At 42.4% G+C, this 141069-nt stretch overlaps 1 protein-coding gene and 1 pseudogene across 1 annotated transcript; one reads left to right on the top strand and one right to left on the bottom strand.

Annotated features, from left to right (window-relative positions):
• Positions 1–3942: 3942 nt before the first annotated feature.
• On the bottom strand, positions 3943–107905 carry LOC124721458 (thioredoxin reductase 1, cytoplasmic-like). The gene is made up of 12 exons (XM_047246444.1): positions 107676–107905; positions 98755–98818; positions 75974–76188; positions 64795–64987; positions 34686–34828; positions 26584–26817; positions 26226–26372; positions 25186–25316; positions 24862–24991; positions 15428–15658; positions 11450–11584; positions 3943–4578 (listed from the first exon to the last, which is right to left on the bottom strand). The coding sequence occupies exons 1-12, from the start codon at positions 107811–107813 to the stop codon at positions 4516–4518; spliced, it is 1824 nt and encodes a 607-aa protein (XP_047102400.1). The 5' UTR covers positions 107814–107905; the 3' UTR covers positions 3943–4515.
• Positions 107906–131938: 24033 nt separating this feature from the next.
• LOC124724043 lies at positions 131939–132056 on the top strand (annotated as a pseudogene).
• The last annotated feature ends 9013 nt before the right edge of the window (positions 132057–141069 follow it).

Raw genomic sequence — 141069 nt, forward strand, 5'->3', positions numbered from 1 at the left:
TAAACGACAGGGCAAAGAAGAGGTAGAGGCCTTATAATGACTGCCTATTTACCATATATTGGTAATATTTCAGCACAAACATGCAGAATACTAGGAAAATATAAAGTGAAAGCAATCTTTCGCCCTCCTGCAAAAATTTCATCGGTGTTGGGATCTGTCAAAGATGACCTAGAGCTGTGCAAGGCAGGTATTTACAGGATTCCATACGAATGCAGCAAATCTTATATAGGGCAAACGAAGCGTACTGTGCAGGATCGCATTGTAGAACATCAGCAAAATACTGACCTCCTTCAGTCTGCCCTCACCAAACACTGTATTTCTACTGGTCATAATGGATTTTACAGTGAGACAAAAATTGTGGCCCATACATCAAACTTTTGGAGTTCTATTATTAATGAATCCTTGGAAATACGACTGTCTGACAGTGAATCTCTTATTAATCAAGACGGCAGTTTTCTATTGAATTCAGCATGGAATCCAGTCATTGAAAAACTTCGTGTCCTTCGTAGCCAGCATAGTTCTGTGATAGAATGGTGGGAAGACAATCGAATTGATATTGATGCGGTGAGCTTTCACTACAGAGGGCACGCGGTGCAGCAGAATCGAATGCGCTCAAGCAGCGCACGCACAATGCCAAGTGAATCCACCATGTATGTGCCGGTGGGGCCCTAAATACCATAGCTCAATGTGTTTTCGCCAGTATCACCTGAAGATGGCCAGTAGACTCTGTGCCAAAGTATTGTGGGAGGAAGTTACAAACGTGCTTCAGTTCTCCCTAAGTTTTGTAGAACAGTATGTATGCTGGGAAAGTTTCAAAAAAAAAAATATATATATATATATATATTCTCTCACACAAACCCCTCTATTGCTAGTAGAGCTTGTGCAGCAGTTTTTCCTTTGGCAAAAAGGTTTGCAGACTGCAAGCTGTGATTATTACAACTTCTATCACTGACATACTGCAAGCTGTGATTATTACAATTTCTATCATTGACATATACCTATCAGGAACAGGAGAGGTTCTATGACAGATTCTTGGGGTAAACCATGCTCTAATTTTCGTTCCTGGGAGAGTGATCCATTAACTGACACTACCTGCCTGTGGTTTTCAAGATAAGATTGAAAAGTTGCCAGAAACCACCTTCAATACCATGACATTTTAGTATACTAGACACTATTTTGCACAAGATGCAGTCAAATGCTTTGCTGATGTCACAGAATGTCTTTGCCACACTTTCTTTTTCTTCAGACCACTGCCTTATCTTTGCAATTAATTCCAGTCCTGCTGTAACTGTTGCCTTTCCTTTGCGAAACAAATGCTGTGTATCCTGGATGAGATTATTGTCTTCAAAGTAACTTAATATCTACTGTTCCATTACAGACTCCATAACTTAAGCTTAACCTAAAATGGTGTTTATTGAAATTTGTCTAAAACTGGATACTTCACACGGGTCACCTTTTTTATAGACCAATACTGTCCATGGCAGTTTCAGGGATTCTGGGAAGACACTGAAGGATAAACATTTGTTGATTACTGTGGCAGAATAATTTTCTTTAGGATTGTGGAGGACATGCCATAGACATGTGTATTCTGATCACTTATATGAATTCACTATTTTCACAATGTCCTTAGTGTGTACTTACTTCCCATTTTTAATGGTGCAACAGCTTACATTTTTTATATGAGCAGTAAGATCTAAGCCTGAGTCTGGAATTTCACTTACAGTATTTTTCACTATCCTAACAAAGTACTGATTGAAGGCATCAAGATACACCCAGAATTTGATAGTAGGTTCAAGTCTGCAATTTCTTCCTGTTTGTTTGTTTAGTGTCTACAGTGCTATGGTGCCCAGAGGCACCAGCTGCAACACACGGACAGCTATAATAGCGAGTCGCATTGGAACTGCAGAAGCCAGAGTTAATTTGTAATTATAAACTGTGATGAACAGTTTTTTTTTTTTTTTTTGTTTCGGAAGGACAATTAAGAAGCTATTGTACTCCTACTGGGAATCACTCTCAGTTAGGAAAAATAGACAGATTTTGCCCGCAGAAGGGGCAGTAATCAATCTCGGCACGGTCTTCATTTCTTTCTTGCTGCCATTTGTGCATTTCTATGTTCTAATGCATCTCGTTAGGTTTTGTTCTCTTCAATCTGCTTTGCATGCTGCAAGACGAACAATTAAGAGATGAATAAAAGGTAGCACTACCTGCATTGGTAATTGTTAAATTGCAAAAACTGTGTGCAGTTTTGGGAATGGAAACCTCTTTACACTTAGCATTCTTTCTTAGGTTTCTAAGAGAGGATCCCAATCCTCAAAACTACTTAATCAGATACTTCAAAAAAGTGGCTAATGTTTTCATTTATCTTTAGATTGACTTTGTCTTCTTTCACTAATTGGTGAATAAAATTTCACAAAAATATAGGAGCCTCGCCCTGATATTAACACAAGTTAATGAAGTCTACATATGAATTATTTTTGTGCCTTTTATTAGGAGTGTGAAAATTGCAGTTAACATGAAGTTAATAATTAAAGGGAAAATGCACTGCAAATCCAATCTAAGAATTTTAAGCCCTCCAAAAAGCTTCTCGGGTATATGTGGTGTCCATATCAGAGTTTACTGGTTGCAGCTACATTTGCCTAGATCATCATTCTGTTGTGCAGTGGTGAATGAAATTATCCAAAATAAACAGTTATTGTGCTATTTTTAATACCTGTATGTCATTAACCACTGGAACTGTGTAATTTAACTTTTTAATCTCTAACAAAGCTGTGAATTTTTGAGTTCTCACAGGAAATTTTTTTGGTGTGTAATTGTTGTTTATGTAACAAGACTCCAACAGATTACCATCTTTGTCTCTCACTGATGAACTGCTCCTGACAACTAGCTTTGAAATTTCTTTCTTTAGGGTTGGGGGGGGGGGGGGGGGGGGGGGGAGAACACTCCACCACCAACACGCTGTCACTGACAGTGCAGAACACTTGCTGAATGTTTTTACCCTTGCAGGTTCAGTCCAAACATAGAGAAGAGCTATCAAATATCATACAGAGTGTTTATGAGACGAAGTCAAAGAATCCATGCATACTATAAAAAGTGACACACACACTATTGCTAGTTTGAGATTTTGCTTTACTGGTAGAAATAAGGCAATGTACATGCTTTTCATGGGCATTTTACACAACAGTAATTTTACTTCTGATGTTTTTGGTCACCTGTTCTGACAAGAAGTAACTAAACATATAATTCTATCAGTCAGTGAGGGAACAGGGTGTAACCAACTGCGGACTGTGGTGCATGTTGGGACACACCATGGCTGTCATCTGGGCTCCAAAGTTATACTTGGTTCTGTCTAGTGACTGGCAGAGAAGGTTCAGAACACCAGCCTTGCTCACAGAGTTTCAACGAAGCTCACAATGTGCACCGTTGTCCCCGGAACAGGTTGTGGCCCCTTGGCTCTGAATCAAGGGGAAGGCTTGAACCAAAGACTTCTGAGATTCAGTGACAAACTAGGCTGCGAGTTTCTGGACTTGTCCCATAGTGTTGAGATGTGTAAGGCCCTTCAAATGGGTAAGGTGTGCACTACACATCAGAGGCTGCTATTCCGGTTGCAGACTGTGTGGTGTGTGTACAAGGGTATTATAGATCATGCGACTCTCCATCCAGCCCAGATAAAGATTTATTCTAGAAACTAGGTGTCTTTCTTTCGTTTTTGTGTGTCCCTGTTGACGACTCAACACTTCTTTTTGCTGAGTGGTCCCCTTTACTGCTGAAGTATGTACAATCACAAGTATTGTTTGATACTCCATACAACTGTACTTTTGTGACTAAGCACAGTTGTGGTACTGACTCAAAGAAGAATTTTGTCTGTAGTTTATCTTTCTGCATGTAACATTTCCATACCCATTGGAAGTCACCATATATATATAAAAATGATCGTGTCATCAATTATAGTCTCAGAACTTTTTATTTCATCTGAACATATGAAAGTTTAACAATGTTGAAGTAAAGTATTCAATCTAACACATCAAAATTAAAGTAGTCACAGCAAAATGAGAAATTACATTAGGTAACAATCTTTAAAGTGCCAATTCTAATCTATACCTATGATTTAAATGGAAGTTCCACAAATTTTTGCATCAGTTTGTGTTAATCCTATTATTTTCACAGCCATGAGGTCTCTGCATTTCATACTTCCTATTTGTACTGTCTTTTTACAGAAAGTGCAAAAAATGTCAAGGCACAATTTAATAAACTTTTTTAACAAGTAATTTCAAGAAATTATACAAGCTTTCATTATGACCACTGAACCATATTTAATACTTTATTATATTGTCTTCTAGAAGAACATCCTGTGGGTTCCCTTAATGATATTCATCAAGCAATGTCCACCAGTGAGGTTTATGACAATGCCATCATTCTCATCATTTAGCCCATGGGAAATTCTTCAGAGAAAATGCTGCCACAAGGTTAAGTGACTGTATTTAACAGCCACATTACTATGTGGCAGCATCTTTAACTTCAGCATGATGTCTTTTCGACACTCTTCCCAGATGATTTGGTGATTGACAGCGTTGTAGCAACCTGGGAGAAAGAAAGTAAAATAAAAATTAAAAAGTGACAATACTGCAAAAATTATTAAAAAGAGTGACATATAATAATTTAGTGGTAAAGGTTTCACAATCATAACAATTCAAAAATTCTGCCAATATTGTCATATTCCAGTCACAAACCTATATTATCATTTATACCTGAACATATCATTTTAATTTTTTTAAGGAAACTAGTGGAGAGGAAAAATGATAGTCAACTTATGTTTTTATCAGGCTTTAAAAATGAAAACTAAGTAAATTTACAATAACATTCAACTAATTATTAAAAATCCAACTATTATTTCTTTTTCATTCTTTTAGTAATAAGAATGCACAAATGCACTTTTCAATTGCGTAATGCAGTAAACACCACCTCCAGATGGTCTTGCAACAAACTATTAAAAAAACTGTCACAACTATCACCTAAATTTAAATGAAAAACAACAATTTTATCAAAATCTTCTTGTCAACCCATCCTCTCCTCCCAGCTGATTTTACAGGCTCAGTATAAACCAATTTTTTGCTTTATAAATATCGTCCTGCTACTGCATTTGCTCATTTTCTTATGCAAATTTTAATACTGTCTTAAAGAACCACTTAGTTTTAGAACCATTTTAAATCATTCTTTATCAATATATTTCATGCATTGAGACTGGCACTGATTTAGGTTTAAAGAGACCTTTGGAGATAAGAGAACGACTTGTATGAATATCAAGAGCTCAGATGGAAACCCAGTTCTAAGCAAAGAAGGGAAAGCAGAAAGGTGGAAGGAGTATATAGAGGGTCTATACAAGGGCGATGTACTTGAGGACAATATTATGGAAATGGAAGAGGATGTAGATGAAGATGAAATGGGAGATATGATACTGCGTGAAGAGTTTGACAGGGCACTGAAAGACCTGAGTCGAAACAAGGCCCCCGGAGTAGACAATATTCCATTGGAACTACTGACGGCCGTGGGAGAGCCAGTCCTGACCAAACTCTACCATCTGGTGAGCAAGATGTATGAAACAGGCGAAATACCCTCAGACTTCAAGAAGAATATAATAATTCCAATCCCAAAGAAAGCAGGTGTTGACAGATGTGAAAATTACCGAACTATCAGCTTAATAAGTCACAGCTGCAAAATACTAACACGAATTCTTTACAGACGAATGGAAAAACTAGTAGAAGCCAACCTCGGGGAAGATCAGTTTGGATTCCGTAGAAACACTGGAACACGTGAGGCAATACTGACCTTACGACTTATCTTAGAAGAAAGATTAAGGAAAGGCAAACCTACGTTTCTAGCATTTGTAGACTTAGAGAAAGCTTTTGACAATGTTGACTGGAATACGCTCTTTCAAATTCTAAAGGTGGCAGGGGTAAAATACAGGGAGCGAAAAGCTATTTACAATTTGTACAGAAACCAGATGGCAGTTATAAGAGTCGAGGGGCATGAAAGGGAAGCAGTGGTTGGGAAAGGAGTAAGACAGGGTTGTAGCCTCTCCCCGATGTTGTTCAATCTGTATATTGAGCAAGCAGTAAAGGAAACAAAAGAAAAATTCGGAGTAGGTATTAAAATTCATGGAGAAGAAATAAAAACTTTGAGGTTCGCCGATGACATTGTAATTCTGTCAGAGACAGCAAAGGACTTGGAAGAGCAGTTGAATGGAATGGACAGTGTCTTGAAAGGAGGATATAAGATGAACATCAACAAAAGCAAAACAAGGATAATGGAATGTAGTCTAATTAAGTCGGGTGATGCTGAGGGAATTAGATTAGGACATGAGGCACTTAAAGTAGTAAAGGAGTTTTGCTATTTGGGGAGCAAAATTACTGATGATGGTCGAAGTAGAGAGGATATAAAATGTAGGCTGGCAATGGCAAGGAAAGCGTTTCTCAAGAAGAGAAATTTGTTAACATCCAGTATTGATTTAAGTGTCAGGAAGTCATTTCTGAAAGTATTCGTATGGAGTGTAGCCATGTATGGAAGTGAAACATGGACGACAAATAGTTTGGACAAGAAGAGAATAGAAGCTTTCGAAATGTGGTGCTACAGAAGAATGTGGAAGATTAGATGGGTAGATCACATAACTAATGAGGAGGTATTGAATAGGATTGGGGAGAAGAGAAGTTTGTGGCACAACTTGACCAGAAGAAGGGATCGGTTGGTAGGACATGTTCTGAGGCATCAAGGGATCACCAATTTAGTATTGGAGGGCAGCGTGGAGGGTAAAAATCGTAGAGGGAGACCAATAGATGAATACACTAAGCAGATTCAGAAGGATGTAGGTTGCAGTAGGTACTGGGAGATGAAAAAGCTTGCACAGGATAGAGTAGCATGGAGAGCTGCATCAAACCAGTCTCAGGACTGAAGACCACAACAACAACAACAACAACAACAACCAAGGTTTTATGGAAACACATTTTATTGTATTTCTGGGTAATGAAATGGACAGTCCATGTACCTGAAAGCTAGGAACTCATTATCGAAACTACAATAAAAAAAAAAAAGCTTCAGACGTCTAGTGTATGCAGGTCACTATAAAGTCAGAAATATTTTCTAGTGATCCACTATTTCTTGGCCCAGAAAACATAGTCAATGTAAGCCTACTGCTAATTGTACACATATCATCATTTGTTTTATACTCTGTGGATAGTTTCCAAGAGTTCTTCACACAATTGTCCTTTCATATTTACCTATCACTGGCTTAGGTAATGTTTGCTCACAGTTGGCATCGAATGACTGGTAAACAATTGGACACTGCACTGTCTCTCCTGTCATGGCATTTATCTCCACTTGATTTCATCAACATCACACATTTTTAATATTACTTTTCCACCTCATGTTTCAATTGGGGGGGGGGGGTGTCCATTTCTCATATTTATGCTTATACTAATGCCATCATACTGAGCAGGGACTAGAGATTGTAGAGACTAACTTTGGTTTTTAATTAAACTAGGTAGACATAATAAAATAAAAGATTATGCAAGATAGCTTAGTTTTCAATCAGTTCAAAATATTTACTAAAAACAGGACAGCAAGGCATAAAAGTAAGAACTACACACGTTGTTGAAAAAAGTAGTCTGTAATACACATTCAAATTAAATGACCCGTAGAATTGAAACAGAATCAAATAGAACAAAAAAGTATCTTAAGCGTTGGAGGATGAAGAAACTTAAGATTTTAATACGAGAAATGATATTTATTCTTTTAGTGGAAATCACTGAAGGGATTGCAGGAATCTAGAGGATGAAATACAGTAAATTTTCACACAAAACAGAATAAAGAAGATAATGATGCTGATTGAATTTGCTGAACAATCAAAACCATGTAAACACTCAAAGTATGAAAAGGGAATAGGTGGATAGGGGGGTGTATTTATTGGTTGCAGCTACCAAGTGGTTCCATCTCCATTCTACCTGCAGTATTACGAAATGTATAAAATCATGAAAGAATCACTCACCAGGACCGACTTTCATGAGATGTAGTATCAGCACTGCTGACAGGCACATACAAAAATAAGAGACACTATCCTAGCTTTCAGAACTAATAGTGCGTTCTTCAGAGAGGAGAATGGGGAAGGTTAAAAAGGAAGGGCAGGTCACTCAATGTGACCTGCGTAGACAACCTTTTCATATAATGAGATTTTCACTCTGCAGCAGAGTGTGTGCTTATCTGAAACTTCCTGGCAGATTAAAACTGTGTGCCGGACCGGGACTCGAACTCTCGACCTTTGCCCTTCGCAGGCAAGTGCTCTACTATCTGAGCTACCCAATCACTACTCATGCCCAGTCCTCACAGCTCCATTTCTGCCAGTACCTCGTCTCCTCCCTTCCAAACTTTACAGAAGCTCTCCTGCGAACCTGCAGAACTTTTCATATCTTAGTAATTTTAACAATTTTTCAGTCAAATTGTCCATTTTATACGGAAAAGAATTTGTACTACATAGGAGTTGCATCTTGTCAATCAGAACACCATTATGAGCAACAGGAAGATCACATTCATGGCCTTCAAATCCTTCTTAGCACAGTTTGTATAACAAAATATAAAGGACCGTACTATACTGCAAGAATAAATACATTCATCAAATATTGCCAAAAGTAGTAGGTAAAGCATCCAACACTTGCATAAGCACCATCTGAAAATGACAGAAAACATTTCTTTTTAATAGGGAGAGATGTGCTCGTTGCGTAGCTTCCGCAATTATCTACAAAACGACCTCATTAGGGAACCAGCTGGATTTAAAATTGGGTATTGCAACAAGAACCACATGTAAGCTGCAGAATAAGCTACAAAATGATGAAATCAGTTCAAAGTTACTAGCTAGATTTACGTACATTGTGACAGTTACTGACTCCTTTTCATGAATTTGTCATGAAGTACACTGTAGAAACAAAAAATTATAACTCCATTTACGCATTCTTGAGGAATATCTAAGACTACAGCTTGAATTACAGCTGTGTCCAAAGTTAAGCATGATTAGGAATGAGGATTTAGTTCCTGACCAAGATGGTGTAAAAGTTACAGAACAAAGTAAAGCTTAATCGGAAGACTAGAGGTTGAAAATACTACTTCAGTTGTAAACTTGTTTTATTATCACGACTGGTTTCGGACTCTCATAAGCCCATCCTCAGGTGTTGCAACTGTGCTGTGGACCCGAGCGCCGCAGTGGATGTGTACTAGGCGCGGTTTGCTACCTATGAGCGCATACACTAGTGTCCAAAACATATACTCAGGGAAGTTTTGTGAACAAAGTCACAAATTTTAAACAATTAACAAAACTGGATAATTCTTCTGAAAAAAAAATGGGGTATATGGTTACTGTTAGCTGCCACACATGCTTGGCAATGATGTTGCACATACTATTTTATATTGTTGTTGAACTGATGACAATCAACTACACTCATATGAAAGAATTATGTGAAGGTCAGAAAGATTTTGTGCTGGCATCTGACTTACTGCAATTTGTTTCTTCCTCAGTGGACAGGAATTATTGGTCACAAAATGTTAAATATGGACTACTAGCACTTCTAGGAAGTCACATGCAAGTTGTAGAACCTCATCCATATAGCTGTGGCTGTTACAGAATGCTTGCAACCAAGAATGAAGATGTGATGCTCCATACACCTATAAAACTTAATGCTGCCCCATTTCAGGACCACTCTATTACAAGACTGGTCTCTTTGCATTAATTTCTTAAAACTGCATTGAATACCACCTTCTCTTCCAGATGAATGTTTGAAGAAAGTATTGTGCAGACTGAAGCAACATTATCCAGTTAAGAGCACAGCACTCAATTTATTCAAGGCCAAATTTCTAAGCTGCTTATCCCATAAAAATAGACCCGCCATCTCTTAACTTCTGTTAACAGGGACACATTGTTGACTGTCTTGCATACACATAAACGGCACTGGACTTTTGATACGCAGTTTATGAGGAAACTATAAGAACTAATGCAGTTGTAAGCTCTGCAGACAAATATCTTGCAGACACCACTGAACATCATGCAGATAAGGCATGATGTTAGTTCTGCTGTGAAGTGGTTATTTTTGAATGAACTTTTTAGTGGCTAATGATAGTAGGATTTAGTTGCTTGACAATATGTTCTTGGCAAGAAATGGTATTTTAACCTCCATTTGTACCTGCCTGCATCTATTGACAGTTCACAAAGTTATGACATTCCACACTGTGAAACGTGCTATGGTGCTGAGAATGTGTTTCAAGGTATTGGAGGATTCTACAATGTGATACAGGATAAAAATGCTGTTGGTGGCATTATATTTCAAGGAAATAAAAGTGCAAACATGACAAGCATAACACTTCTAATCCACTGATTTATCATCATCTTTAAATAATGTGCCCAACTGAAGAAGAAATATTTCTTTCTTATAAATAAAACATAATTTCTATTTGCAAGCAAACTGTTGGTGTCACAGTATTTTTCGATCCTTTCTGCTTTCGCCACTATTCTAACTTTTGTATAGAAGTTTAGATTATGCCAAGGGCATAGATATTTTAGTATTGGGGTGGGGGTGGGGGGATGAGGAGGAGTGCAACTAGTTGACTCCATCACACTGAGGCAATTTCCTGTGGCCTTAGAAGCAGTTCTTAAATCACTTAATTGAAACATATAAAGACATGTACAGATCTTATATGAACAATCTTCAGTTTGTGGGTGGTAATGATTTGTCTGTTTAAGAGCAGAAAAAATTCATGAAAAAAATCCAAGCAATAGAGCAAATGTGTTAGTAGCGCAGAAAATTACACAATTTTGGTACTGCTGAAATCAGTTTACTGAAAGGACAGCAAAAGCCTGGCAAAAATGGTTTTTAGCCTGTTGCTGAATTTGTGAACTTTGAGCAATTGACAACTATGAGTAGAACAGGAGGTCGAAGGCACTGACAGCAGTATGATTTCTTTACATTTTCATTCAACTGGGTATTTAATTTCAGATGTTGCTTTACTAGTATTCCCTCTCACACTTTGCACTGTGTAGTACATTAGTCACCCCTCTACTACAGCTTTCACTTATTTTCTCTCTTCATACATCTCCCACAATTTAACAGATCATAGTCATTGCTTACTTTAACTGTAGAACCTCAGTCATGTGATGCACCTTTATTAGTGGTAGTCTACAGGTAAACGTTTGTCAGCTTTTCTTCAGTCTACTATTTCATTTTAACATTCATTATTTACATTTGGCTTTCTTTTTGTGTACCATCAAGCAATCACAATATCGAGCAATGCTGTCTTAGTACACATCTGTGTGAACTACTGCATACCATTTAAGAGCCATGAAACTCTTTCAGCTGCTATCCAACACTACACAACTATATCTGTATTGCAAAGTTAATGTAAAGTAAAAATAAAAATTTACTTCAGCGCAGGTTGGATGAATCCCCACAAGATTATGTAAATCTTTCAGCTTTGCACCAAGTTTTAAACCAAGTCCGAAGCCCTGAGTAATTTCACCAGCATTTGGTCCCAATATGTGGAAGCCAATAATTCGATTCTGCAAATACAAACAAAAATACATTAAAAAATATTCCATTACAAGCAGGTATAACCAAGAATAATCATTTTGAAATACATCGGTCATTCAATATAAACATTTTCTCTGTTGTATTGTTGGCTGGTAATATCAAAAGAGTATGTTATTTTCCTAATTAGTTTTCTCAAAATAAAAAGTAAACACAGATATGCACAATTGTTTATTGATGTGGCCTACTATTCTTTAGTTGTTTCCCATCCAGAACAGCCTTTAGTGTGCCGATCACATTAAGGTCATTGATGGATAAGTAAGAACAGTGAGAAGGTGTTAGAAAAGGTCATCAAGTTTGCTACATGTTAAGGGTACTGTAAATGACTAAGGCGCTGATACAGCGAAGCACACTCTGATCCAATCCTCCCCACCCCCCCACCCCAACACCTAAAAGCTCCCCAACGATTCCTTGCTGACTTACTTCATCTTTCATATCACAAATTTCCTCCATCCAACATACAACTCCTTAACACACATCCTGTAACAAACTCTGACCCTACGGAAGTCTCAGTACTTTCTAAAGGACTCATCTTTAGCCAAAAACTTGAATTTACCCATGCTGGACATGTAAAAGAACTTCTTTCCTTTATCCCTTCTCTGCAGGGGAAACATTTCTTCGTCCCACATCCCACTGACAACAGCCAATCAAAACTGTTCAAAAAAGTTCCAGCCTCCCTGCAACCATGATCCTCCTCCTTTTCACCCAGTCATTCCCTCATCTTTCAAGAATTCCTCACGTCTAACCGTGTCTCATCTTTCTTTTCTACATCCCTTCTCAGTGATTTCAACATCACTCATGTGGAAGACACAGCTACCCATAAGCTGAAAACCAACCCAGACCTTATCATACTTCCTACAGAGAAAGTCACTACAATTAGTGACCACAGTGCTGGAGCCTATGTGGCGGAGGGTCTCCGTCAGCTTTCTGAAACCTTTGCATACACACCTTACAACCATGATCCCATCCCAGAAGTCCAAAAAGATCTCCAGCAGCTTTTCAAAGCTGTAAGTCCATCCCAAAACCTGGCACCTGAATCCATCTCCCTCCTCACACCAACAACCCCCCCCTCCCCCCCCCCCCCCACACTCATACCTTATACCTACTCCCCAAACTCCTCAAATCCAACAACACAGGTCTTCCCACTGGTTGTCCCATTGCAGCTGGGCGCAATGCTCCCACTGAATGAACCTCTGCCTTTGTTGACCAACACCTACAAGCCACTCGCTTTAACTTCCCATTCAACATTCAAGATACTCTTCACTTCTTTCACCACATTTCCATAGTTTCTGCCCCGTTATCATCAGACTCCTTGTTGGTCACTTTGGATGCGATGTTCTTATACAACAACATTCCTGAATGCCCACTGTCTTGCTGCCCTGGAACACTATCTTTCCCCAAGTCCTCCTGTTGCCAAACCCACAACATCTTTCCTAATACTCCTAGCCAACTAAATCCTGGCCCACAATTATTTCACTTTCAAAGTCAAATCTGTAAACAAATCTGTGGTGCTGCCATGGGCACTCAGACGACTCCATCCTATGCCAACTTATTTATGGGCCACCTGGAGGAAACCTTCCTTTCCAGTCAACACCTAAAACCTATTGTCTAGTTCAGATTCAATGATTAAATTTTTGTGATATGGACTTGTGGCAGGGACAACCTTTGCTCCTTCCTCCATAACCTTAACACTGACTTCCAAATCCGCTTCACCTCGTCCTTCTCAAATCAACGAGCCACCTTCCTATGTGTTTATCTCCACCTCTCAGATGGTTCTATAAATACGTCTATTCATATCAAGTGCACCAACCATCAACAGTACCCTGATAGCTGTCACCTGTTCCCAGCAGAAAATCTCTTCCAAACAGCCTAACCACAGATGGACGCTGCATCTGCAGTGGAAAGCAGAAGTTGTCAAAATATGCTGATAACGTTACCAGAGCCTGTATTGGCAGACAATATCCTATCCTGCTCATCCATAAACAGATCTCCTATGCCATCTTCTCATATGGCACCAGTAATCCTGTTAAGCAGCCACCAACTCGCACCCCTCTAATCACCCATTATCACCCTGGCCTTGGAGAGCTCAACCACATCCTTCATCAGGGCTTTGATGACTCATCGTGACCCAAGATGAGGGGTATCTTACCCACCTAACGCGAAGTGCTGTTCTGTCACCCACCCAACCTACAGAGTGTCTTTGTTCTTCCCTACTAAAATCCTGCTCCTAATTCTGCACCCCCAAGAGTCACTTCCTCATGATCATACCAAATGCAAGACCTCTCCCACACATCCATCCACCACCTCCTACCACAGTCCAGTCACAGACATCTCGTACTCAATAAAAGGCAAGGCCATGTGTGAAAGCAGCCATGTTATATACCAGTTATGCTGCAATTAATGTACAGCATTCTAAGTGGGTGCAACAACTTTTCACTCCTATGAAATGAATGGGCACCATCAAACTGTGTCAAACTGCAAACTTGACCATCCAGTTGTCAAACATGCTGCACAGCACAAAACCAAGGTATAACTACAACAGCCACTTCACTAGATAGGCCATTTGGGTACTCCAATCCACCAAAAGTTTCTCTGAACTATGCAGGTGGGACTTGTCTCTCCAGCATTTCCTGCACTATCTCAGTTCCCTTGGCCTAAATCTCCACAACTTTTTCCCCATTGCCTCAACTTATCTTATCCTTCTCTCTTTTGTCCACATCACTCCTTCCCCATCCAGATCACATATTGCCTCTGTCTTCCCTCCCCTCCCCAACACACCCAACCCTCCCTGACTCTCTCATCACCATCACCATTCCCCTCCTTTCCTACATCCCCCCATCCCCCTTTCCCTTTCACTTATTTGCTCTACCCTCTGAACTCTTTTTGTCTTGTTGTGCACCCACTGAGTCATCTGGCTATAAACCTGCCTCATGCTACCCTGCTAATCCCTACTTGCCTCGTGCATCCTTCCCTACTCCCTCCCCACACCATCAACCAAGGCACCTGCTTTTAATAAGCAACAGTAATAATCAGTCTTGCTGCTACTGTGAGCATGTAAGTGTTTGGGGCTGTATATGTGTGTACTCTTACTAGAAAAAGAGCAAAAGCTTGATAGCTAGTGTTAACTGTTTCCTATTACATGTTTCTGTGCACTATGCACCAGGTAAGTGGTTGCCTTTTTTTTATTTTATGTAAATCTTAGTACAAGTATTAAATACATTAGATATAGACTGTAAACAATGAACGCATCTGCTTAGGTACTTCGTACTACGGAAAACTGTCCAGTATGTATTTGAATGACTCCTTTAACTTTTAAAGATTTTTTTTTGAACATTTTATTCCAGATAGGTATCCTTGCATCAAATCACAGGCTATTGTGACTAAATAAACATGGTGAGATATTCACATTAATTACTATGAATGTGCTAGTAACTTTAAAATTTACAAAGAGAGAGAATGGCTGACCATTACTTTGCTCCAGTAGGCATAAATTCAGTTCAGTACTTTTGATAGACATATTTAACAAATAAAAAAATATTCCTTTCTTCCAGAAGTATCAAATCTTTCCTTTAGAAGGAATGACAAGGAAGTAGGAACAGGTCACTACGGTTACTTTTATCCTGAGGTGAAAGTAACCTGGCTATTCTTTCTAACCCAATACAATCTATCCTCCTTTTCTCCATGAGGATGAAGTTAATAGTGTCAAAGGCTAGGAACAGTTTTTCCACTTTTAAATGTGTGTGTCTGTTTCTCAAATGAATTTCCTTGCAGTGGAACTAAAAACTTTAAATACAGAAACTAAACTGTAAAATTACCTCATCACTCTTCAAGCATATTATTTTAATGTATGGTTTGCCTTCATCCCTATTTGATAGGGCATTTTCTACTGCATTGAAGTGAGTGTGATACACTTCAATATTTTCTTTGTCATATTCATCAATAGCATGTTCTTCTGAGAAACCCACACAACCATATTCCAGTGGAGTAAATACTGTTGTTGGGACAAATGTGTAGTCCATCTTTGTCATTTCTCCACCGAACAATCTCTGAAAATAACAAAACCATGTTTGTTTATTAGATTCTCAGTTTTCTCTGAAGAAATTATAAATAACAAGGCAGTATGGTACTCAAGAAGGACCTGCTTTTTTTTTTGCACAATTACCACTAGTACAGTATGTCAAGAAACTCACCAATGATAAGAAAAAAAGGTAGTGATGATACTGGTTCTTATTACTATATTCATACCAGCTTTTCTGGTTACCTGTCTCATGGCAGGCCCTTCCACAAACCCAACCATGCATAAAAATAGAAATGTGTGTGTGTGTGTGTGTGTGTGTGTGTGTGTGTGTCTCATCTTAGTTGGGATGCTGAAATTAACCTCAATATTGTCAATATCGGGAAGAAACAGGCCATTTATGTGCAAGATTTATTCATGTGTTTGAGTGATGAGATTTCTGGGAATAGAGAGAAACCTGATTCAGAGCTCTGAGGGATATTTTTTAACCTCACTGACAGTGATCTCCTCAAAAAACCTAGACACTGTCACAATACGGCAGCTTGCATGCCTCCTAGATATAAATAGCTGTAGAGTAGCTGCAACATCCATTGCACGAATATCTACAAGTGGCAGACTAACATAGTTTCTAAATACAGCAGCAGCCTTCTTAGTAGCTGCAGTGGCTATAGCCTCATTGATTGAATAATCTGGGCTTTTCACAGAAGCTGATTTGGACTTGCTATGTTCGTACTGTGAACACCTGAAAGCAAGGGAAAACTAGAGCAATTATATACCCTGAAGGTATGCAGAGCTCTACTGTACGGCTTAATGGTGATGGCATTTCCATGGGTAAAACATTCCATATTTAGAACAGTCCCTTCATTTGGTTATCCTGGCATGGACTACTCGAAGTTGTTGTCATCAGGAAAAACAAGTTTGGTGTTCTACATTAATAAAATACAAAAGTTACAGAATTAAAAAAGAGAAAAGTATTTTAACGTGGGAATTAGTGAAGTAAGGTGGCATGAAGAAAAGGGTTTCTGGACAGGTTAATACTGGGTTACCGAAACAAAATCAAGAGGTGGGTAGTGCAGGAGTATGTCTTATAATAAATAAGAAAGTAATAAGTAAGCTCTTATGAACACTATAATGAACACATTATTATAGCCCTTATAGAAATGAATCAATCATCACAGCAGTGCAGGTTTATATGCTTGCTATGATGAGATTGAAATAATGTACTACGAGATAAAAGAAATTATTCAGATAGTTAAGGGAAGTGAAAATTTAGTTCTGATGGGTGATTGGAAGTCAATAGTAGTGAAAGGAAAAGAAAGAAAATTGCAACATAGGCTTGAGGGGGGGGGGGGGGGGTGCATGAAAGGGTAAGCCGCCTGGCAGAATTTTGCACAGAGCATAATTTACCTCTCTGCAACACTGGATTCAGAATCATGAAAGGTCATATATGTGCAGGAAACTGAGTACTGGAAGGTTTCAGATGAATTATGTAATGATAGGACAGATTTATAAACCACATTTTAAACCACAAAACATTTCTAGGGGCAGATGTGGACTCTAGCCATAATTAAGTAGTAATTAACTGTGGATAAAAATTACAAAAATTCCATGAAGGTGGAAAACTGAGAACAAAGGATAAACATAAATTAAATGAACCACAGGTTATTTAGAGGGTCAAAGAGAGCTTTATGTAATTAATAACTGAAATGGGGGGATAGGAGTACAACAGAAGACAAATGGATGGCCCTGAGAGATGAAATTGTGGAGGCAACAGATGATCAAACAGACAAAAAGGAAATGCGTATTAGAAATCACTGGATAACAAAAGGAGAAAATATATTAAAAGAGCAAATTGAGTAAAGCAGGTAAAAGGGAACACAGATGTGTAAATAATTAGATTGACAGAAACTGTAAAATGACGAAGCAGGAATGGTTGGAGGAGAAATGCAAATAATGTACAAACTATGGGAAGGTGCCAAGCAAATATTAAGCAAAGAAAGGAAGCCTGATTGATAGAAGGAATAGTTAGAAGGGTTACACAAATGAAATGAACTTTAAGCCAATATTATGGAAAGGGAAGAGGGCGGACATGGGAGATATAATACTGCAAGAAGAATTTGACAGACCACTGGAAGACTGAAGTTGAAACAAGGCACCTGGAGTAGACTACATTCCCTCAAATTTATTTAGATCCTTGAGGGAACATACCGCGACAAAACTTTTTTTAAATGATTTCATATACACAACTGTTTATTACATTACCCAGTATTGCAATTTCAACCTTAGATTATTTTCAAGCAATTACAGATGCCAAAAAAGCAGCAATAGTCAGCATAACAAGTGCGTGTTCAAGGTTGATACGAGCCATGTTCTCACATTTTTATTAATAATAATTACAGCTGTGTTTTCAGCACCTGTAACCACTTTAAAATGGCTTAAGGTCAAAATGGCAATTATGGATATTGTAATAAACAATACAGTCAATGGCAAATATAATAATTCAACAAATAAAGTTGTATGACAAAACTGTTCCACCTGGTATGGTGGAATATGAGACAGGAAAAATACCATCACGAGTTCAACAAGAATATTGTACTGATGAAAAGCTCTCTGGTTTAAAGCCGGTTGTCATTGTTGAAGTACTCATCATCTTGCGAAGTGTCATGATAGTGCAGATGCCTGCCCCCCCCCCCCCCCAACCTCTTTCCACCTGGCTAGGGGCTGCTGGATACAGTCAGGCTGAGGCTGCTGTGGTGGGTGAGTGTTTGCATCTCTGTCTGGGCATTGAAGCTGTTTCTTGTGAGGTGGACAGAGATCAAAGAGAAACCTGTCTACATCCTTTGTTGCAACAGTAACAAAAAATGTGTGACACCTGGGAAAGACTGTGCAACTTACCCAATGCTGCTAGAAGATGAAACAGCTATAACAGACTATGGATCCATCTAAAATATGTGGATTTTGTAAAAGCATATGGATGTGTTTTCTTTGACACTCTAAACACATAAAAGGATGAAGATACTACAGATAAATGGTGTGTGAAGTAAAATGGCTACAACTGAAATAAAAAAGCTAACTGACGAGTTAAGTGTTGATATAATCTGTCTGCAAGAACCATACTGCAGAAACAATACACTCCTACATTTATCTGTGGATATGTTAAGAGTTACTGGCCATGATGAGGCAACGTCTGCCATTATGATTACCAGTAGGAAATGTCTGCCATTGTGATTACAAGTAGGAAATTAACTGTGACTAAGGGGGGACAAATGTGTGACATGCACATGGTCACAGCAGAAGTGAAGGACACGCAGATGAAGTGGATTGTAGTAAGTCTATCTACACAAGGTACAATGGGATGAGAATACTGCATGTATAAACACAAGGTGCTAGCTCTATATGGACAAGGTGCTTCTCTCCTTGTGAAAATAGATGCGAATGCAAAATCCTCTCAGTGGCACATAGGCAACAGACAAACAAGGTAAGATAACACAGGACGCAGTACAGGAACTGGACCTCACCGTTTTAAATTCAGAAAACCAGCTGAGCACATTCGAGCGACGAGCAGGTGTAATGCAATTGTCATCTAATGGGAAACTGTCAATAACAGAGGGACCCAAGCAGAGGAAAGCACGACTGGGTTAAATATCAGGAAAACGGATTGAGATGGCTTAGTTGCCTGTGTTGCAGCATTCCCCTCAGCCACTTCTGGTACGTATCAACTTGAGTGAGCAGCTACTAACTGAACTCTTGCAAAGAGCACAGGACATTTATATCCCTAAGAAAATCATAAAAAGTCAGGCTACAATCCCTCAGAGCCCAAAACTTTCCATGCTGAGAAGGGTAAGATTAAGATGAAAAGCTTATAGACATGCTTTAGGGCAATTTGAGCACACTGTGGGGCTCCATTAATACACGGAAATTAAGATGCACTACAAAACATTGCTTCAGGAAATTAAAAGGACATGCTGGGAGAAGTTTCTATGAAGGCAACTGCAATTTGACATATGGGGAAGACCATATAAGCTACTGACTGAAAAGGTTAAGGAACCTACTCTCATGTACACAATTCGTAGAGAGGATGGCTTAATGACAGCTGGATCGAAGGAGTTAGCAGAAAATCTGCGAACAGCCCTACTATATGATGAAACACTAACACAGATGCTGAAATACATGCACAACAAGTGGACTAGATAATAAATATGACAATCAGATGTTGGGTGACACCTTTTGCTCAAGAAGAAAGTGCTATCACAATTTCCAAGTTCGAAACTGCAAAAGTACCTGGCCCGGATAGCATTTACCCCAAGGTCATGCGGATAGTAGGTCCACTGACAGTGCCATATTAGACAGCATTACTAAATGAAGTGTCACGAATAGGTAGGAGTCTGGTGATATGGAAGGCAGCTAGCACATCAGGATTAAAAAGGGAAAGGATAAAGACCTGGCATCACCAAAAAGCTATAGACCTATTTCTTGTTACATGTCTTGGCCAAAGTTTGGGAGCATCTGCTCTGTGACCAGTTGCAACTGCACAGGGAGCTCTTTGGTCTACATGAGTGTCAATATGGATCCAGACAAGGGAACTGTATATATGATGCAGGTAACAGAGCTCTTCATAGTTTAGAAAATTCAACAGCCAAGTACGCAATCACGCTCATGATTCACATTGCAGGCACATTCAATAATCTTTGGTGGCCTGGGATATTTACAGACATCCAAGATCTCGATGTCCCCAAATGTCTGTATGAGAGCTTTGTAAATCAGTGTAGCAGATGTAGTATCTAGCAGATTGCACAGCAGAGCAAGATACTCAAAAAGGTTACCAAGGGCTTTCCTCAAGGCTCCATAAGCAGTCCATTGTTCTGGGATCTTACGACTGAACGCCTAATACAACTGTTAAACAGGGCACATGCTACTGGAAGGTGGTGTTGCATATGCAGACGACATCCTAGTAGTTGTGACTGCGGACTCCAGGGCAAGACTTGGGGAAAAGATGAATGATGTGCTTGCTCAGATGTAGCATTGGTGCAAGGGTGACAAACTGACTGTAGCTGTTCATAAAACATCACACATACTTTTGAAGGAAAAACTATCTCTTGCCAGCAATCCCTCCCTGAGGCTTGACAGAGAAGCACTGTTTGTAGGTATTTAAGCACATGTGACGCAGTATGTGAAGGTTGCTGTGTGCGGACGGGTTACTCCTGTCACTGAAATTACAGATCTGAAGACGGTTTAGAGGTCTCTAAACCGGTCATGTGAATAAACATTTTATGCAATCAAGATGGATTATAAGTAACATTGTAAAACCACTGATTGCAGTTATACCATCAGACACTATGTCTGTTTTTGCAAAATATAATTTGTGATTGTAGCATTTTGGAAAGTTTACCTCATACCCAGATATGAATTTCAATTTTTTGACAAGTTGTACTTGCTGTTATATATCTGATTTTTTAATAACTGATGAAATATATTTCCACAAATTATTGTATAAATGTTGTATTGTACATTTAATTTCCTTCACTCAGACAGACTTTATACAAAGTATTGGAGAGGATTGTGATTTTTTAATCATATATGCTAATTACATGTGTTTTTGCTCGTATTCTGTGGGATTTTAACATTTTCCTCGATTCTGCATTTTTGTCAATTTTGTGTTTTTTAAGTCTGGACTGCACAAAAACGTAACATAGGGGATACACTGCAATCTTTTTCAGTCTTGTTTGTCTACCTGTCTACAATTCTTCATCTCCAGTATTCGGTGAGTGGTTACTTTTGTCACTAAATAATTTAAATTCTACCAGTTTTCCAGTGCCATAAAGATCCATAACTGCAATTCATAACTGAAGAATTTGATGTTTAGCTTCTGCAGGTCTCAAACCTCCATACAGAAAGTAATATGTCATAATGCGCGGAATGCTTCCTTTATAAATGTTTTGACAGAAGCTGGAAACAGTTAAAAAAATAATCTCTTTGTAATGTCTTTGAGTAGAATGGACTGTCTGAAGTGAATGCTTCTCCAATATGGTGATTAGAAATTAAAAACTTGCTCTGTTGGATGGGGGTTGGTAATGGCTGACACCTAGATAATCAAATCAGCTGACATGTGTTGGCTTTGGACAAGCACGGAAAACTTAATTCAGGATGGCCCAACAGGGATATGAACCCTGTTCCTTTCTGTACACTTTGTGTAGATGTAGTTACAGCAGTAAGAGAATTTTAATGATAGTACCTTTTTTTCCTTTTTAACGGTTAATGTCTGCAAAGTGCACATGGAGACAGTTGAACCAAAAAGTGGAAAATGTTTGATCTCCAGTACACAAAAGCTATGAAACAAATGTCTTAAAAGCTGTGCTGACTAAGCAAATGCTCACAGAATCATATACAGTTCAAATCAAAATATTTCTAGTCTACCAAATAGTGACACATCAGCGTAAATGACAAAATATTTTGGACCTTTATACTGCACCACTTGTCATACTAAGCCTAACACCCAGTTAATTAGTTCCTGTATGTCAAATACTGATTGTAAAATGGCCAGACAATGCTCATTCTCAAATTTTCATTTGAACATTAGCACCTGCATAACTGCATGTAACTTACCTACCACTGTTTTCTAAAGATCTCAAACTTATATGCCCTAACACTTGACAGAAATAGGTTTACTTCACAGGAGTTGACCAATGTAATTTAACACATCATCTTCATCAGATAAGACATTTTCTTACTACATTACAACAAATGTCAATGCATAGCAATGTGATTGCAACATTAGGGCAGTAATATGGTACTTCAATAATCACAAGGAGAGGAGATATACTTGGAAAAGGCTGGGTTATATGGGAAGATTTCAGTTAGATTACATCATGGTCAGGCAGAGATTCCAAAATCAGATACTGGATTGCAAGGCGTACCCAGGAGCAGATTGAGACTCAGATCACAATGTAGCAGTGAAGAAGAGTAGGTAGTAGTGATGAAGAGTAGGCTTAAGTTTAAGAGATTAGTCAGGAAGAATCAATATACAACGTAGTTGGATATGGAAGTGCTAAGGAATGACAAGATACGCTTTAAGTTCTCTAAGGCTATAAACAATGAGAAATAGCTCAGTAGGCAGTACAGTTGAAGGGGACTGGACATCTCTAAAAAGGGCAATCACAGAAGCTGGAAAGGAAAACATAGATACAAAGAAGGTAACTACAAAGAAACCACAGCAACAGAAGAAATACTTCAGATCAGGGAGGAAAGAAGGAAGTACAAAAATGTTCAGCTAAATTCAGGAACACAGAATTAAGTCACTGAGGAATTAAATAAATAGGAAGTGCAGGGAAGCTAAGATGAAACGACTTCATGAAAAATGTGAAGAAATCGAAAAAGAAATGATTGTCGGAAGGACTGACTCAACATATAGGAAAGTCTAAACAACCTTCAGTGAAATTAAAAGCAAGAGTGGTAACAAGAGAGTGCAATGGGAATTCCACTGTTAAATGCAGAGGAGAGAGCAGTTATATGGAAAGAATACAGTGAATACATCCATGAGGGGGAAGGTTTGTTTAATGTGACAGAAGAAGAAACAGGAGTTGAGTTAGAAGAGATGGGGGATCCAGTATTAGAATCAGAATTTAAGAGAGCTCTGGAGAACTTAATATCAAATAAGCCAGAAGGGAAAACTAGCATTCCATCAGAATTCTTAAAATCATTAGGGAAAGTGGCAACAAAATGACTATTCCAGTTGGTGTGTAGAATGTATGACTGACAACACACCATCTGACTTCTGGAAAAATATCATCCACACAGTTACGAAGACTGCAAGAGTTGACAAGTGTGAAAATTATCGCACAATCAGCTTAACAACGCAAGCATCCAAGTTGCTTAAATGAATAATATACAGAAGAATGGAAAAGAAAATTGAGCGTGTCTAAGATGATTAGCATGGCTTTAGGAAAGGTACAGACGGAAGAGAAGCAATTCTGATGATGTGGTTGATAATGGAAGCATGACAAAAGGAAAATCAAGACACGTTCATAGGATTTGTCAACATGGAAAAAGCGTTCAATAACGTAAAATTGTGCAAGAAGTTCAAAATTCTGAGAAAAATAGGGGTAAGCTATGGGAAGAGACGGGTAATATACAGTATGCACAAGAGCCAAAAGGGAATAATAAGAGTGGATGACCAAGAATGAAGTGCTCGGTTTGAAAAGGGTGAGAGACAGGGAGTAGTCTTTTGCCCCTACTGTTCAATCTGTAGGCTGAAGAAGCAATGATGGCAATAAAAGGGACATTCAGGAGTGGAATCAAAATTCAAGGTGAAAGGATATCAATGATATGATTCGCTGTTGACCTCCTGAGTGAAGGTGAAGAAGAATTACAGGACCTGCTGAATGGAATGAACAGTCTAGTGAGAACAGAATAAGGTTTGAGTGCAAATCAAAGAAAGATGAAAGTAATGAGAAGTAACAGAAATGATAACAGCTTGAAGCTTAACATCAGGATTAGTGGTCATGAAGTAGACGAAGTTAAGGAATTCTGCCAACCAGGCAGCAAAATAATCAATGACAGATAGAGCAAGGAGGACATCAAAAGCAGACTAACATGGGCAAAAAGGACATTCCTGGCCAAGAGAAGTCTACTAACATCAAACATAGGCCTTCATTTAAGGAAGAAATTTCTGAGAATGTATATTTGGAGAACAGCATTGTATGGATATGAAACATGGACTGTGGGAAAACCAGAACAAAAGAGAATCAAAGTGTTTGAGGGGTGGTGCTACAGATGAATGCTGAAAATCAGGTGGACTGATAAGGTAAGGAATGAGGAGTGTCTCTGCAGAGTTGGGGAGGAAAGGAATAGGTGGGAAACACTGACAAGGAGAAGGGATAGGATGATAGGACATATGTTAAGACATCAGGGAATAACTTCCATGGTACTAGAAGGAGCTGGAGAGAGAGAGAGAGAGAGAGAGAGAGAGAGAGAGAGAGAGAGAGAGAGAGAGAGAGAGAGAGAGAGAGAGAGAGAGGGGGGGGGGGACTGTAAAGGGGAACTGTAAAGGAAGACAGAGATTGGAATGTATCCAGCAAGTGCTACTCTGAGATGAAGAGGTTGGTACAGGAGAGAAATTTGTGGCAGGTCGCATCAAACCAAGCAGAAGACTGACGACTTAAAAAAGTACTCTACACCATAATGACCTATAATTACACTGTTTGTTCGCTCCTGAGCTGTCAAGTACAACAAACATACCTTACTCAATAACTTCCCAGCTTGAATGGCTACTGGTGTTAACTCTGGTTTTCCATCAATTACATCTCCAATTGCAAATATATTGTTGACTGATGTGCGTTCATACTCATCAACTACAATTTTTCCATTCCTGCAAAATACACACAAAACACGTTATGCCAGAATACAAAATAATGTAAATAGTTATACAATAATTAATTATATTTCAAAAATCTTGTCAAAAATCAAAGCTCAGACAACAAGAGGGAACTGGGCACATCATCTCTAGCTATTACTGCTGAAAGTTTGGTATTATCTGTTATGGAAATTGCTATAAATACTCACGACTTATTCAGTGCTATTCCAATCTTATCCAAGCCCATGTTGCTAGTGCATGCATTCCGTCCAGTTGCAAACAGAACAGTATTACACACTATCTCAACTGATTCTTGTTTTTCACCTTTTACTGCATGAACCTGTAAAGAATAATGATTTGTACATGGAGAAGCACAAATGTGTGGTGAAATAAATATCATCTTCCATATACCAGACAATAAGTTACAGTGCAGCTAGTGAACAGAGAGAAATTAATTCTTTGGAAGTAGTACATTCCAATTAGGCATTGCTGATCCAAAGATGGAAATAATTTTGGAATGTGATGACATTAATGAAAAGCAGACAAAAATGGAACCTGTGCACTTTCACATCATATCAATTATGTGATTCTTTTATCTGTTTCCACTCCCTTGTACAAATACCTATCTTCCTATTTGTTCTGTTCTGGAAATCTCCAACTTCTGTTATTCTTACAAGTCTCTCAGCCTCCATCACCACTAGTCATAGTTCTTTAACTACCTGTAAATCGGTCTCCTTACTTCCAACTGCCCCCATGACAATAATTACTCTACCAGTTTTCAGCAAATAAGACTGTTTCCACTCAAATGCTTTTCTATATAATACACAAAGCACTAATGCTGGGCAAAACAGATGGGAAAGGAGGGAGGAGGGGGGGAGGGCATGGAGAGGAGAAAAAGGGACACAAGATATATTTTTAATGGCAGTTGTACTTGTTGAGCTGTTGCTGAACTTAATCTGGGAGGGCTTCACAGCTTCAACTGAAAATGTTGAATGAGGCACAATGCAATGTGCAGTGAGAATAAGAAATTATATAAAATAACTAAATATATACATGCACCACTACCGAAAATGAGATCAGAAAAAGGGACAATTATAATGGCATCGCAAGTGGTACAAGAATAAGTAGGATGATCCCACCCTGCTCTTTTACACACACTAAGGAAGAACCACTTACAAAGTCAATAAAATGCTATTTCCTGATGACACTACCTTATAAAAGATCAAGCAAGTGTGGAATACTGTGATACCTTTAAAACTGGTGGAGCACCGTCTTCAATCTTTTCAATGTCAGTAGGGACACACCCCCTGATAAATTTTACTCCTTGGGATTCCATGTGGCTCCCAATCATTTCAGCCATTTGTTGATCAAAGCCTCTCAGCAGTATGGATCGTACCTGTGTGTGAAAATGAGCTGTTTTGGATATTTCTGAAACAATGCTGAAGTTAACCCTTAATTTACTTTTTCATCACTCAAATACCTGCATATAAAAGAAGCTAACACAACAGAAAATATACTTTGAAATTTTAAGTTTTTACATAGTTAAAAGTAACTTACTAGTTGTTACTAAATGGGTTTCTAGTAGAAAAGGAATTATGTATTCTCACCAGTACGGTTACATCCAGACCAAATCCGGCTAAGAAGCCAGCACACTCAAGTGCGATGTACGAGGCACCAACTATTACTGTCTTTCCAGGATTGTAATTCAAAGAGAAAACATCATCAGATGTTATAGCATACTCCTTCGCACCAGGAATATCAGGGTAATGTGGACGGCCACCAACAGCTATTACAAAATTTTGAGCCGTGAGAGTTGAGACTTCGTTTTTAATATTTCGCATCTGAAATCAAATTTACCACCACCTTGTTTTAAAGATCCTGAGAAAGCCTAGGTGTAATACAAAACAGTGGAATGAATACAGGCAACTATTACTGCATAGTAGATGTTTAGCAGTAAAGAGGCAAATAAACAATAAATGGAACATGATAACACTGCTTATAAACTTTCACTTTTCTTCTTCCTTTTACTCTGCATGCACACATCCCATGTTGTCTTTGTACCTCGTGTGTTGAATAATATATCCACTTCATGATGAGCAGATATATTTATTCATTCCACTGTTAATAAAATAAAGCTGTTTTGATTATAACAATTTTTACACAAATAGGTGTCCATTAATATCACTTTTTAGAACCAGCAATATTAATTCCAATGCTTCTTTACACCACAAATGATAAATATCAAATTAAATCATTACTTCATTTTCTAGTAACATCTTAGTATAGTAGAAAACTAGACACAATTAATTAATAACAATACTTTCAATTACTTCCTGGCAGATTAAAATTGTGGACGGATCAGGACTCAAACCCAAAACCTTGTATTTTCATGGGCTACATACTTACCAGCTGTGTACATAGTCACAACTCAAGACCTGTCTTTACAGCTTCACCTCTAACACTCTTCCTCATTGCTTCTCAAGAGTGCGGAAAGCAGGAGACAGGTACTAGCAGAACTAGCAAAAGTAAAGTTCTGAGGATAAGTCATGAGCCATGCCTCGATAGCTCAGTAAGAGAATTGTCCTCGAAAGGTGAGATACTGGGTTTGAGTCCCAGTCTGACAAACAGTTTTAATCTAGTACGATGTTTTAAAACAGAGTAAAAGATTCATCAAGAAGTACTTTCATTATTGCAATCCCAATTACATAACTAAAACCACTGATACATGAAAGATTAAGAACTTATATGGTACAAATTTTGAATGTACACTTTTCAGTGAGAAATTATTAGTCTTTTATACCATCAGCAAGAAATAATTTATACATTTCTTTCTCAATCTCGTTGCTGACACAGGATGGCTACAATTATGAAAAGTACGAAATCAAGAAGCAATTGACAAACTTCGGCACTAACTATTTCACTGTAAACATCCCTTCAGTATCAAAATTATGTGACAAGACATTTACTGATAACTGTTACAAATGTGACTGATAGTTTATCAGCAAAGTTTTGCAGTCCAACACTGGTGATTGGTTGTCAATGCACATGCAGAACATCAGTAAAAGTGAATTAAAACTGTACAGACATGTGTTCGACACATTGGACAGATTGAGACTGTGTGAAGTAAATGTATACACTATCATTAATTTTTATGGTGGTACTGACCATAAAGTTCAAAATCAATCATTCATGTTTCCCAACATGAATATTTTAAAAAAGCAGCAGATAAAAGGTACACATTTTAATATCCCTGGCAGTGAACATTATCAATGATGGAGTGGAGGCACTGCAGTTAGACCCAGTCAGTTGCCATCAGAGGCGCGACCATCAGGTCACATGGTCTTGGCCAATAGCAGCTCTGTTCTATGTGAGTGGCCACAGCCCAGTGTAGTGTAGTGTAGTGTAGGACACAGCATGAGCTGGGTTAAATCTCACCCAGCTGCTATTCGGATTTTGACCTTGCTTTGGATGTGGATTCCTGGTTTACATTCTTCTTGTTTATACAGTGCTATGCTCACAACAACCTTGGCTTTGTTCACGGGATCACAAGTTTGTATTACACGTGGACACTTTAATGGCAACAAATTCTTAGCCTATTGTGTCTACGGCAATGTGTTCACTTCCAGCTCTTATGTTATGGATCTCGAGTTTATAAAACTTTTGCAGCAACAGCTGTCACTCCAACAGCAACAGTTGTGTGTCAAGGGCAACAGCACAAAGAACAGCAGGTCGTTCTCCTGCAGCTGGTTTGTCAGCTACAACTCCCACATTAATCGACAGGCCGTAACTAGATCACCACCATTCTTCGCAGCGTTATACAAGTCTGCAGAGAGCTGGGACGTCTACCTCCACCATTCTGAACTGTATTAATTTGCTTATAGCATTTCTAGTAGCTAGCACAGTGCTTTGCTTTCGTCTTCCTGTATTTGTTTATACGTAATTATTTAGAAACTGCAACCACTCTCAGAGCCTAGTGAACTGTCTTCCAGTGACCTCTCTGCTCTGTTATCCAAATCAGATGTGCCTTGCTGCTAGGTTCCAGTTTAATCAGTGTGACAAAACACAAAGTCTCATGCAGCTTGGGCTGCTGAGTTGCAGGGCCTCCCATCCAAGTGCAATTTCAGATGCCAGAATGTAAAGTTTTGTACATGGAATCATTGATTTGAGATGTCAGTGTGTGTCTTATCCCTGACAGGAAGGTCACAGCTAAAGCTTTGGCCAAGTCCAATCCTAGTATTGGTAAAGTGCTTAAAATTGCTACATCTTTTGGGGTCGCTGCAGCAGCTCAGCAGACTTACGAATGAAATTCAGGTTTCCCAAATTGTTAGTCGCATTGCAAACAGTGTCATTTGATGATTCTGTCTCATCTTCTTCTAATTCTGCCTCCAAGTCTCACCTAAGTTTGAGGGCACCCAGATTAACGGCACCTCGAGAGACTTAAGTACATCGATTCTTCTGCTCCCTCCTCAATGTCGGTTGACCTTTTTTGTAATCTTAACTGGGCAGATTTGCCCGCCCTCCTTGACACTGATATGTATATTGCACAAGTCAAAGAAGTTTCAGTCCGGTCCTGACTGCAGTAACAGGCATACAGGAAGTTGATGCCTGGATCGTGTGATGAACTGCTGGGGCTGCAGCAGAAGTGGTCACCTGGCTGTCCTGTGTCAATGAGTGGCACACTGGCTGCATGCTCAGCTGTGGTATGAGGACAATGGCTGCGGAGCCATCAGTTTCAATGCTGCCATGGAAGATCACATTGGACATAACACTAATTTGTCAGTCCGTCGAATTCCAGCTGGACACCAGCACTGCCGTGTTTTTAATCGAGGACACACACAGCCGGCTCAGTTTGCCTCCACACTGCAATGGGCTCAGTGCCGCATACTCTCTTACTGCCACAGGACCACTGAATAACTGTCACTGGTGGCTAACTACAAAAACATTGAACATATACTAACTCACTTAGTGGTGCACTACTAACATTTTCGGCTTATATGCCTTTACCAGTTTTGGGTCGACAGTAAAGGAACAACGTTAACCTAGTGTCAACCACGGTCCCTTTTTCTGATCTTGACGCACTGTGTATGATGTACAGGGAGATTTTTTAATTATCACTTGGATGTGCACGTACTTCAATGGCTCACGTCTCTCTGAAGCCTTCTGCAAAGCCTAAATATCGCCAAGGTCATCCATTTCTTTTTGCAGTTCATAAGGCTGTTCAGGCAGAAATCGCACGGCTCCAGGACCAAGGCACATTACTCTGGTTTTCACCAGTGAGAGAGCAATGTCTATGGTGGCCATTAAAAACCGAACTGGTCATAATGTATTTGTGGTGATTTTAAGTCTATTATTAAGTCCATCCCTGCCTCACACAGAAGAGTTACTGCTTAAATTGGCAAGCAGTCAGTATTATTTGAAGACAGATTTAAAGGATAAGTATCTTCAACTGCCTCTTGCTTATGCTTCCCGTCAGTTGCTCGTTTTAAATATGGCAGTTATGCCATTAGCTCCACTTGACTGTGTCCAAGTACGGTACTGCAGTGGTGGTCGCCCAGCTGCATTTACCTCTAAATGTTAAATGCTATCAGCTCACCTACTACCAAACTGAGGAGGCGGCTTTAGAGATCATTTATGGAGACAAGAAGTTTTATGTATATTTGTACGGCAGGAAATATGACCTGTTGACTGACCACCCTTGGGCATTGGTCTAAGCTCCTGGATAAGATGGCACAATCTGCAGTGCTGGGCATTGTTTTCAAGGAGGTATCATTAGGAAACCCATTGCTGCTCTACTGTCCAACATGCCAATGCAGATGCCATGTACTGCCTTCCTCTTGGCCACAAAACGGAATTCAACTGCCAGAAAACAGTTTGTTTTGCATTGTACCAACTGCTGCAACAACCTTGGATGAATTCTCATTGATGATGCAAAAGTTAAGCATAGTGTCATCTTATGACCCAGTCCTGCACAAGGGTTTGTCAGTGGTCCAGAAGTGGTCAAAGCATGTTTCTTGCCAAGTGGACCCTGGTTTTCACAATTATTTCACTCTGTACTATCAGCTCAACATCATGCAGGTTGTCTTAACACTGGCCACGTAAGACTGAATGCTGAGTCATCATTCCACCACCAGAGTGCCCCAGCTCCTTCATGCATCACACTGGGGGATGACGTGCATGACGGTGGAGGGAAGGGGGGGGGGGGGGGGAGGTTGTTGAGGTGGGGCACATCCAACATTTACTAGCCCAGCATTGATGCTGATATTAAATGTGCATTCACTCCCACCATGCCTGCTCCCTCAATCAAGCATCCCCACCTGAACATTTTTCACTGTGGTTCTACCCTTACCACCTTTGGGAGAGAGTCTATGTCTATTTAGTGAGGCCATTTCAGGGCACTATGTGGCTGATAGTGGTGGACACACTCTGTAACTTCTCATTTGTGGTGTGCATGCCTTTCACCAACACCACTGTACAATCATGCCCTTGAGAGGATTTTTGCTATTGAGTGGGCATCTAGTGCCTGGTGCCTGACAATGGGTCCTAATCTACATCGATTCAGTTCAAGGCCTTTTGTCAACGCAACAGTGTCAACCATTTGATCACCGCCTCTATCACTCCACCTCAAAGGCATAGGCTGAGTGGACAGTCTGTACCCTCATAACACAGATACAATACGCCTTGCAAATGTCGTCGACATAGGATGACTTGAACAGCTTCCTCGTGACATGTAGGTCCACCACTGTTAACAGGGCCAATCCAGCTAAATCCTGCATGGACACAGACATCACATGCCGTTACACTTCCTGTGCCCCTTGCAGTGTGCCCCACATAGGGATGAGGCTCTTGTGTCTGGTTTTATACACTACTGGCCATTAAAATTGCTATACCATGAAGATGACAATGCTACAGACGCGAAATTTAACTGACAGGAAGAAGATGCTGTTATATGCAAATGATTAGCTTTTCAGAGCATTCACACAAGATTGGCGCCGGTGGCGACACCTACAACGTGCTGGCATGAGGAAAGTTTCCAACCGATTTCTCATACACAAACAGCAGTTGACCAGCATTGCCTGGTGAAACGTTGTTGTGATGCCTCGTGTAAGCAGGAGAAATGCATACCATCACGTTTCCGACTTTGATAAAGGTCGGATTGTAGCCTACCGCGATTGTGGTTTATTGTATTGCGATATTGCTGCTCGCTTTGGTCAAGATCCAATAACTGTTAGAGGACTATGGAATCTGTGGGTTCAGGAGGGTAATGCGGAACGCCGTGCCGGATCCCAACAGCCTTGTATCACTAGCAGTTGAGATGACAGGCATCTTATCCGCATGGCTGTAACGGATCGTGCAGCCACGTCTCGATCCCTGAGTCAACAGATGGGCACGTTTGCAAGACTACAGCCATCTGCACGAACAGTTGGACGACGTTTGCAGCAGCATGAACCATCAGCTCGGAGACCATGGCTGCCTTTACCTTGATGCTGCATCACAGACAGGAGTGCCTGCGATGGTGTACTCAACGATGAACCTGGGTGCACGAATGGCAAAACATAATTTTTTCGGATGAATCCAGGTTCTGTTTACAGCAGCATGATGGTCACATCCGTGTTTCGCGACATTGCGGTGAACGCACATTGGAAGCGTGTATTCGTCATCACCATACTGGCGTATCACCCGGCGTGATGGTATGGGGTGCCATTGGTTACATGTCTCGGTCACCCCTTGTTCGCATTGACAGCACCTTGAACAGTGGACGTTAGATTTCAGATGTGTTACGGCCCGTGGATCTACCCTTCATTTGATCCCTGCGAAATCCTATACTTCAGCAGGATAATGCACGACCGCATGTTGCAGGTCCTGTACGGGCCTTTCTGGATACAGAAAATGTTCGACCGCTGCCCTGGCCAGCACATTCTCCAGATCTCTCACCAATTGAAAATGTCTGGTCAATGGTGGCCGAGCAACAGGCTCGTCACAATAGGCCAGTCATTACTCTTGATGAACTGTGGTATCGTGTTGAAGCTGCATGGGCAGCTGTACCTGTACACGCCATCCAGGCTCTGTTTAACTCAATGCCCAGGCGTATCAAGGCCGTTACGGCCAGAGGTGGTTGTTCTGGGTACTGATTTGTCAGGATCTATGCACCCAAATTGCGTGAAAATGGAATCACATGTTAGTTCTAGTATAATATATTTATCCAATAAATACTCGTTTATCGTCTGCATTTCTTCTTGGTGTAGCAACTTTAATGACCAGTAGTACACATTCAGCCAGTGTCCAGGGTGGACTGAAGAGGTAATCGTATGCCACAGAGACTGCAAGCTGTTTGACGTCGAGGGCCATGCACATTTGTCTGACCCAACACTGCAATCAGCTTTGACTACAGCCAGTTGCAATCGGCACCTGTGCCCTTGCCTCTGGCTCAGACCCCCAGACCAAACAACGAAGTTGCCTCCAAAAAGAACTGCACCTCCTGCACTGAGGAATTACCTGCACGTCTGCATCCTTACTCACACACAAGTGGGTGAGGGTTTATAGTTCAGAAATCAAGGTGATGGAAATGCTCCCTGTTGGCAAAGGAACACTCTCATGCAGTGGACATGTTGACACCTCCACTGCCCCCACAGCCCTTTAACGGGCCTTTTGCCAGGATAAGCCTTTAGTCAATAGTCTCAAATCCACTTATAGACAGTGCTATCTCTTGACTTTCCTGACTCACCGACCCTATGTTCCTATTTCAGAGGGAGGGGTTTAATATCCCCACTAGTGGTCAAGAATGATAGTGGAGGCATTACAGTTAGAGACAGTCAGGTGCCACCAGACATGTGACTACCGGGTCTCTGCTAGCAAAGCTTGGTTCTAGGTGAACGGTCACACCCAGTACAGTATATTATGTCACAAGAGCTCAGTTAAATCTCACCTAGCTGCTTTGGGCACTAACTTTCTGGCTTATGTTCTTGATGTTTATACAGTGCTCCACTCGCGACACCACTGGCTTTGTTCACAGATAACACAGTCATGTCAGGCATCGGCACTTAATATACCTTCAAAAACCATTAATAAAGTGCACATCCATGAGGTTTAAGTCTGTATGAGTGAAGATGGCCCTTTTTTCATTTAAGTCTTTCAGGAAGAGAGTGATTCTTGTTGGTATTTTGAAGTTGGCCTGTAGAAGTTCTTCAAATATGTTAAGGAGAAACTTCCAAAAATCAGGTATGCACGACATTCTTCTCCACCATGACAGCACACTAGTGCACCACATGCTGTAAATGAAGTTCCTGTTTGAGGAGCCTCAGGTCAAAACACTTTTTCTAACATTCCAAACACATTATTTGGGTGCATGCAATTCCTTCCTGCCTCAACAGTGAAAGACGTTACTTGTTTATGATGTCTACTAAAAGGGTCTCCCAAAAGCAGCCAACCACAAAGCCTACATCAATTGGTTTTAATGGCTGGAATAGCATTTAGAACACCAGGGTGAGGTTTTTTTCACATACGGTTTCTAAAGATGAACAGTCACATAACAGTTTCTCAACTTTCAGAGTGAACCTTATATAAAACATATGAAGATACTAAGCTATATGGATCAGTGATTTATATAAAATTCTGGATACGTTTCTTTCTACATACAAAGTTTCACAACAATATTAAGGTAGATTCATGAAATACAGGAGATAAGATGCAAAGTGAAAATAAGCAATTTTACCTTGATACGATGAGCATCCTCAAATTCAGCAAATGCATTATGGTACGTGATATTATTAGTTCTTAATTCTTTTCGATAGTTAAAATTCAGAGACTTGATGTAGTTCTGGACTTCTTCCACGAGTTTTCCCCAATCGTGGGTTACTGCAAAAACAACACATACCACTGAAGTCATAAAATTTTAAAAGTAATTAGAGCCTCTGTAATGATATATTTCTTCTACTAGTTCATGAAAATAGTTCTTACTCAAAGGAAATGTGATTGATTAACAGCTGTTTTGATGAGATAAAACATGTTTCCATATCCTGGGCCACACTTAATAACCAATAAACCTCACATTTGTAAAATTTCAGAGTTCAACAACATTGTAAATGAATGCACTTATTCCTGGCCATAGAAAAGTTTTAAATGATTTCCATTAGAGACTAATGTGTTTTAACATTGGGTGTTAAGAACCTTAATACACTATAGCCACAATGCAAACTGATACAATGCAGGCTTTTATAGCTGTAATTATTTTCATGCTATTCGTACTTTCAGACTAGACCCTGGTCTACGGCATCATTTTCTGATTAATGAATGCTTCCTCTCTTTTAGTGGGATGTATCATCACAGGCTAGTGCAGGCTGTTCCAGCTCGTCGGCTCCGTTGTGAGCCGCGGAGCGCTCCCTGCTCCAGGGAGCCGTGTCGCTCGCTGTGACCATTCAAGTGGGCCGGCACATGGCACGACTGGCTGAAGCAGGCGGCAAGGCGAGCGTTTTGATGTGCCAGCTGCATCTTACAAGATCGACAACCTCATACTCTTAGCTGTTAAGACGTGGTGACATGCTACACCAGGAAATATGATGTTCAGGAAATAAATAAGAAACAACTGTTTTACAAGAAATTGCATACTAAATTTATTGGGCTTCTGTAGCTTGACATTTTCTTTTCATTACAAGATCGGAAATATCAGGCGTCAAAGTGTTTGCAGTGTTAATGCTGAGGATGGCCTTCATTGTTGCATCCTGAAGAAACGATCGTTCCTTACTTTTTACTCTCTTCATTGTTGAGAAAAGCTGCTCACAACAATACGTAGATCCAAACATGCACACTATCTGAGCGGCATTGTTGTGAAGCTTGGGAAATGTTTTTTGCTGTAATTAACGATACCATCGTGACAAATCCAACGTGTTGTAGTACCTGTCTTTCAACAAAGTTGAACTTTGCAAATCAATAATCTCCAATTGAAGTGACGATGACAAGTCATCGGGGGAAACTGAAAAAGGAATGCTGAACACCTTAAGTTCCGTTTCCAAACTAGTGAGGTCTCGGAATCATCTTTCAAATGACGTGATGAGCAGCTTTAAATTTGCTCGGTAATCACCAAAAGTAGTACCTTCAGGTAGATTTAAAGAAGCAAGATGATTGAAGAACGTTAAATGTCCATTACTTATCTGCCTCTCAAATAAACGTAACTTTTCCATGAACGCTTTTATCTGGTAGTGCATGTCAACGATTAGCTGCCCTTTGCCCTGCAATTACAGATTTAAATTATTCAGATGCATAGTTATGTCAGCTAGGAACGCCAGGTCTGATATCCATTTTATACCTTGAGACAACACATTTCTTCCCCTTTCATTTCGAGAAAAAGGGATATTTCCTCACAAATGGCAAAGAAAACATCAAGAACTTTTCCCCGACTCAGCCAACGAACTGTACTGTGGTAAGGTATATCCCCATACTCCACTTCCATATCTTTCAGGAATCCTTTGAATTGGCGACGATTCATACCACGATGCCGCACAAATTCACACACTTCATGACATCTTTCATTACGCCACCTAGCTCTACTGTTTCAGCACACAGTGCCTCTTGGTGAATAAACAATGAAGAGTCAAAATGTCTTTCCCGAACTCGTCCCTGAGTTTATTTTTCAAACGAGAAGCAAAACCTTGGTGACGCCCAATCATTTGTGGTGCACCATGTCACTATAGAATGGAGCTTATCCCACGGCAAATTCATATTGTCCACTGATTCACAAACAGCTTCAAAAATGTCACGTCCTGTTGTGGTGTAATCGAGTGGTACCAAATCCAAGGGTTCTTCAGTTACTTGCAGCTCCATGTCGACACCACGCACAAAGACTGCAAACTGAGCAGTCTGATATGTCGGTGGTTTCGTCAAGCGCTAGCGAAAATGCAACAAAGCTCTCCGCCTTTTTCCTGAGCTGTGTCTCTAAATCCGCTGCCATGTCCAGGATTTGACGAGCCATTGTTTGCTTCGAAACACAAACCCCTTCAATTGCCTGCACCTCCCTTGGAAACAAACATTCTGCAACTGCTACCATGCACGATTTTAGGAGTGGTCCCACTGAAAATAGCTTGCTACTCGTCGCAATGATGTGAGCTACCCTGTAGCTTGCTCAAACTGCAGATTCAGTAGTGTTTTCTCTGCTCTCATTCACCTGAAAATTATAAACGCATTACAGAACACCAACTATGATGCACGTTTTGATACCCTCCGTATTACGAAACGGGTTTTAAACTAACGTCTCTTGGTATGTCGTTCCTAAGCCTAGCTACCAGTTCTCTGCGTGCAACGCCTTCTACCCGAACATAGTGCGCTGCGTGAAGACTTGTATAATGTCGATCTATATTGTACCTCTTCGCAGAATTAAGTCACAGCGGACGACCATCCCTCTCAATGAATAGAAAGGTATCCTCCAATAGAGGTACAAGGCTCCCGCGGCTAGTCATAGCTGTCATTGAACATGGATAATTGCGTCAGTTGCGGCTGCATGCGGCCAGGGGGCAGCGAGTTCACTTTCCCCCCTCCACGTGGACTCCGAGCTGCCGCAGTGAGTGCTCCGGCTCCCTGGAGCTCAGTTGGAACAGCCTGGGCTAGTGGGTTGGATGTATCATCACAGGCTAGTGGGTTGAATATTCAATCTGATGTTTACTGCTTTAAAAAAAATTTGCAGTTAAAAATGAAACAAATAGCTGAAATGTACATTTGTTTAGGCACAACAGTTCAAATATTCTCCATGGTCCAAATTTCCATTTTTCAGGCCCATCTACATCAGAGTAAATACCTGCCTTCATAAATTCTGACAATGTATCCTGTTGTAGATGGTTAACACTATACTGAAGAACAGCACAACTGGCAGCTGGAGGGGCAAGTATAGAAGTAACCCCCTCTACCTTTTTTTCAGACTTCCCCCACTAGTGTTCTCATTTCACACTTCAGTTGTCACATGCTGGAAGCCCTTGAACCGTGCTCATCGAGTTGACCCTGGCAAACTATTGCCCAGCCATGCTGTCAGCAGCTTGAACCCAGCACAGTGTTGCCACATTAACACTGTTAACAATAGGGGTTCATTTGGTAGTCTTTACTTTCTACAATGATTCTTGGATGGCATCTGTTGTGGAAATGGGACTGACAACAGCGTGCACCTATCACAAACCAAGCCACACTACAACAAAGGCTTCACTTTGGCACTTGGAACAAAGGGAAGATGAGTGGTAGGAGAACTAATCTGATTCTCCTAGCCACAAGTTATTGCTGCTCCGGAGTATAGTCACAAAATTATGACAAAGACCACAGTCTAAGTTTCAAAATCGAGATATAATTAAGAACATAAACCTAAGTCAAGTTTCTTAATGTCTCCATTTCCTTAGAAACCTTATACTTAATACATTTTATTGCAAAACATTTTTACAAGGGGGAAAAACCACAGATGTTTAAAACCATTTTAAAACAGAAACCTCACAGGCCTACAGGCTTGTGGCGCAACTGGTATAAAATTTTCAGACAGCTGGAATTGTGTTTTTTTTTTTTTTTTACATTCGTGACCATCAACAGCACAATATTCTGGTATAGCCTCCAGCCTGTTCAATTTTATGGATTAAGACAGGGACACGAGTGGGGGAGGTGGAGGGAATAGATTACTGAACAGCATAATTGTTAAAGCATAGCCAGATAACTTTCAGTCACCACCACCACTATTAGGTTACTTACATTGCAGTCACAAGACACTCAGTGCAATTGTGAGGGACTTCAAAAAGTAATTTACACATTATTATGACAGGCCAAGTAACTTTTACTGAATGCTGCACTTCACTTCAAAGTGACACAGATACACGACACTATTTTTCAACCTATTCACCAAATCTCCGTAAAAAATGCTTAGAACATTCTACCAATCATTCATTTCCTCCATAATAGAAGCCCACTTCTTTGTCACTAAGCCACTCGAGAGCTGTTGTCTCATTGTTCTCATCATTGGAAAATTTCTTTCCATCAAATGTTCTTTCAGTTTGCCAGAAAGATGGAAATCACCAGAAATATGGAAATCACATGGTGCAAGTTTAGACCTTCTGATCAACATTACCCACATCTCTGCTGTCATGAACAAATTGTTGACACCCTTTCACCACTGTTGTACTTGACATTGCATATGGTTCATACACTGCCAGAATTTTTCAGTGAATCAGCATGCAATTTAGATGTTTTGCCCACAAGAATTTTACTGTTCCACATACTTTGGAGCACATTTCCATTTGCAATGCTATTTCACTCACACACTGAGATGCATCAGTTTATCTGTACCACAGCAGAACTGTCTGCAGGAAACCTGGAACATGTACTCTCTTCTGGCAATGTGCCACTCTTGTGCAATGGCCTTGGTGCGAGACGACATGTGCAACTTACTTTCTGAAGTCCCTACACATAAAGACCATTCTAGGACACATACTACTGGACAAAAGAAATAGCAACATAACTACACAACTTTGATTTCAGCTTAAAACAACAACAAACATCCCAACATATTTTGCGAAGCTAATGTTAATTTAGGCACAACAGTCTTTAAATCAGGAAATCCAGTAAAGAGATGCTTGTACGATTTATGAGGCATTGCTGACCACAATAAGTTTATGACAACACCAATCCTATACCATAACTATTTACTTCGTGCCACCAGGCAAACAGATGAGTGTAGGAAAGGTGACTTCTTATCTGGATACAAAAGGAGGCCTAAATCATCATTGGGTTTAGCACTGACCTTTTGAACTACAGTGCCCATAAGATGATAAAATACTGTATTATTGGTATGCTACTTGATCCAGTCAACTTTGTTAAATATTGATATGAAACATCGAAAGAACAAGAAACAGAAGAACCATATAAATTTTGTTGTCGGGGATCTGTTTTTTCCATCGCTTCTATGCAGTCGCTGTGGTTATCCAATATGTAATCTTCTTGTTTAGTGTGTTTTCCCTTGCCTATGCTATTTTTCTTACATTTGTCTGTTCCAAAAGCCATATTTATATCATTGCTGAATACTTCTGTTATCCTTAATAATTGGTTGAGTTGATTTGTTGCTGCCAGTAGTTTTAGATCATCCATGTATACCAAATGTGTGATTTTGTGTTGGTATGTTCCAGTAATATTGTATCCATAATTTGTATTATTTAGCAAGTTGGATAGTGGGTTCAGAGCAAGGCAGAACCAGAAAGGACTTAATGAGTCTCCTTGGTATATTCCACGCTTAATCTGTATTGGCTGTGATGTGATATTATTTGAATTTGTTTGGATATTAAGTGTGGTTTTCCAATTTTTCATTACTATGTTTAGGAACTGTATCAATTTAGGATCTACTTTGTATATTTCCAATATTTGTAGTAACCATGTGTGGGGTACACTATCAAAAGCTTTTCGTAATCAATGTATGCGTAGTGTAGCGACCTTTGTTTAGTTTTAGCTTGATATGTCACCTCTGCATCTATTATCAGTTGCTCTGTACATCCTCGTGCTACTTTGCAACAGCCTTTTTGTTCTTCATTTATAATTTTGTATATTGTTGGTAGGCATGTTATGGGGCGATATTTTGCTGGGTTTGCTGTGTCTGCTTGATCTTTAGGCTTCAGATAAGTTATTCCATGTGTAAGCGTATGAGGGAATGTGTATGGGTCTGCAATGTAACTGTTAAATAATTTAGTTAGATGTGAATGTGTTGAGGTGAACTTCTTTAGCCAGAAATTTGCTATTTTATCTTTTCCAGGGGCTTTCCAATTGCGCGTAGAATTAATTGCTCAGGTGACTTCATGTTGCAAAATTATCACTTCAGGCATTTGTGGTATCATCTTGTATGTGTCTGTTTCTGTTTGTATCCACCGTGCATGCCTGGTATGTTGTACCGGGTTTGACCATATGTTGCTCCAGAAGTGTTCCATGTCTGTTATGTTTGGTGGGTTGTCTATTTTAATGTGTGGGTTACCTATTGTCTGATACAATTTCTTTTGGTTTGTGTTGAATGTTTGGTTTTGTTTCCTTCTATTTTCACTTTTTTTGTATCTTCTAAGTCGTTTGGCCAATGCTTGTAATGTCTGCTTCTTTTCATCTAATTGCTCTATCGCTTCTTGTTGCGAGATTTTACCTAACCTTTTTCGTTTTTTGTCTAATATTTCATTTCTTATAAATTATGTTAGCTGTCCGATGCCTTTTCTCAGGTTTTCTATTCTGATCTGTAGCCTGTGTTGCCATGCTGGTTTTGTGGGTTTCTTCTGTGTGTTGGTTTGTTCTGATCTCTGCCTAGTGTGTATATTTAGTGTAGTGAGTGCTCCTATATAGACCAGTAGTTTTAACTCTTCCATAGTTGTATTTTCATTTATTTTCTTGTGTATAATTGTGTTGATAGTAGTAGTAGTAGTAGTAGTAGTAGTAGTAGTAGTTGTTGTTGTTTCGACTTGTGGGTTATTTGGTGGTCTATGCAAGAATGGTCTAATGTCTGTATTTGTGTCTTTGTATTCTATATATGTTAGCTGAAATTTTTCTTCCTAACATGTGTGTCACTTCATGTTCTATTTGTGCTTGTTCTGGCGGCTGTCTTAAGATTTTGTTTTCCTCTGATTGTTTAACTGATGCGTGGTGTTCTTTGTTTGTTTGCTCTGGGATGTTTGAGTCCATTACTGTATTTTCTTCTTCTTCTTCTTCTTCTTCTTCTTCTTCTTCTTCTTCTGATTGCACATTATTTTGTTCCAGCATTTGTTGTACTTGTTGTTTGATGTTTTCTAATTCTGACTGGGGTATCCTGTTATTTTTTATTATTACACGGATCTGATCAGCTAGTCGTTCTGTTAAAAATTTTAATTCTGGGTATCTGGTAATAAATTTTGTGTATACTTGTGATCTGTATCCAGTTGTGTTGGTTCCTAAGTTTGTTGCTTGGTAATAACAGAACATGAGGTGTCGGTTAACTTCATCTGACCATCTCATCCTCTGTCTTTGGTTTCCTTCTAGAGTGGTTGCAGGAAGCATATCCTGCAAAACACCTCTATTTGGATTTAAATCATTTTCCGTGTGGCTAGCAGTGTCGTTACCATTGTGGACGGGCATAGGGTTCAAGCGTTGTCCCTGACCATGACAGCAGTTGTCCGAGGCTTCATTAGTTCTGTCCTGAACCAACTAATCACACTAAAAAGGGGGGTGGGGGGGGTTTAGCCCTATTAGTGGTTTGTTCTTTTCGTCGCCTTTTATGACTGGCAGAACATACTGAAGGCCTATTCTTTTCCCGGGCCTCAACGGGTTTTTTATTATTATTATTATTATTATTATTATTATTATTATTATTATTATTATTATTATTTCGAGACTGTGTGGCAAAGTCAATGCTAATAATGATGCAGAGGACAGTAACTTTGGGCCAGAGCTGCATGGAGAATAGCCCCACTACTACTCCCTTCCTGCTGGAGTCAAAGATGTTGCAGTCATTCCACAGCATTCCCATCCCCTGTTGGGAAGCCAACAGTGAGGAAGAAAAGATGCTATGAGTAATGATAGGCAATCCTTTACGAAAGGGAAAGATTAATGTGCAATAACAAAATTCTGACATTGGTGTATGTGGATAGTCCCTAGCAAAAAAAATTTAATTGACCAACCTACTTATGCTAGTAAAATGAAAATTGTCCAGTCTTTTGGGGAGGTGTAAACTGTACTACACTTAAAATATCCACCTCATTGTTACCAAAATAGGTGAGTAGTTGGATACATAATTAGTGAACATAACAACTGGATTACTAAAGCCCATCTCTCCTCTGTTTCATAAAAATAAAACAGTCTTGACATAAAATTACACTTAATGAAACAAGCATTAGCTGCATGAATGTAATACAAGGTGGTTGTTTTTTTTTTTTTTTTTTTTGCGCAGCTAGATGTGCTGGACAGTGAGTAATAAAATAAATAAATAATAGCAAAAAGTCAGATAATTCTAAAGCACATTAAAAATCTCAGTCTTAATCTTAACACTATATGGAAGCCTAAGCCTGATGCTTCCCAAAATTTTAAAACAGGTGCTACACTTGTCCGTTTATCATCTAAAATACAGGGCAAACCCAGAAACAGAGGGTTTCCTCTCGTAATCAGACAAAACACATAGTTGAAGTATGTTGCACAGAACACGATACTTCACAACTTTCACACAAGATATGATCATTTCAGTGGAGAAAACTGTGTGTCCGTGGGCACTGTCCTATCCTTGACCTAGGATCCACTTCCTTCCAGTAGTGTAGTTGGCAAGAGCTTCAACACGGTCAGGTTGTCAATTTAACTTCCAGCAGCTTCTCTTATCTTTTTTAAATGATACATAATCCTCCTACTCACCAGCCAGGTTACAGCATGCTTGGGAATGTTACAGTGTGTGGTCTTACTTCTTCACAGAAGTATCCTTGGCCTAGTCATTGACTGTGTTGCTCCCCTGTATCCTGGTACCCAGTAGAGTAATACCACTTTGCCTTGGTTTTTTTATCTGTTGAATAGTGTCTTTGATGTTCTGAGTAACTTTTTTCTGTTGGATACCTTTATTGTACCGTTGTTATGGCACAGAGTGGGTGGCACTTATGGCACATTTCTGTCCAGTTTTGTTGTACATTATACGAAGGCTATAAGTTAGTGAGCATGCAAGAATAGTCTACCACGTCATCATCAATAATAGATGATCTGGTAGCATGAAATCCAAGCCAGGTCATGTCTGAGCAGCAGTTCACATACTAGGCTTGGTTCTAAGGCACATAACTCTGATTATCTGCACTGAATGATTAATAAATGTTTTAGAAGGTTTTTTTTACAATACTGAGAATCTTATCCTCATTCACAGCTTTCTAATAATTTCAGTCACTCTAAATTCATATGGAAAGCTTAATTGGAGATTCTATTTAATGTTATAAATGACTGGTGAAATAGATCTACAAACCACAGGAGTACCCTGAGCAGGGAGGTGCAAAATAGTTGGCACAGCTCATGAGACAGTCTACAGCTAGTCTTGACACGAGCAGCATGTTCACGTTACGAGTGATTACTTCAGATTGTAAAAGGTGAACTGAAGTACAAACTTGCCTTCGGAAACATTTGTAAAAAGACAGTTCACGAACAGCTTCCATGCAAACATCATGTACGGACAACAAATGGATATTTTCTACTATACAAATCAACTGAAACTTTAATTCAGCCTTTGAAAATTGTTGGACCTAGTCTTTGTCTAGTATCCTGACAGGCAACACTTGTGTTCTGTGTATAGCCCTTAAGTTCATGTAAAATTGAATTAATGTTTTAACTTGCCGCAGAAAATATTTATGTACTGCGTAAGTCCTTTTCTATAGCCAACTAGTCAGTGCAGATGACTGTCATTCAAAGGACCAGGATTCAATTCCCGGTAATGTCAGAAGTTTTTCCTCGGTGGGAAGACACCATCGGGGTCCACCCAGTCTCATGGTGCCAAATGAGGAGCTACTTAAATGAGAAGGAGCAGCTCAAGGGTCTGTAACACCAACAACAACCATGAGAGTGGTGTGTGGACCACCCTGCCCCTGTACCACATCCAAATGACACCATTGGCCAAGGCAGTTGGTCTTTTTGAATGGCCCATCTGTGGGCAGAGCGGCGGAGCTAATTAATAGCTAACACGATCACCACGTAATGGTCTTCCTAAGCAGAGCTATTTACATCCATCTTTCTGATTCTCTGGTATGCACGTTGCGCTCCATTTAAGAATTATACCCGTCCAATGCAAGAAATTTCTCTTTATTGTTTTTGAGTCTTGTCTGCCCAGTGCATGATTTCCTCTACCTACAAGGATTTCTTGTATCTGAGAAGGGGGTATGGATTGAGATGGACACTGGACACACTGTTGTTATTTGATGTGATTCTGCACCAGATGATTTTTCTTCACATGATGATAGCCAGTCGATGTGGCCGAGTGGTTCTAGGCGCTTCAGTCTGGAACTGCACGACCTCTATGGTCGCAGGTTCGAATCCTGCCTCAAGCATGGATGTGTGCGATGTCCTTAGGTTAGTTAGGTTTAAGTAGTTCTAAGTTCTAGGGGAGTGATGACCTCTGATGTTAAGTCCCATAGCGCTCAGAGCCATTTGAACCATTTCACATGATGTTACTATTTGCTTCATTAGGGAAGGTCTCCTAAATACCTCACTGGCAACTGTGGGCATTGCTTTGAAGGTAGATGTGTAGGCACAAGTAACATTTGTGGAAATTTTACCTTTGTAACAGTCAACTTCAAGATAAAAACAATATGGTAAACACTGGGGACTACACTGCTTTACATGAGCAAATTTCCCTTGCCCGAGTCCCATGAAGTCAAACGCTTTATGGGTGTGCAAATCAAGATACTGTTAGTGCAATGACTGCTTGCTATGAGTGCTGCTACTGGCTTAATTGTGTACTGAAAGTGAATGGTGACTGCACAGCTGTCGAGTCGCAAATGCGGTTTCCTGCATGCTCAAAACAGCAGCAGTTCTGTGCAGTTGATACATGGCTTTAAATGGCAGCAATTTTAGTAGCTCTATCAGAATATCTGCTCAAACTTAATATGGGAACAGTTTATTCACAGAAAATAATGATATAGAAGAAAATCCTACTTGGACGACATTGAGAGGCAAGCACATCCACAATGGATGGTAATGAGAGTAACTGTGGCAAAATGGGAGGGGATGTGTATGACGTCTTCAGCTCATCCAAATTTTTCATGGGTTGCTTTGCCTTCAAATTCTATTGTGTGTCAATTTTTTTTTTTTTTTTTTTTACAATTTTAACAATGAATGGGGCTCAGGATGTAGAGTCTATCTTAAGACATATAAATCACCCTTTAATGTATAACATAGACTTGTGAAAAGTAAGACCACCACCTGCTGTTTTTCAATTCTCAATTTTTTTCCATTTTCATGACGATGTTTACATCTGATACTCATTTTCATTCTCGCTCCCCCTCCAATTCTGATGTTGGGACATACACAAAATATTTTTCATGTTACAACACTTATGCTAAAATTGAAATATTCCCCTTGTATGTTATTTTTAAGGCAGGTGATAGCCCACTGAGACATCGTTATTCTATTTCATTGCCTTCAGATAACAAATTCCCAGTAGGCCCCTCAAAACTTCTCTAGGTCTAAAATTGGGACATTTTTCCAAATGATGCATTATCTATCTTTAAGAGCATTCCAGACCATTAGTATCCTGTTATGGTTCTCAAGACCTTTCAAAAAGTTTGCTCTTGATAACAATCCTGTCTTGCTGTAGTAAATGAGTCTGTGGTCCACATAGATAATATTGTGGGGAAGGCGAGCCAAAGGTTGCGTTTCATTGGCAGGACACTTAGAAGATGCAACAAGTCCACTAAAGAGACAGCTTACACTACACTCTTTCTTCCTCTGTTAGAATATCCTTACCAGGTGGGATTGACGGAGGACATCGAAAGAGTGCAAAAAAAAGGGCAGCTCGTTTTGTATTATCACATAATAGGGGAGAGAGTGTGGCAGATATGATACACGAGTTAGGATGGAAGTCATTAAAGCAAAGAAGTTTTTCGTCGCGGCGAGATCTATTTACGAAATTTCAGTCACCAACTTTCTCTTCCGAATGCGAAAATATTTTGTTGAGCCCAACCTACATACGTAGGAATGATCAACAAAATAAAATAAGAGAAATCAGAGCTCGAAAAGAAAGGTTTAGGTGTTCGTTTTTCCCGCACGCTGTTCGGGAGTGGAATGGTAGAGAGATAGTACGATTGTGGTTCGATGAACCCTCTGCCAAGCACTTAAATGTGAATTGCAGAGTAATCATGTAGATGTAGATGTATTTAATTTTGATTTTACATATCACGGTCTCTGAGTAGAAAAAGTCAAATACATGCACACTCAGGCAGAGTTCTGTATACCTTGTCAAGTCTACAACAACAGGTACAACTGGTGCAACAGATGTCCCACAGGGCCCCCCCTTCCCCTTTTAGAATCACACACCTCAAGCTCACCTTGATTGATGGATGGATGGATGGATGGATGGTTTGGGGTGTAAAGGGACAAGACTTCAGTGTCATCACTCCCTTTTTCCTGACCCAAATAAGGCTGAAGGTAAAACAACACCAAATTACATGTGGGAAAGCAAAAGAGGAAGAAGAAATGGGGAACCACACCTAAAAAGAAAACGACTGGAATGAACAAAAAAAGGGGGGAAAACATACACCACAAGGAAAAGTAGAAAAAGGTATATTAAAACCATAGAGCAGATGGTCTGGGCTGGCTGATCACAAGAATAAAAGACGATGAGTCAGCCACTCTCCAACACACTAAAATGTCCACCCCAAAGAGACAAGGCGAGATGAATACATGTAAGGAAAAGATGAACACCAGGACAAACAAATGCAAAGAAAGGGTTACAGAGTTAAAATGGAAGGAGGGTGGAGGCCTTGGAGACGCAGCCAAACGCCCACCATTAGATGATATAAAAAAAACCTCTCATGAATAAAACGTTGCTGTTGAGGCAGCGTCTCCTAACACTGAAGGTAGGGTGCGGAGAAGGCTGAAAGTCTGCCACAAAGTGGCTAAAATTGGCCAGTCAACCAAGATGTGGATGACAGTCATGTGGGAGCCACAGCGACACCGAGGTGGGTCCTCGTGACGGAGGAGGTAGCCATGTATGGCCAATGCGGAACTGGCAAAGGACAACAGATTCCCTGTGAGTGGCTCGCATGGATGACCGCCACACATTCGTTGTCTCCTTGATAGCACGAAGTTTATCTGGTGTACTCAGGGTGCGCCATTCAGTATCCCGCATTGCGAAAACTTTGCGGCAGAAGACCGATCGCAAGTCAGACTCCGGCATGCTAATCTCCACAGATGGTTTACTGGTGGCCTGTTTGGCCAGGCAGTCAGCAAGTTCATAGCCCAGTAACCTGACATGTCCTGGGGTCCAAATGAAGGTCACTGAGCATCCACTGTTGCAGAGGGCATAGACTCTTTGATTAACAGTACTAAAGGATGTCGAGGGAAGCACTGGTCAAGAGATTGTAGGCTGCTTAAGGAGTCACTACAAATGATGAAGGACTCAATGGAGCAGGAGCGGATACGATCAAAAGCGCGATAGATGGCAACCAACTCTGCAGTGGAAACGCTGCAGCCATCCGGCAAGGAGCGCTGTTCAGTATGGCCAACGTGAATGTAAGCAAAGCCAACAAGACTGTGTACCACTGATCCATCTGTGTAGATTATTTCTGAGCCCTCAAACTTGCCAAGAAGAGAGAGAAATTGCCGGCGGATGGCCTCAGGTGGAACTGAGCCTTTGGGGCCTTGCAATAGGTCTAACCGAAGCTGTGGCCAAGGTATAGACCATGGAGGTGTATGGAAGTGGGACTGCAGGAAAGGTGGTAAGGGGAAAATGTCGAATTCATTAAGAAGTGATCAGACACAGACGGCGAAGGGATTCCCAATTCTGGGCCCCCATTGTGGGAGATGGATTGCCATGTTCAGGAAAAGGAGACTGCAATTTGGATAGCGAGGTGAACTATGTATGTGGGCGGTATAATTTGTGAGCAACAGTTGCCGCTGGACCCATAATGGAGGAACACCAGCTTGCACAAGGAGGCTGTTCATGGGGCTCGATCGGAAGGCTCCCGTCATGAGGCGAACTCCACAGTGGTGGATAGGGTCCAGCAGACCCAGTGCGGAGGGCGACGCTGAACCATACACCATGCTTCCATAATCAATACCGGACTGTACGAGGACTTGGTACAACTTCAATAGCGTAGGACGATCAGCACCCCAGTCAGTGTGGCTCAGGCATCAAATAAGATTAAGGTGCCACCAACACTTATCCTTACGCTGACGAAGACGGGGAAACCAAGTTAAGTGGGCGTCTAAGACCAGTCCCAAAAAGCAGTAAGTCTCCACTATATCTAGTAGTTGGTCATTGAGATAAAGTTGTGGATGGGGGTGGATTGCACTTTCCTATGGCCGGCGTTCAGACGCAACAGTAGAAGAGCAGCAGAACAAAACACAAAAATTGTCAGTGTATAAGAGGGGAGAGACTGACTATCCTACTGCTAATGCAAGACCATTGACGGCAATTAAAAAAAGTGGGACACTCAGGACAGAGCCCTGCGGGACCCCACACTCTTGTATATTGGGTGCACTGTGGGAAGCATCGAGGCGAAATCTGAAAGTGCGGTGCAACAAAAAGTTCTGTATAAAAATCGGGAGTGGACCCTGGAGAGTCCACTCATGCAGAGTAGCGAGGATGTGGTGTCCCCAAGTGGTGTCATAGGCCTTTGTAAGGTCGAAAAAGATGGCAATAAGGTGTTGCCGGCAGGAAAAGGCTGATTGAATGGCAGACTCCACATACACCAAGTTGTCAATCGTAAAGCGTCCTTGTCAAAAACCGCAGTGGGACAGATCCAGAATGTCCCGAGACTCAAGGTGCCAACACAACCACCGACTCACCATACGTTCAAGCAGCTGGCACAGAACATTGGTGAGGCTGATGGGACAATAGCTGTCAACATCTAGTGGGTTCTTCCTGGGCTTTAGCACTGGAACGATGATACTTTCTCACCATTGTGATGGGAATTCGCCCTAACTTCAAATACGGTTGAAGATAGCAAGGAGGTGGCATTGGGAATCCGCTGACTGATGTTGCAGCATTTGCAAAAAGATTCGATCTGGGTCGGGATATGTCAGGACAGTTGTCACAGGCACTGAGAAATTCCCACTTACTGAAGGGAGCATTATAAGGCTCAGGGTGGTGTGGAGTAAAAGCGAGGTGTTTGTCACTCCACCCTCTGTTTGAGGAGACGAAAGGTGGGGTGGTAATTCGCAGAGATGCGAGCATAATGTTCAGCAAGATGTTCTGGAATTACGTCTGGATCGGCAGATACAGCTCCATTTTTGGAAATTCCTGGTACACCTGCTGAGTTCTGACAGCTGTAAAGTCAGTGGAGCTTGGTCCAAACCTGGGAGAAGTAGTTCATGTTCGAATGGTGGAGACGTAGTGTTCCCAACACTCCTACTTCCTTCATTTGATTAGGAGGCGAACCTGGGCACAGAGCTGTTTGAAGGCAATAAGGTTCTCCAGGGAGGGGTGGTGCTTATGATGTAGGAGGGCCCATCTACGGTCTCTAATTGCTGCAGTGATTGCCGGCGACCACCAAGGCACTGACTTCTGCCAGAGCAAACTGGAGGAACAAGGGATTACTGATTCAGCTGTGGCAACAATGGTATTAGTGATGATATGGATCACTTCATCGATGGTGGCATTCAGCGGATACTCAATGTTGGTAGTGGATCTGACGGTGCCCCAGTCAGCCTTGGGAAGAACCCACCTGGGCAAGTGTCGAGATGAGGGACACTGGGGTAGGGACAGGAAGAGTGGAAAGTGGTCACTACCACACAAGTCATCATATGCTCTCCAGTGGATAGATGGGAGAAGGCCAGGACTGCAAACTGAGAGATCAATGGCCGAATATGCGTCAAGTGCCACACTGAAATGTGTGGGGCCACCTGTATTTACAAGGCAAAGGTCGGGGTGAGTTAGCAGGTCCTCAATATCTTTGCCACAGCCAGGAACCTTGGCTCCACCCCACAAAAGATTATGGGCATTAAAATCACCCAAAAGGAGAAAAGGTGGGGGGAGTTGCAAAATGAGTGCAAGCAAAACATGGGGCTGTGCGTCACCATCTGGAGGGAGGTAGATGTTGCAGACGGTAATTTCCTGCATTGTCCTCACCCTGACTGCCACAACTTCTAAAGGTGTTTGACGGGGCACAGGTTCACTACAGACAGAGGTAAGGACGAAGATGCATACTCAACCTGACGGCCTGTCACAGTCAGGGTGGTTTTTGTAGTACCCCCGATAGCGATGAAGGGCGGGGTTCCACATTGCAGGAAACCAGGTCTCCTGAAGGACAATACAGGAAGCAAGTGTACTGCTTAAAAGTTGACATAACTCAGCCAGATGGAAAAAAAAATATGCCGCAGTCCACTGGGGAGGCATGGAGTGACCAAGGAGGCAAATTAGGCCACTTGTTAAGTGTTGGCATCTAGTAACATTGCATCCGAGGTGTCAGTGACATCTAGGTCCACAGGGGACACCAGAATCTCCACCTCCTTCTTGGATGCAGAGCCATGGGGGAGTGCTGCTGCGGAGGACACTGGATGCTTTATTTTCTTATAGGACTACTTCTTTGAAGTTTTCCCCTCTTGCCGCTCCTTAGGGGCTTGCTGGGAGGGGTGACAGAGGAAGACCTTGAAGCCCTTCAGCCAGCAGCCGGTGACTTTCAGCCACTTGCTGGTGTCCGATGGTCCAGTGGGGGAGAGGAGACCATGGAAAGTAGAGTCCGAAGGGACCCCTTCTGGAGCCAGTGGAGGGGGGAGGAAGATGGACAGCCCTGGGGGCCCACTGGAGTAACCTTAGATGACGAGCGTAATGGCTTCATCGATGGCGACGCTATTGTGGCAGCAGCATAAGAAGATAGAATGGGAACAGTGTTTAGTCTTTCATATTTGAGTTCAGCCTCACGGTAAGCAGCCTTTCCAAGGTCTTTTACTCCATAATTTTCCGCTCCTTTTGGAGTATGGGGCAGTCCAGCAAGCAGGGGAGTGATGCTTTCCACAGTTCACACAGGTGGGAGGAGGCGCACATGGAGTATTCGGATGCAGTGAACGTCTGCAGTCTCTACATGTGGTGCTGGAATTGCACCGGGACGACATGTGCCCGAATTTCCAGCACTTAAAAAGCACTGCATTGGGGGAGGGACATAGGGTTTGACGTCACATCGGTACACCATCACCTTGACCTTTTCAGGTAATGAATCACCCTCAAAGGCCAAGATGAAGACACTGGTAGCAACCCTATTGTCTTTGGGTCCCCTGTAAACGTGCTGGATGAAACCATTCTAAATTGGCACGAAGCTCATCGTCTGACTGCAGCAGGAGGTCGCGATGAAAACTAATTCCCTGGACCACATTGAGGCTTTTATGGGGAGTGAACGAAACAGGAATATCACCCAGCTTGTCACAGGCGTGCAACACCCGGGATTGGTTTGGGGATGCCGCCTGAATCAAAACCATCCCATTGCGCATTTTGGACAGCGCTGTCACATCTCCAAACTTATCCTTGAGGCGCTCAACTAAAAACAGAGGCTTTGTTTCCAGAGAGGAGTACCCATCAGTTCTGCTGCCCACTAAGTAATGTGGTGAATATGGATCCTGTCATTGTGAAGCCCTACATTTACCCCAAGATGTTCCTAGGGAGGGCAACGATTTAGGGTCATATCTGTCCGAATTTCTTAGAGACTGATGGAGCCATTCAGTCCCCAGCAACCAGCCCACCTAGAGGTTGAGATTTTTTTTAAAGAGTTTTATATCTTCCTTGTGGACTGGACAATTAAGCCAAGATGCCCACTCCCCTGTGACACACAGTGTTCCACCACCATTGCTAATAATGGTTGCTGAAGAGTACCCAGATTCTGTGGTTCCAGTGCACTGGTAATGTTTATCTGTTCTCTGCTCAGAGTTCCCAGATTCACCACATCTGTACCCAGTCATTTCTGGCTGGGGCAATATACACAACATCAAGAGATTAAAATCTGCAACATGGAAAGGGAAACGGTACAGCTAAAGACAAGAGTCTAGCGTTCAACAATCACATGCTCACAGCAGAGTTGTGAGCTCATGGGAGCAGGGGTTCTGTTGGTTGGTTGGTTGGGGAAGGAGACCAGACAGCGTGGTCATCGGTCTCATCGGTTTAGGGAAGGAAGTCGGCCGTGCCCTTTCAGAGGAACCATCCCGGCATTTGCCTGGAGTGATTTAGGAAAATCATGGAAAACCTAAATCAAGATGGCCGGATGCGGGATTGAACCGTCGTCCTCCCGAATGCGAGTCCAGTGTCTAACCACTGTGCCACCTCGCTCGGTTCCTGTTGGTGTCTACAACTTTACTGAAGTAATGATCAACCTGGAAATATCAAGTGCCTAACAGTTGAACATGTAAATGATAATTTGTGGGCAACACATCACTAACGAGGTACTATGGGTTTGCTCAGCACAATGCTACAAAATTCATACTGGAGACAAAACTCAATCGTTCCTGCTTGGGATGCACGTGATATTTCAAAAGTCACTGGCACATGGGTCAGTTACTTATTTTAACTAGAAACATTACTTATTTTAGTTTGCAATGATCGTCAGATACAGATTAAGTGGTTCCCTACATGTTGGGATTTCATACTGGTTCAAATGACTAAATATAGCTATTATAGTGACCTGACCTGGCTTTGTATGGGTAGCCCTAAGTATGTATGGCCAGACGAGTTGTGTGGTATAGAATATTTTGTCTGCATGCCATTGTGCAGAGTTACGAATAAATTTCAGTGAATACCATCATCACTTTCATATAACTTACACGATGTAAGCGGCGCATGGCAGGAAAGTTGTTAGGAGGTATAAATGTTAAGAGTTCCATATTGAATTTGCATTTGGAATGACATCTCATGACAATGATGGGAGCATATCATAATGTAAGTAATAAGCTTACAACCAATGTATATACTGAATGTGAATCGTGGGCGTATGTGGGTGTGAGTGATTCAATATGTATTAGGAGGCTGGCCAAGATGGCACCAATAAAAGAAAAAATAAGAACAACCATGCAAGATGTACATGTTTAGCTCATGTTACAGCACTCCTCTTGTGATGCTTAGTACGCACTTTGATGCATTGTTGAGACTCATTGTCTTAATTCTTTATTATGACGTCTTAATGGCGGACTTCTTCACCCTCCCACGCAAAGAATTATGTCCACCTCCAGGTTCAGTTCAAGGGAGGCAGAAAGCTGAGTCATCTTCTGCACTACTAAAGAATGTACTGTGTGTAAATGAAGCAAAGTTGCTGAAGTAGTTTATTGGAAAACATTTTACATGAAGTATAAAAAAAATAGAACACTACATTTTTGTCTAATGATGCAAAGGAAACTATTGTTTAAACATATTTGATTATTTCAAATTGTAAGTCTCACATCACAGATACTTCAAAGTTCCGTAACACAGTGCCTGTTGTTCGAAGAATTTGCAGTAAATTAAGTGTGTGAATTGCGACTGCTGATCTGAGGGACTGGAAATTGGTAGCTTGAAATTGTCATTGTATTTTATCCCCACATCACAGAGATGAATGCTAAGTTAAACGGCAAAGTGAAAAAAAGTGATATACGTGGGATTTGATCCCATAACTTTTTGGTTCCCAGCCACCTGCTCTACCACTAAACCAACAATTCACTAGGTGAAAATAGCATCTTTTTCAGAGTATGTATTAGTCAAAACTGGATCAAAATCCCTAGAACAGTTCCTGAGATTAGCCTACATGTATGGACTGATGAGAGCGAGTAACTTTAAAAGAGTGTGTGTGTGTGTGTGTGTGTGTGTGTGTGTGTGAGAGAGAGAGAGAGAGAGAGAGAGAGAGAGAGAGAGAGAGAGAGAGAGAGAGCGAGCATTCCCAATAGTAATTCCTGCACCTGAGAAATTACGATAGATGCCAGCATACTTCTGTGCATACCTGCACACTATTAGATCAAAATTAACTGGACACCCCTACGTAACATGGAATTGACCATTACATGTCACAAGAGGTGGACCCACCACTATAAAAAGAGGCAAGGAGTATTTGGTAATCGGTAGAGAAGCCGCAACAGCAGAATGGGTGAGGTCAGGACAGCTTAAAGAGTACGAACATTAACTAATCACTGGATGTCACCTGAGTAACAAGTCCATCAAGGACATTTGAAACATTCTAAAGCTGCCCATGTTGACTGTTCATGATGTGACTGAAGTGAAAATGTGATGAAACAACCAAATCTAAACCAAGACCAGCAGACTTCATTTACTGACAGACTTGGACCGTTTATCATTGTGGAAAGTGGTTTTAAAAAATTGCATGAAATCAGCAAAAGGAATCACTCATTAATTCCAAAGAGCTACCAGCAGGCCAGATGGCACAATGACTGAGTAATGAGTTAAAAAGAATGGGGTACAATGGTTGATCAGCTCCTCAAAGGCCACACATTTCTATAGTCAATGCTAAGCAATACCATTGGATAGTGTACAACTGGAAATGAGTGATTTGGGGTGATGGATTATGCTATATTCTGTGGAAATCTGATGGAAGGGTTTTGGTTTGGTGAGTGCCTAGAGAATACCTGCTATCATGTGTGTTACCAACAGTGAAGTATGAAGGAGGAAGTGTTATGGTATGGGATGTTTTCCCAGGTTAGGGTATGGTCCCCTTACTGTGCTTGAGCAAATGCTAAATGTGGAAAGCTATGAATATATTTTACAACATTGAGTACCATGCACAGCAGAGGAACAGCTCAGGGCAAGGGCTGCATCAGCATGACAATGCACCCTGCCTTAGCGAAGCAATGGTTTGGGGACAATAACTTTTCTGAAATGAACTGGCATACCCAGAGCTATGATATGAACCCAATGAATCAACATCACTACTTTTTCTTGTTTCTCTGGAGGAAAAGTCAGCTGCCATTCTTACTGAAAGTGTCTCTAGCAGAGTTGATGCCATCATAAAGGTAAAGGGTGGACACACTCCATAGTGGTGTCCACTAACAGGTGCCCAAATACTCTTGATCACATATTGAATGTTGGCTTTCATTTTTATCACATGTTGTCTGGAATATTGAAGACTTCCCCGAAGCATATAATTTATTGCCTTTTCCCTGGTCTGATTGTTGACCATTAGAAATGCATGGAGTACAGATATTCAGTAGGTGGAATGTCATTGCCCTCTAAAATTAAATACCACTGAACTGCCGATATATTTAAACAGTGGAAGCAAGTACTGAAGAAATATTAACTGTTTCTCTATTTGACACTTCACTATAAAAGTATTTTATCAGAGCTTTGAGTAGCAGAACAAAATGCACTTTCCTTCAGCAATGTTTGAGTAATGTGAACCCCAACTCTCTATTTGTACCGCTGCTTGTCATTAAGTACAAATTTTTCACTTATCTAATGATGCATCCTTTATGCTACTGTACTCCTCCTCATTACAGTTTGACTCCTATTCAAATAATAAAAGAAAACTTCAAAAGATATGTCAGATTTCAGAACCATGCATTCCTTCATCTGATATACAGGTGAAAAGTTTGGAAGAACGGGCATAGCAGTGATTAGGTATAGCCGCTCAGTACTGTGTGTATTTTTTTGCAAAGCTCACATTTCAAACTGAGGAAACAGCAAACTAATTGAATAATTATTCAATTCTTTGGCATGAACGAAACTAGTACTGAAAAACTCTCTCTCAAATTACCCACTCACATGTAAGGACCAAGCTGAACATCAGTTCTTTTGTCCTTTGAGCACGGAACACTAAAATTTGCGACTATTAAGTTGAAAAACAATTTTGTCCAAATTAAACTGCTGAAGGGCAAGTTTTGTCTGTATGCATACAACTATTCACAGAAGTAGTAGGCAGAACAGAAAAAATTAAATTCTAATTTGGGAAAGTGACTATTTATGTTCCAATTTGATACTGTTTTTAATTTACTCAAATTATACTACCATTACTGAAAGCAATTCTGAATACAGAGGAAGGGTACATATTATGGGAGAGTTCACTAATGTGAGATAGCTAGATTCTGATTGAAGTAGGTGTTCAGATTTGCTGGGAAATATCAGAACAATTCTCACAGCACCTGAGGCGTAGAACAGTGATGGTAATACCATTACTGAGCTGCACACTGTCAAGAGACCTTTATTTTAAAACTGTTGAATTTCATGTTTTTTTGAACAAATGTGCTTATAGGGATTTAATATCTGAAGCTGAGTAGCTGTTGCAACACTGTCCTTGTGATTATATTCTTCACAAAGTACTCTTTCAGTTGCTATAATGACTTTTCCTCAAGCAGCGTAACTACGGGGCTATGTTTGTAAAGCAAGATGGCTTATTTGTAATAAGCGATACCATGGGTGTCCTAATAAATGACGGTATTGCATATTATGACACACTATTACATATCAGGGTATTCAGCTTGAAACTCTGATAAGTGGATTATTCAGAGTCATGGTTTTACTAACAAGTAAATCAACCCAAGGGATACACTACAATTTTGATCAACTTTGACATGTTCGAGTCCTCCCTTTTGTGTGTGTGTGTGTGTGTGTGTGTGTGTGTGTGTGTGTGTGTGTGTTTTGTCCATAGCGTAAGTTAGTTTAATTACATTAAGTAATGTTTAGGCTTCAGCACCAATGATCTCTGCAGTTTGGTCCCATAAGACCTTACCACATATTTCCAAAAAGTATTTTTTTTTTCAAAATCTCACCCTCCACCCACTACTTTGTTTTCATTTCAACGTTTCTCAAATAGCAAGACGTATAGCATCATTAATCCCAAGTTCAATCATAAATAATGAAGTGGTATTCCAAAGATGCACTTCACACAAATAAATGACATAATTAAATCTGAAAAGGCTGCAACATGAAAATATATATTACACTGCATGCAAAAGAAAACACCACAAGATATTTTATATTTCATAAAATTAGAAGAAAATATGTATATAGAACAATATATGCAGAATATGCATTTAGAATCTATTCACATGGGAGAGACTTATTAAACAACATTAAATGACAACTAGCACTGAAGCACACTCATCACATATGCATGTAGTGATACAGAGATTTTTAGCTTATTTCTGACAAATTCATCTTTGAAATACTTCATCATATATGACTGATTTTGGTATTAATCATGCTATATGTTTTGCTACTAGTCAAATGTCAAAACAAGAAACGAAATAGGGAAAGGGAGAGGATTTCGGGGGCAAAAAGAGGGAAGACTTTTATGGCAACTTTGGGTGCACCACGGTAACAAACATTAAAAACAACACAACTTTTACTTGAATTTTTTAAAAATATCTGTTACTGGTTCAACAATATCCATTCAGGAATATTAAACTAAACTTTTTTAAGGTGGTGTTTCACCCCACAAACGTCTGAATGGGTGTATATAAAGTAACAAGTCTTAGTTTGCTCTACACTATACAAGAATCCTCCCAACTCCAGAAATGTCTCCGTTTAGCTGGTGTGTCCTTAGGTGGTGGTGGTGGTGGTGGTGGTGGTGGTGGTGGGGTGGTGGTGGTGGTGGTGGTGGTGTGGGGGGTAGGGGGAGGGGGGGTTGGGTTGTTTGTGGGAGGAGACCAGACAGCGAGGTCATCGGTCTCATTGGATTAGGGAAGGACGGGGAACAAAGTCTGCCGTACCCTTTCAAAGGAACCATCCCGGCATTTGCCTGGAGCGATTTAGGGAAATCGCGGAAAACCTAAATCAGGATGGCCAGACGCGGGATTGAACCATCGTCCTCCCGAATGAGAGTCCAGTGTGCTAACCACTGCACCACCTCGCTCGGTCCTTAGGTGGTGGTATAAGTGGCATACAGTATAACTGGCCATGCTTTCCCACCCGAGTTTTGCGATAATTAAGGCAGTCCATCCTTGAATTGACTTAGTGAGCCGCTGCATACGAATTCTTCCCAACAGTTATGTGGAGATATTCTCTTAGTTTTATGTTCCCTTGCAGAGACATTGTAGCACTGTCGTATTCTGAAAGTGCAACATGTTTTATGTAATGAACTGGAATGAAGGTTTTTTTTTTTGGGGGGGGGGGGGGGGCAGGGGAGCAAATAATTTGTACATGGGATGCCATTATGATGCATGTATTTAAGAAACATGGTAAAATTAACTTTTTCACACTGATTATAAGCTAACTATTAACAGTACGACAGTATGGTCTACTGCATGACTAGATTGAAAGGCATCCTACTGCGCACAGTCTGTAACTTAAGGGTACAGTCAGTATAGTTGGTATAAGATCGTACATCTTTGGCTATGCCAAAGTTCTTCATTTACTTATTAATATCAATGTTTCCTGGCTTCGTAAAATTACTGAAATACGGTATTTATGACCCTTAGACCCCTCCTAATGTCTAAGTAGTAAAAGACAAGTTTTGTTAACAAATATTCATTAATAACTACTTGATTTGTGCCAGAATAAATGTACTTTCCCTATAAATCGCTTTTCTGATATCATGAGCAGGTTCTGCATCAGCACCTCATCCACTGGCTCTGAAAGTGCCAGATTGCCAATTGCCTCTGCTAGCCAGTGTGGGATCCCACCACTCGCTCCTTACTCTGTGCACACTGATACATTCACTTGACTTATGTGGAATAACAAAACTGGAAATAAAGTAAAATGCACTCTTACCTGCAAATAAGAGGTACCTTACAACTAAAACATATTCAAAAGTGATCAAATTCACAGTGTATCTCTTGGGTAGGTTTACTTGTAAGTAGTTTAAAATTTCTGTGGAGTTTGTGAAGCCACCTGGTGATGATACTGTTGTGCTAATAGCTGATGGGCATAATATCAACCTGCATCTTAGACGTAACAAGAGAAAACTGTGTCCATATCATGTGTTTATCACACCACTTCACGCATAAAATGCAGCCTCTTGCGTGGAACACATGGGACTGTTTAAAATGCACTATCCCCAAGAAATAGGAAACTGGTCGGCAAATAACCCAGGTCAAATAGTAGCCTCTTCATTGATTACAGCCTACTTGAGAGCAACAACAATGGAAAATGCTATGAACAGCCTCTGGAAAAAGGGACTCTTACCATGTAACAGGCATACACTTAGAGAGAATGCCTTTGTAATACACCAAGAGTTTGACATACAAGACTGAAACAACAGAGTAAATGTGAGTCCAAATGGTATCCAGCCATACAATCCACATCATGAGCCACCTGATATAGTAAAATCAGCATGTTCTGAATCACTTAAGTCGCTAACATCGTCTCCATGCAGGGAACATTTGAAACAATTCAAAGAAATGGAACAAGACAAACACAGAAAACAATCTTTCAGTCATTCACAGTCTGATACATGTTCAGTTGAGGCCAATGCTTCAAATGTGCAGTCTGAAGGAGGATATACTGAATGCATATTCTGAAGATTAACAGAGAGAAATGGGAACAGTGATTGGAATGCTATCCTTGGACTACTGAAGAATGTTAACTTGAAAGAGCTTTTGTATGCCATGCTGGCACTTTTACATAACAAATGCAGAAAATGTTGCAGATGCAGAAAGGAAGAGAATATTATTATTTTAGGGTTTACCTGTTTCTATATTAGTTGATATTAAGTGTTTTCTCTGACTTTCTTATATTAGGACATAATTTCTATTTTGATTCCAAATGACTTGTTTGCACTTTGTGTAAAATTTACAGTCATTAAGTGTTAAGCAGCAGAAAATCAATGAATAAAATATAAAAGGCAATGACTTAATGTGGATTTCCAGTTAACAAATGTACAATTATATCAAATGTGTAATACGAAGTGGAGTAATGTGAGACAAGGGAAGTTTCACATCGGGGATGAGGTCCACCCACCATTGGCATCAATTATCTACCTCATCCAATGAGGCACAGAGGTGGCCAGCCTCTGGAAATACGTCATATCATCCACAAGACTCTCCCATGTATCCACCACTAGGTCCCACAGTTGGTCAGGTGTGCATGTGGCCACTCTTGAGTTCTCGTGGTGCTTCATTTGCGCCAACAAATTTTCAATTGCAGTTAAGTCCAGTGCTCTAAACCGCCAGCCAATCAGGTCGCTGGCAGCCTGACATGAAAATCATTGCCGAATGATTCGACTTGTGTGAACCAGTGAGTAGTAGTACTGGAACTGGATTACTCCACTGGGATGGAGGATCCTCACACTTGGCACCATAATATTTTCAGGATCTGCACATACTGATCTGTACTGAGATGACCACAAATTAAGTATCTCTGTCCCATCTGATATTCACTTCACTTTAGCAAAGGCAAGCCTATACAGTCTGATCATAAGAGAAGGCCTCTGTAACAGCATCCACAGAAATTGGTCATTCTTGAGGTGGACAGTGTTCAAAAATCGATGTTTCACACAGGTGTCACGTAATACAGGCTGTTTTGCTGAGGTGTTGACACCTTTCCTGAGCACAACCCTTAAAGCCAGCCATTTACCCACGTAGTATGCCACCGCTTGTGCCACTTCTGGGTACAGTGAGCTGAACATTGCACCTGGCTGCCCCTTCATGTGCACTGAAAGCAACATGCTCTCATTAACAGCATATGCTGAAACATCTTGGCAGTAAATGACTGTCATAAATCTGTCAGTGGCGAAATGTTTTATGTTCAGCATACCTTTGCTATTTCATGTTATGCTTGCAACACAACAACAAACAATAAAACATAAAAAATGGTGTTGTAGGGACACAAACCCTACTTATTTCAGAGAAATTTAAGAGCCTCAAATGCTGCTATGGGGCTACCACATAACTACAAAGATTTGTTCTTATTTGTTTATTCAAGTGAGAAGCACCCTGGCATTTGAAACGGTTACAAGTAAGTGTTGTAATGAATAGAGGGTGGTCACAAACAGTAAAAGCTTGTAAGGGTGTTACAGGGTAGGTTGTGCTGAGAAATAATTGTTAAGAAAAAAATTCTATACTTTGCATCATTTCAGAGTTAATTAGCACTGAAGTTAAGCTATCACACCGTTACATACAAAAATTCAAGTGGCCCACCAGAAATGATGTTGCCAAATTTGTTCTTTCTTTGGTTTCCTAAAAAACAAACAAGAGAGTGATTCAAAAATTGGACATCAGATGATAGTAAGGATCAAATCTGAGCTGAAGGCTGAGCTTTCTCGTGCACTGACGTCTACACTGTGAGACCAACTGACACTAGCTGTACCTGGCAAGCCACTTTAATGTGCATATGCAACAGCCTGATTCACTACCTTCAATGCTAATTGAGTTCAAAAACAGCGCAACATATGAAGTTTTTACCTCAACAATTATTTCTCAGCACAACCTACCCTGCAACACACCTACAACCATTTTCAGACTGTTTCCAATCACATGTAAATAAAACAATATGCAATAATTTCACAGAGTCACATAAAATAAAAAAGATCTATAAGTAAAACTGTTACAATAAGAAGAGAACAAATACACTGTTAAAAGTGTGTTATGTGTGGGGTGCTGCAGAGAGAGAGAGAGAGAGAGAGAGAGAGAGAGAGAGAGAGAGAGAGAGAGAGAGAGAGAGAGAGTGAGTGAGTGTCACTGGTGCGAGCCATACACAACCAAAGGTACCAGAGCTTATCAAAAGAAATGCAAAGAGTTTTGTAAACAGGGGCAGATTTTTTTTTTTTTTTTTTTTTTTTTTTTGCAAGAGATATTCCACAAGAGATCTTTGCAACACACTACATTCTCCATCAACAGAATTTATATGAAGCGAGTGTCAGTGTGGGAGAAGCAATGAGTACAGTAGCTCCTGAAACATGATTTATTTGTAGATATGGACTGAAATGTTTCCAGAAAAAGCCTTTCAGAAATGCCTGCAAAGCTGTTATGAAGATTTAGCATATTACTGTTAAATACACTGTCCTAGCCAAGGAATGATCTGAAAGGTATCTCTGAATTTTAAAGAGAAAGATTTATCAACGGACATTAATGGTAACAAAACTGAAAAATCAATGGCTTTCATATGTGGCCTGTATCACTGATACTATGGAACACTTGATATTTTGAATCTGGTGTCACAGTTAAAAATATTTCAATTTCGAACAACAGTGATCTCCTTTTGTGGAGTAGACCAGTTTTAAATAAAAACATTTTCTTAACATTTGTGAGACAATCAGATTTGGAAGTCTTAAATTTTTGTGGATGCTCTTCAGCACATTATCTTAACTTGCTACAAAGATGTTATTCTCAGTGTATATTCTAAACAGCAAAATGTGCTTATGTCCAGAGCATTATTTGCTCCCAGTCATCATCTTTAACAATATGAGCAGATCTATGTTATGAAAGGTACAGAAACATTAAAACAATCTAGTCATATTTCAAGATGCCATTTCCACGTCTTTCACAAAATACATGTGATGTTAAATACATATTCACTTCCCTTTGCCGTTGGCATGGAAACAACTGCAGTTAGAACTAAGGCCTATACAGAAACAAACAGTTGCACAATAAGTGTAACAACATTATTACAGGTTCCAATAATGATTTTCCTTGGTCCAAATTTCATTGACTTCACAAAGCTGCATCCACAATTATGTTTATGTTAGGGTCAGTTTAACTGTTGGAGGAACTTTTTTCCCAGAATGAAGGACATTAATTCCACACTGATAAGCTTACACAGTTCAATCCAAAGGCAAGTCTTTGAATCATTAGTACTCAGTACTGACAGTGTAACTTCTTTTAAATGGAAAAAGTACTATCATGAATGAACTAGTTTCTTGTGTATAATATGTAAATAATTTAAACATGAAATACAAATTAAATATAGTGGGAACTTCATTTGAAAGCATTATTTGCTTACTCTAATCTTCTATAGAAAATTATATGCAAGGTACATATAATTGGATGCTTACTTTCTTTGCAGTTTTTCAATCAATAAAGGATTCTTTGTAAATTAAAAAAAAAAAAAAAAAAAAATGGTGAGAGCCAACAAGATGGATAAACATCCACATTATTACAGTGGGTTATAAAATTTGACTTGGTGAGAGCCGATTACCATCAGTAGCTTTAGTCCTTTACTTTCTCTCTAAAAGGGATTACTAACACACAACTAGCTAGCCACACGCTCACACTGTGGTATGAGGATGAGCCAGCTCTTACTGGCACTTCTCTGATTACAGAGTCTGCGGAACAAGTTTCCATATGAGCTGACAATGCACCAAGATGAAATCGTGTTTCTTTGACATGTGACAAATAAGGCAGAGGTAATTAAACAGGAGCTTCTGAGACAATGCAGTTTACTGATAAGCAGATTGTGTATGTAGTGGCAGAACAATTTTTACGGTAAGTTTTCTATGGGAGGCAGCGCAGAACTTGGTTGATACACTACGGGCCAAAATACATTTCTGTGACAAAACTTTTTACACCTTCTGCAATTAACCAGAAGTTCTGGAGGTGTCTTAGAAAGCACAGGAAATATGCTTATGAAACATGATGCTTGGATAATTTCAGTGGCAAAGCTGACTGTGTGCTGAAGTGACTAAGCACTCAGGCATGTTTATCACAAATGACAAGTTTGCTGGAGAGGAAGATTTTTTCAGAATAAGTATGGCTACTAACAGGGAGTACTATTGTTCCTTCATAGAATTAACATATACTTAAGCATGAATCTGACCACTGGTGAGCTGAAGGAACACATTGAGAAAGATTGTATGTGGTTTTGGGGTAAAATGTGTAATCTGTGAAAATGTATCAATTGATTTTGTGAACTAAATGCTTCAGTTTCAACAGGTGTTGCACTGTGAAATTATCAGCACACTGAAATGTGAAGCAATGCTTGACTCAATACTTTATGCACCTTATCAAACATTTTCTTTACGATCTAATACACATTTTTTGTGATGCTGACACCTCCCCTTTCCCCATTGGCACAAAAAATGTCTGCTTCACACCTCTACCATTGCCTCCTCTCGCTATCACCATTAAACTTCCCTTTATTACAGAGAGAATCAACAGCATGACACTAGTTATGTAGCAATTAATAGACAACAGTTCAGATCTCAATTTCCTTACTACAATTAAATAAAAATAATAAAAAAAAAACAACCACCACCACCACCACCACCCACTTGATATCCATTACAGGATAACAGCCACCTCCAGAATGCTCCATGCAACATGTATTTCAAATGAAGAAAAATCGTATAAAATAACCAACTCACTGTCTGTAGACACTCTCCAACCAAATGCTGGGCCTTCTTTTATGTCATGTCCAAGAAGGGCTGCTCTATGCATAAGTTTTTTGGGGATACAACCCACATTAACACATGTACCTCCAAGACCCCATGTTGTTCCCATGGGTGAAGGTTTGACAAAATCGCATACTGCTACTTTCCGTCCAAGCGCTGCAGCCTCCTGTTGACAAAACATTCTAAAATTGTGGTACATAATATGGAGCAATGAAATCACTTATTACAGATATAAAATTTCAATCAGTGGGAATGTATCAAGCCAAAGAATAGGTAATTCACAATCAAGAGTCAGAGGAGCTCTTACTATGAAAAATATTTTAAGCAAATATCAACTTTCATACAAACATTTCACTGAGTCATCTCCTCATTACTCTCTCAGCCATGTCTTCCTAAACATTCTGTCTGTCTTCACTATGTAACCTTTAAAAAAGCAAGGTTCACATTCTCTTTCAAGATACTGCAGGGGTGTAGAGGTGTTTTTTGTGGTATAGATAGGACAGATAGTATTTGCGTGAAGAAAACTGTCATTTTATTTTGCGACTAAACACGTGGAATTACAGGTTGTCTAGTAGTAAAATTTTTGTGACAAAAACAGTTTGTATATGAAATTACTCTGAATTTGAGTGTATTATCACTTTTATTAGTAAAGGATATGCAGTTAATATACTTAACTCACAAATGGTTAAACTAGACATGTTTCAATTTTCTTTGAAAAATGGAGAATTAGGGTTGAACAATCTTGGGGTCATTAGAGACTGAACACAAAGACAGATTAAGGAAGGATAGGGAAGAAAACTGATTGTGTCCTTTTGTAAAAGGGACCATCCCTGCATTTGCCTAAAGTGATTTAGGAAACCCACTGTGTCTTACCACTGCACCACAATGCTCTAAAGTTTCGTGCGATTTAGAAATGCACAAGAGTTGCCTATTTTCACTGACCTAGGATGTACTGTATTTTATTATTTCAACAACCATTCTTCTGGTAGCCACTGGATAGTCATCTGCACAGTTTGATTACATTAACATCAAATCACAACCAGTAACGAGACAACTTTTCAGTCTTTCTGATTTTATTTGTTTCTAAACGTAAGTGGATTAAGTTATTTCATTCCATACAACTACTTTTACCTAAGAGATGAAGATTGTAAAACACACTACCAATAATATGTTTACAATTTATAATATTCTGTACCCACCTCCTACCAGATAAATTGCACATAATGGATTTCCATTCAAGAACCTTCAACATTGCAGCACATCAGCAATCATTGGTTAATATATTAAAAAACTAAAAACCCGCCTCAGTTGCGAAAAAAGCACCTAGTGTTACGTGTTAACCCAGCTTTCCATTCATGATGTACCACCACCACCACCACCACCACCACCACCACCACCACCACCACACCCTCTCTGTGAAGTTTAATACTAACAAGCAGACCACACAACAATTGAATTTTTGTAATTTTGTATGCAGTAAGACTGCAATAATTCAGCGTTTGATAATGCAGCATACCTGATAGTCTGGCACACATCTTAAATTTTCCTGTAATTTTAGCTTAGTGTTGTTGGTAGTACAGTCAGACACTTTCAACAAACATTGGAACTATTCGGAGCGGTGCCTGGTCTGTAAAAAGTTTCTGTCTCGCTGAGCAATTACATTCATACCAAGATAAGAAGTTGCATTGTTAGGTCAGGTGAAAACTTTGGCATAATTGGTCCAAACAGCCGAGATGGAAAACGATGTAAATAACAAATTGACAAGCAATCACTCCGAAATTGTACGAGGGCTGAATTCAGCATCCACTAATGAAGCGAGTGCAGTTTCAGCAGAAGTTGGTAAGTGAATCAAAATTGAAAGATTTCACTATCAAAGAAGAGCTGACTGATGATGAGGTATTACAAAGTGTTTTCAACCCACAAATGGCACCAGAAACTGGAGTGACGAAGTACTAACACCCACAGTTCCCGAGGCTTCAGAAGCATAAAGCACTTTTGTGTAATTTGCTGAGAGTGACCAACAATACAATGCTTCTGTAGTTATGAATCTGCACATCACAAAAAATAATTTTAGTCAGAAAATAGCTCAATCTAAAAAACAAGTTAGCATTCTGCAATGTTACAGAGGGCTCAGAACGAAATTTCTGTTAAATCATCAGTCTTAGCTACCAACCTGATATATTTCATGCCCTTGACAATGTCAGATATGTGTGCTACTCCTAGAGACACTGATTCCAATTACACTGCACCAAATTCTTGGTAATAGTTTTTATTAATAAGCGCATTGATCTTCTCAAATCAATGATTCTTATTTTATTTTGTAGCTGGGCTACATAAACCATTTACTTACACTGAACTTTTCTAAAACTATGAGCACTAAACTGATTTAATAGTGCAGTCCAGTATTCGACTTAATTAAATTTTGCTCTTACAGAGAAGTAATAATTTCTGCATTGTAATCTCTCCTGTTGTGTTCCATAAATAACAGTTACTTGTTTTTGTATGTTAAAACTATTTTACTTAAAGCAGGTTTTTAAAAATGGCCTTTATGATGCAGAAAATTTCATAATCCAGCATTGACAGATCCCCAAGCCTCCTTGATTATCAAGGTCCTACTGTATTTATGGAAAGTGAAGTTCAGAACCCAAACACCAATCCCCCAAAGCAATTTAAAAAAAAAAAAAAAAAAAAAAGAAAATTGACTTAAGTATTTCGAGTGCCTTTAATTCATTAAAGGCAGATTGATTTCTTGATGGGCCACATGGCACTGTGGTAGAATAGTCGCCTGACACATGAGCTACCTGGATTCCATTCCTAGCCAATGCAAATTATTAAGCGAAGGTGCATGTTCTATGACCATTTCTGTGAAATGTAAAAAAAAAACCTGAGCACATGAGACCGGTAATCGCTGGATCACCAGTTTGAGACTCGTTTCGGTCCCCCCCCCCGCCCCCTCCCCCCTTCAGTTAAGTTCGAGTACCTACATGATTTAAGTAAAAGATTCTTCAAATATATGCAAATTGTCATACACCTAATTGTCATGTTTTATAAGAAATGCATGTACTCTTCTTTCTAATCACATACCGTTCACAATATTCCCATTTTCATTGCAAATATAAAACCTTAATTAATGATCATTTATAAAAGAATACGAATAAAGATTTTGTAAATAAAAAATTAATAATTAATTTTTGTCATCTTCACATATTTTACACTTCATGGAAATGCTCATAGAACATGTACTTTTGTTTGAAACTTTCCATTGGTTGAGAATTGAAGCAGGGCCACTCACATGCCAGGATAACACTACCAGAGCCATGTGGCCCATCAAAAAATCTGTTCTGTATTTAGTAAGTTAAATGCACTCAGAAAACATCAAGATAATTTTCTGAATAATTTCTGCGAGTCATATAAAACTTTTCTGGAAGACTGATATTTGAGTTATGAACTCCATAAGTAATAACATTACAAAAATCTGATTCACATGTGGTCTCCTTGAAAGATTAAATAGTTCTGAAGCTTCTCCAGTACCTTCTGTGTAAGAAACAGACAGATTTTTCCTGTGTGAGATACTTTCATTTGATACCCAGCCTTTTCGTAAGGACTTCATATTTTGAGGAAACCTTTGATTTTGAACGATAGATAATTTTTTTAATACATATGTTATTAACTGAACACTTGTGACTGCTCACATCTATATAAAAAAAATAACCTATCAATCAACAAAACAAACCCCTAATTCACATAAGCTTAACCCAACTGAGAACAAAAATATAAAGACAGTGAGATATTAAATTTCTGCTTTTGATTTACAGAATAGCAATAGTTTGCACTGCTAAGGGATTCCTACAAAATCTACACATACAATTCATGCAAAGAATGACAGCAAATATTGCTTGAAAGAATCAGTCTTATCTGATTCGACTGTATTTCAAGCAGTCACAAAAGATAAGTGTTATCAGTACTGCCCCTCTGTGCAGTATCATTGATTATAAATTTTGTTTCAATACCCAGAACCATTTAAAATGACTTAGGGTATCCAATGTGTTTCATCTTTATATTAGTGTGGCTAAAATGGTAATATCACACTTTCTTTTAGTACAACTTACACTACTATTACTGACTATGTCTCCTTATTCAGGACAAAGTACAGAGTTGTGTAGCTAATACGTCTTTAGCCCAAATCACATGACATTAATTACTTCCATATCTCCTAAAGGTAAAGAGCAAGCTGTGTCTTGCACAACATGTGGCATAAAACAATTGGGGCCAGTTTCAATAAATGAGTTATTGTACAAGCTATATAGCTTAATTGCTGTCTTTAGCAACTATAATGAAAGTCTTATAATGACCAGACACATTTTGTTTTATTTTAAACCATCTTCAGTGGTCACTGTAACAATACTTTTTTTTAAATACAATTTTGATTATTGTAAATTAAAAAGATATCATATGCGTCCACACAACCATTTTTAAATTCTACGATAAATTAATGGAAATTATATAGGCTTGGAGAATTCAGCACGGGCACTCTTGACACTTATTAAATATTTGAAATACCTGTGCTCCTTTCAAATTAAATCACAGATCTTACTGCGCCAGACTTTATGGTAAATTGTGTTATTAAAAATGGTTTACTGTCTAGCAAGACTACATACAATTTAAAATGTGAATTACTGGTTTTGGCATCTGTGGATCTGTTTGTGCACGCAGCATCCTCAACAGTGTTACTGAACTAAACTACTGGGTAACAGATGACATGTCAAGAGAAATTTTGCAACTATATATTTTTTTAAATTAGGGACTCCCAAGAATTCTGCACTTGTGCTGTGCTTTTGCACGGTTGTGGAGCTCTGTTACCTGGCTGCACACTAGCTCCACTACCATTCAACACACTGACCAGTGGAGGGGGAGGGGGAAGTGGAGGAGGGGAAACTGCGAACATGCTACATTTAGATGAAAGTGCACTTATGTAAGGAACACTTAATGGCTTGCAAGCAGCTTTGTTTCATGTTTCCTATTTCACATTTCTCAGCAACATAGGTCACAAGAAAAACAAATTTTCTGTATTAATTAATTATTTTTGGCATGCTGAAGACTTAATAAAATTTTTTATCTGGTACTAACTGTTGGCAGATGCAGACAATTTCACAGACTCATCACTCAGGTTGCCTCATAATCGTGAGTTATTTAGTTTCATAATCGGAAAAAGCTTTTCACACACATATGTTGACCAAAACATTGACATCATATTTGTAACCTCATTATCAGGACAAGGAAACTCTTCCAGAGTAAGGAAAAAACCAAATAGAACTCGTGGACAGTTTTAACGCACAGGGACACTTTCAGCTGAAATGGCAAATGGTCTCATAATCAGCTCAAAAACAGATGCAAGATTGGCAGTGTCCTCAAAAAGTAAAAAAGAAATCTTTAATTCCTATCTTTTTTAGGGGACGATTGCATTGTTTGTGAGAAATGTGCAAAGTGAGCCGGAGCTCCATCATGTTAGAACCTTACATCTATGTGCATCACACCAGTTGCAAGGCACTAGCAGAATTTCCTGTTCTCACCCATCATTATGTACATCTATATGTTGGTAGGATTTGCCAATACTATGATAAATAGACATACTCCTTGTTCCTTATATCCAAAGAATGTACGAATTACCTGTGGCAGTGATATGTTTTTGTGTACTTGCACATAGGAAAAACAGGAGGTATACATGTGAACTCTCTCAATATGTTTTGTGTTGTTATCTTTGCTGCATTATAGAAGTTCTCAGGCTTGAGGGTTTAAGTTATCTAATATCACTGTGTGTTCTACTTTCATTTATAAAACTAACTTCTGTATATACCAGAACTACATACAATTATTCATGTGGAAATTACAAGTTGACATACTTGGTGATCCCACTTAAAAACATTCATATCTTTCGGCATAGGTGGCAAGCAGTTCAAGACACGTGCGGAAAATGGGCAAAACAGTAAGCGGTTTCATGAGGTCACTGATGAAATTTACAAACTTCAGAATGACAAAGGCTTTGGAGCTTGCAATATCTCTTGTTAACACCCACACATCACAGTACACTGGATACTTTTGTCCAGACTTAACGAATCTGTAAGCTCAGATAAATCTTCCAATGTGGCAGCCAAGTGTAACAAAGGATTCTCTAGTGGATATAACATCACCACTACGTGAACTGCAACAGCGAAAAGACACTCTAGAGGTATACTGACATCATAAGGGTTTCGGCCGATATTCTGCAAAGTGCAAGCACTGTGCAGTTACTCAGATGATCAGAGTATCTGGAATAAAAATGCAGTATCTATATATGAGGTTCATTCAAATGAAACCTGGTCAGTGTGTCTACCTTTGCCTTACACATAAGGTGGCACCACGTACCCGCGGGTATGGTGGCACCATCTATTGGTAGAGAGATGGACACGTGCGCACCATTTGATGTTGCATAGCGCCAGTGTGGTTTCACACTGAAGGAAAGGTGGTCACACAAGTATTTGTCCACTACCGAACATGCAGGAGAGTAAGCAGGAACAGTGAGGAGTGATACGATTTTTGGTGTCAGAGGGAGTTGGAGGCCGTGAAATGTATTGACAGATGAAGGCTGTGTATGGTGAGTACAGACTGAGTCGTTTAAGTGTTGTGGCATTATCTTCTTGCATGATAATTCCCACCCACACATGGCCAATGTGGTGAAAACGACATTGCAGCAGTTTCAGTGGGAAACTGCTGGAACATCCACCGTACAGTCCTGAACTTTCACTGTGTGACTTTCATGTGTTTGGACCTCTAAAACAAGCTATTCGTGGACATCGATTCACAATGGACGACGAAGTGTGTGACTGGGTCCAGGCCTGGATCAGACAGTAGCCTACTAGCTTCTTCAAGGATGAAATCGACTGGCTAGTGTCGCAATGGGATAAATGTGCCTACAGTTTTGGAGACTTTTTTGAGTATGTCTACAGTGTATAACTACATTTTTAAGTTAACAAAATCATTACCATTACTTTACACTATGACCAAGGATTCATTCGAATGCCTCTTACACTATCATCAAGAGCTACTGTCATACACACATATTACTATGTCAAGAAGACTGCTTTCGTCAGGTGGCAGCCTGCATGGCAGTGATACATCTTTGTGTACTTGGGCACAAAAGTAGCATGTGAACACAGAGACATATTTTGTGTTGTCATCTTTGTCATGTTACAGACATTCTCATTCATTAATGTTTAAGTTTGCTTTTATCTAATGTCACTGAATCTCCTACTTTTGGAAATAAAAGCAATTTATTTACACAAATAAATTATGTGTGGTTATTTAGGAGGAAATTATGAGATAGCATACCATAAAAACAAAACTAGATGCTAAGTATTTACAAGAGTGATAGGGTCACAAACTGCTTAGTACTTATAGGCTGCTCTAACTTTCGTATGAGATCAAAGTCATTGGTCAAAAGGTTAGACTAGTATGCCTGGTGCTCCAATTCTTCTCCTCCCCAGCATCGCAGTTGCCACCATACACACTCTGCCTATGTGGTTTTTTGTTGTCGTGCAACAGGAGTGCACTGCCCACTATCCGGATGTTCCTCCTGAATGCCAAGTCATACTGTCACATCAGATAGTCCCTGAAGCAGTCTGCACTTACTGTTCTGCCATATAGAATGAATTGGCATACAATAACACCCCTGACATCAGACACAATAATCACCATCAATTTCACAGGGTAGTATTATGACAGAATTTCTGCTGCCTTAGTCATCCAGCATCTGGCCTTTCCACGGAATGGCATTTGAGTCCTGGTTCGTACACCTTGATCCAAAATTTACATATGGAAACTTTTTATGACAGGAAGTGGCTGCTATCCTATTACCGGCATAGTAGGTGGTCAGAGCATATTATATCCACCACTGAATGTCCATCAGTTCATGCAGTGCCCACCGAGATGCGATTTTGTGCAGTTGCAGCTTTGCCTGCAATACCCTGTGGATGATTTGTTTCTACATCTACATTGATACTCCGCAAGCCACCCAACGGTGTGTGGCGGAGGGCACTTTACGTGCCACTGTCATTACCTCCCTTTCCTGTTCCAGTCGCGTATGGTTCGCGGGAAGAACGACTGTCTGAAAGCCTCCGTGCGCGCTCTAATCTCTCTAATTTTACATTCGTGATCTCCTAGGGAGGTATAAGTAGGGGGAAGCAATATATTCGATACCTCATCCAGAAACGCACCCTCTCGAAACCTGGCGAGCAAGCTACACCGCGATGCAGAGCGCCTCTCTTGCAGAGTCTGCCACTTGAGTTTATTAAACATCTCCGTAACGCTATCACGGTTACCAAATAACCCTGTGTCGAAACGCGCCGCTCTTCTTTGGATCTTCTCTATCTCCTCCGTCAGACCGATCTGGTACGGATCCCACACTGATGAGCAATACTCAAGCATAGGTCGAACGAGTGTTTTGTAAGCCACCTCCTTTGTTGATGGACTACATTTTCTAAGCACTCTCCCAATGAATCTCAACCTGGTACCCGCCTTACCAACAATTAATTTTATATGATCATTCCACTTCAAATCGTTCCGCACGCATACTCCCAGATATTTTACAGAAGTAACTGCTACCAGTGTTTGTTCCGCTATCATATAATCATACAATAAAGGATCCTTCTTTCTATGTATTCGCAATACATTACATTTGTCTATGTTAAGGGTCAGTTGCCACTCCCTGCACCAAGTGCCTATCCGCTGCAGATCTTCCTGCATTTCGCTACAATTTTCTAATGCTGCAACTTCTCTGTATACTACAGCATCATCCGCGAAAAGCCGCATGGACCTTCCGACACTATCTACTAGGTCATTTATATATATTGTGAAAAGCAATGGTCCCATAACACTCCCCTGTGGCACGCCAGAGGTTACTTTAACGTCTGTAGACGTCTCTCCATTGATAACAACATGCTGTGTTCTGTTTGCTAAAAACTCTTCAATCCAGCCACACAGCTGGTCTGATATTCCGTAGGTTCTTACTTTGTTTATCAGGCGACAGTGCGGAACTGTATCGAACACCTTCCGGAAGTCAAGAAAAATAGCATCTACCTGGGAGCCTGTATCTAATATTTTCTGGGTCTCATGAACAAATAAAGCAAGTTGGGTCTCACACGATCGCTGTTTCCGGAATCCATGTTGATTCCTACATAGTAGATTCTGGGTTTCCAGAAATGACATGATACGCGAGCAAAAAACATGTTCTAAAATTCTACCAGAGATCGACGTCAGAGATATAGGTCTATAGTTTTGCGCATCTGCTCGACGACCCTTCTTGAAGACTGGGACTACCTGTGCTCTTTTCCAATCATTTGGAACCCTCCGTTCCTCTAGAGACTTGCAGTACACGGCTGTTAGAAGTGGGGCAAGTTCTTTTGCGTACTCTGTGTAGAATCGAATTGGTATCCCATCAGGTCCAGTGGACTTTCCTCTATTGAGTGATTCCAGTTGCTTTTCTATTCCTTGGTCACTTATTTCGATGTCAGCCATTTTTTCGTTTGTGCGAGGATTTAGAGAAGGAACTGCAGTGCGGTCTTCCTCTGTGAAACAGCTTTGGAAAAAGGTGTTTAGTATTTCAGCTTTACGCGTGTCATCCTCTGTTTCAATGCCATCATCATCCCGTAGTGTCTGGATATGCTGTTTCGAGCCACTTACTGATTTAACGTAAGACCAGAACTTCCTAGGATTTTCTGTCAAGTCGGTACATAGAATTTTACTTTCGAATTCAATGAACGCTTCACGCATAGCCCTCCTTACGCTAACTTTGACATCGTTTAGCTTCTGTTTGTCTGAGAGATTTTGGCTGCGTTTAAACTTGGAGTGGAGCTCTCTTTGCTTTCGCAGTAGTTTCCTAACTTTGTTGTTGTACCACGGTGGGTTTTTCCCGTCCCTCACAGTTTTACTCGGCACGTACCTGTCTAAAACGCATTTTACGATTGCCTTGAACTTTTTCCATAAACACTCAACATTGTCAGTGTCGGAACAGAAATTTTCGTTTTGATCTGTTAGGTAGTCTGAAATCTGCCTTCTATTACTCTTGCTAAACAGATAAACCTTCCTCCCTTTTTTTATATTCTTATTAACTTCCATATTCAGGGATGCTGCAACGGCCTTATGATCACTGATTCCCTGTTCTGTACATACAGAGTCGAAAAGTTCGGGTCTGTTTGTTATCAGTAGGTCCAAGATGTTATCTCCACGAGTCGGTTCTCTGTTTAATTGCTCGAGGTAATTTTCGGATAGTGCACTCAGTATAATGTCACTCGATGCTCTGTCCCTACCACCCGTCCTAAACATCTGAGTGTCCCAGTCTATATCTGGTAAATTGAAATCTCCACCTAAGACTATAACATGCTGAGAAAATTTATGTGAAATGTATTCCAAATTTTCTCTCAGTTGTTCTGCCACTAATGCTGCTGAGTCGGGAGGTCGGTAAAAGGAGCCAATTATTAACCTAGTTCGGTTGTTTAGTGTAACCTCCACCCATAATAATTCACAGGAACTATCCACTTCTACTTCACTACAGGATAAACTACTACTAACAGCGACGAACACTCCACCACCGGTTGCATGCAATGCATCTTGCCCCTCTAACTCCAGTAGCATTCGTCATATGCCTTTTTCCAGGAGCTGTTCAATGACTGCACATGCCATGTCAGTCCGCACCCTCACAGGTCAACCCGAGCACTGCTGATCACCATTGCCACATATACTTGCTGAAACATTCCTACCCACGATGCTACTGTACAGCATTGGAGGGCATTATTCCCAAGGGCTTCTACCAATTCACTGTGAAAAATCCACTCATATTTCCCCCTTGGAGAATGGCTATTTTGATGTATGCATGCTGTTCAGCAATGACTTTTACCCCAACCCTTGAGGACGCGTGGTACGTGCTCATGCACACGCACACTGACACCGAGAGTGTGCAAGGTATTAGAGCTGGCGAAAAAAATTTATTACACATTCATAAGATTTTCTTGCTATAACACAAAGATCTCAACACAAACTTTTTCAATTGTTTAATGTTGTATAAAAAGTTTGAAATAAATGTACTGATAAAATGCATTAAGATAAATGAGTTTTGACAAACCTTGGCTGCAGCGATGCCACCTGATCCACCTCCAATTACCACCAAGTCATACTCGAACTTTTCATAGGTGCCATCAAGCATATCTCTCAAAGCCCCAGTTCTGTGTGCAGTTAGAACATCGCTGCACCCTCCAACATGGATTCCTCTTATAAATACATTTGGGACTGTTCTCTGCTGAGTTTTCTCAGCCAAAATATTCTGAAGGGCTGGTCCATCTGCAGAAAAATACATGTAGATAAAGTGAGACTTTTTTGTGAAAAATGTGTTCAATGATTTTAAGATTTCTAACTTAAGAACACATACAAGAAATTCACAGCCATTTGTTGTTGATCAAGCACTGTCAGCTACCTACTAGGAATATGAGGTCACCAGATGTAGCAACTTAAAATTATGCCTCTACAAGAGGTATCTCTGTCTTTTGGAAGCAATAAGAGGTAAGACAGAGCCAAATGTGCAATATAAAAAAATTAGCAGAATTGTTTTCTTAAATTCCACATGTAGTATTTACGTTTCAGTATGTTGCCAGTAGGAACATTGTTATTGTGGAACAAAGTTTCATACTGGCTCACTTTTCTAGTGGATTCATTTATGCTGCTGCCCTTCTTTTTAAGTGACTGGTTCACTTACTGCAAAGAAATTTCATACCGTTTGTGCCCACAATCCTTGCTCTCATACATAATTAAATGTTCGAACTATGGTTCAGCAGAGAAGTCACTTAATCCACATCCAATTTCTACCAGTCATTCTCGCAATTTTCACGTGCTGCCAGAACATCACTGCACACTCCAAAATGCATTCCTCTGGCAACCTAATTTGGAACCATTCTCTGTTGTGTTTTCTCAGCCAAAATATTCTGGACGGATGCCTCTACAGATGAGTAAGCGAAGTCAAAAATTAAAAGTAACTGAGGCATCACAACTGGTGATTTTCAACATCAGAAGCCATTTTCAAGTGAAATACACACACTTGAAAACACACACCTCAAAGCTTTTCTGTACACAAACAGCCTTTAAATCCGCCAAATGTATAAATCGACAAATAAGTTTATAAACCAAGAAGCTGTCAAATGAATCAGTTACAATTAACCATATTAAACAGAACAAAGCATGAATCAAAACATACTGATGTACAGAAAGAAATGACTTGGTGTGCTTCAATACAGGTTGAAGTTACATTCTTTGTTCTATTTAGTGTAAGTATGGTAGCTGATGTATTTGGTACCTTCTTGGCATATCAAGTTATTCATCAGTGTATATGTATGGCAATTTTAAAAACTCTTTGTGCAGAATGGGTTTTGATGTACATGCATCACTTAAAAATGGTCTCAAGGTCAAAACTACATTAAGAGAGGAAAAAATTTAATTTTTTGACATAATGTTCTCAGTCCTGTCGAAACCATAATTATCTTAACCAGTTCATAACAGCTGTGGAATGGTTCTTGACTGACTTCTGGCAAAAACCAAGTGAAGTGGTTTAGCAGTTGACACTGCACTAGTACTCGAGGAGCAAAGTTCTAAGCTCTGACCAATAACCAAGACTGAGCTTTCCCATTGTTTCCCTAAATCCCTTTAGGCGCATGTTTATGTGGTTTTTCCAATAGGAAACATTTGTGCACAGAAAAAACTATCTCCATGACAATGCCATTGACGGGATTTTTTTTACTTTGAGTCATCTTTTCCTTTTGTTGTCGTTGTTAAAAATGTCATCATTGTCAGGCAAAATAAATTGCAAGACTGCTACCTTGTACCTAGATTAAAGTGTTTAGTTAGTGTGAAACAGCCCAACAATCCCTTCAGCAAGCAAGCAAGCAAGCTCTAACTCTTACAGGAATCAGCGCATCGCTGCGAATAATGAGAATAATGGACAGGGGCACCGTGTCAGTTGTGTGCGGATAAGTTGGAAATTTGATTTGGTCAGGGACAATGTCTGAATGACCGAGGCAATCAAGGGCAACCATTTGCAAGAAACAGAAAAATGCGGATTCGAGTCCCGGTCTGGCACAAGTTTTCAACTTTCCTCATTGATGTATTTCAATGCACACTAACACCTAATGTCTTTATTTCCTTTGGATCATAATCATATAAGGCTGCAGGATCAAAGATGCTGTCTGTTCTTCCGGACACGAACGAAAGAACACACACCACATACTCATGGAATTGATGCATCTTCAAGAGTAACACATACTAAAAAAAGGAGCATGCTTCACAATTTATTTTTCATATTTACTTTAGTTCTTTGACAGATTACAGATTTTAAAATAATGATGAGGGGAAGTACAATATTCCTCCCAAGGAAAAAGTCTGAGGCGAGTTATTTAGCAATTTCTCTCTCTTGAGCTTACAAAATTTCTTGTTCACACAGCAAAAACATGATGTATTTGTAGCAGAATTACAGCAAACTGTGAAATATAATGAAAACGCACACAAAATTACTTCAATGTGATCATATTGGCTTAGTCATTTGTGACAGTAGCTGTTAAGAGATGCTTATGTTTCTTTTGAAATAATTCTACAAATTAAGAATCGAAGAACCAGTCAAGGGACAGCTAGCAAGATGTCCATACATTGTTCTCATATGAAACTAGTCCTGTTTTCGAGTGATAGGTGGCTTGTGTGTAAAGAAAATTGTGGCCCTACTTATACTTTGACAGTTTTTTTACCACAAAGTTGTGGCCCAAGCTATGCTCGGGCTTGGTCTCTGAAGTGTTAAAATGCAAGTTTTTACTATAAGCAGTAAAAACACGAAACTGATGAACAAGTATTCAAATAGAGCTATATTTATAAAAAGATGGAATTTAATTAATAAACCCATCTTTAAGTGAGAACAATGCCATCATAGTTTTGAAACCAATTCTGACATTCAGGGTAGACTTGCAATTAAGCAATGGGAAATGGGCATAGCAGCTCAAGAACCCCTCAGCAATACTGAAGGTGCCTAAGGTCAGCAAGGGCACATTACCAGCTGCAAATGATCAACAGATTATACAACACAACACACTACTTTACCTTCCCTTGTGTAACAAATTAAAAACTTATCATTTGAAGCAGAATCTCATCAAGTCTCTGAGAATTCCATGTAGTTTTCCTGACTTTTGTTTGGAAAATCAATATCTGTGAGATTAACCCTGAACTTTTAACAAAAGGGAAAGTTGTGACGGAGCACTCAATGTGAGACAGACAAGTGCTTCACAGCCTACAATTCATCACATATTACAACAAAGCTCTGGGACAACTTGCTTTTTGCCTGTGTCATTGTATATCCAAGAGCATCGATCATTTCAGTGTCAGATAGTGACTAATCCTAACGGAGGGATCAGAAGCAGATTCAGAATTGTCCATGCATATAAAAATCGACACAAAGTTAATGTAACAAAAGCCACACAACTCTAATATACAAAATAGAAAAAAATTCACATATCCATGTCCACAAAGCCACCAGTTCTTCCTCAGTTCTTTCTGCTCTGAAACATTCTAAGAACCTTCTGACATTATACACACAATTTTTAAATATAACAGAGGATAAAATATATTACTAACTCTGAGAAAAATAAAAATCATGAAAGAAATTTAAACTATTCACATAACATTTACTTCTGTAGCACAGCTTACTCACTCCAAATCTGAAGCACAACTGATGTGCCACAGTGGTTTGCTACTACCGCTCCAGTTGAGCTCAGCACATGCGACTGCAACTTCGTATGCTGCTGTATACTACAAACCTTATTATGTAAAGCTCCAAAGTTTGCACCCACTACATGTACTGTAGTTTTCTCATCTCCAGAAAAGCATCATCAATAACCTTCTCTACAATACAGATTGTCTCCCCTCGTCCTCACAACAGGTGGTTCCATTTCCACCTAGGGTCTGAGTGGCCTGCCCCTGTGCCCTCCCATCCCTAAACAGTCGTCTTTTCCTCACTCAACAAGTAACATACACATTCCAAAACCTAGGATTAGTACTTTCTAATCAAGTATGTCTATTGGTAGCGTTAAATCAAACACTAGAAACTCTAAGTAGGAATATCAACAATGGAGGAAAAGACATATTGCTACATACCGTAAAGAAGACACGTCAAGTTGCAGAGAGGCACAACTAAAAGACACTTACCTAACGCTTTCAACCACAGCTGTCATCAGTAAAAAAGAGACACACACACTATTCACACACACTAGGAAGTACACATGATTGACAGCTCCAGCAACTCTGCCTGGAATGCAACTATCCATGGTATTCAAGCAGAAATCTGGACGGAGTGGTGGAGGGTTGGTTGGTTGATTGATTGGGGTTGAAGGGACCAAACGGGTGGGGAAGGGGAAGGGGAAGGGGGTTGGGGATGGGGAGAGGATGAAACCCATCTGGTGGAGTGTGCAGGGACTAGACTGCCAACAGGTGCAGTGTCGGGAGGTTGTGGGGCAGGGTGATGGGGAAAAAAGGAGCAAAAACAGAGAGGAGCGGGGAGAAACAGGCAGATGCTCTTGCAGAGAGCTGCAACTAAACAGTGTGGAAGAGGAGAATGGGGAGGAGACAATAGGACAGAGAAGTTGGAAACTTGGTTGGATGGTGCGTGTACAGTATGTTACCATAGGTTGAGGCCGGGATAACTACGGGAGCGAAGAATATGTTGTAAGGATAACTCCCTTCTGCGCAGATCAAAAAAGCTGGTGGTGGAGGGAAGGATCCAGATGGCTCAGGTAGTGACACAGCCATTGAAATCAAGTGTGTTACATTCAGCTGCATGTTGTGCCACAGGGTGGTTTACTTTGCTCTTGGCCACAGTTTGGCGGTGGCCATTCCTCCTGATGGACAGTTGGTTGGTAGTCATACCAATATAAAAAGCTGTGCAATGATTGCAGCAGAGCTTGTAAATGACATGGCTGCTTTCACAAGTGCTCTGGCCCCTGATGGGGTAGGATAAACTTGTGACAGGACTGGAACAGGAAGTGCTGGGTGCATGGATTGGGCAGTTTTTGCACCTGGATCTTCCACAGGGATATGATCCTTGTGGCAAGGGGTTGGGATCTGGAGTGGCCTAGGATGTTGTGGAGGTCGGGTGGGCAATGGAACACCACTTTAGTAGGGGTGGGAAGTATCTCAGGTAGGATGCCCCTCATGAGGTGCGGATGGAGCCATCAGAAAGGAGGTGGTCAACATCTAGAAGGGTGACACACTGGGTTGAGGAGGACCACGTGATGCGGATGGAAGAGAGGGTGTTAAGATTGTGAAGAAACGATGACAGGGTTTGGTGTTTTGGGAGGCTAGGAAGGTCTTCTCTAGATGGCACATAAAAAGGATGGCATGGAAGGGTTGTTGGGTTGGGTTGTTTTGGGGAAGGAGACCAGACAGCAAGGTTATCGGTCTCATCAGATTAGGGAAGGATGGGGAAGGGAGTCAGCCGTGCCCTTTCAAAGGAACCATCCTGGCATTTGCCTGAAGCGATTTAGGGAAATCACGGAAAACCTAAATCAGGATGGCCGGACACGGGATTGAACCGTCGTCCTCCCGAATGCGAGTCCAGTGTCTAACCATGCACCACCTCGCTCGGTGGCATAGGAGGGTGTCATATAGGTGCCGATGGCAGTACTCCAGATTTGTTTCTATACCTTCCCTTCAAATGAGAAGTAGTTGTGGGTTAGGATAAAGTTAGTAAGGTGTATGAGGAATGAAGCAGTGGGTGTGGTGTCTGAAGGACATTGGGAAAGGTAATGTTCAACAGCGGTAAGACCATGTGCATGAGGGACGTTGGTGTATAGGGAGGTGACGTCAACAGTGACAAGTAGGGATCCAGAAGGTAAAGGGCTGGAGATGGTGTAGAGTCTGAAGGAAATGGGTGGTGTCATTGATGTGGGAGACTAGATAACAGGCAATTAGATGGATGGTTGGTTGGTGGTTTGAGGTTTAAGGGACCAAACAGCAAGGTCATCAGTCCCTTGTTTCAAATGTGGTCCATTCCGCTAATGTGACATCTCAGGGGAGTCAGAACAATAAAAAGGAAAAGGCTAAAAACGTAAAGGGGCAGTCATGTTGTCAATGGTAAAAACAAAACGAGGGAAGTCAGCAAGAGAACGAACCCAACGCTATGCTGAAGCAGCATAGGCAATGCCACCTGTGACTTAAAAGGTACAACCGCTAGAATGTAGAAAGTATGTATGGGAATAGGAGACTAACCAAGCCTTAAAAAAAAAAAAGGGTAAAAACTGAGCAAAAGGGGAAGAAACGAGGACTTCGGTCAGGGAGGTGAATCGGGAATCTCCGAGAACACTGCTTACAGTGGGAGACACCTAAACACTCACCGCCCTGCCCCAATACCAGAGAGAGATTAAAAACCTTAAAACTGAGAATAAAAACCAATTTCCCGGAGGAAACCTAGACCCAGAGAGACCATCCGGGAATCGTCAGCCAACATCAAAGGTATAGTGTGGGGGAGTCTGTACTTAGCATGCAGAGCCAAAAGAAGGGGGCATTCAACCAAAATGTGGGCTAGCGACTGGAAGGCTCCACAACCACAAAGTGGGGGTGGCTCATCATGCAAAAGAAAACCATGGGTCAGCCTGCTATGGCCAATGCGGAGACGACACAGTGTGGTCGAGTCCTTTCGGGAGAGGCAAAAGGAAGAATGCCACGGGCCTGGTGTCACCTTATTCGCACGAAGTTTATTAGACAGGGGAGTAGCCTCCCAAGAATTGGCCCATGACTGTGCGAAGTGGGATTTGATGTGAAGCCGTAAATCCGCTGCAGGCGGGGTTACAGAAAACGGGGGGTAAGTGACTGCTCCCCCAGCCAAACAATCAGCGAGCTCATTACCCGGGATACCCACATGGCCAGGGACCCAAAGGAAGTCAATGGAACAAGCAGCACGGTGAATATCAGCGAGATGGTCATGGACGGCAGAGACCAAAGGATGGCGCGAAAAACACCGGTCAATAGCAAGAAGGCCACTCATCCGAGTCCATACATAACAAAACGCAGTTGTGTTGGGACTGTTTAATAAAGGTAAGGGCCTGGGAAATTGCCATCAATTCCGCAGTAAACACCCCACATGTAGGTGGCAGCAGATGATTTTCCGTTCCGACAGAGGACGTGAAGGCATACCCCACATGATCAGCAGATTTAGAGCCATCAGTGTAATAAAACAACAGCATCCCGAAACTCCCATAAAATTTGGCGGAAAAAGGAACGGAACACCACCGGGGGGATGGAATCTTTTGGACCTCGGTGTAGATCCATCTGAATTCGAGGCCGAGGAACTAACCAAAAGGGGGTGGAAGGGAGGGAGCAAGGAAGGCAGGACAAAGAAGGAAGCTGAAAATCACGGCAAAGAGACGCAAGACGGAGCCCAACCGGTAAACCCGGCTGAGGGCGGGAGTCGGGTGGGCGACTTCCATGGTCTGGGAACAGGATAGAATAGGTAGGATGAGTGTGAGAGAAACGGATAGTGAGTGCGTAAGACACCAGAAGCTGGGACCGCCGAACAGAAAAGAGGGGATCTCAGCTTCAACCAGGAGACTATCAACAGGGCTAGTAGGGAAGGCACCGGTGGCCAAATGGATACCACGATGGTGGACTGGATCCAGCACGTGCAGTGTGGAAGGAGCAGCTGAACCATAAACTTGACAACCACAGTCCAAGCGAGACAGAACTAGAGCACGATAAAGATGGAGAAGGAGGGAACGGTCCGCACCCCAAGAGGAGTGGGCAAGGAAGCGAAGGACATTGAGTTTACGGAAACATCCTACCTTCAGATGTCTGATATGGGGCAGCCAAGTGAGCTTGTTGTCAAAAAGAAGACCCAGGAAACGAAATTGTGGGACCACAGGCTATCGGTGGGCATCAAGATAGAGCTCTGGATCAGGGTGGATCGTAGTACAGCGACAGAAGTGGACCACCCGCGATTTTAGAGGAGAAAATTGGAACCCATGTGAGAGGGTCCATGCAGAGGCACGCCGTATAGCTCCCTGGAGCTGCCGCTCTGCAGATGCCATCGAAGAGGAACTAACCCAAATGCAGAAATCATCCACATACAGGGCAGGGTAGACCAAAGGACCGACAGAGGCCACAAGTCCATCGATAGCAATGAAGAAAAGAAGGACACTCAAGACAGAACCCTGTGGGATGCCCGTCTCCTGGGTCCGTGGAGAACTAAAAACAGTACCAACCCGAACTCTGAATGACTGATGGAACAGGAACTGGCGGATAAAAAAATCAGGAGTGGGCCCCGAATACCCCACTGATAAAGGGTAAGTAAGATGTGATGGCGCCAGGTTGGTTGGTTGGTTGGTTGTTTGAGGTTAAAGGGACCAAACAGCAAGGTCATCAGTCTCTTGTTTCAAATAGACTCCATTCTGCTAACGGGACATCTCAGTATAGTCAGAAAAATAAAACGGAAAAAGGGGAAACGTAAAATGGCAGTCACGTTGTCATTAGTAAAAACAAATGCGGGAAGTTGGCAAGAGAACGAACCCAATACTATGCTGAAGCAGCATAGGCAAGACCACCTGTGACTTAAAAGGTACAACTGCTATAATGCAGAAAGTACGTATGGGAATAGAAAAACTAACCAAGCCTTAAAAAGAAGGGGTAAAAACAGAGTAAAAGGGAAAGAAAAGAGGATTCCGGTCAGGGAGGTGAATCGGGAATCTCTGAACACTGCCTACAGTGGGAGACACCCAAACACTCACCGCCCTGCCCCAACACCAGAGGGAGATTAAAAACTTTAAAACTGAGAATAAAAACCACTCTCCCGGAGGAAACCTAGAACCAGAGAGACCATCCGGGAATCGTCAGCCAACATCAAAGGTAAAGTGTGGGGGAGTCTGTACTTAGCATGCAGAGCCAAAAGAAGGGGGCATTCAACCAAAATGTGGGCCACTGACTGGAAGGCTCCACAACCACATAGCGGGGGTGGCTCATCACGCAAAAGGAAACCATGGGTCAGCCTGGTATGGCCAATGCGGAGACGACACAGTGTGGTCGAGTCCTTGCGGGAGAGGCTAAAGGAAGAACGCCATGGGCCTGGATTCACCTCAATGGCACGAAGTTTATTAGACAGTGGAGTAGCCTCCCAAGAATTGGCCCATGACTGTGCAAAGTGGGATTTGATGTGAAGCCGTAAATCCGCTGCAGGAGGGGTTACAGAAAACGGGGGGTAAGTAACTGCTCCCCCAGCCAAACGATCAGCGAGCTCATTACCCGGGATACCCACATGGCCTGGGACCCATAGGAAGTCAATGGAACAAGCAGCACGGTGAAGATCAGCGAGATGGTCATGGATGGCAGAGACCAAGGGATGGCGCGAAAAACACCGGTCAATAGCAAGAAGGCCACTCATCGAGTCCGTACATAACAAAACGCGGTTGTGTTGGGATTGTTTAATAAAGGTAAGGGCCTGGGAAATTGCCATCAATTCCGCAGTAAACACCCCACATGAGGGTGGCAGTAGATGATTTTCCGTTCCAACAAAGGACGTGAAGGCATACCCAACATGATCAGCAGATTTAGAGCCATCAGTGTAAAAAACAACAGCATCCCGAAACTCCCATAAAATTTGGCGGAAAAAGGAACGGAACACCACCGGGGGGATGGAATCTTTCGGACCGCAGCGGAGATCCATCCGAATTCGAGGCCGAGGAACTAACCAAGGAGGGGTGGAGGGGAGGGAGCGAGGAAGACAGGACAAAGAAGGAAGCCGAAAATCACGGTTAAGAGACGCAAGGCGCAGCCCAACCGGTAAACCCGCCCGAGGGCGGGAGTCAGGCGGGCGACGTCCATGGTCTGGGAATAGGATAGAATAGGAAGGATGAGCGGGAGAAGAACGGATAGTAAGGGCATAAGACACCAGAAGCTGGGACCGCCGAACAGAAAGGGGGGGGATCCCAGCTTCAACCAGGAGACTATCAACAGGGCTAGTAGGGAAGGCACCGGTGGCCAAACGGATACCACGATGGTGGACTGGATCCAGCATGTGCAGACTGGAAGGAGCAGCTGAACCATAAACTTGACAACCATAGTCCAAACGTGACAGAACTAGAGCACGATAAAGACGGAGGAGGAGGGAACGGTCCGCACCCCAGGAGGAGTGGGCAAGGAAGCGAAGGACATTGAGTTTACGAAAACATCCTACCTTCAGGAGTCTGATATGGGGCAGCCAAGTGAGCTTGTTGTCGAAAAGAAGACCTAGGAAACGAAACTGTGGAACCACAGGCAATCTTTGTGCAGCGAGATAGAGCTCTGGATCAGGGTGGACCGTAGTACGGCGACAAAAGTGGACCACCCGCGATTTTAAAGGAGAGAATTGAAACCCGTGTGAGAGGGTCCATGCAGAGGCACGCCGTATAGCCACCTGGAGCTGCCGTTCTGCAGATGGCATCGAGGAGGAACTAACCCAAATGCAGAAATCATCCACATACAGGGCAGGGGCGACCAAGGGACCGACAGAGGCCACAAGTCCATCGATACCAATGAGGAAAAGAAGGACACTCAAGACAGAACCCTGTGGGATGCCCGTCTCCTGGGTCCGTGGAGAACTAAAAGCAGTACCAACTCGAACTCTGAATGACCGATGGATCAGGAACTGGCGGATAAAAATCGGGAGTGGGCCCCGAAGACCCCACTGATGAAGGGTTAGTAAGATGTGATGGCGCGAGGCCGTGTCATAGGCCTTGCGAAGGTCAAAAAACAATGCAACCAAATGGCGGTGCTGGGAAAAAGCCTGCCGAACTGCGGATTCCAAGCGAAGCAAATGATCGATAGGAGATCGTCCCTCTCGAAAGCCACACTGGTAAGGGGACAATAGATCCCGAGATTCGAGGACCCAATTGAGCCGACGGGCTACCAGCCGTTCAAGTAACTTACAACCAACATTGGTCAAACTAATTGGCCGATAGCTGTCAACAGATAGGGGGTTCTGACCAGGCTTAAGGACAGGAACCACAATGCTATCCCTCCACTGAGAAGGGAAGTCACCCTGGAGCCAGATACGGTTAAACACCCGAAGAAGATGTTGCCGTTGTGGAGCACTGAGATGTTGAAGCAGCTGGTTATGAATGGAATCTGGGCCAGGGGCCGTATCATGAGAAGAAGATAGAGCAGAAAGAAATTCCCATTCAGTGAAAGGTTCGTTGTAAGATTCTGACTCACAAGTGGTGAAACATAAGGAGACAGCTTCAGCCTGCTGTTTTTGATGAAGGAAAGCAGCTGGATAGGAGGCCGACGCTGATGCCACTGCAAAATGGGTCGCAAGATGTTCTGCGAGAACTAATGGGTCTGTACAAATGCCATCTGGGAGGTGAAGGCCTGGGAGGGTGGACTGCCGATGGCAACCTTGGAGAGAGCGAAGTGTAGCCCATACCCGTGACAGAGGGACAGTGGAACCAAGGGAAGAAACGAATCGTTCCCAACATATCCGCTTGCTCTGTTTGATTAAATAACGGGCTTTAGCGCGAAGGCGCTTAAAGGTAGAAAGGCTGGCTACAGATGGGTGCCTCTTAAAGTGTTGCAAAGCTCGACGGCGATCACGGATGGCAATGGCAATGGCCGTACTCCACCACGGGACTTGCCGACGACGAAATTGTCCAGATGAGCGCGGGACAGCAAGGTTAGCAGCGCAAACAATCGCGTCAGACACGTCACGTAGGACGTCATCAATACAACCCGACAAAGAGGGAGAAAACTCGACCTGTGCAGTATATAGAGGCCAATCGGCGCGGTGGAAAGACCAACAAGGTAACCTGTCCATCGGGGAGCGGGAAGGGAGCGTGATAATCAACGGGAAATGATCACTATCACAAAGGTCGTCGTGTGGCGACCAGTGTAATGAAGGGAGGAGAGAGGGAGAAGAAAGAGAAAGATCAATGGCAGAAAAGGTACCATGACCAGCACTGAAATGAGTAGGGGAGCCATCATTAAGAAGGCACAGGTCGTGGTCAGCAATAAATTGGTCTATAAAAAGACCTCGTCTAGATGGAAAGGCACTGCCCCACAAAGGATGATGAGCATTGAAATCCCCAAGGAGGAGGAAGGGAGGAGGAAGTTGCTGAAGAAGGGTGGTTAAGGCAGCAGGTGTAAGAGTCCTGTCAGGAGGGAGATAAAGATTGCATACTGTGACTGCAGAGTCTAAGTGGACCCTAACAGCAACCGCTTCCAATGTAGTTTGGAGAGGAATCCACGTGCTAGCAATGTCTGTACGGACCAACGTACAAACGCCACCAGAAGCCCGCAGGGGTCCGACCCGATTTCGACTGAAAACACGGAACCCACGGAGGGTCGGTGAGTGAGCATCAGTAAAATGAGATTCCTGGAGAACCACACAAGCTGCTGAGTAGGACGAAAGAAGGGATTTCAATTCCGGAAGGTGACGATAGTAGCCATTACAATTCCATTGGAGAACCACAGAACGATGGTTTAAGTGAGGGCTGAACACGCTAAATCCAGTCATACCGCCGGGTCCCCACCCGTCACCGACAAGGAGGGGGCGACATCCATAAACGACAGGTCAGAATCCGGTTGTGAAGCCGGGGAAGGGACCTCCGGTGACACCAGAGGCTCTTTGTCCCGGGACTTATGTTTCTTCGTCTTTTCAGGCTGAGAACGAGGAGGGCTGTGTGGCATAATGGAGCCAGCTGCAGCAAGATCAGGAACAGAAAGAGACCGGGCGACCTGGGGGCCGATAGACCGCGGCTCTCGCGGTCGCCGCGCTGCAGCAGACCTTTGACCTGGAAGGTGCCGGGAAGGGGCATCCCGGGAGAGGCGCCCTTGACCGGCAGACGCCGAAGGAGTGGGACACTTCTCCGACTGGGGAGGGGGAGCAGCGCCCAGAGGAGAAGGTGTGGGAGCCGCAGGGGAGGGGGGAAGGAGAGGGGTCCGGGATGGGGGTAAGGAAGGGGGAGGAAGGGATGAAGATGTAACCAAGGCGTAACTAGATGTCATGGACACAGGGTGCAATCGTGCATATTTCTTACGGGCCTCTGTGTAGCTTAAACGATCAAGAGACTTATACTCCTGTATCTTTTTTTCTTTCTTATAGACTGGGCAATCTGCTGAACGTGGAGAATGACTACCATGACAATTTACACATACAGGAGGGGGAACACAGGGACTCCCCTCATGGAGTGGACGTCCACAGTCACCACAGAGAGGGTCCCGGGTACAGCGAGAAGACATGTGGCCAAAACGCAAGCACTTAAAACACCGCATAGGAGGTGGGATGTACGGCTTCACATCACAGCGATAGACCATAATCTTAACTTTCTCAGGAAGGGTATCCCCTTCAAAGGCCAGGATAAAGGCACCAGTATCAATAAGATTATCTTTAGGACCCTTCTGAACACGCCGAACAAAGTGAACACCCCGCCGTCCGAGATAGTCCCGAAGTTCCTCATCAGTTTGAAGGATGAGGTCTCTGTGAAAAATCACACCTTGTACCATATTTAGAGACTGGTGAGGGGTAATGGACACGGGAATTGTGCCAAGATGGGTACAGGCACGAAGGGCCGCAGATTGGGCAGCCGAAGCAGTTTTTATCAGCAACGAACCCGACCGCATCTTGCTCAGGGAGTCCACTTCGCCGAACTTGTCTTCAATGTGTTCCACAAAGAATAAAGGTTTGACACTGGTGAAAGTATCTCCATCAGTCCTGGTGCAAACTAGATAACGGGGGAAAGGTTTTGCCCCTAGACGACGGGCCTGACCCTCCTCCCAGGGGGTAGCCACGGAAGGGAAGGCCGAAGGGGCAAGAGAAGCAGCACTTGAGGAATCAGTACCACGCAGAGAGACGGCCGCAGAAGAGCGGCCAGAGTTTTGGACCCGTATGCGTTTCATCTGCATAGCGTCCGCCCTGATACCACCCACTCCGATCAGGGGCTCTCCTCACGGGCGCCACCCAGCCACAGCAAGGGCCGTCTGGCACGGCGGCCATTGCCGGGAGTTCCGATGCTCCAGGATGACGAGCAACCACTCCAAGGCATGCATGAGGTGGTCACAGCTCAGGTATCAGAAGTGTGATCCCTGTGTGTTCAGGGGGCTCAACCAAAAGGGTACATAGCGACCCCACCACACGGGCTGGCTACCGTGCTGGCTATGCACCCTAGCATCAGACAACGACGTAAAAGAAAAGGTGGAATGTACTAGGAAGGCACACGTCGGAGACACTAGGTAAGGTGCTCTTCCCCAAATGGCTCACACTACGGAAGAGAAATTTTGGAATGGAGGTCAAACCCCAGAGGGGGACCAAGGAATGCCAAAAAGAGGAGATGACTCCGCAACAAAGCCGGAGTGTAAAACCAACAGAACCAGGAGGATAGCGGGGGCCAACATAAGCAAGGACACCAATAGAGGGAGAGGAGAGGGCGAGGGGAAAGGGGTATGGAGGGGAAAGGAGGGGAAGGGAAAGGAAATGCAGCCCGGGAGAGAAAGAAGACTGCAATGGCTCGGGGCCCCTTGCTCGCCACGCACGTATCCACGAAAGAGTTGTGGACCCCCTGGGGGCTGATGGCGCCAGGCCGTGTCATAGGCCTTGCGAAGGTCAAAAAACACTGCAACCAAATGGCGGCCCTGGGAAAAAAGCCTGCCGAACTGCAGATTCCAAGCGCAGTAAATGATCGATTGGAGACCGTCCCTCTCGAAAGCTACACTGGTAAGGGGACAATAGATCCCGAGATTCGAGGACCCAATTGAGCCGACGGGCTACCATCCGTTCAAGTAACTTACAAACAACATTGGTCAAACTAATTGGCCGATAGCTCTCAACAGATAGGGGGTTCTTACCAGGCTTAAGGACAGGAACCACGATGCTATCCCTCCACTGAGAAGGGAAGTCACCCTGGAGCCAGATACAGTTAAACACCTGAAGAAGATGTTGCCGTTGTGGAGCACTGAGATGTTTAAGCAGTTGGTTATGAATGGAATCTGGGCCGGGAGCCGTATCATGAGAAGAAGAAAGTGCAGAAAGAAATTCCCATTCAGTAAAAGGTTCGTTGTAAGATTCTGACTCACAAGGGGTAAAACATAAGGTGGAAGCTTCAGCCCGCTGTTTCAGGTGAAGGAAAGCAGCTGGATAGGAGGCTGATGCTGAGGCCACTGCAAATGGGTCCTAAGATGTTCTGCAAGAACTAATGGGTCCGTACAAAGGCCATCTGGGAGGTGAAGGCCTGGGAGGGTGGACTGCCGATGGCAACCTTGGCGAGAGCGATGTGTAGCCCATACCCGTGACAGAGGGACAGTAGAACCAAGGGAAGAAACGAATCGTTCCCAACATATCCGCTTGCTCTGTTTGATTAAATAACGGGCTTTAGCGCGGAGGCGTTTAAAGGTAGTAAGGCTGGCTACGGATGGGTGCCTCTTAAAGTGTTGCAAAGCTCGACGGCGATCATGGATGGCAATGGCAATGGCCGTACTCCACCATGGGACTTGCCGGCGACAAAATGGTCCAGATGAGCGCGGGACAGCAAGGTTAGCAGCGCGAACAATCGCGTCAGACACGTCACATAGGACGTCATCAATAAAACCCGACAAAGAGGGAGAAAACACGATCTGTGCAGTGTATACAGGCCAATCGGCACGTTGGGAAGACCAACGAGGTAACCTGTCCATCGGCGAGCGGGAAGGGAGCGAGATAATCAACGGGAAATGGTCACTATCACAAAGCTCGTCGTGTGGCGACCAGTGTAATGAAGGGAGGAGGGAGGAGAGAGGGAGAAGAAAGAGAAAGATCAATGGCAGAAAAAGTACCATGACCGGCACTGAAATGAGTAGGGGAGCCATCATTAAGAAGGCACAAGTCGTGGTCTGCAATAAACTGGTCTATAAGAAAACCTCGTCTAGATGGAAAGGCACTGCCCCACAAGGGATGATGAGCATTAAAATCCCAAAGGAGGGGGAAGGGAGGAGGAAGTTGCTGAAGAAGGGCAGTTAAGGCAGCAGGTGTAAGAGTCCTGTCAGGAGGGAGATAAAGATTGCAAACTGTGACCGCAGAGTCTAGGTGGACCCTAACAGCAACCGCTTCCAATGTAGTTTGAAGAGGAATCCACGTGCTAGCAATGTCTGTACGGACCAACGTACAAACACCACCAGAAGCCCGCAGGGGTCCGACCCGATTTCGACAGAAAACACGGAACCCACGGAGGGCCGGTGAGTGAGAATTAGTAAAATGAGATTCCTGAAGAACCACACAAGCTGCAGAGTAAGACGAAAGAAAGGATTTCAATTCCGGAAGGTGACGATATATCCATTACAATTCCATTGCAGAACCACAGAACGATGATTTAAATGGGGGCTGAACACACTAAAGCCAGTCATACCGCCGGGTCCCCACCCGTCACCGACAAGGAGGCGGCGACACCCGTTGAACGACAGGTCAGAATCCGGTTGTGAAGTCGGGGAAGGGACATCTGGTGACACCAGAGGCTCTTTGTCCCGGGACTTATGTTTCTTCTTCTTTTCAGGCTGAGATCGAGGAGGGCTGTGTGACAAAGGAGCCAGCTGCAGCAAGATCAGGAACAGAAAGAAACCGGGCGACCTGGGGGCCGACAGACCGCGGCTCTCGCGGTCATCACGCGGCAGCAGACCTTTGGCCTGGAAGGTGCCGGGAAGGGGCATCCTGGGAGAGGCGCCCTTGACCGGCAGACACCGAAGGAGTGGGACACTTCTCCGGCTGGGGAGGGGGAGCAGCGCCCAGAGGAGAAGGTGTGGGAGCCGCAGGGGAGGGGGGGGGGGGAGGAGAGGGATCCGGGATGGGGGTAAGGAAGGGGGAGGAAGGGGTGAAGATGTAACCAAGGCGTAACTAGATGTCATGGACACAGGGTGAAGACGTGAAGACGTGTATATTTCTTACGGGCCTCTGTGTAGGTTAAACGATCGAGGGACTTATACTCCTGTATCTTCTTTTCCTTCTTATATACTGGGCAATCTGGTGAACGTGGAGAATGACTACCATGACAATTTACACACACAGGAGGGGGAACACAGGGACTCCCCTCATGGAGTGGACGTCCACAGTCACCACAGAGAGGGGCCTGAGAACAGCGGGAAGACTTGTCCAAAACGCAAGCACTTAAAACACCTCATAGGAGGTGGGCTGTACGGCTTCACATCACATCGATAAACCATAATCTTAACTTTCTCAGGGAGGGTATCCCCTTCAAAGGCCAGGATAATGGCACCAGTATCAATGCGATTGTCTTTAGGACCCTTCTGGACACGCCGAACAAAGTGAACACCCCGCTGTCCAAGACTGTCCCAAAGTTCCTCATCAGTTTGAAGGATGAGGTCCCTGTGAAAAATCACACCTTGTACCATATTTAAAGACTGGTGCGGGGGTAATGGACACAGGAATTGTGTCAAGATGGGTACAGGCACGAAGGGCCGCAGATTGGGCAGCTGAAGCAGTTTTGATCAGCAACGAACCCGACCACATCTTGCTCAGGGAGTCCACTTCGCCAAACTTGTCTTCAATGTGTTCCACAAAGAATAAAGGTTTGGTATTGGTGAAAGTATCTCTATCAGTCCTGGTGCAAACTACATAACGGGGGAAAGGTTTCGCCCCTAGCCGACAGGCCTGACCCTCTTCCCAGGGGGTAGCTACGGAAGGGAAGGCCGAAGTGGCATGAGAAGAAGCACTTGAAGAATCAGAATGAGATTTTCACTCTGCAGCGGAGTGTGCGCTGATATGAAACTTCCTGGCAGATTAAAACTGTGTGCCCGACCGAGACTCGAACTCGGGACCTTTGCCTTTCGCGGGCAAGTGCTCTACCATCTGAGCTACTGAAGCACGACTCACGCCCGGTACTCACAGCTTTACATCTGCCAGTATCAGTTACACGCAGAGAGACGGCCGCAGAAGAACGGCCAGAGTTGTGGACCCGTATGTGTTTCATTTGCATAGCGTCTGCCCTGATACCACCCACTCCGATCAGGAGCTCTCCTCACGGGCGCCACCCGGCCACAGCAAGGGCCGTCTGGCACGGCGGCCATTGCCGGGAGTTCGATGCTCCAGGATGACGAGCAACCACTCCAAGGTATGCATGAGGTGGTCACAGCTCAGGTATCAGAAGTGTGATCCCTGTGTGTTCAGGGGGCTCAACCAAAAGGGTACATAGCGACCCCACCACAGGGGCTGGCTACCGTGCTGGCTATGCACCCTAGCATCAGACAACGACGTGAAAGAAATGGTGGAATGTACTACGAGGGCACACGTCGGAGACACTAGGTAAAGTGCTCTTCCCCAAATGGCTCACACTATGGAGGAGAAATTTTGTAATGGAGGTCAAACCCCAGAGGGGGACCAAGGAATGCCAAAAGGAGGAGATGATTACGCAACAAAGCTGGATTGTAAAACCAACAGAACCAGGAGGATAGCGCAGGCCAACATAAGCAAGGACACCAAGAGAGGAAGAGGAGAGGGCAACGGAAAAGGAGCAAGGAGGGGAAAGGAGGGGAAGGGGAAGGAAATGCAGCCCTGGAGAGAAAGAAGGCTGCAATAGCTCGGGGCCCCGTGCTCGCCACGCACATATCCACAAAAGAGTTGGGGACCCCCGGGGGGGGGGGGGGGGGGGGCAATTAGATGGAGGTGTTGGTCAATGAGGGCTGAAATTCTTTCAGTGAAGGTACAAGGACTGGAGTTGGTGCTGGACTTCTGGAATGGGATCACTCTGGTAGAGATTATAGGTGGAGGAGTCATAACTGGCGGAGGGCTTCTCCCAGGTAGTCATGGAGATTGGTAGTATTAGGAATTTCTCTTCGTAGTCAAGTACAGACCAGACAATCTGTCTCCTTGCAATTTTAAGAGACCCCTCCCCAACTGAACTGCATTTGGAGTGTCATGCTCATAAATATGCCTTCAATTCAGCAGCTTTAATGAAAGCTTGTGCTATTTGTGGACCAAAGAATACAGTATGTCATGTGGAGCAGCATTATGGTTCCCCTAAAGCATTCTTGTTTTCCAGTCTAAGAGAAAATCAAAGGCCGCGTAGGTGGCTCAGAACACTTGGGTCACATATGGAGAGAATGACAAATCAAGCAAGGCAAAAATTTTAACGTGACTGATTCATCACATTCAAGAAGCCCACTAGGCTTTCATACATACTTTACGAACACTATTATATGACTGTCAATAGTTGACTCCAGAATTAACAGATGTCACGTATAAGTTCAAAATTCCTGTGTAAGAGTTCAAAACAAAACATAGTAGCAGTGATTACTTACCCAACCCCCCCCCCCCTCCCCCCCTCTCCTTGCTCATCATGAGCAAAATTAAGAAAATCAACCGTACATAATTAAGAGTCACTGGTGATAAAAAAATGGGTATTTGTTCTAACACAAAACATCAAGGAATCGTTTAGCTCAGTTTCTGCCCATACATAGAAGGCTGATTGGTTGCAGCTTAAGAGACTGAAACAGCTAGGTCATGAGAGATTTCATCTTGAGTTAGTGGCATCAGCCAGAAATTTTATTATACTATAAAAGTATGAAGGAGTGGTAAAACAGGCCTTGGAAGCAATGATGATAACAGAGCAGAGAAATAACTAAACAAAGTAAAACTTCATTATCAGGGTATGTGGTGAGAGAACCTCCACCCGCAACTGACCCCACCAACCTGGTTAAGGATGAAAACAGAGATAAAGAATGCCTTCTATTTTGGAGATTCATAATACTAAAAGCAAGAAGGCTAAAAATGTAATGGACATCATGTTAACTGACAATAATAAAATAAGGTGAGAGAAATGATCACATCAGGAGGTGCATGGGGCCAGGCAAGTGTCCCCCCCCCCCCAAAAAAAAAACCATTATAATCAAAATGTTGAAAAGCAGAACACCACCCAATATTCATTGGAGTGCCATCCTTAAAACAGAAAATAGTATGCTACAGAAAAAAGAGGTCAGTGCATCAGAAAGTAATGAAAACAGAGTAAAAGAAGATGACCAGGGCAGCTGGCAAATGAGGTAATGTCAAGGGCTCCCAGCTCCAGCATGCGGTGGGAAACGCCCCAACCCCAATCTCACAGTTCCTGCCCCAAAAATAGTTAAAAATGTTCTATCTGAGAATTAAAACTACTTTCACAGAGAAAACAAAGACAGGGAGGGGGGAGAGAATTGTTGGATTTCAGTGGTCATCTCAAGGACAGTGGCCTGCCTGGGGGTAAATAAATGGTACAAATGGTAATCAATGGGGTTGTTTGCACTCGCACTGTCTCTGCTTCCAACGAGTTCGCTCACTGACAATATCTGTGCAAGCCATTGTACAGACTGTTCCAGATGCTCTCTCAGGGCCAGTTCAGTTCTGACAGAACATACAGCAATGTAGAAGAGTTGGGGCACATTCATCAGTGAATTGTGTTTTTCGGGCAGAAAAACAGACCATAGAACAAGAGGAAATTAGTAGTTACAGCTCTAGCAGGTGACAGTAGTATCCACCGCATTTCCAATGGATCATCATGTTGAGGACGAAAAACATGAACAAACAACGGCTGATGGTGTAGCATGATCTGGCAACTCTGGGGTCACCAGAGTAGCCTTCTCCCTTTCACTTCTTTTATTGGCCAAAATTATTGTCAGAGCTTGTCTGCTGTGGGTGTAAGAATGGAAGAAGAGCGGCAGCCCTGAGACTCACTGCCCATGGATCCTAGAACCACTGGCTGGTGTCAGGTCTCTCTTTTGTGGATTTCCAGGAAGAGGGTTCCTGAGCAGGAGCCTTGTCACCAGTAAGCATGAGGAAGTGGTTGCTAAAGACAGTGTTAACAGCAACTGCTAGAGAGGAGGGCCTATATGCCACCGGGTCAAGTTTATTTGTCCAACTACCGGGCGTTGATAGTGAGGAAGTAGTACAAGATGTACTGCTAATGACCTGTCCACATTAGTGACAGACATAGATATCACTGAGACTTCCAAACAAGAGGAAATCTATGACCATAAGCTCCTGGATTTTGCATTCATCGAGTAGGTTAGCACATTTCAACGATCAGGGATGGTGACACAGACAGGTGATAGTGCACGTAGCGAAGTTTTATAAAGTGCCTTGCCACAGTCTCCATAAATTAGGGCATATGTACAGCAAGAAGACATATGCCAGAAACACTGGCATTCAAAGTGCCTCATTGAGAGTGGAGAAATTAGCACCATATTGCAGTAGCAACATGCGAGGCGTGTTTTTTTAAGTAAGTACCGTTTTGAAATTAAAAAAAAAAAGACAAGACATGCTAAGATACCTCAATAATTTTATTTTTACACGAAACCCTGTACCTTAATCTACTTTTCTACATAATTTTTGTCAATACTGAGGCACTTGTCATAATGTTGTACCAGTTTTTGAATACCCTCCTCATAGAAGTCTGCCGCCTGTTGTTAACCACTGCATAACCACAGTTTTGACTTTGTCATTGTCTTGAAGACGCTGGCCGCCCAGGTATTTCTTCAAGCGCACAAACAGATGGTAATCACTGGGCACAAGATTGGGACTGTATGGAGGATGATCTAGAGTTTCCCATCGAAAAGATGTGATGAGATCTTTGGTCCGATTCACCACACGTGGACGGGCATTGTCTTGCAGCAAAACGATGCCCTTGCTCAACTTCCATGGACTGTTACTTTGATTCTGGTGTGACATAGGCCACCCACGTTTCATCTTCCATAACAGTTTGGCTTAATAAATCATCACCGTCATTGTGGTATTGCTCAAGGAAAGTCAATGCACTGTCTAAACGTTTGGTTTTGTGCACATCCATCAACATTTTCGGATCCCAATGTGCGCACAATTTTCGGTAATTCAAGTGCTCGGTCACAATGCCATACAAAACACTACGAGAAACATTAGGATAGTCATCCCACAAGGAGGAAATCGTAAAGAGTGTTTTCTCTCACCTTATTGTCCACTTCCTGCACAAAACTTTCAACGACAGGTCGCCCACTCTGTTGTTCATCATGCACATTTGTGCGGCCGTCTTTAAATGCTCTCACCCACTTTCATACCATGCCATCATTCATAATGTTTTCTCCGTAAACTGCACAGATTTCACAATGAATATCGATCACTTTTAGGCCTTTAGCACTAAGAAATCTTATAACAGCCCGTACTTCACAGTCGGCGGGATTCACGATTATCTTAAACACTCAGTACCCATCGTAAACAAGGAAGAATCAGAATGTAATGGCATCAGTGCGTAGATTAAGGTACAGGCTTCCATGTAAAAATAAAAAAATCGAGATATCTTAGCACGTCTTTTTTTAATTTCAAAACGGTACTTACTTAAAAAATGCGCCTCGTAATTTTTTATCTTTCCTGGTAGCAATTCTTCCTCAAAAACATTGCTGACTGCACTGGTGTCTACCTTGTTGTCAGTGGGGCCTTGACATGTTGTACACAGTGGATCCCTTGCCTCTCAAAGTGCTCACACAGTGCTTTATCAGACTGCATTGTTAAGTTGCGGTGAAAAATTAATCCCCGTATCGTGTTTTGTGTTGCAGGTCTTACAAAGTGTTACAGTAACAGGTACATCACCAAGTTGTTTACAAGAAACAGGTACCTGATGAATTTTGAAGCTAGAAACAATGTTGATATTAAAAAGTGTAATAATAATAGCATTATGCACTAACTTCAGATTAATGTAGAAAACAACAATTAAATGCACACAGCATAAAGTATTATTATTCAGTTGAAAGGCTGCACGTAAATAAATCCTTTCCAAAACAGTGCAAACAATTTTTAATGTTAACAACTACACACTCTAACACAACATCCAGTAATTTTAACAACAAAAGCAATGAAAATAAGGTCAGAATATATCCATTCTTGAAACTCACCTTGGGTTTGATCCAGTTCCAATGCAAAGTAAGGTTCACTTAAGGATTCCATCAATGATTTCACCTGTCATAAAAGATAATTTGTTAGTTGCAGTACAATTACATCATTAACTTTGATTACATCTATAACATCTTCACCTTGCAATGTCATTGTTAGAAACAGTATTGCCAGTCTCATCAACAGAAGAAGCCCATGACGAGAAGATTTACTAGTGAAGTCACAACTGCTTTATTATAAAAACTGCTCATAGAATGAGTGTTAAAAATATAGCACACAACACTGTCCAAGAGAAATACCAGCAGCAAAGGTGACCTCCAGGAACTCCTTTGGGGTGGAAGTCCAAATTACCTCTGCAATAAACCAGCAATTTTATTTGTTTCATATATAAATTATGAACTATTGTTTAAAACTTGCTGCTGACACACATTGGTGAGCGAAAACATTGTGAACATTGTCCTCTGTGGGAATGAATGGCTTCTGGTGGCATTGCAGCCAAATGACGTAGTAAGAAAAGTTTGTAAGCAGAATAGAGATGAAAAGCGGATCATTCTAGCAATGATACAGTCTGCAAATGGGGATATCTGCTGATATAAGTGACTTTGACAAATGGCAGATTGTTACGGGCTGGAGCCTAGGAATAAGCATATCAGAAAGGAAAAGTTGCTCAGCTGTTCATATGCCACTATTTTATATAGGGAAAGTAGTTGAAGGACAGTTACACTAGGAGTAGGAACCAGATGTTGGACATCTGTGCCTTGGCAGAGAAAGTGGCCAGAAGATCCCTTGTTCTGTAAAGAAAGCTAAGAGGCAATCTGTGGCAGATCTGATGAAATAGTACAATGGTGGTACAGGCATTAATGTTTCTGAGCACATCGTTCAGTACATATTTTTGAACATGGGGCTCTGCAACAGACTACCTCTTTAATATAATCCATTATGGAGTTGAGGTAGCAGTTGTCGTTATACTGGTTATCACTGTTAGCATTCAACCGCGATTCTTATACATATATTTTAACAACGCGTTTCAAGAGACAATGCTCCCATCGTTAGGTTGTAAAATCTATGTCATGAAATTAAACGGACTAAAAAGACAAAATACCATCACAAATAGTTGGGAAGTCCATAGAATAAAACAGAATTAAAAGTATATTGGACTGTGGGTCCTCGTCTTACATTGAAGTTGTTGACACCAGTCGATGGCCGTCCCATAGCTACCAAATATGCTGTCACACTGTGCCGGCTCGGGAGCTGTTGTGGACTGACGTGCCTAGGTGTTGTGGCGTGGTTACAGTCGTGTGCTTGACGGTAACACTATGCTACTGAGCGCCTGATTTCCTTATTGCATTGGTCTGCTATTGTTAGCCTCTCGCCACTCCGTCAGTGGCATGCTACAAGTTTAAAGTCACATACCTACCCTAAAATAATTCTAAAAACCCGCAAAAAAATCTCATTTCTTTAAAATTATCTTGTGCATTTAGAATATTGCTTTGTATCTTTTCATGGATAGCTATCTCGAATTCCTCTAGTAAATCAAGTTTGCTCCCTTTCTTATCTACATGCAATATTTCTACGTTGTCTTCTATGCTCTTAAGGGGATGGCTTGTTTCATATATATGGTTCGCAACAGCTGATTTGTCATAATTTCCTAACCTGAGCGCATCTTTATGTTCTTTATACCGGATCGCAAATGATCTTCCTGCCTGCCCTATATATTTTGCATCACAAGTTCTGCACTGAATCTTATAAACTCCCGATCTTTCAAACTTATTTCTCTTCTCGCCAATATTGTGCTTAAGGCTATACCTTACTAGGTTATTAGTCTGAAAAGCTATTTTAACATCGTATGGCTTAAAAATATTTGCTATCTTTTGTGAGACTGTTCCGTAGTATGGCATTGTGATAATTTTCACTTTCTCTCCATCAGGTTTATTCTTTTTGCGCTTATTACTTTTCCGTAACAGTTTTTTAACCATATCTATTCTGTAACCGTTATTCATCGCTATTCTCTTAACGGTATTAATTTCAGTCTCCCTATCTTTTTCGCTCATAGGTATATTGACTGCCGTATGCATGAGACTATGGAAAGCAGCTTCTTTATAAGCCTGCGAATGGCATGAATCATTCGGGATCACGGAAGTCGTAGTTTGTTCATAGGTATATTGACTGCCGTATGCATGAGACTATGGAAAGCAGCTTCTTTATAAGCCTGCGAATGGCATGAATCATTCGGGATCACGGAAGTCGTAGTTTGTTTTCTATAAACGGAGCACGCATGTTTGTTGTCCTGCTTTTTTATATTCAGGTCCAAGAACTGTAAACAATTGTCAGTTTCATACTCCACGGTAAATTCTATTTTATTATGTGCGCCGTTTAACTTTTTTACTATTTCCTCAATGTCCTTGCGGGAACCATCGACAAGTAACAGTTACTTGTCGATGGTTCCCGCGAGGACATTGAGGAAATAGTAAAAAAGTTCTCCGTTTATAGAAAACGGACTACGACTGATGCCGTGATCCCGAATGATTCATGCCACCCGCAGGCTTATAAAGAAGCTGCTTTCCGTAGTCTCGTGCATAGGGCAGTCAATATACCTACGAGCGAAAAAGATAGGGAGACTGAAATTAATACCGTTAAGAGAATAGCGATGAATAACGGTTACAGAATAGATATGGTTAAAAAACTGTTACGGAAAAGTAATAAGCGCAAAAAGAATAAACCTGATGGAGAGAAAGTGAAAATTATCATGATGTCATACTACGGAACAGTCTCACAAAAGATAGCAAATATTTTGAGCCATACGATGTTAAAATAGCTTTTCAGACTAATAACCTAGTGAGGTATAGCCTTAAGCACAATATTGGCGAGAAGAGAAATAAGTTTGAAAGATCGGGAGTTTATAAGATTCAGCGCACAACTTGTGATGCAAAATATATAGGGCAGACAGGAAGATCATTCGCGATCTGGTATAAAGAACATAAAGATGTGCTCAGGTTAGGAAATTATGACAAATCAGCTGTTGCGAACCATATATATGAAACAAGCCATCCCCTTAAGAGCATAGAAGACAATGTAGAAATATTGCATGTAGAAAAGAAAGGGAGGAAACTTGATTTACTAGAGGAATTCGAGATAGCTATCCATGAAAAGATACAAAGCAATATTCTAAATGCACAAGATAATTTTAAAGAAATGAAATTTTTTTGCGGGTTTTTAGAATTATTTTAGGGTAGGTATGCGACTTTAAACTTGTAGCATGTCACTGACGGAGTGGTGAGAAGCTAACAATAGCAGACCAATGCAATAAGGAAATCAGGCGCCCAATAGCATAGCGTTACCGTCAAGCACATGGCTGTAACCACGCCACAACACCTAGGCACGTCAGTCCACAACAGCTCCCGAGCCGGCACAGTGTGACAGCATATTTGGTAGCTATGGGACGGCCATCGACTTGTGTCAACAACTTCAATGTAAGACGAGGACCGACAGTCCAATATACTTTTAATTCTGTTTTATTCTATGGACTTCCCAACTATTTGTGATGGTATTTTGTCTTTTTAGTCCGTTTAATTTCATGACATAGATTTTACAACCTAACGATGGGAGCATTGTCTCTTGAAACGCGTTGTTAAAATATATGTATAAGAATCGCGGTTGAATGCTAACAGTGATAACCAGACTACCTCTGTGCAATTACATGTTGATTGAACAAAGCAGACAGTTCCAATAGCTGTGGTGCAGTGGACACTGGATCATCGAGGTCAGACTGTGAAGCAATGGAAATATGTCACCTGTCCAGAAGAATCACATTTCTTATCACACTGTCAACACTCATGTCCAGATATATTGTCATGCAATAAAATGGCTGCTCGAAACCTGCACTAAGACATGAACATGGGCTGGCTGGGGCAGTATTATGCTATGGAGGATGTTACGTTGGGATTCCATATGACCAGTGGTAGAAATCAAAGGAATTATGATTGTTGTAAATTGCGTGAACATTACTATGGACCAACCGCATCAATTCAATTCATGCTCTGTGCCTTCCCCGACATACAGAAAAAAAAAAGACGTTAAGTAAGGAAAGTGGAAGCTGGCTTATGAAGTGGATTCAGAATGAAGCAATGGGTATGAATTACCATTCTGACTAGGATTCACAGATACTGAGGAAGTTTTTGATTCAGTTTCAACACAACAGTACATGCAGTCCTTGACAAGTAAAGTACCGATTCAAAAATATTAGCACATTAAAAAAAAAAAAAAAATTTTAATGTATACATTACTGCTACAGCTTCTGTCAGACATCATCAGGCTAGTGGGAAATTCAGAATTGGAATAATGGTCAGGCTAGTGAAACCTGTACCACCAAATTTGTTTTCAATGACCTCACAGGAAGTTTTCAGGCTCTTAAACTTGGAAAACACTGAATGAAACATATATGACCACCTACAAATGGGCGATGACATTGTAGAGCTTTGCCACTACTGTGGATGAACATGAATCCCTAATGAATAAACTTATCTTTGAATGTTGCCTTAAAAATGGATGAAAATAATGTTGTTTGAATTAAGAACAAAGGGCATAGAGGCAGTCGAGTTTTTCTTTTCAGGATACTGTAAGACAATAATTGGATGGACTCCAAAACAAATAAACAAAAGAGTAAAAATGGACTGTATAGATTTTGGTAAACTAAATTTATGGTACATGAATGTCTCTAATGTGTTTGAAATTGGAATCTTAGGTTATTATAGTGTTTACTGCCAGTTTGGGCTGTGCAAGCAACTCAAAAATGGACGATTGCTCAATAATCAAAGGAGAGATAGGAAAACAAAATTAATAGATCAGGAAACAGACTGGAGTGGAAGACATAATTATGACCATAATGAAAATAAAATGGAGATGTGTGTGAGATGTAGACAGGCAATGGACAATAGATGGACCAAAAAAGTTATTCATTGGATTCATGAGATCAGAAAGACCAGGAAGATGATTAATGGAAATTGGTTAGAGGACATTAGAAAGCATGCAATAGCAAATTGAACGTGTATCACAAAAGACTGTAATGGGTGGAAATGTCAAGAAGCAGCCTTAATCCAGCAGTATATTTCAACTGGATGATGATGATCCCTTCTCGAGTCATTAATACACAACATGATCAACGATGGCCCTATAAAACTTACTTGGGGTATATCTGTACATGTGGATAATTGTTCAACAAAATGCTATATTCACCTTTCAAGGAGTTTTCAGTTCTAGTGAAAGTCTGTATGTCCCAACACAGTTCTAATAGATTCTGGGTGGTATCTAATAATCAGTTTTTCAAAATTATTCAATCCACCTTGTAGGGTCTACTGTGGACTCTTAGGGTATTCTCAGCACACACATGTATACTGTACAGTGCATGGTTGAAGGAAAATTACTGTATATGCACCACCACCTTTTAATATCTCATTTGTGAGCGAGTGTGGTGTTACATTAATAGGATCCTCCTGCCTGAATGAATTTTTACATCCTGAATACAATATTTTTGCAGTTTACTGTTCTCAGTTTGGAAATATGGAAGCGTCCGATCCCGCCCGTCTGCTTTGACCTATGAGGTCACAAATATGGCAGAAACGACCATAAACCACGATTCCAATATGGTGCATATAAAGTCGGTACGGTACGTACACATTATGAGGACGAAAATACATCGAAAAACAAACACACACATTTTCCACAAAAAGCCTAATGACACTAACGGGACAAGTGTGGGAAATGGGGTGTTTCTTGGGGGGGGGGGGGGGGGGGGGGGGGGGGGGGCAAACTAAATATAAACAAATTTAGACACCCATCCCCATTCAAAACCACACAAAATGACGAAAAAAGCTGACTTCACAAAACTCCCCAAATACCACTAAACACAATATCATCTGGAATCGGACACTTCCCTTGACCTATATAGCTCAACAGCAGCTCCCGATCCCAAAAATTAGAATCAAACACTTCCTTTGGCCTATATAGCTCAAAAACATCTCCCCATACTAATATCAACATACGCAGCCACACATTGGAATCGAACACTTCCCTTGACCTGCGCACTGTTAATTTTATCAGTCATATCCATTCCTGAACAAAAACAAGAACCGATTAATTTTACTAAAATTACCACACAATGTACAGCGAACAACACTAAATTAACCTTCACACAAAATCGTTAACTCACTGAAACGAATTCCACTACAAACACAGCCAACACACTAACAATTCTGGATAATGAGCAGAAGCAAACTGAGCCCATTACACCACACAAACGAAAACCCTGAACATACCACCAGAGAGCACAACAAACCACAACATGACGACATCTACAAACATGCCACACTCACAAACCGCACCGTCATGGCGTCACACATGACAACACCCTTACGTCACGGATCAAAGCTGACGAGTGGGATCGGACGCTTCTGTTGACATGTTGTTTATTTATGAAAGATGAGGGAATGGATCATGTCACTGACTTTGCATGGTATAGAGCTATGAGTTTTTGCTAGATCATTTGCTAGGCTCTGACAGACCTAAATGATGCACAACTTCCCACTAAGCTGTCTTAACCCCGCTTCCCAATATTATCTTTTATAACAAGAAAGATGCAACATGGTTTTGCAACATTCTACAACATAAACAAGGGTGATTTTTAGCAACTGAATAACTGCTTTTGTACACATTCATCTGAAGTTTGTCATTTCGTACCAGATTACAACTCCTCCAATTTCGTAAAACTAAAACTTTGCAGTCTGTCATGAGTAGGGAGTAACTTTCTATCAGTTCTAAAACATACACACACAGTCCTAGCCTTAATCAACGAACTTAGGTTACCACTACAAATGTTGCTACACTTTGATCTCTATCATGACTTAAAATATCATGTTTTATTTCTAGCAAGCTGTTCCAAAATGATTGTGTCATGTTGGTACTGTTCAGCTAGATAATTGTGTCCAAGGAGCATGGGTTCTCTATGGCTGTATTACCAATACTCTACCAATGAGTAGCTACTTCTGGATGGTCTGTGTTAGAACTGCATTAATCTACAATAATAAAACAGTAAAATGGACACTATAATAAAAAAAAATGTTCAAAAGTGTGTGAAATCTGATGGGACTTAACTGCTAGGGTCATCAGTCACTAAGCTTATTCACTACTTAACCTAAAGTATCCTAAGGACAAACACACACACCCATGCCTGAGGGAGGACTCTAACCTCCGCCGGGACCTGCCGCACAGTCCATGACTGCAGCGCCTTAGACCGCTTGGCTAATCCTGCACAGCAGACGCTATAATAAAATATCAATTTTGTTGCTAGTGTGATAGCACTCAGTTGCCAGTCAGGTAGTCATTGCTTTACTACTACAAATGAGTATACTGGGTGTTCTTTTACATCACTCAATATTTTTGCTTTAAATAGATCCACTGGAGGGACTGAGCACTATTTTGTACTGCACTAAACATTTTCAATTTTTGAAGTCATCGTTGGGCAAGTATGAGAACTGCTAGTTATGTCTAGACTTATACTGTGTGACAAATGCAGGTGATTGATATAGAAGTAGCAATTGGTGGATCAATACTGTGCCCCCACTTCATCCTTTTATGGATGGCCTATCTTCTCCAATTGCTGGAAACAAAAAAATTGTTCAAGCAATCTGCAGTAAACAGTGGTTATGAATGGAGTTAATTACATTACAAATTCTGAATAGAACATGACAAACCCTCCAAATGTGCTGTGGGATGGGCGCTGCTTAAGTTTTTGAAATTCCATACACTTTTTCAACACTATTAGTATTAACTGTTATATCAGCAGCCTTTGCAATGGTACAGCAACTGGATAATGGCATTGTCTACATGAAAAAATATCCAAAGACAGATTTTTGCATTCCAAGTACCGTTTTCCCACTACTACTTTCAAGCACTGTTTCAGCTACAAGCATTTGGACACGAAAGTTTGTGCCAATACCTCACCAGAACATATTGGAGGTTTTTTTTTTAAAGGGAGTGCAACAGTATTGTGCATTGTCTTTCTTGTGGACCAAGACATTCCATTTAACCTCTGTCAATATGTTTTATACTTTGATTTATCTGCAGCACACACTGTATCATAAAAAAGTTTTATTACACTGTTTGTATACCAAGCAGGATTTCTAGCATCTTCAACTATTGTGTAGACTACATATTGTTCTAAGCTTGATCAACCATTCATTTGAATTTCCTCTACATGTCCATGGCCTAAATCGCAAAATTCTAATTATTGTTCATGAAACAAGGGCATTTCTATCTTCAGAAATTTTGAAAAGTACTTTTTTTCTTAGGATTATTACATTAGCAGTCTGTTATACACTTGTGATTATGCACGATATACTGCAGACTCTACACCGAAGGTAATCTCTACATGAATATCCTCAATCATATCTTGTACTTTCACGTCGCTAGAATTTGGTATCCATACCCTGCATTATAAATATTGCTAGACTAAAATAAAAACTTGTAAAGCTGCCACATGGAGATGGAAAAAAAAAGCTACCTCTCAACTACAACAATATTTACGGCAAATTGTTTAGAAAAGACAACACTTTTTTTACACCTCATTTTCTGTTACTCGTGTGCCGTAGAAGGAACAACCTGGTGCATGGTAGTTAAATTTCTTATAATTTTAACGTAATGTAACACATAACAAACTGACAGCAACTTTGTAGAACGCAATCCACTTACAACGTTAATTAAAACATTTCACTGTCAGTAGGCCCTACAGCTCTTAATTTCTGGGTAAAAGGATGCATAGTTACTTGTTTTCAACGAATGGTCTCTCTATATTTTACAGAATAATTACAGGTCATACAATCTCATACATTCTACATGGAAAATAACAATGTTTAATTAATGTAGTACCCACCTGCTTGCAGAAAGGGCATGTTGTCTTGCTAAAAATTGTTACTTTATTACTATTAATAATGTAGTCTACTAAACGTTCACCAGATAATTTCTCCATAGTGGTAGTTATCTGCTTGAATAACACACTAAATATTTTCATACTCCATAACCTTTACATTAAGAGCACCGCCGCGATATCGCGCACATGTTACTCACTTCCCCCCAAAACAAAACTCTGTCGCAGATCAGCGATGTACCCAACTTATATCCGCTCTCACCACAGATACTAAAAGTTGCAGCGTCACTTATCTTGCACGCAATGACTTGCATGTCATACAGACTCTGAAAGTCACTGGTTGACTACGTCACTTTGCCGGAGCATAACATCGCAACCATCTTTAACGTCCGTTTTCAATACTCATGGCTTGATATTTTAAAATGACAACTCTGCAGTTTTCCCTTGGGCCTCCTTCAAAGCGCCAATATAAGACATACGAATTTGTAAGGCGCAAATGGCCAATAGAGACAGTAAGAATGGATTGGGGCACATGCAGGACAGTAATGCGTAATTATGACGAATGAAAACGCAGCTGAGCGGAGAAGGACATGTAGCCATGCGAATAGATTGAAAATGGATACAAAATACATGAAATTTCTAAAACGACCTCTCGGGAGGGGAGTGAACGACATTAGAAAACATACAAGGACAAAATGGATATGTATCACAGAAGATTGTACTTTATTTACACACAGAATAGTCTAACGGATGACTAATGGCTTCAAACGCGAAAAGGATACTTTTGTTAACTTTAAGGTGAGACAGCGCCGAAGGTCAAATAAAGATAAGAGAAACTTTCGTTTACTACGAAACAGAGACGCGTCTTCGGCCATTTAAGTTAAATCGAAGCAATAAAATTCTAGGGACAGCCAACCATGTTAAATTCGTATGGTACATTTTTTTTTCTCTAAACAGGTAGCCAAAGTATCTGCTCTCTTCTGTATTTCCTTCCAGTTATTTCATGTTGCTGGGAAATGCATTGTACAGCCACGTTAATGCGACTACCGGCTATGTTCTACGTCAAAGTACAATGACCACTCACCGACAGCAGTAGCAGTGGAGGGTATATAAAACGTTTCGGGGAATTTGGGGGGGGGGGGGGGGAAACAGTCGTAGTCATAATGTATTGGCTTTCAGGCCAAGGGTGGAAGCATTTCAGAAATTGCTACGTTTGTAAGCCATTCGCTTGCAGCCATGGTTAAAGCATACCGCGCATGGTACAATGGCGCTACCCAAAACCAGCGCCGAGGCAACTGTGGCGCACCACGGGCCATAGACGATAGGGGTTGAACAACGGTTGCGGAGATGTGTACGGGAGAATAGACGTTCAACAATCGATCAACCGACCGCCCAGATGAGCCAAGGGGCGACCAATAGCTCCTCAATGACTGCTGCTGCGTCTGGGGCCCCACAGCAGGAGTCTAGTTCACGCACTGCTGCTCATCCGCGACGAAGGCTGGAATTTGCACCCAGTACTGCAACCGGACATCCACTGATTGGCGGCAGATGGCCTTTTCAGATGAATCACGTTTTATGCCAAACACTCTGCAACAATCGTCGAAAGGATCCAGACCGGAGGTTCAAATGGCTCTGAGCACTTAACATCTGAGATCATCAGTCCCCTAGAACTTAGAACTACTTAAACCTAACTAACCTAAGGACATCACACACATCCATGCCCGAGGCAGGATTCGAACCTGCGAACGTAGCAGTCGCGCGGTTCCAGACTGAAGCGCATAGAACCGCTCGGCCACTCCCGCCGGCCCAGACCGGAGGAGTGAGCGTTATGGTCTGGGGAATGTTTTCGTGGTTCACTCTGGGTGAACTCGTCATTTTGGACGGCACAATGGATCAGCACAGGTAGGTATCTATGCTTGAGGTCCATGTTCACCGCTGTGTGCAGTGCGTTTTCCCTCAGCACGATGACATCTATCAGCAGGACAATGTAACACTCTCACAGCTTGCAGTGTATGCGCGTTGTTCGAAGAGCATCAGGATGATTTTAGTGTACACCCCTGACCACCGAACACCCCGGATCAAAATTCAATCGAGAATCTGTGGGGACTACATTGATCGGACTGTTCGTGCAATGGGTTCTCAACAGAGAAACCTAGTGGAGCTGGCCGAGTTGGAGCTGCTTTCGCTGGTATTCGTCTGAATACGGGTTGCTAGAGCGTAAAGCGAGTGCGCTCGAGCGGAAAAGTTGGTTGCAAAGTCTTGTGAAACGGCTGGAGTGTATGACCCCGAGCTCACGCTTGCGACATCGTTACAAGCCAGTTTGCGGAAATACTCGATGCAAGCGCGTGGCCTTCAAGCTCGCTGTACCACTACTAAGCTGACAAGTGCCGCTTTTTTACATTTGAGTGACTCGACACGTAGTGAACGCCATAACAAACCACTCAGTCCGGAAGGTAAGATTCAGCAGTTTGCCATCTACAGCGAGCAGAGACACATATTCGCTAAAGAAATTCCTCATAAGTAATCCATCACTATCACAAAAGTATAGTAATGTCCAGAGCAAACCAAAATAACCTCCATTAAACATCACTAGAGTTGTCAGTGCCTTTGGCCAGTGTACAATTCGTAATTACAAAAATTTTCACTTATAAGGGGACCAGTATAAAATACATAAAATTTAGCAAAGTAAATTTTAAATATAAACTGGAAACATTCCTTCTGGACAACTCATTCTACTATATACACAAATCTTAAGTTAAAACTAGCATTTTTCTTTAGTGGTTTGATTGAAATATGTTTTACTTCTAACATGGGTAGTCTAAAAGACTAATGCGTACATTTGTATTAAATTCAGTCTACTGTGCTATTTACACTGCGCAACGCAATTAAATGGTCACTTTATTGAGACCCCGTAAACGTCTCTCACTGCAACGAGTAAGTTTGAAATTTGGCTCAAAGCCTTTCTCTGTAATGGAGCAAAAGCAAAGCGTCCTGCTCAGTGACAAAAGTGTGAAAATAAGGGCAGAGCTTAGAAGTTTATGTGAGGTGTTAGGTGGGTTAATGATGTCACATTGGTACCAAATTTCACCACAATTCCGCCCAGCGCCACCGCGGACGTATCAGACGATGGGAAGGTCGTCACACTCCCTCTTACCCACATTTCACCCCTTCTTTAGACGCCTTTGTAACGAAGGTCAGAACGGCGCCGCCCAGCGTTGAAATCATGCGATTTTCTTATGGGTGGCCGAGGAAAACGTTTCAGACACACCATTGCTCCGAATCGACACTGAAAAGCCTCAGAGGGTTTAAAGGGCGTCAATGAAACCACTCCTACCCTTGGAGCGTTGCTTACCACACATTTCGTGGTCAAACACGACAATGCGCTGTGTGATGAACAACAGGATGATGTTCTTGGCAACGTTCGACACTGCTGACACCCCCGGGACGGTTCAACCCTTCTCTAACGATATCGTGGGAATGTAGTCCCATTAAACGTGATCTGCCCTTCTGGAGCGTAGCGCGACCGCAATTTTTGCTCTGATATTCAGGATGGAACCAACCCGGACCGTCCAGAATCAGTAGACGAAATTTGGACGTGATCCGAAGCAGAAAAAGATGTTTATACTCATTCAGCCCTCCTGTTTCGTACCCTCTTGTAGCGTGATCACGGGGGCGGGGAGTGTAACATTGACACATGCGCGAATAAAACAGCGCAGGGTCACTCCAAGGCCCTCTTAGTTCGGCAGCACAGTAGGTGCCACCAGCCCACCTTTGTTGAGCACTTTGCCGGCCGCAGTGGTCTAGCGGTTCTGGCGCTGCAGTCCGGAACCGCAGGACTGCTACGGTCGCAGGTTCGAATCCTGCCTCGGCCATGGGTGTGTGTGATGTCCTTAGGTTAGTTAGGTTTAAGTAGTTCTAAGTTCTAGGGGACTTATGACCTAAGATGTTGAGTCTTATAGTGCTCAGAGCCATTTGAACCATTTGTTGAGCACTTTAAAAGTGTACCAGTACAGAGATTTCGACACCAGTTCAACTGAGTGGCGCTCCGCTTCTGCTCTAGCATCAGAGGACAGGTAACCCCTTCGATACATTAGATTCTGCATGCTTGCAGGCAGCTACTAAAGCAGCAGCAGTGCACCATTCAACTGAATGGGTATCGAAATCTCAATCTTGGTACATTTTTAAAGTGCTCAGCAATGGTGAACGTGCGGCACCAAGGGTGTTACCGAAGTGGGAGTTTTAGAGATACCGTTTGCTGTTTTATTCACATGTTTCAATGTTGCAACCCTCCCCCTCCCCCTCCCTTTGGTCAAGCCACAGGGGGAAGGAAACAAGAGGGTTAAAATAGCGTAAACACCCTTTATTGCTTCGGATAGAGCTCAAATTTCGTCTAACGATTTTTAACGATCCCACGTGATTCCACCCTGTGTACCCGAACTACGGTCGCACTATACTCCAAAAGGGTCAATAGGGCTCCAGCCTCATGAGGTACTCAAAGTCGGATTCAATCGTCCTGGAGGGGGAGGGGGGGGGAGGGCTGTCGACATAGACAAACGTTGTCAAGAATGTCATTCTATTGTTCATCTTACTGCGAGTTGTCGTTTTCGATTGCAGAATTTGTGGGAATCAACCACCCCAGGGGAAGAGATGGTTTCATTGAAGCCCTGTATGGCACCTCCTGAGGACTTTTGCTGTCGATTCTCAGCAGGAGTGTGTCTAGAATGTTTTCCTCGGTCAAGCATAACAAAACGGGGTGATTTCAGCGCTGGGTGTTGCAGTTTTGATCTCCATCGCAGAGGCATCAGAAGAGGGGTGAAATGCAGAGCGCCACACTTTTGCATAGTTACAGATGAAGGTTGTAGGTAACATTTCAGACTTTTGCGTCGCAATGGGAGATAATTACGGGGTTAAAAAAAGCGACCCTTTAATCGTGTTGCACCGTGTAGTAATCTGCAAATGGCAAGCACGAGTAAGGGGAAATTGACAGAACGAGTCTAGCATGTATTGTTGTCAAATCTCATTCACTCCATACTCCTCCCCACCCCTACATCTTCCCCTTTACCTACCCCTCTCGACAAACTGTCTTACACGTAAAATGGCAGGAAATTCAAAATCCAGGATGAGCAGTTGACCTATTGCTGGAGGATACAAGTGCAATATCCATGTTCGCCAAATCACTGGATAGTATAAGATGGCGGAACTAGCTCACTTGCACATGGTGGTAGATCCAAGATGAGAGCCTCTATGACATCACAATCCAAGATGGTGGACCTGGGAGTATGCTTGCCAGATTTCACCCACAAGTTTAAAGACAAGGTAACACTACTGGACAACAGCAGCATTGATTGTAACCTGGAGGAGTTCTTTAACTATGGCCGTAGTTGTAGGGGAAATTTTCAGCGCTTTTATGTGATCATGCTGCTCTGCCAGGAGTAGCAGTAAGCTATGGTGTTATTTCTAAACGATTACAGCGCTTTTATTGTAAACATTTCAATCTACACTGTGCCCACCACTCAGAACCACATCTTATATAGACGAGCGTTAGCCGTGGTATAGTGGACATGCTGTCTCTGCTCGACCATGCAGGCCACTGGAAGAATTGGCATGCATGCGGCAAGAGCCATTGCCAGGGACATTATGTGTGTCACCCTACGAGATGTGGCACGCAATCGAGCCACCCTCACATTCGTGCATCCTGTCATATTGGTTCTACAATATCCTGACCCAACTCACTTCACTGATAGCCGGCGGCACGCCTCGGCTGCAGCGGGAGTCTCATGGTGGGGGAGCAGGGAAATTCGATGCATCTCAGCAGTTGAATCTTAAGTTAAATCTGTAAGACCACACATGCCGACTGCATCTGGGAATTTTAGATTGACAGTGGAATTAATTGTGTTACCTAGAGATATGTTAGAATAAAGTAATGTGAGAATTTTAGGCAAGCACTCACAGTATGGAGAGGTGAGATTCAATGCACACTCACTAGCTGCAGACCTGTCTGGATTAAGTGATGGCCAGGAAACTATAGCACCCTCACAGGGCTAACCAAGATGGAAGGTCCAAGATGGTGAATTTATCCCACCTGCCTATGGTGGGCAATCCAAGATGGCAGTAATGGCTCTCAAAGTCACAACCTGTCCAGAGTTAAAATGATGGCCGAGATCCTGTAAGGCCATTGTGTGCATGTGTGTACCTATCCCCTGACCTCTACTCCACACTATACAATTATATAAGAGTGGGATTCAAAGGCTAGATCCTTGTCACTGTTCATCAGAGTTTAAAGATGAAACATTCTTGTAATAGCTCTGGAGATGGTAATGAAGACGATAGCGGTCATAGCCGTCCTCATCTCAATTCTGCTGCACTGAAATTTCATTTAGATAGCGAAACCATTTTATAGGTGTTTGTGTGTGTCTCTGTGGTTGTTTACAGTCATGATCAAATGATTTTATTGACATTACAGATCATGATACATGTATACCAAGATGTCACTGCTCATGGATGCTGCTACTCTGGCATTGTTAATTGCACCGATACTGGCTCCAGGGTCTGGAGAATGCATGAAGATTGTTGAACTGATACTACTAAGCAACAATTAGTGCTTCAGGAAGTACCAATCCGTATACATGCTGGAAAAAGTTACATCTATTTACAGTGACTTATGTGATGTTTATGCCCTTGGAGTCAATGGTCCTGGCTTCATGGAGTGTGACACCGATGGACCTGGCTTAATGCAAGCCTCTATCATGAGACATGTGAGGATGATTCCAAAGTCCCTAGGTAAAAACCAAGTACTGTGTATGTAAATGACTGACAAGAATCATATGGAAGCTTAAATTACTTTTTTGAGATATATATGAGTATTGGGGCAACCTGCATTCTGGTCCAATGTACTGTTAGCCAAGATGGCGGCGATGACGTCATAAACTGATGTTAGTCACTGACGTCATTCAAGATGGCGTCCATAACGTCATCCAAGATGGCGGCCGTGACATCAGCTGATGACGCATGTACCATTATCTAAGATGGTAGGAAAGTGCCACGGCCCTCTGCCACGCCCCCCCCCCTCCCCCCTGGCAAGAAGTTCAAATTCCATCTGGACAATGCAACCTCTACTAACCTAAGACAATGGCGGGTTACCTCCACTAACCTAAGTCATCCAACTGCCACCTCATTATAGGAGCTGGCACAAAGTTTAAATTTTGGCAGTAAGATAGGTCAATTGAGCTATATCTACTAACCTAGAAAATAGCGGGTAACAAATGGCACTTGGGCTACCTCCACTAACTTAAGTCACCTGACCACTACCTCATCCTAGGAAATACTGGGAAAAGGAGTGGACGTATGCTGGACATAAGTCTTTATCATTTTGCAAGCGCCAGTCTTTATTTAAACAATTAGAGACTCTACCACCATCCAGTGTGTTCGCCACGAGGTCCGGAGTCCAACTGACCTAGTGCACAGTACTGCCACCAGAGGGCGCTGTCCTCTGTTCCGTGACATAATCCAAGACGGCGGTCATGACGTCAGCTGATGATGCAAGTACCGTTATCAAAGATGGAGGGAAACAGTGTGTTTGCCACAACGTCTGGGCCTAGTACACAGTACGACCATCAGAGAGTAATGTCGTCCATTCCGTGAAGTAGTCCAAGACGGTGGGGGAAAATGGCGGAAAACAGTATGATCAGCACAAAGTATGAACCTAGTACACACTACTATCACCAGAGGGCACTGTCGTCCATTAGCTGACATAACCCAAGACAACTATCTGGAGGGGAAAATGACTCAGCCTGCGCTGGCCTGCTGGAGAGAGGAAGGAGTGTACTTTATTTATTTTGGAACAATTTATATAGGGATGGATTTGAGATAGTATATTTATCACACTGATACAAAACGCACACTCTGACATGCTTGGGGTCACGCCAGACAGCCCACAGACATGTAAACTACTCCTAAGCAACATTCTGCAGACACGCAAACAGCTCCTAAATTACCGAAAAAATTTCAGTACAGACATGCAAACTGCTCCTAAATAATGCAGTGCACTGATGTGCAGACACGAAATCAACTCGTAAACTGTCCAAACAATGCATCGCACAGACTACAGACCTGCTCGCAAAATAATGCAACAGACACTCGCAGACAACGTCTGCCACTCCTGTCCACTGGACCGCACAGGAGGCTAGTGACAGCCCCCGTGAAGTGACGTGACGTCAGCTGTCAAGCCACCCACAGGTGCCCGTTCGAGTGCCTCAAGCATGAGGCGGTGTCATCCCTTTCATACTTGACACCTGAGAAATTCCTATCCAAATACTTGATCACCTAGGTGCCATTGCTGACGTGACCTCACACGAGTGAAGATCCATTTGCAGAGCGCAGACATTCCAAGGGCGTGTGTGCGTTGACTCCATCTGAAAGGCTCCCCAAACACGCTTGCTAATTGTCAACTTTCGAAATCATGCATTGCACACCAAGTCACAAAATAACACAACAAACACCAAAACAACGACTAAATCCTCAAACCATATTGCATGTCTAACGTTCACAGTGCTTAAACAGCAGGGAAAAAATCCAATGCACAAACACTCAGTGCATGTAAAAAACGCTTACAAACTATCATCAACTGCAGCTATCAGGGCCCGGCACCGCGAGCCACTGCAGGATGTCACGTCTGTCTATAGCATGATGGGGAGATAGATGTGAATGGACATGGATCTGTAATATTTGTATGTAGTTTGGAGAAGACCACAATGCAGTAGCAAAATCCACAACCTTCCCCCAGTTCGCGTACTGTCTTTTATACTACTTCGTGTTGCAGGAGCAGGCTTAGTTTCCGTCAAATGGTCAAAACACAGTTCTATCGCAGTAACTAAGCTTCGTCTGTTTCTACACAGATTGCAGGAGGTTGTAGATATAGTTTCCTCTGTTCCATACTCAGTTCTGACTTACACTGGAACGATAACGTGCGCAAAGCTGCAGGGAGGGTAGCGTAGAGTCTGCGGGGGCAGTTGCAGGATGCATAGGGGCTACCTAAAACGAGACGGTAGTTTTACTGTAGCAGATAGGTTCGAAAAACGTGACTCATTTCGAGATATGTGAGTGCTAGAAATATGATTCACTAGTGGCTGTAATCATTAATGGACTTCTCCATAGGATCCAACACAGGCATGTGCTTGAATGGAAAGACTTGATTCCAAATCCCTGACATCATTTCTAGTGGATAGCGTGGCTTTAGAGATCTGAAAAGCTTGTGTACATTTCTTACGACCTCAATCGTCACACCATCTACTACTGTTTGTGATCCTTTTCAATCAACCATTTCCTATAGCCCAGTGGATATATCACCGACCTTCTGACATTGCATCAAGACAGAATGCATTACAAACATTGAAGAAATATCTAGCGGCGTGAGGGAGTTGCAAATACCGGTTTCATACTATGCTCCTTAGCTGAATCGCTTTCAAATTGCGGTAATTTTATTATGAGGTTGCACCATCGGCGAGGTGTTGGACTGATACTGTACACTCCTATGATCACCGTCTCTGTATTTGTCTGGAAAAACCCATTCGTTCGGAGGTAATGCCATACCTCGATCTATAAAGCCAGTATTGCTTTTAACATTGATGCTTGTGTGCACATGTAGAACCACGACCGTTTGTGACAGTAACATACAGTAATTGTTGTGATCGGGTTTTTTAACATCTGGCAGTTTGTAAGACGATTAAACCTCTCTTTCTAAGACACTGTGGTAGCACTCGCAGGAAAAACTTATGAGACATGTCCACCCGTCGTTGATTTTCGGTCAGTATTATTTCGTATCGCCAGTGATCAGTTATTGACGAAGTATTATACTTAGTAGTAGGGGGTGTGTGGTAGGTTCGCCTTGAGCATCAGGCTTATAAAGTATGTGTTTGTGTTCAGACATATGCAAAGAAAGGTATGGCTTTGACGTCGAGTACCGTGATAGCAAAGGGAAGAGTATGTCAAGTCATAAGAATGGTACTGATATTTTTATTTCCAGAGCCATAGCCATCAGGAGGATGTATTTCCGATACTTCGCTCATTGTCAAATGTCATTCAACTGAGATCGCGATGGTAACATTTAGTTGTAATTACAAGGATAAAATATATGTGTGTCCAAATTCTTTCGGTGATGATTCTACCTGTGCTTGCTCAGCCCGCTGCGTAGTTGACCTGTTGGGGAAGATTCACATTTCCCATTAACGGTAGGAGCTGTCAGACTGGAGAGGTCTGTTGGAGTGCAGGAATGTAGATGAGTTAACCCTGTTCTCCTCTAGACGATCGAATAGGGAACTAAAACTTAGTATGTGTTGGATAGTGTGACGTCCCCTCTCCCCTTTTGCTGTCGCTGTTGATATTGAGCCACTACTGCTACAGCTCAGTCAGTGGAATGGAGATGCGCAGTGATGGTTGTCCCCATCGGATAACGTGGAACCTGAAAATGGTTGGACATCACACACATCCATGCCCGAGGCAGGATTCGAACCTGCGACCGTAGCGGTCTCACGGTTCCAAACTGACGCGCCTAGAACCGCTTGGCCACACCGGCCGGCTGGATCAGATCAATTACGATTATTTTCAGTTCGGTGATCGTGACGATTACGACAACTTTTACAATCGGCGTATTTGTATTATCTTCGTGTGGTCGTATTAATGTTTCCTACTCAAGGCTAATCAGGTATTGCAGTCTTCGATACTGTGTCCATTCTTCGTTGCAACTGTTCACTTTGATGAAGGTTGAGTCCAACAATAATATCTCCAATAATTAAAGTTCATTAACTCGCGTACACTATAAGATCATCACTTCAGTTCAAGTTCTCAAGTCAGAATAACTGAGAACAAAGTCCGCGCATCTCTTTCACGCAATTGTACTTTTTTTAAATAGAAACAATCACGTAGCGTTCCGTTTGTAGTACTATAACAAACGGTGCTCAGTCACGACTTGATAGCAAGCAAGCTAGCAAGAGACTAACATTTCCATGATGGAGCATTGTGACAAATTGAATTTCCTTTTCGCCGCGTTTACATTTCTCTTTCACAATAAATGTTATCTCTGACCGACATATTAGTTTGGACTTAACTTTGTCGTACTGATTTGTAGTTATTACTGAGATGTTTGATAGCTAATTAAAAATAACCTTTCTTTCTTTCTACCTTTATATCATGACATACTCAGTAATTAATGAAATTGGTGTTCAACAAAACTTTAAAGTGTTATATTATTGTCAAAGTTGTTGTACCTGTCAGGATAACACTCTTCCCTACTTTAAATTATCATGACATTCTTATTTGGGTTTTCGGGTTTCTTGGGGTGTTACAATACCTTTCGTAATCGCGTGGAAATTTGAGTAGTTTGAATATGGAGGTGCGTTTGCGCTGGAACGTTTGCCGATTCTCTAGACCTGAGAAACACCTTAGTTGACTTTGTAAATTATTGGCGTGATTTGGGATCTGCTACATCACCAACATCGGTATTCATGAGTGGAAATATCAGTTTCTCTATTTTTTCCTTGTTTCCGAGTAAATGTCTTCACAGACGTGACAAGTTTCTAGTTAATCAGTGGTTTACAGCATGCTCCACCTAGCTGAAGTTTCGGGTTTCTAGAGAAATAATTTCCAGTCTATAACTTCGGAATTAAACTGCGCGAGCAGTACTGCTATGCAAGCGATATTGATATGTGTTTGATATCGAGAAGTACCGCGAAACTGATATGATAGCCTAGCAAGCAAGATTTAATTGTCGAGGCAATATGGCTATCTGTGTAAAATAGTTTCTTGCCACTGAAAGTCTCGTCTGCAGAAGGAAGAAACAAGGCGGACGGTGCTTCCACACCGGCGGCATCAGTAATTCTGTGGCTAAATTCGATAAGAGCCAATCATAATGCTAGATTCATTCACAAGACATCCTTTGTGCTGGGACGTAGGAGCGTCTGTAAACTGATTTGAACAAGATGAAGGCAAGGTATGTGCGGAAAGTTCGGAGAAAGCAAGTGTTCAAATACATGTTGAAGCATACTATCCATCTTTGGCGGGGATGACGCCCTCATCCGCCACTGCTGCATTAGGACCACACACCTGTAGCTGTAGGATGTCGAAAATTCATGACTTTTTTCTCTTCTGTATGACAGTGCTTCGAATTCTGTTTGTGTAATTGTTCTGAATCGCCCCTTTATATGCTTAGACAGTGATCTATTTCAAAACAAGGAGAATGCTTTTATGATTAAGGATGTTTTCGCAAGCGTGCACAGGCTTTTAGCTGTGTGAACGTTTTAACGTTTCTGAGTGATACATTGACAGCAGGAGGAACATTCCACTGTGAAGCGTCAGTCATGCTGGGTATGCATGCATGGCTAGACACAGCTCACATGTTCCATTAGAAACATGAGGAACAAAGGACCCTGTGATATTCTGGAACAGATTTCTGCAGTGTCTGCAAGGGGCAGTCGCTAGGCAATTAGGTTTTCCCTGGACCGCAGGCAGAGAGGAGGTTCACATGTGCGTGCGGTGCCAAGGATCACTTGGTGCATATTAGGCTAGGCGCAAATTGAGAAGCGTATAGCACGTGTGACGTGACACGACACTACAGCGCGACCCGCACGTGCCGCACAACGCGGGTCCAGCGCATATTGCGACACGTACATCATACTTCGCACGCGCCGACTGGCGACGCTCTGCGCTGACTGAACCGAAGCGCGCGCAACTTCTTATCTTTCTCAAACGATTTTACAGAAACTATTCTCTGAAAATATATGATTTTTGCCTTACTTGTATCGTTATATGTCAGCTTCGTGCCCATCACCTCGCTAATGACCATTCTTATTGTGATGTACACATTTTAGGAAGACACTACGCAAAACTCAAAAAGTTTGCAACTAAAATTAGGGGTCGCTATGATTTTGCGTTTAGTGCGTATTACACCATATGTTGCTGCGTATGAAATTTAGCTAACATGCTGAATTTTTGTTTAGACTTGGAAGGAGGTCTCTATCTGCCTCCGATCTCGAGATAATGGATGCCATCGCACTCACTTCCGATCTCACGCCCGCGAGAATGAAATACTCGCAACACCTCTCGTATCTCCTAAACCGCTCGAGACATCGAAACGAAAGTTTGGCGAATGATAGCACAGAAGAAGGAGAGTGTTTTGCCAATTATTAAACACACGGAACTTCCTTATCTATGGCGATATATCACTACTTATACTTCTTTTTTTATTTATTTCACTCCAGTGACTAATTATTTAAGAGTTATCGACAGCTAGCGAAACAAGAGCTTCCTAGTATGAAAATAAACATGAAATTTCTTCTTTTATGTTACTGCAAACCGATACTATGAGGTTTTTCGTAAGCTATTGAGCTCTGTAATTGCCAATTACTTGTTTAATGAGGCCCTACGTTTCGGAATTCTGCCTCAATAGCTGCTGTGAGATGAGTTTGGCAAATTACATTGTGACAAAGGAAGTACAATTAAACCAGTCACCAAGAGAAATGTGGCCTTTACTCATAAATGGTGATGCTTCTTCGAATGACAAAAGGTTAACAACTCACACAAAAACAGATTGGCAATTCTATTGGAATTTTGGTGGAATCCCCGTAACCCATCGTATTTTTAACACTGAGCGACTGGAATGGAAACTTACCAAAGGATTTTATTCCTTCTCTTGATCTGAGCAGTATTAAAATAATGACGAGCGTTCCTTCAGGCGGAATGATAGGTGGTGGTGGTGGTTGTTGGGATGTTTTAGGGGGGACTAAACAGCTGAAGTCATCAGTCCCCCAAATGATAGGCACATGCCAGATACTGTTTACTCACCTAGGGCTTGCCAAACTGACAATGCGTGATCGCGAATAAAATAGTTGTTATTGAGAAAAATAAACAATTGATCTGTCGCACTACACAATGGTCAGTGTATTGTCAGCAGCTAAGGACAATGCGCGCGACAGGAATGCACAAGTTAGCCATGTGTGCCTTGTGAGATGGAGTTCGAAAAACATTGTCATGAAAGTAGATCTGCCTTTGTCAGCAGCACATTTCAACAAATTAAATATATCTAATCATAACACTCTTTTAGGATATTCCTACTTTCGTAACAATACCGACCATTTTCTTCATTTGTGTAGCCTGTTGTTGTATAATTACTTTATTAATGCTGATAATGTCCATGCAACAATTGAAATGCTTTTTCTCATCACGGCGAACCAATTAAACATTGTTATTTGTGACTGCTTTTCGACTGTTTCTAGCTTGCAGTGGAAATATGTTGTTCACATGCATGTAGTATGGTGTGTCGTATTACATTATTACATACATATCAGAGTAATCACAGTGAAACTTCTATACTTCAGATCTTGGACGCTTTTTACCACAAGAACAAAGGGATCACACCTGTGGAGATTATCCCTTTCTAAATTTTTGTAACAGATCGTACAGATACGCTAGCTTACTAGGCAGCGGGAATATAACCTTGCTTTACTTTCCTGCCTTGATTCTTAATCACATGATTTTATAATATTCCTTGCTTCCTTATTCACTACCCTCTGTCCTTTCTTGCGATCTGAAAACATCACGGAGGCATACGGTGCAATTCCAGCGGCCAATGGCTCATCAGTTACTGAGGTATACATTTTTCTTGACAGAAGAAAAACAAAACAAAACTATGCAGATATAAATAACAGAAAAGTATAACGTGCTAACGAAGAAAGCTGGAGCGTTTAAATGGCGAAAAACGAAACACTACCCAAAGGCAATAAAATTCAGTACACAGTAAGGCAAAATTTATCGTATTGGCAATACTACCACTGCTTATATGCGCCGTTCCGATGTGAGCATATGGCCGGACTACTTTTCCGCTCCCCGCCTCAAATTTCCCACGGTGCTAGCGAGGCAAGCGCGACGCGCGGCGCGAGAAACTGTGCCTCAACCACAACGCCGAGCGACCTGGCGCAGGCGCGTGTCGCGTCCCAGTCGCGTCGCGTCGCAATTTGCGCGGTCCCATTTGAACCTGTGATGTTACAAAAACGCGCGCTGCGCTGCGTCGCGCCACACGCGCTATACGCGTCTCAATTTGCGCCTAACATCTGCACTGGCTCGAGGTGGCTCGCCCTGATAGCTGTAGTTGATGATAGTTTGGAAGCGTTTTTTACATGCACTGAGTGTTTGTGCACTGGATTTTTTCCCTGCTGTTTAAGCACTGTGAACGTTAGACATGCAACATGGTTTGAGGATTTAGTCGTTGTTTTGGTGTTTGTTGTATTATTTTGTGACTGGGTGTGCAATGCATGATTTCGAAAGTTGACAATTAGCAAGCGTGTTTGGGGAGCCTTTCAGATGGAGTCAACGCACACACGCCTTTGGAATGTCTGCGCTCTGCAAATGGATCTTCACTCGTGTGAGGTCACGTCAGCAATGGCACCTAGGTGATCAAGTATTTGGATAGGAATTTCTCAGGTGTCAAGTATGAAAGGGATGACACCGCCTCATGCTTGAGGCACTCGAACGGGCACCTGTGGGTGGCTTGACAGCTGACGTCACGTCACTTCACGGGGGCTGTCACTAGCCTCCTGTGCGGTCCAGTGGACAGGAGTGGCAGACGTTGTCTGCGAGTGTCTGTTGCATTATTTTGCGAGCAGGTCTGTAGTCTGTGCGATGCATTGTTTGGACAGTTTACGAGTTGATTTCGTGTCTGCACATCAGTGCACTGCATTATTTAGGAGCAGTTTGCATGTCTGTACTGAAATTTTTTCGGTAATTTAGGAGCTGTTTGCGTGTCTGCAGAATGTTGCTTAGGAGTAGTTTACATGTCTGTGGGCTGTCTGGCGTGACCCCAAGCATGTCAGAGTGTGCGTTTTGTATCAGTGTGATAAATATACTATCTCAAATCCATCCCTATATAAATTGTTCCAAAATAAATAAAGTACACTCCTTCCTCTCTCCAGCAGGCCAGCGCAGGCTGAGTCATTTTCCCCTCCAGATAGTTGTCTTGGGTTATGTCAGCTAATGGACGACAGTGCCCTCTGGTGATAGTAGTGTGTACTAGGTTCATACTTTGTGCTGATCATACTGTTTTCCGCCATTTTCCCCCACCGTCTTGGACTACATCACGGAATGGACGACATTACTCTCTGATGGTCGTACTGTGTACTAGGCCCAGACGTTGTGGCAAACACACTGTTTCCCTCCATCTTTGATAACGGTACTTGCATCATCAGCTGACGTCATGACCGCCATCTTGGATTATGTCACGGAACAGAGGACAGCGCCCTCTGGTGGCAGTACTGTGCACTAGGTCAGTTGGACTCCGGACCTCGTGGCGAACACACTGGATGGTGGTAGAGTCTCTAATTGTTTAAATAAAGACTGGCGCTTGCAAAATGATAAAGACTTATGTCCAGCATACGTCCACTCCTTTTCCCAGTATTTCCTAGGATGAGGTGGTGGTCAGGTGACTTAAGTTAGTGGAGGTAGCCCAAGTGCCATTTGTTACCCGCTATTTTCTAGGTTAGTAGATATAGCTCAATTGACCTATCTTCCCACCAAAATTTAAACTTTGCACTAGCTCCTATAATGAGGTGGCAGTTGGATGACTTAGGTTAGTGGAGGTAACCCAAGTGACCTTTCTTTCTCGGCATTGTCTTAGGTTAGTAGAGGTTGCATTGTCCAGATGGAACTTGAACTTCTTACCAGGGGGGGCATGGCCGGGGGCTGTGGCACTTTCCTACCATCTTGGATAACGGTACTTGCATCATCAGCTGATGTCACGGCCGCTATCTTGGATGACGTTATGGACGCCATCTTGAATAATGTCAGCAACTGATTTCAGATGATGACGTCATCGCCGCCATCTTGGATGACGTTACTTTTGGTAGAAGGCACGTTGCCCCAGTACTTACATGAACTTGTTCTTACTTAAGCAACCATCTACGTATGTCTTGGACTATATGGACTTCACCTCTTCACTGAGTATTTCGTGCTGTAGTTGGGCTAAGTCATTTGCTGCTGCCTCAGTTCATTCTAACATATTTTGGTTGGTAATGGGCTCATCAACTTGTTAGACAACATTCCTTGTGTTCTATGCAAGTGTAAGCTATTCTTGCAGAAAAACTTTTATGAATTATTGCTTATGTATGCACTCGCCCACCAGCGAACCCCATTCCCGCGATTTCATGGATGAGAATGGCGTTGTTATAGAAGGTTGATCTAGCACCTGCGATTCGATCAGCGATTCGGGCGCCACCAAATGCTCATCCATCCGAGGGCTGGACAGAACATTACTATTAGATGATGACAGGACGTGGCTATCTCCGATGTTGTGGCCCATAACATATTACCAATCCTGTGTTCTGGACGATTTTGGAGACTTACTCAGTATTTCTAGAACAGACAAAAAAGACGACAACATTTAAGTGTCAAACAGAAATACACTATAAGACAAAAAAAGACTCACTACGAAGGAACTATCAAAATAGGATGGAAATAGGTAGATGTGACGTATATCTACAGACAAATAAATGCTTAGAGATTCAGAAAAACCGGCTGATTTATTCAAGAGAAGGAGGTCCAGAATTTAACAAGTCAGTAACACACTGTTCCACCTGTGGCCCTTATGCAGGCAGTTTCTCGGCTTGGCATTGACTGATAGAGTTGTTGGATGTACTCCTGAGGGATATTGTGCCAAGTTCTGGCCAACTGGCCCATTAGATACTCAGAATTCCGAGCAAGTTGGAGGGCCATGCTCACAATTCGGAAACCGTTAGGTATTTCAATATTCCGAGATCCACAGTGTCAGAAGTGTACTGAGAACACTAAATTCCAGGCATTACCTCTCACTGAGTACAGCATAGTGGCCGATAGCCTTCACTTACAGGGAGAGAGCAGCGGCCTTTGCGTAGAGTTGTCAGTGCTAACAGACAAGCAACACTGCGTGAAATAACCACAGAAATCAAACTGGGGCATACGGCGAACGTATCAGTTAGGACAGTGAGGCGAAATTTGGCGTTAATGGTCAATGGCAGCAGATGACCGACGCGAGTGGCTTTGCTAACAGCACGACATCACCTGCAGCGCCTCCCCTGGGCTCGTGACCATGTCTTTTGGACCCTAGATGACTGCAAAACCATGACTTGGTCAGATGAGCCCCGATTTCAGTTGGTAAAAGCTGATGGTAAGTTTCGAGTGTTGTGCAGACCCCACAAAGCCATGGGCTTAAGGTGTCAACAAGGCCTTGTTCAAATGGTTCAAACAGCCTTGAGCACTATGGGACTTAACATCTGAGGTCATCAGTCCCCTAGAACTTAGAACGACTTAAACCTAAGTAACTTAAGGACATCACACACATCCATGCCTGAGGCAGGATTCGAACCTGCGATCGTAGTGGTCGCGCGGTTCCTGACTGAAGTGCCTAGAACCACTTGTCTACACCGGCATTGTGCTAGCTGGTGGTGGCTCCTTTACGTTGTGGGCTGTCTTTAAATGGAATGGGCTGGGTCCTCTGGTCCAGCTGAACCGATCATTGACGGAAAAGGGTTATGTCCAGCAAAAGTTACTATCCATTTGCAGCAAACAACGACGACATTTTTATGAATGACAATGCGCCATCTCACTGGTCCTCAGACTGCTATCACCTTCATAACCCTCTCAAGAGTTACTTGCAAATTTATACACAACGCCCTGATAAGATCTTGGCCACCAATTAATTCAGATAAGTCTGCAGCCAGAATGGGTGGTCCCACAGTATTGTGTTACAGGGGGCCACAATTAACTGGGCAAGTGGGATGGGGGATCTTCCAAATGTTACCATCCGCTGTCGTAAGTGTCTGGCTAAAATTCTCAAACTACATTGTTCTTACATGTCTGTAGGTAACACAATTCCACTGTCAATCAAACATTCCCAGTTGCAGATGGCCTGTCCATGGATTTAACTAGACAGTTAATTGCCGAGGTTTGTTGAACGTCCCCATTCCCCCACCACTGCAACCAAGGAATGATGTGTGAGATTACTATGAAGACATAGTGCGACAGTCTGGTGCATACCACTGGCCATGGTGGAGGTGAGTTGGTTGGGATGCTGGCAAACGGGTTTGACAGGAGGCGTGAAAGTGAGGGTGGTGCGATCGAACACTGCATCTTGTAATGTGGGGCACATACTGCTACTGGTGATGTCTCTGCCACACGTGTGACAACTTTCCCAGAGGCATGCTTGAGTGGGCAGACACGGTGCATACCAGCTGGTGCTTCTCCACATAAGACACAGTTGTGAGTGGCACGCAGGACACAGACGCAAATGTTTATAACAAAAGCGTGGTAATTATTCAGAAATAACACCATGCCTACCTACCATACATAGCATTGAAACACAGCCGCAAAAAAACAGCCGCAAAAAATGCTGTAATTACGTCCCCCTATGACTGTGGCTTTACTTAAAGAACTCCTCTAGGTTACAATTGATTCTGTTGTCAGCCAGTAGTGTCCACTAAACCTTGAAGTTGTGGGTAAAATCTGTTGAGCATACAGGCTTTTCTCATTCTCACAAGTCCACCATCTTGGACTATTACATTATGGAGACCATCATCTTGAATTTCCCACAATGGACAAGTGAGCTATTTCCACCATCCTGGAGTGTCTGATGATCTGGCAAACATTTGGGCTGCACTCGTATCTTCCAGCAATAGGACAATTTCTCATTTTGGATTTTGAAAATCACGCCATTTTATACGTAGGAAAATTTGTCTAGAAGGGTGGGGGATGGGTAGGGGGTGGGGGAGGGTGTAGAGGAAGGGAAGTGGTCAGTATGGGGGAAGAGTTTCAGGAGAGGGAATAGCGAGGGTGTGAGGGAGATCGAGCAATAATGCAGATTGTACTCGTTCTACCAGTTCCCCCATACTAGCACGCAGAAAAAAAAATCAAGTATTCATAGCCTTTTACCTGACTCGATCTATACCATTTTGACTGAAATCACGTAAATGATCCATAGAACAAGGAATAAACTGCATAGTTTTACACAGGGTATTGGGCACCTTTTCTCGAGTGTCTACCTGTGATATGTATTTTTCAGCGTTCCTGTTATATTCTTCTTCCAGTCAAACAAGCCAGCTCGTTTATACACTGAAGCGCCAAAGAAACTAGCACAGGCAATCGTATTCAAATACAGATATATGTGACCAGGCAGAATAGGCGCTGCGGTCGGCAACTCCTACATAAGACAACAAGTGCCTGGCATTGTTGTTGGATTGGTTGCTGCTGTTACAATGGCACGTTATCTAGATTTAAGTGAGTTTGAAGTGGTGTTATAGTCGGCGCACCAGTGATGGGACACAGCATCTCCGAGGTATCGATGAAGCGGGGATTTTCCCGTACGGCCATTTCACGTATGTACCGTGAATATCAGGAATCCGATAAAACATCAAATCTCCGACATCGCTGCGGCCGGAAGAAGATCCTGCAAGAACGGGAGCAACGACGACTGAAGAGAATCCTCTAACGCAGGGCTTCCCAACATGTGGTCCGCGGACCCCTTACGGGTCCGACGGCTCTTTCTAGGGGGTCCGCGGCCACCTTTCACCAAATCGTGTAAAATAATGAGTAAAATTATTGAATACAAGTGTGAAAATCAAATTCATCACTATTTTTTTTCGTGTGAGAAACATGTGTACTTTTACTTCATGTCGTATTCCCAAGCAGCCTTTGCGGTTCCTAAGTGAGAACGCATACTCAGTTTAATGCCGGAGAATGTGGCTTCTCTGATTGACTGTTTCGCAACAATTCGGGGGTCGTTTGTGCCCCGGCTCACGGCGCTAAATGCGCTGAAACCTTTTATTCATGCGCGGAGCGAGCTTTGTCGACCAATCACAGCGCTCAGTGGCACGTATGCGGCCCCAGGCATCGTTAAATGTTAAACTTGCTTCGTCAGTGCACTACCTATTTGATAAGTCGTTTTTTGACCAGTTTATTACTTCTAACATGGATCCGTGGCTGAAGTCGGGATCATTGAAGAAGGGTGCGGTTTCTCCATCGCCTTCACAACAAGGCAAGTTTCCAGTTGAAATGAAGGAGGAGGGAGGACGACCAAAGGAAGAACAATCACAAAAAGCTCCAAAGACTATTGATACTTCGGGGAGGGGGTCATTGGGAACATGGCACTAGCATTAAGAAGCTTTCAGTTCCCATGGGTTTCGCTCTGAAATTTAAAGTTACTGTGCTCTTGACTGACTAGGGGTCCACCATGGATTTTCGACTGTAGAAGGGGTCCGTCAGCTGAAAAGGTTGGGAAGCCCTGCTCTAACGTGACAGAAGTGCAACCCTTCCGCAAATTGCTGCAGTGTTCAATGCTGGGCCATCAGCGAGTATCAGCGTACGAACCATTCAACGAAACATAATCGATATGGGCTTTCGGAGCCGAAGACCCACTCGTGTACCCTTGATGTCAGCACGGCACAAAGCTTTACGCCTCGCCTGGGCTCATCAGCACCGACATTGGACTGTTGATGACTGGAAACATGTTGCCTGGTCGGACGAATCTTGTTTCAAATTATATCGAGTGGACGGACGTGTACGGGTATGGAGACAGCCTTATAAATCCATGAAACCTGCATGTCAACAGGGGACTGTTCAAGTTGCTGGAGGATCTATAATGGTGTGGGGCTGTACAGTTGGAGTGACATGGGACCACTGATATGTCTAGATACGACTCTGACAGGTGACACGTATGTAAGCATCCTGTCTGATCACTTGCATCCATTCATGTCCATTGTGCATTCCGACGGACTTGGGAAGTTCCAGCAGGACAGTGCGACACCCCATACGTCCAGAATTGCTACAGAGTGGCTACAGGAACACTCTTCTGAGTTTAAACACTTCCGCTGGGTACCAAATTCCCCAGACATGAACATTATTGATCATACGTGGGATGCCTTGCAAGGAGCTGTTCAGAAGAGAGCTCTACCCCCTCGTACTCTTACGGATTTATAGACAGCCCTGCCGGATTCATGGTGTTACCTCCCTTCTGCACTGCTTCTGGCATTAGTCGAGTCACTGTCACGTCGTGTTGCGGCACTGTTGCGTGCTCGTGGGGGCTCTACACGATACCAGGTGGACCAGTTTGTTTGGTTCTCTAGTGTATATGTTTGATGTCCTCCATCCATTCGATGTGATATCGATCCCACACACTTGAGTGATATTCCAATATAGGTCACACAAGTGTTTTGTAGACAATCTCTTTCGTAGACAAATAACAGTTTGTCAGTATCATACTGACGAATCAGAATTAACCGGTTTCTTTGACTAAAACTGGTACATACACCACCATATTGTTACACCTAGATAGTTGTATGAATTTAGCAACTCCAGTGGCGTCACATTAATCCCGAAGTTGAAGGAAATTGTGTTTGAATCAGATCCGATTGAGTATGTTACACTCCCTGACATGTAAGCGTATTTTCTGTGAGAAGTCCGATTTCAGCTAATGCCATCAGCTAAGTAAGTGATAAATAAAATATTCAGTAAATGGCCAACAACACTTCAGTGGAAAGAAATTTAAAAGTTTTATAGCCTGACAAAGTCAGTGTCATTTAGAGATGGATGAAAAGCTGGTATTGGAAAGAATACGGAAGAAAATTGGCTGTAGTCTTTAAGTATCCCAGCATTTACCCAAAATTATGTAGGAAAACAATGAAAAAGGTTAACAAAGATAGCCAAAAAGGATTTGTATTACGCTCTTGTCGAATACGAAACCAGTATCTTATCCTCTGCGCCATCTTACTATGTCTGGGAGAAAAAAAACGAAGAATGTTGCGCCGGCCGAAGTGGCCGTGCGGTTATAGGCGCTGCAGTCTGGAACCGCAAGACCGCTACGGTCGCAGGTTCGAATCCTGCCTCGGGCATGGATGTTTGTGATGTCCTTAGGTTAGTTAGGTTTAACTAGTTCTAAGTTCTAGGGGACTAATGACCTCAGCAGTTGAGTCCCATAGTGCTCAGAGCCATTTGAACTATTTTTTTTTTTTTTAAGTATGTTGCAGCAAACGACCAATAACGGATTTACTTGAAAAAAAAAAATTGAGCGAGTGATGGTAAGTAACAGAAATGTGTGACATTCGTCGTAAAATGGAGTCAGCCAATGATGTTCTCTTTGTTCCATATTAATGGTTAAAAACGAAATGTAGAAAGAATCTTATTTTCCATACAAGACGAATACGTGTATTAGCATAGGAATTGTGAACCTGACAAGTACTCCATCATACTGAGAGCATTACATCTATCTCCAAGCAATTTGTACCAACGAGTAACTAAAATAGACACCTTCCTAATAGCGTGCAATACTCGCTTTCATTCACTAGAGGCTACCGGCTCTTTGTGGAAAGGATTCTACAGGATATCGATATTGTGGGGCAGCCATTTTAATCTACTAGCATGTGTTCTTAAAGCTTGTATTGCACGAAGCATAAAGGAGAGGACGATCGTTGGTAATCAATCTAGTAAGTAAACTGGTCAATAGGTACGTAGTATCTGCATAATTTGCACAACAGATATACAACTAACTTGTTGTATAGTCTGCCGAACGCCGAAACGGTAGATACTGAGATAAGTGACTGCGGAAAGCAAACTCAACTAAAATCGACCAACAGTGGAAAGGTATCTGGACCTGGTGAGATACGTATGACATTCTATACAGATTATGTGAAGAAACTTGCTCCCATTCTAACAGCAGTTTATCGTAGGTCGCTGGGAGAACGAAGGGTACCAAGCGATTGGAAAAGGCTCACGTAATTCTAGTTTAAAAATGGATCATCGGACAACAGCATATAATTATAGTCCTGACTCAACCTGTAGAAGAATAATGAAATATGTTTTATACTCACACATTACAGCACCATAGTTAAAGGCTCAGACTGATGCCGTTTTCCTTCACATTCGCGAGGCATTCGATATAGTTGGGCACTGTAGTTTCGTGAAATACGAGATGATCGAGTATCGTACCTGATTTGTGACCAGTTTCAGAAGTTCCTAGCAGATAGAATTCAACACGTTGTTCTTAACGGAACGAAATCTACAGATACAACGGTAACTTCGGGAATACTCGAAAGAAGTTTTATAGGAACATTGTTGTTCACAATATACACTGTGGAACACCACTAAACGACCACTTATACGAAAACCCATGTTTGTTTCCAATTGCGATGAAGAAGTTTGAAATTCGGCTCAAAGATGCCTACTACCTTCCTCTGCAATATGATATTGCAATGCCTGCGTTGTTAAGAGGCAACGGCCTTGCCCCAGTGGATACACCGGTTCCCGTCAGATCACCGAAGTTAAGCGCTGTCGGGCGTGGCCGGCACTTGGATGGGTGACCATCCGGACCACCATGCGCTGTTGCCATTTTTCGGGTGCACTCAGCTTCGTGATGCCAACTGAGGAGCTACTCGACCGAATAGTAGCGGCTCCGGTCAAAGAAAACCATCATAACGACCGGGAGAGCGGTGTGCTGACCACACGCTCCTCCTATCCGCATCCTCACCTGAGGATGACACGGCGGTCGGTTGGTCCCGATGGGCCACTTGTGGCCTGGAGACGGAGTGAGTGCGTTGTTAAGAAGAACGATGCAATGCTCCTTCGGAGATGCATGTGCGAAGGAACAGGTACTGTGGGGAAATACTTGAAACATATCTGCAGTTGCGAATATGAACAACCATCAGCTGTATACTGGAATGACGACAATGAAAACTTCCATGCCGTCGTTCTTGCGTCCGAAGGAACATTGCATCGTTAGTCTTGACAACACAGGCACTGCAGTATCATATTTTTTATATGAATGCGTGGTGTTTGTTTTTTCGGACATGTCCGAAAGAACAGGCACCATTCGGAATTTTCAGCTGTGATACATATTATGTAAACTGAAGATGGAGGGGAGAGAAAGGGAAGGAAATGATATCAGCTGCATCGGGCCTTTAGCGGAATCAGCGGCGACGAGTGAAAATGTGCGCCGAATCAGGACTCGAACCCAGGATCTCCTGTTTACTACGCAGCTCCATTAACCACCTCGCCATCAGGAGACAGCGAGACCACAAATGCATGGACTATCTCAGCACGCTCCCCTGCCAACTCACATTCCAACCCAGCACCACCTACCCCCAGTCCCCTTCCATGTCCGTGCTTGCTAATTTTGGATTCCCACTGGAGGTCGAACGATACTGTGCATCTGCACTAAAGATCGAGGACTCATTTCCCTTCGAGGCGTATCAATTATACAACGAATCCACAAACCTCAGTGTGGATGCACAATGTCGTTCGACCTCCTGAGGGAATCTAAAATTAGCGGAAGTGGAGGTCATGGATGGGGACTGTGGATAGGTGACGTTAGGTGAGAATGCGGGTCGGTCGGGTAGTGTGCCGAGATAATCCGTGCATTTATGATAACACTGCGTCCAGATGGCGCCGTGGTTATTGCGATTGCTTAATAAGCAGGAGATCCCGGGTTTGAGTCGTTGTCTGGCACACGTTTTCACTCGTCGGCGCTGATTCTGGGTAAAGTCCCAATGCAGCTGATATCATCAGTTCCTTCCCTTTCCTTTTCTTTCTCCCTCTCAACCTTCAATTTACATAATATTGTATTTATCCGTCATTACCAGGCAGCGACTTTCAATTATCATGTCCTCCCCTGTACGGGCGTTACATAATAAGTGTACGAGTACAGGTCGTGATACAGGAACGAGGGTATACGGAAGTTTGGGTCTACCTGTGAGTCGTGCACGTATCGCCAAAGCAGTTAAGGCGACTGCTCACGTAAAGTACGAAATCCCGGATTCGAGTCTCAGTCCGGCACGAATTTTCATCGTCGTCATTCCCTTACACGGCCGATGGTTGTACGGATTCATAACTGCGAATATATGTCATATGTTGTCTGTAACGGTGCAAAAGCATGATGCGCTGTGACGTCACCAGCGGGCTCGTCAACCCTTCACATAGCAAGGTGTCGACACATGTGAAGAAAAGATCAGAGCTCAGAAGTTCGCGTAAGGTGGGTTAATGACGTCACGGTGGCACTAATTTGCACCACAATTCCTCCCAAAACCACCGTGAGCTTGACATATGGCGCGGTGGCCACACCCCTTCTTACCCAAATTTCACCGCTTCTTTTGCCGCGTCTGCAATTGAGATCAGAACCGCGACACCCATCACTGAAATCATGCGGTTTCCTTATGAGTGGCCGAGGAAAACATTTCAGACACTCTACCGCTCAGAATGGACTCGAAAAGTCCTTAGGGAGTGGCATAAAGAGCGTCAATGAAACCAGTCCTTTCCTTGACACGTTCATTCCCACACATTTCCCTGTAGAAAACAAAAGTACACAGTGTTATGAGCAACAGAATGGCGTTCTTTAAAACCTTTGACACTGCTAAATGTAAATTTCGTGTGACTAGGGCCTCCCGCCGGGTAGACCGTTCGCCAGGGGCAAGTCTTTAAATTTGACGCCACTTTGGCGACTTGCGCGTCGATGGGGATGAAATGATGATGATTAGGGCAACACAACACGCAGTCCCTGAGCGGGGAAAATCTCCGACCCAACCGGGAATCGAACCCGGGCCCTTGGCATTGACATTTTGTCGCGCTGACCACTCAGCTACCGGGGGCGGACTTGACATTGCTGACCCCTGGACACATCAAACCTTCTCTAAGCACAGACCGAGCAAGGTGGCGCAGTGGTTCGCACACTGGACTCACATTCGTGACACAGCTGACTTTCTTCCCCATTCTTCCCTAATCCCTTCCTCATTGTTTGGTCCCCTCCCCCAAAATCAACCACCCAATCTCTAAAGACATCGTCGGCCAGCGATCCCATTGAATGTGATCGCACGCCATTGGAGTGCAGTGTGACCACAGCTTTTTGTCTTGTGTACAGAGTGGAACTACTAAGGACTGTTCAAAACAGTTCCACGAAATTTGGACGTAATGGTGCTTATGTCTTTTCAGCCCTCCAGTTTCGTGTCCTCCTGTGGCGTGATCATGTAAGGGTGCGACATTGACATATGTGCGAATGAAATGGCAAAAAGTCGACCTAAGACCTCCCAGTTCGCAACATCCTCGGTACCACCCGCCCACCTTTGTTTACAGAGAGAAACTGTGTCTTAGGCACGTGCAGACAGCCTATGGTGCTACTCCTGAACCTGCTAGTATGCATGCAGAATCAGAGGGGTGTCTACTGGCTGCCTGCCTGCAGGCGCCTAGGACTCTCGTCACAGTTTGTCATTTAGCCTCCGGGAGAGGCTTGGATTCATTGGAAAATGTTGGGAGAAAAAGAATAGGAGGAAGATTGAAAGACAGCAGCGCCTTTCGACACGCCTTTTCCCACTTTATTTAATCAGTTGAACTGATAATTACATGCTCTATGGTCAATGAGTCCGCAGCTCGTGGTCTCGCGGTAGCGTTCTCGCTTCCCGAGCATGGGGTCCCGGGTTCGATTCCCGGCGGGGTCAGGGATTTTTCCTACCTCGAGATGACTGGGTGTTATTGTGTCGTCTTCATCATCATCATTCATCCCCATTACGGTCGGAGGAAGGCAATGGCAAACCACCTCCACTAGGACCTTGCCTATTAAGGCGGCGCGGGTCTCCCGCGTTGCTCCCCTACGCTCTGTAAAGAAGTATGGGACTCATCATCATGGTGAATGAGTCTATGAAAGAGGGTTGACATTGGTTGTAACGCTGAATACAATACTAATTAGAAGCATGAAATTATTTTATGTGGAGGAGACGAGCGCTTATTTTGGCTGGATAGCCACGGCAGTCGCAGGTGAGACTTAATGGTGCCAGTTCAGGGAATGCGGCAGGCTACTGGTATAGAGAAAGGAAAGGGGACCCGGGCCGGTGCTCAGCACAGTCAAAGGCGCTGCAGAGGACTCAGCCTGAGCCATGGATGGCCACTGGCCATACGGAGCGGAGAACCCGACGCAGGCCCATGGCGTATTGTCCCTGAAGGCAGAGAAAACAGCGGTTTATATAATTTCATTCGCCGAGTTGCTGTGGAAGGAGGTAGCAGCAATTGTTCCCGGCTGAGGCAAAGTGCATTCCGCCATTTCGGTAGGGCCCTCATATTGTTTCCTAGGAAGCTTCTTGTAAGATAGGTATCAGTTAGGCTAAGCCCGCCCGGTTGGCCGTGCGGTCTAACGTACGACTTTCCGGGTGGGAAGGAGCGCCTGGTCCCCAGCACGAATCCGCCCGGCGGATTTGTGTCGATGTCCGGTAAACCGGCCAGTCTGTGGATGGCTTTTAGGCGGTTTTCCATCTGCCTCAGCGAATGTGGGATGGTTCCCCTTATTCCGCCTCAGTTACTCTACGTCGGCGATTGCTGCGCAAACAAGTTCTCCACGTACCCGTACACCACCAGTACTCTACCACACAAACATAGAGGTTACACTCGTCTGGTGTGAGACGTTTCTTGGGGGTCCACCGGGGGGCCGAACCGCACAATAACCCTCGGTTCGGTGTGGGGTGACGGAGGGGTGAAGTGGACTGCGGTGGTCGTCGTGGGATTGTGGACCACTGCGGCTACGGCAGGGACGGAGCCTCTCTGTCGTTTCTAGGTCCCCGGTTAACATACAATACATACAATCAGCTAGGCTGGCAAAAACATTTTGCGGAAACTATGCTGTAGCCAGACACTGATTGGCTGAGAATGTTGTGTAGGTTTGTTTTAAGACATTTAGACTCACAGGACCGAGCATTTTCCTGCGCGTGCGAAATAACAGTGTGTTGATTAGAACGTGATCCGTGACATCAGAAATCGTCACATCTACATCTACATCTACATGATTACTCTGCAGTTCACATTTAAGTGCTTGGCAGAGGGTTCATCGAACCACAATCATACTATCTCTCTACCATTCCACTCCCGAACACCGCGCGGGAAAAACGAACACCTAAACCTTTCTGTTCGAGCTCTGATTTCTCTTATTTTATTTTGATGATCATTCCTACCTATGTAGGTTGGGCTCAAAAAAATATTCTCGCATTCGGAAGAGAAAGTTGGTGACTGAAATTTCGTAAATAGATCTCGCCGCGACGAAAAACGTCTTTGCTTTAATGACTTCCATCCCAACTCGCGTATCATATCTGCCACACTCTCTCCCCTATTACGTGATAATGCAAACCGAGCTGCCCTTTTTTGCACCCTTTCGATGTCCTCCGTCAATCCAACCTGGTAAGGATCCCACACCGCGCAGCAATATTCTAACAGAGGACGAACGAGTGTAGTGTAAGCTGTCTCTTTAGTGGACTTGTTGCATCTTCTAAGTGTCCTGCCAATTAAACGCAACCTTTAGCTCGCCTTCCCCACAATATTATCTATGTGGTCTTTCCAACTGAAGTTGTTCGTAATTTTAACACCCAGGTACTTAGTTGAATTGACGGCCTTGAGAATTGTACTATTTATCGAGTAATCGAATTCCAACGGATTTCTTTTGGAACTCATGTGGATCAGCTCACACTTTTCGTTATTTAGCTTCAACTGCCTCCTGCCACACCATACAGCAGTCTTTTCTAAATCGCTTTGCAACTGATACTGGTCTTCGGATGACCTTACTAGACGGTAAATTACAGCACCATCTGCGAACAACCTAAGAGAACTGCTCAGATTGTCACCCACGTCATTTATATAGATCAGGAACAGCAGAGGTCCCAGGACGCTTCCCTGGGGAACACCTGATATCACTTCAGTTTTACTAGATTATTTGCCGTCTATTACTACGAACTGGAGACCTTCCTGACAGGAAATCACGAATCCAGTCGCACAACTGAGACGATACCCCATAGGCCCGCAGCTTGATTAGAAGTCGCTTTTGAGGAACGGTGTCAAAAGCTTTCCGGAAATCTAGAAATACGGAATCAACTTGAGATCCCCTGCCGATAGCGGCCATTACTTCGTGCGAATAAAGAGCTCGCTGTGTTTCACAAGAAACCATCGTTCCCTTCGAGGTGATCCATAATGTTTGAATACAGTATATGCTCCAAAACCCTACTGAAAACCGACGTCAATGATATAGGTCTGTAGTTCGATGGATTACTCCTACTATCCTTCTTAAACACTGGTGCGACCTGCGCAATTTTCCAATCTGCAGGTACAGATCTATCGGTGAGCGAGCGGTTGTATATGATTGCTAAGTAGGGAGCTATTGTATCAGCGTAATCTGAAAGGAACCTAATCGGTATACAATCTGGACCTGAAGACTTGCTCGTATCAAGCGATTTGAGTTGCTTCGCAACCCCTAAGGTATCTACTTCTAAGAAACTCATACTAGCAGCTGTTCGTGTTTCAAATTCTGAAATATTCCATTCGTCTTCCCTGGTGTAGGAATTTCGGAAAACTGCGTTCAATAACTCCGCTTTAGCGGCACAGCCGTCGTTAACAGTACCATCGGCACTGCGCAGCGAAGGTATTGACTGCGTCTTGCCGCTTGTGTACTTTACATACGACCAGAATTTTTTCGGATTTTCTACCAAATTTCGAGACAATGTTTCGTTGTGGAACCTATTAAAGGCATCTCGCATTGAAGTCCGTGCCAAATTTCGCGCGTCTGTAAATTTTAGCCAATCTTCGGGATTTCGCGTTCTTCTGAACTTCGCATGCTTTTTCCGTTGCCTCTGCAACAGCGTTCGGATCTGTTTTGTGTACCATGGGGGATCAGTTCCATCTCTTACCAATTTATGAGGTATGAATCTCTCAATTGCTGTTGCTACTATATCTTTGAATTTGAGCCACATCTCGTCTACATTTGCATAGTCAGTTCGGAAGGAATGGAGATTGTCTCTTAGGAAGGCTTCTAGTGACACTTTATCCGCTTTTTTAAATAAAATTATTTTTCGTTTGTTTATGGTGGATTTGGAAGAAACGGTATTGAGCCTAGCTACAACGACCTTGTGATCACCAATCCCTATATTAGTCATGATGCTCTCTATTAGCTCTGGATTGTTTGTGGCTAAGAGGTCAAGTGTGTTTTCGCAACCATTTACAATTCGCGTGGGTTCGTCGACTAACTGCTCGAAATAATTTTCGGAGAAAGCATTTAGGACAATCTCGGAAAATATTTTCTGCCTACCACCGGTTTTGAACAAGTATTTTTGCCAACATATCGAGGGAAGGTTGAAGTCCCCACCAACTATAACAGTATGAGTGGGGTATTTATTTGTTACGAGACTCAGATTTTCTCTGAACTGTTCAGCAACTATATCATCGGAGTCTGGGGGTCGGTAGAAGAAACCAATTATTAACTTAGTTCGGCTGTTAACTATAACCTCCACCCATACCAATTCGCACGGAGTATCTACTTCGACTTCACTAGAAGATAAACCACTACTGACAGACACAAACACTCCACCAGCAATTCTGCCTAATCTATATTTCCTGAACACCGTCTGAGACTTCGTAAAAATTTCTGCAGAATTTCAGGCATTAGCCAGCTTTCTGTACCTATAACGATTTCAGCTTCTGTGCTTTCTATTAGCGCTTGAAGCTCAGGGACTTTCCCAGCACAACTGCAACAATTTACAACTACAATTCCTACTGTTCCTTGATCCAAGCACGTCCTGTATTTGCCATGCACCCTTTGAGATTGCAGCCCACCCCGTACTTTCCCGAGGCCTTCTAACCTAAAAAACAGTCCAGTCCACGCCACACAGCCTCCGCTACCCGTGTAACCGCCAGCCGAGTGTAGTGAACTCCTGACCTATTCAGTGGAACCTGAAACTCCACCGCCCTATGGCGCAAGTCAAGGGATGACTGTTCAATGCCTGAAGACGTGCTAGGACTGGAGGAACAGTTCTTTTCCCATCTTATGGAGGGAGGCTGTGTAGTACACGAAGTGATGCACAGTTGGCCTGGGAGTGCTTTCCAAGTTCTCAGTTGGTGCTTTTAGCTTTTTGGCGCAAACTCCATGTGGGGCGTTTTGCAGATTTGTGTATAGTGTGAGGAGCAGAGAGCTGCAGAGGAGTGCAGTTGAATTTCGGTCGTGAACCGAGGAGGAGATTTGGTTTTGGACTTGGAGTGTGGACGCAAAGGTGGATGCGAACGAGAGAAGCAGACGGAGGTCCACTGTTCGACCTATTGCCGAGGTGCGCAGGGCACTGCGTCTCGACTTTTCTACATGTGTATTTTGCAGCACCGGCACAAGGAATCTTTAGAGCGAATTTCTCTTACTTTACCGTGCACCCACTTCAGCAGCAGTTGTTGTCCAGTCTAAGCGCATTGTGGTAGTTTGTTTCAGGGTTCAGCTCTCAATCACTGTTATTCGTATTGATCCTAGTCAGGTCACGTTATATAATCTTTTTAAAGTCACAGTTAAAGTCACGTCAATACCCTTGGTTCAACCTTGTCAACTGTTTATCAGAAGACTTTACGAACACGAGGTAGAGTATAATCGATGCGTCATGTTGACCTACGCTCCATTTAATCTGTCCTGGTATTGAATTCTGGCACCATACAGACGGTGGCAGCTGTATTATGCTGCTCAGCAGTGTAGACCTAGTCGCATCCCTCTGGTGTTGGTGTCAAAAAAATTCCAGGCTTCATGCTTGGCATTAAAGTTGTCGGCAACAAGAACGTTGCAACGTAGGGAAAGAATCATCTCAAAATCTGGTGCATCCAGCAGTCCCCTAGGTGCTATCTACGTGGCAACGAATGTGATCTTGCCAACAGAGGCGCTAACTGCCACTGAAATGATATCGACCACTGAGTGGAGTGCAGACGAAAACTATCTTCCCGCTGTCGACGATCCGACTTTCTGTGAGTAGCAAACATAGTTCACCACACCCTCGTTTACAATCAGCTTGAGGTAACAATAATTCCGTGTTTCTTAATGGACGGGTGAAAGTCTTTCAATTGGAGGTCACTTCGGTTACTTGTTGTTGTTGTGGTCTTCAGTCCTGAGAATGGTTTGATGCAGCTCTCCATGCTACTCTATCCTGTGCAAGCTTCTTCATCTCCCAGTACCTACTGCAGCCTACACCCTTCTGGATCTGCTTAGTGTATTCATCTATTGGTCTCCCTCTACGATTTTTACCCTCCGTGCTGCCCTCCGGTACTAAATTGGTGATCCCTTGATGCCTCAGAACATGTCCTACCAACCGATCCCTTCTTCTAGTCAAGTTGCGCCACAAACTCCTCTTCTACCCAATTCTATTCAATACCTCCTCATTAGTTATGTGATCTACCCATCTAATCTTCAGCATTCTTCTGTAGCACCACATTTCGAAAGCTTCTATTCTCTTTTTCTCCAAACTACACTCCTGGAAATGGAAAAAAGAACACATTGACACCGGTGTGTCAGACCCACCATACTTGCTCCGGACACTGCGAGAGGGCTGTACAAGCAATGATCACACGCACGGCACAGCGGACACAC

The sequence above is a fragment of the Schistocerca piceifrons genome, chromosome X, assembly GCF_021461385.2.
Source record: "Schistocerca piceifrons isolate TAMUIC-IGC-003096 chromosome X, iqSchPice1.1, whole genome shotgun sequence".
NCBI classification, from domain to species: domain Eukaryota; kingdom Metazoa; phylum Arthropoda; class Insecta; order Orthoptera; family Acrididae; genus Schistocerca; species Schistocerca piceifrons.

Excerpts from the sequence above, each read along its gene's own strand:
- LOC124721458 (XM_047246444.1), bottom strand. The coding sequence starts at position 107,813 with ATGAAAATATTTAGTGTGTTATTCAAGCAGATAACTACCACTATGGAG. Across the intron at positions 11,585-15,427 it reads TATGCTTGAAGAGTGATGAG|AATCGAATTATTGGCTTCCA; the intron begins GTAATTTTACAG and ends TTGTATTTGCAG. Across the intron at positions 4,579-11,449 it reads TTCATCCAACCTGCGCTGAA|GTTGCTACAACGCTGTCAAT; the intron begins GTAAATTTTTAT and ends TCTTTCTCCCAG.